This window comes from Hydractinia symbiolongicarpus, chromosome 13, assembly GCF_029227915.1.
Source record: "Hydractinia symbiolongicarpus strain clone_291-10 chromosome 13, HSymV2.1, whole genome shotgun sequence".
Lineage (NCBI taxonomy): Eukaryota > Metazoa > Cnidaria > Hydrozoa > Anthoathecata > Hydractiniidae > Hydractinia > Hydractinia symbiolongicarpus.
Genome location: NC_079887.1, coordinates 10,926,124 through 11,069,782, shown reverse-complemented (window position 1 = coordinate 11,069,782; position 143,659 = coordinate 10,926,124). Strand labels below are relative to the sequence as shown.

General features: G+C 34.3%; 12 protein-coding genes, 1 non-coding gene and 1 pseudogene across 16 annotated transcripts; 8 read left to right on the top strand and 6 right to left on the bottom strand.

Moving 5' to 3' along the window:
* Window positions 1–14,234: 14,234 nt before the first annotated feature.
* LOC130623886 (uncharacterized) lies at window positions 14,235–18,244 on the bottom strand (annotated as a pseudogene).
* Window positions 18,245–26,178: 7,934 nt separating this feature from the next.
* On the bottom strand, window positions 26,179–29,860 carry LOC130623851 (Golgi-associated plant pathogenesis-related protein 1-like). Its single transcript, XM_057439379.1, has 5 exons — window positions 29,578–29,860; window positions 28,723–28,942; window positions 28,109–28,332; window positions 26,878–27,508; window positions 26,179–26,364 (listed from the first exon to the last, which is right to left on the bottom strand). Exons 1-4 carry the CDS (start codon window positions 29,675–29,677, stop codon window positions 27,426–27,428), a joined length of 627 nt encoding a protein of 208 aa, XP_057295362.1. The 5' UTR covers window positions 29,678–29,860; the 3' UTR covers window positions 26,179–26,364; window positions 26,878–27,425.
* A 2,469-nt stretch (window positions 29,861–32,329) lies between these two features.
* Window positions 32,330–35,270, bottom strand: LOC130623850 (uncharacterized). The gene is made up of 2 exons (XM_057439378.1): window positions 34,314–35,270; window positions 32,330–34,138 (listed from the first exon to the last, which is right to left on the bottom strand). Exons 1-2 carry the CDS (start codon window positions 34,841–34,843, stop codon window positions 33,721–33,723), a joined length of 948 nt encoding a protein of 315 aa, XP_057295361.1. The 5' UTR covers window positions 34,844–35,270; the 3' UTR covers window positions 32,330–33,720.
* Window positions 35,271–41,111: 5,841 nt separating this feature from the next.
* LOC130623065 (uncharacterized) lies at window positions 41,112–42,119 on the top strand. Its single transcript, XM_057438568.1, has one exon. The coding sequence runs from the start codon at window positions 41,112–41,114 to the stop codon at window positions 42,117–42,119; it is 1,008 nt and encodes a 335-aa protein (XP_057294551.1).
* A 6,650-nt stretch (window positions 42,120–48,769) lies between these two features.
* Window positions 48,770–53,356, top strand: LOC130623064 (tigger transposable element-derived protein 4-like). The gene is made up of 3 exons (XM_057438567.1): window positions 48,770–48,804; window positions 52,197–53,009; window positions 53,347–53,356. The coding sequence occupies exons 1-3, from the start codon at window positions 48,770–48,772 to the stop codon at window positions 53,354–53,356; spliced, it is 858 nt and encodes a 285-aa protein (XP_057294550.1).
* A 65-nt stretch (window positions 53,357–53,421) lies between these two features.
* On the top strand, window positions 53,422–60,716 carry LOC130623029 (uncharacterized). 2 transcript variants are annotated; one of them, XM_057438536.1, is made up of 4 exons: window positions 53,422–53,542; window positions 58,399–58,496; window positions 58,577–59,538; window positions 59,820–60,716. In XM_057438536.1, exons 3-4 carry the CDS (start codon window positions 58,966–58,968, stop codon window positions 59,904–59,906), a joined length of 660 nt encoding a protein of 219 aa, XP_057294519.1. In that variant the 5' UTR covers window positions 53,422–53,542; window positions 58,399–58,496; window positions 58,577–58,965; the 3' UTR covers window positions 59,907–60,716. The 2 variants fall into 2 exon arrangements, with proteins under 2 accessions (XP_057294519.1, XP_057294518.1); XM_057438535.1 differs by lacking the exon at window positions 53,422–53,542 and having other exon boundaries at window positions 58,358–58,496.
* Window positions 60,458–61,596, bottom strand: LOC130623030 (ATP-dependent DNA helicase Q1-like). The gene is given in 2 exon segments (XM_057438537.1): window positions 60,458–61,014; window positions 61,017–61,596. Coding segments are annotated over 2 exon segments (516 nt in total). The 5' UTR covers window positions 61,351–61,596; the 3' UTR covers window positions 60,458–60,832.
* Window positions 61,597–67,176: 5,580 nt separating this feature from the next.
* Window positions 67,177–67,805, bottom strand: LOC130623729 (39S ribosomal protein L13, mitochondrial-like). Its single transcript, XM_057439242.1, has one exon. The coding sequence runs from the start codon at window positions 67,753–67,755 to the stop codon at window positions 67,246–67,248; it is 510 nt and encodes a 169-aa protein (XP_057295225.1). The 5' UTR covers window positions 67,756–67,805; the 3' UTR covers window positions 67,177–67,245.
* Window positions 67,806–72,135: 4,330 nt separating this feature from the next.
* Window positions 72,136–91,617, top strand: LOC130623724 (pre-mRNA-processing-splicing factor 8). Its single transcript, XM_057439236.1, has 35 exons — window positions 72,136–72,285; window positions 74,662–74,830; window positions 74,951–75,115; window positions 75,261–75,476; window positions 75,566–75,904; window positions 77,830–77,935; window positions 78,055–78,157; window positions 78,287–78,374; window positions 78,495–78,924; window positions 79,388–79,522; window positions 79,670–79,996; window positions 80,152–80,326; window positions 80,832–81,027; window positions 81,144–81,270; window positions 81,403–81,595; window positions 81,800–81,987; window positions 82,162–82,400; window positions 82,593–82,950; window positions 83,058–83,282; window positions 84,153–84,336; window positions 84,430–84,701; window positions 84,791–85,090; window positions 85,219–85,365; window positions 85,824–85,984; window positions 86,314–86,505; window positions 87,024–87,390; window positions 87,528–87,641; window positions 87,780–87,854; window positions 88,007–88,252; window positions 88,381–88,427; window positions 88,771–89,152; window positions 89,277–89,417; window positions 89,884–90,023; window positions 90,321–90,523; window positions 90,999–91,617. Exons 1-35 carry the CDS (start codon window positions 72,213–72,215, stop codon window positions 91,148–91,150), a joined length of 6,975 nt encoding a protein of 2,324 aa, XP_057295219.1. The 5' UTR covers window positions 72,136–72,212; the 3' UTR covers window positions 91,151–91,617.
* Window positions 83,607–83,755, top strand: LOC130624895 (small nucleolar RNA SNORA79). The gene has a single exon (XR_008981669.1). It is a non-coding gene; the product is annotated as a small nucleolar RNA SNORA79 (small nucleolar RNA).
* Window positions 91,618–92,363: 746 nt separating the features above from the next.
* Window positions 92,364–102,809, bottom strand: LOC130623727 (AP-2 complex subunit beta-like). The gene is made up of 23 exons (XM_057439239.1): window positions 102,666–102,809; window positions 102,360–102,465; window positions 101,053–101,188; window positions 100,276–100,521; window positions 99,541–99,665; window positions 99,308–99,376; window positions 99,128–99,194; window positions 98,818–98,899; window positions 98,635–98,707; window positions 98,275–98,415; window positions 98,011–98,086; window positions 97,819–97,908; window positions 97,442–97,530; window positions 96,828–97,107; window positions 96,228–96,618; window positions 95,982–96,127; window positions 95,826–95,868; window positions 95,472–95,660; window positions 94,632–94,757; window positions 94,160–94,246; window positions 93,406–93,473; window positions 93,057–93,143; window positions 92,364–92,640 (listed from the first exon to the last, which is right to left on the bottom strand). The coding sequence occupies exons 1-23, from the start codon at window positions 102,700–102,702 to the stop codon at window positions 92,566–92,568; spliced, it is 2,829 nt and encodes a 942-aa protein (XP_057295222.1). The 5' UTR covers window positions 102,703–102,809; the 3' UTR covers window positions 92,364–92,565.
* A 2,724-nt stretch (window positions 102,810–105,533) lies between these two features.
* On the top strand, window positions 105,534–116,621 carry LOC130623728 (uncharacterized). Of its 2 annotated transcripts, XM_057439240.1 has the most exons (6): window positions 105,534–105,700; window positions 105,870–106,035; window positions 112,346–112,414; window positions 113,910–113,948; window positions 114,019–114,133; window positions 115,317–116,621. In XM_057439240.1, exons 1-6 carry the CDS (start codon window positions 105,646–105,648, stop codon window positions 115,854–115,856), a joined length of 984 nt encoding a protein of 327 aa, XP_057295223.1. In that variant the 5' UTR covers window positions 105,534–105,645; the 3' UTR covers window positions 115,857–116,621. The 2 variants fall into 2 exon arrangements, with proteins under 2 accessions (XP_057295223.1, XP_057295224.1); XM_057439241.1 differs by lacking the exon at window positions 112,346–112,414 and having other exon boundaries at window positions 105,537–105,700.
* Window positions 116,622–122,478: 5,857 nt separating this feature from the next.
* Window positions 122,479–133,784, top strand: LOC130623725 (ATPase MORC2-like). Of its 2 annotated transcripts, XM_057439237.1 has the most exons (26): window positions 122,480–122,641; window positions 122,718–122,771; window positions 123,314–123,348; window positions 125,132–125,200; window positions 125,666–125,756; window positions 125,837–125,881; window positions 125,980–126,043; window positions 126,125–126,199; window positions 126,287–126,377; window positions 126,556–126,685; window positions 127,120–127,198; window positions 127,559–127,608; window positions 127,940–128,019; window positions 128,380–128,416; window positions 128,499–128,541; window positions 128,878–128,963; window positions 129,195–129,722; window positions 130,035–130,152; window positions 130,268–130,779; window positions 131,285–131,386; window positions 131,467–131,503; window positions 131,631–131,749; window positions 132,208–132,301; window positions 132,540–132,578; window positions 132,785–132,979; window positions 133,183–133,784. In XM_057439237.1, exons 1-26 carry the CDS (start codon window positions 122,580–122,582, stop codon window positions 133,273–133,275), a joined length of 2,928 nt encoding a protein of 975 aa, XP_057295220.1. In that variant the 5' UTR covers window positions 122,480–122,579; the 3' UTR covers window positions 133,276–133,784. The 2 variants fall into 2 exon arrangements, with proteins under 2 accessions (XP_057295221.1, XP_057295220.1); XM_057439238.1 differs by lacking the exon at window positions 131,285–131,386 and having other exon boundaries at window positions 122,479–122,641.
* A 3,806-nt stretch (window positions 133,785–137,590) lies between these two features.
* Window positions 137,591–141,613, top strand: LOC130623062 (intraflagellar transport protein 22 homolog). The gene is made up of 7 exons (XM_057438566.1): window positions 137,591–137,596; window positions 137,830–138,018; window positions 138,787–138,869; window positions 139,100–139,192; window positions 139,644–139,742; window positions 140,120–140,220; window positions 140,454–141,613. Exons 1-7 carry the CDS (start codon window positions 137,591–137,593, stop codon window positions 140,600–140,602), a joined length of 720 nt encoding a protein of 239 aa, XP_057294549.1. The 3' UTR covers window positions 140,603–141,613.
* The last annotated feature ends 2,046 nt before the right edge of the window (window positions 141,614–143,659 follow it).

The window sequence follows — 143,659 nt, the reverse complement described above, 5'->3', positions numbered from 1 at the left end:
AACGCGCATAAACAAAAATGGTAGCTACACAGACTAAATCGGTGTATTACAAAGCTACATATTAGCATAAAAAAAAAAATCTCGATTAACATTTTTATCGCATTCAAATCTTTAGAGACAACAAGGACACCGAGACAAAAAAGATTTGCTCGATGAGTGTTTTTTTTTTGTCTTGGTGGTACCAAACACATAGGTTGTGTTATATCAGAGCCAGGTTGGAAGATCGAGCAGAAATCCCCCGCGAAGTAGATAGTGGAAAAAAAATTCTGCCATACACAACACAAACATTATATACCCGCGGTCCACTAAATGTGCGCCCCTTCAGCGGGGCGCAACTAACAGGCATCTACCGCTGAGTGGAAAATAACCACGGGCTCATAATTTATGCAAATAATAACAAAAGATATTGGCTAATTTATTAATTTAAGCGCGAGATTACAAAGTTTGATTGACAGAATTCGATGTAAGAACAATAGAGAAAAGTAAACATGAGACACGGATGATTTCAATAAAAATAAAAGAGTTCTCTCTCCGTCTTTTTGTTATGTATTTTTGTCTCTTTAATTACCTTTTGTATATAATGTATATAAATATAGCCACCAATATGTGTGGCCATTTTTGTAAAATAAGGTATAATATGTATATATATCACACGCCGTTATTTTACAAATACTTCAAATTGTTTTATCAAGATAAAAATTGTACTATTATAGCAAATTGAATAAATACAACATGTCCATTGTTCGAAAAGGTCATCATGTCACTTGTCGCAACCGGAGCACGCATGCACGATTAAAAGACTACGCTATAGAGGTATATTTTTAGCTTCTTCAAATATCAGGAGTAAAAGTTTAACTTCAACACGCCCCCAATTTTCGAATGCACGTTATTCACTAATTTCCAAACTCAAATGATATCTAACACTACAATCCTGCACAAAAATTATTACAAAATTATAAACGTACCATTGCGTTCTTATTTTCATTGTTGATTGGTGCGAGTTTTTTTGCCAAGCTGTTGCAAACACTTTCAACATTGTAACGGGGGGCCGGAAGGCCAGGGTTTTTGCATTTGTTTGCAGAAACACAGCAAAATCAGTCTGAGATTGTAGATGGCTAAAACTTAATAAGAGATTAAATTGAAGAAGTTTTATCTTAAACAATATCCTAGATTTATCAGATAGCTTAATATTTGTTTTCTCGGCAATTGCAGATTTCTCATTAGAGCTTGAAGCAAATCATAAGTGTTGTAAACTTCTTAGATAGGCGTATACTTTGGCAAAAAACCCATAGATTAATAATATATACATATAAAACGAATTATTATGTTTTTTATTGTAGAGCAGACAGTATTTCTTTTAGGCAGCGTTGGTAAAAAAGGTATGACACAGTAATCTATATAAAAAAAAATTAGAATATTACGTTTTTTAGAGTGGATATATTTCAAAAGAAAGACATTCTTTACATAAAACGTCGGTGAAAAACGTTTTTCAGACAAATGAACAGAACTAAAAGAATCGAAAAGGGATTTTGCCGTGTATTTTTTTAAGCTTGGTTTCTGTTACCTGTATTTAAAAAGCAAAACACCTTTTCCTTCAGTTTATTTTAACACTCTGTAAGGGGCATACGCAACTTTGAAAAAAGTCCTTTCAATAAAAAAAAATCATACCGTAATATATTTAATGCAATGTAATGTTAAATACATTCAGACAAAAATATAAAACTGCAAAGTAACTATGGATGCAAAATATGTTAATGGAGTATTTTTTTAATGAATCATTTTTCTTTTGGTTTCTAATACTAAAGTTGATTTAACTTCAAACAGCTAGCTTTAGGTGTAAGTATCTGCACAAAGTTTATTTTTACATTCGCGTTTCTTAAAGTCGTGTCGTAACAGGTTAGTGTTTTTCACATTATTCTATTTCGTATTATTATTTACTAGTCGTTAGCCCGTGGAAAAATCCACGGGCTCGCCCGTCGCAGCTAAGCTACCATTTTGCGTGACAGACAGACGGACGGACGGACAGACGTATACGGGCATTATAATTTAGATAGTATTAATAATTTTTTACACTTTCATATGTAAGGTGTTCTGCGTTCCATCTATAAATTGGCAATATTTTTTTCTCGTAAGCAATGACAACTTTTACTGGTCCGTTATCGGCCTACGTTCTTTGAAAGGATAAAATCCTCTATTCTCACAGAAATACGAATGCTCGACATTGCATAGTTGTTGACATCTATAGATTCGTGATATGTCTTTGCAAAATCACTTTCCCATCCAAGGTACATAGTGTATAATACTCTCAGGTCCCATATATAGGATATATATACGCTTTAGGGTCAGATATGTATCATTTGTTGTTGAATGTTGGCTCATATATTACACGAACTTTTCTGTGCAAGTATGAATGGAATGTCATTCTACAGAAAAAAGCTTGATTTTTTTGCATTATAAAAAATTACATGCCAACTGAAATTGGATGAGTAAGCAAGCTGTTACTAGTCTGTGGAATATTCCACGGTGAGTCGCCTGTTGTGCATCGCATCGTTACATAAATTCACAAAATAGTTGCAATCATAATGACGTTACGAATACAAAACCCCCGTTTTTTAAAATGATTCACAAACAGGCAGCAAGTATTATAATATAGACCAGTGGGTAGTTCGTCAATACTTTCACGGGTTCTCCGTCCTCTGTATAGATAAAATTTATGGGAACTTACAGGAAGTTACTAAAAGATATTAAATATGCCTCACGTTGACACGTATGTTAACCAAAACGCTGCTGCCCATCGTTTTACACTATATATATGCGACGAAACTACCTTGTTAGCGCTTTCAGCACAATTTATTGCAGATTTGTGACAAAACCACTAAATACGGGAAGATCAAGAAAAGATCACATACATGGAGTTGTTTCTATTGTGCGATATAAAAATAAGATCAATTTTTTTCCTGATTAAGAAATTTGAAACAAGACAAATTATGTGCTTCTATTTTAAACGGAGAATCTTTTTAACGTCTGTGCAAGCTTTTAACAGAAACGTATGTTTAAGTATTAAGTAAGTAAGTAAGCAACGAGAAGTTTAGCATCCTTTGGGTTCCACTCATCAAACGGCCGACTCTTCCTCCCCTCCCACTCTACTTTGTTTCATTACCGCTAGAGATATGTATAGCATTGCTCTATTTTGCTTGTTTATCATACAAGTTGGTTCGCGGTCCAATTATGCTGGCAACACTAAAAATAAAGTGGGCCGGAGTGGAGACTCTAGCTTGAAACCCTAGCGCTACCACTACACTATCTCCTTTTAACAGAAAAGTGTGTACTAAGTTTTAACAAAAACGTATGTATAAACATTTAACGGAAAAGGCATATAATCAAATCTTTCGTATTAAGTTGTGTGCAGATTAAGCAAAAACTAGGCTGGAAAAACAATCTTTTAAGGAGGAAGAAACGAAAGCCACTTTTTTGTAGTTAGAATCTCATTAAGCAATTAAAACGCAGTATAGGACAAAACATTCTTCTACATAGTTTTATACAAAAGATACATGATAAAACATTCATTTAAAACGTTTAGTGCGTCATGAAGGTATGATTTTGTAAAATGCCATCTGCATTCCGCTGTCTGTAATCATTTTATTTACGTCTTAAAAAAAGGTTATGAGTTTAAACGCTCCCCACCGGTTCCGACGAAAAGAAAGGTAAAGAGAGAATAGACAAGAAAATAGCAATAATCATGTAATTAATTGATTATAATAAAAATAAGAAAAAGGTTAAGTTTAACTTGTAGACGAAGGATTAGCCGTATTCTACAATTTGTCATACTTCAAATAAAAATCCAGTAAAAAACGTCAGGTCAAACGAAATTGAAAAAAGTTTTTATTGTATTGCAGAAAATCAACATTACCATAGCTTAGGAGGATTTTTTAGTTTAACCAGTGAAGAAGTTCCCAAGCGGCGTATTAAATACAACAAAATAATAACGGCGCTGTAGGCCACATTGTAATTCTACAAAAATTTATAACTACTTTTTACTTAATTATTTTTCAAACATGGTCAAAAGGGTTAAATACTCAATTATTAACCATTTAGCGCAAACTCAATTCCGGCAAATATCGTTTAAAATTTGCTGGTGGTATTCATTAGCGAAATAATTAAGGAAATAATCACGTGATGGCCGACAAAACTCAGGAAAAATGATCGCGCTGACGTTAGCAACAAGTAGCACAAGTGCTTTCATGCGCAGTCAGCACGATCCACTGTATTGTCAGTGATTGTGAAGGCCTGTTTTAGACATGAATAAATTTTATATCTAGAATAGGTTTGTATTAGGGCTTTGATCAAGTATGCCAAGTCTTATGACGTAAGCATAAGTAGTTCCAGATTTAAGGTCCGCGGGCTCTCATTATGCCCACCTCCCCCCTCCTCTCTTTTCCCGTGCTGCAGAGACACAAAAACCGCGGATTAACGGGGTTAACAGAAACTAAAACCTTAAATCATATATTAATAATTATAAAAGCTTGTCACAAAGATTTTTTAATCTGTGATGTTTACATGCAAGGTTTTTATTTCTTCAATTATGATATTTTAGTGTATAATGCCTTCAAGGTAATGTCTAATATATTGCCGACCAGCTAATTAGCGTTGAGGTTTCATTGAAAAGCAATGTTGGAAATACTTTTACCAGTTTGTAGTTTTGAAGGGTTATGGAAACGGCGTGCGTATTTTTATGATCGTCTACTTTTTAAGACAACAGACTTCCAAAATTATATTCGGTTAGCGGAATGGATTAATTTTGAACAGAGTCCATAATTTGATGCTTTTGACGACATTTTGTCCTGTTTTCATTGCTGTCGTTGGTGTTTTTGTGGTTCTTATTCTTGTTCTTGTTGTTTTAGATAATGCTTATTTCTAAACCACGGCCTTTGTCCTATCTTTTGTTGTTGTTGTTTGATAAAGCTTCCATATGAACGACGATCATTGGATAGGTGCAATATAAATGAATCATCTGACTATAAAGTGTAGTTAGATTATCCTACGTGTCTCTTTAATCTACATGAGTACCCAACTTTCTGTCTGTGAGTAAAGTTGGTACTGCGAGTAACAGTGGACGAATTCCCGTTAATTATCCTGACGGGCAATTGTCGTGGACTTTTACGGACTTTTTAAACTTTCTTTAAAAACTGCTTTTGTAAAAGTTACATAAAAATTACATTTTCTACTTGACTGTTTGTGTTCAATCTATAAATTTGCAAAAAAATTTAAGAGACAAATAAAAAGAAACAGAATAGAATTCTAGCTAAGGCACAGTATTTTCGTATGAATTCTTCTTTTCACGGTTTTTCACCATTCAGTAATAGCCCCCATGGAACTTAAATTGTCCATACTGAGGCTACTGATATTCGTGTTGTTAGCAGAAACTATTTTGACATTACTGTTAAACGAAAAACAAAATGGAATCTTACAGCTCTACCTTTACCCTTGTTACGATGGTTGTTCAACTTCAATGAGTAGGTGTTTAACAATTCAGGGTGAGGATTCTATTCAACTTTTACCTATATGCCAACAGGCGAAACAAATTTGTCAAGAAGACTGTATACTTCGAGCACAGTTAGTAGTTTCAACTAAAAAACTTTTACTAAAAGATGGTTTTACGAGCAGCACTAAAAGAAGGAATGTAACCAAACGACCGTTAATTTAAAAGAGATCACTAAAATAAATTAATAAAAAAAGGCTTATTTTTATTTTTACTATCTGTAAATTTGTAACTTAGTGTACTTGTGGAAATTTATACAAATAAGAAGTATACACACCCTTACGCTATTTCGACCAGTGTGTGACTTTTCTTCTGTGTTTAGGGCTCTGGTTCTCCTTAGCGTTGCTCATTTATAAGCATGACACCTGAGAATGAATACGCATATATACAGGGGCCAGGGCATAGTACCATCCCACCAACACTGAAAACAAAACATATTTCTCCTAAGTAATAAATGATACGTTGTCCAAAATGTCCATACTAAAGATGCTACTTTTTCATTGGACATTGGCGACAAAATTTATTGTTAAGCCTGCATATAGTATGCTATAGACTGCAAATTCACAATTTGCGTGTTGATATTTCGTGCACCTTTAATGTATTTCAATGGTTCCGTAGTATTACCTCGTTTTGACGCGCAAACAGTAAGGATACCAGCTATTATTACAGCAGACTAGTTGCTAACCTGTAAAAAAACCGTGTTTTGGAAATTACATTCAGAATTAACACAATATCTAAACTTTACATGTGATAAGTGATACGGATTTTGTTATTTTTCTTTTGAAAAGATGTAAGATAAGAAAACGACCAAAAAACCCATTTGTGGACAAGGATTGGTATTTGCGAGTCTGTAGGAGAGAAGGAAAATTATTTCATTGTATCTGTATTTCCTTTTCTCATTTAGTCTTTATATGTTTTCGCTTTCGCATTCCAGAAAGTCATACCTACACCATTTCATCTAAAAAGAATTTTTATACCACTACTTATCATGCGTTAAGCGTCCGACAATTTATATATGTTTCGACCAACAAACTCATATTCCGCTGTACGAACATTCGATGTACAAATGTAATCGTTTGGATTGTTAAATCTATTAGATTAATTAAAAAATTACTTTAAAGAGCCTTTAAAAATCAAAAGCGACAAGTTTAAGCTTGCTAAGAATACACTTTTCTGTAGGATATACAATCCAATTTGGTGAATTCGACTCGTCTGGAGATTCACGTTGCGGCGAGCTCATTGTACGAGTAACCTATGTGGCACATCTGGGTGGGCCGATAGTTAGCATAACTTAATAATTTACTTATGAATTTTCCGGAAGTCTGTTGAAACATTGTTGAGATTTTTTACTGCAGAACTAATTAAAGGAAATGCTATATTGCAACGAACTACATGGGTGAAAGTTGTGGAATTGTTAAATAATAAAAAGATATTTTCTCGTGCTTTTAATATAGCATAAAAATAGACAAGAACATAATTGAATCACTTTAACAAGTCTTTTGTGCATGATCAAGATTATATCGTTATACGAAAATTGTTTTTATTAAGTTAATTTTTTGTTTTCATGTTATGAGAGGAACCTTTATTTTTATTTTTAACATGACAAATCCGATGCCACCTACAACGACAAGTATTATTATTATTATTATTAATGAAACTGTCACACATAACAAAACATAGTTATAGTTAAAAAAACAGTCTTTCTCGGATGTAACTTTTCAAAGCATAAGAATTAAGCCGAACGAAAATGAAGAATTATTTTATCGCATTTTTGAATAGGATAAAAAACGCGTCTTGGTAGCTATGATAAGACTATTTTGCTTTATATATCATTTTTTGCAGCCTGTCAACGCGACACTCGATAAAAATTTTATTGATTTCTATTTTAATTTCTTAAATTCCCAACCCTGGTTGCATCAACAGCTTTTACATAATTCAACCAGACGAAAATGCACATGTAAAGTGTCTATGGACGCAAGATGGTTTTATTTAGTATATAATTGATTACCTAATTGTCATTGACAGCTACAACAAAAGTGCAATTAAGGATAAGCCATAAATACAAGATTAAGCAAAGTACGACATTCTATATCTACCATCAGCAATAGCATATGAAAGCAGGTTAGTGTACAAAGATTATTTTTCTGATAACTTTCTTATAATTCTTCAAGACTGAAGATTGTGATTCATGTAACATTGGTGATGTATGCAAGTTAATTTAAGGCATGTTGCAATGAGTTGAACGTTTTTTTTTTCTCTGAAATCTAGAATAATTCGATATCCTTTTTATGAGTTAAAATAAAGTATGAAACCCCATTAAAAATTTTATGAGGCTGTGGTTATAAAATTTGAAGGGTGTACAAAAATAAGCGAGAAACGTTTGATTCATCATTAAAACATTTAGAGTTGAAAATCCACAACTTTATCCATCCATTAATAAATAAATCTAAAATGCATATCTTGTATGTTTGTCGCCTACGTTCAATTATATATTAGACAAACTTCTAAATAATACACTACAAAAGCCTGATTTATGTGTGCTGTGGGAAGCTACAGTCTTTTGCAAACAGAATATTTTTGTAATCTGCTAATCCATTCTCATAAGATATCTAAGTTGTAGGGATTCACATTTTGTTGTTAAATGAATTTTATATTTTCCTTAACATTCACTAAACTTTATTGCTGAGTTTTCTTATTGCGTTATGTGTTTGTATCTGTTGTTAACGCGAGGTTTAAAACAGATTCGTGACCTCAGAGTGAGATACTTTTTAGAAACACTTTGGAATCGGCGAGTTCCAACAAAATGAATTGTTTCTGTGTGAAATATATCTTAAGGATACTACTTTCTTCTTTCAAATATAATATTATAAAATCGTACACAGTTGGATTACAATAGATATCCCCTAAGAAATGTTATTGCGTCAAGTTGTTGTGTTCCAGTTTCTTTCCTCTTTTTATTTTTATTTTATTTATCACAAAAGCAAGGTTGGTTCTATTGCGATAAAAGTAAAAAAAACCATCTTTGAATCATAGCGCAATAAGGAAAAAATATTTACAATAGCTTATCTTGCAAACAATTTTTTACATGCTGCATCATGTGATAGATCACAATCTACCAAATAAAATTTTTTGATTGAGTTGATAAAGTTTTGTTTATACTGCAGCAGAAAACAACGTTTTGTATGAAACATAAGGCAATTTTAAAGGGAAAACTAGGAACCTGTGAGTTATTTGCAAGCTATTCCAAATATGGTCAACAAATTCTCCTTACACCGTATACTAGCGCATGGGTTACATAGGCTTGAAAACATGTCCAAATTTCCTGTTGACATCACAAGATTCCTTGTTTTCATACCCTATTTTTATAAATCCTCGCGAATATTTCAGTTTAGTCACAATTTTGGTTATGAAACTGTCTTTTCTTCTTCACTCTGTTAACTAAAGTCCAGCTCAGGATTAAACCCCTATAAAATATGATATTTTTTTCCGTTCTTTTGTTATATTAAAAATCGTGGTGAAATAATCTGCCACTTAGGAAAACTTAATCAATTTAAGAGGTAATACATTCTTGACAGTATTCGACTTGTTATTGTTACGGAGTTACCGGTCTGTAGTCTAAATATAAGCTTCAGGTGGATTGCTGTATAGTAAATAATTTTTCTTCCTCCATTAAGCTAGTCATTAATAATGACATAAAAGTATCTTGACATCTATTTAAACGCTGAGTTTGCAGAGAGAAAAATTAACAATAAATATATTTTCTTCTTCGTAAATACAAAATCTTATCGTCTTCGCGCAGCTAAGCAACATTAGCTGTACTATGTTTTCCAGTACAAGCAACCGACAAAAGATAACTATGTTAATCCATGTAAACCGATTTGAAAAATTGTAAACAGGATTGATTATTAAGAAACATGTGTCTATATATGGTTGGATTTTTTATAAGTGTGCTATCGATCATAATTCATTTCAAAAAGACAGTATTGAGACAGATACAAATGAAAACAAGCGTAGGCTATATATTAACAAGTATACGTTATTTTTATTTCAACTTGTATGTTTACAATTTTTTCTGTATTACTTAATTCAGGCATGGAACTTAAATTGTGCATACTGAGACTATTGTTGTTCCTGTTGTTTGCTGGGAAAAAGTCGACATTACCGTTAGACAAAAAACAAAACGAAGCCTTAAGACGCTACCTTTACCCTTGTTACGATGGTTGTTCAACTTCAATGAGTAGGTGTTTAACAATTCAGGGTGAGGATCCTATTCAACTTTTACTTATATGTCAGCAGGCGAAAAAAATTTGTCAAGAAAACTGTATACTTCGAGCAAAGTTAGCAGTTTCAACAAAAAAGTTTCTGCTAAAAGATGGTGTTGAAAGGATCAGAACTAAAGACAAGATGTTTCTCAAAAAAATTTTGAGCTAGCTGAGTAATTTTAACATTCTTAAAATAAAAAAGGACATTTATTTATAGTCGTATTATGTGTATATTTGTAACTTAAAGTATTTCTTTATCCATGTACATACAGAATACATATCTCTAAGTTACATCATGTAGTTATTGCGTGTATATTGTTTTTAAGATTCTAATTACTGCCGTTGTAATATTCTTTTTCAAGCGACTTTCAAAATATTAAGCTGTCTGTCTTTCTTCGACGAAGGACAAAAAGCAAAAACAAGTATTTGGAACAAGATTACCTGGTGTGTATACGTTTTGCTGTTAGTTGTGATTCGCACAAATATCTTTTAATAAGCTGACCAGCTCAAAGTAACTATAAATTTTGACGGCAATGTTTTTGAAGATTCTCTTTAAAGCTTCGTGTAAGTTAATGATGTTAAAATTTTACACAATGAGCAAAACTTCCAAGCCCCTTATCTTAAAGCCAATAAATTTATTCAAAAGAATTCTATGACAACATTTCAAGCAGCTTGATACCATGTAAACGCGTTTTGCTGTGAGAGTTAAGCTTTTATGAAATGTATTGCTAAAATACCTAAGATAAGGCTGTTACATCTACTCAATGGATTTGTAGAGGTGCTTTCCCAAATATTCAAAATGGCAGAGATGTCGTGCAAGATATGAAGTAGGAGTATACGTTCTATGACAGGTAATCCTTTTTGTAATTACTTTTTGAAAAACGCCTAAACTAAGACAAAAAAACAAATTATGATGGTAATCTTGTTACTATGGCAACAAAAAACTAAGAAGTTTTGTTCTTTATTAAAATTTTTGGGAGGCGGGAAAATAAAGTTTAAGAACTTCGTGAGTAATAGAAGAGAATAATAACGTTGACGCTTTGGACAGCAGGTGCTCATTATGAGAAATTCCGGCTTGCATTACATTGTTATTACCATTTCTCTCCTTTATTGCACCTATCTTGTTGTCACACAACGTGAGACAACTACTTCATATTTTTTTGAGATCACTAAAATTGTCTTGAACTCACCATGTCATATCTCTAAGAAAGAACAGTTATTTCAATATTATTATTCACCCTCTCTATTATATATGAATATTCTGGAGTGAAATATGAGAACAATATATCTAACATTATATCTAACATTACTGTCTGGACACTGATATACCAGAATAAACAAAGACATGTCGAAGTAAGCAACAAAGCTCCTAAAATAGCTTTAACCATTTTTTTCTGTGCTTCGTTATCGAAAACGCAGGCTCCAAGGTTTATTTCACTCTACTAGTACTAAAGTCCATTACGACTAACGCAATTAAAAAATGGTTAATTTTATTTACTACGTTAAAAATAGCAAGGGAAATAGGATAAGCTTAAATAATTTTTAGGTCACAGCAAAAATATTCTTTTGCTTCAAAACAACTTTTTTGAAAAAATACAACAATATTTTAAAGTCTTTTATTTTTTTCAATCATTCAATTATGTACTTCTATTGCACAATTCTCATTCTCTATTGATGACTACGCGATTAAAAGCAGTTTCCTGAAGCGTTGGTGTTGGTCTTTTTCTAATCAAATTTGACGACAATGACGAAAAAATGAGATTTTTAAAAGATAAGAGAACAAACATGGCCAACAGGAATGTTATATTTTTATCCTCAACAGTTTTTTATAATCATATTAGAAACGCTTCTATACATTTTCAGCTCCTTTCACACCAGCTGTTAATACCTTTTTGCCAAATTATTGTATACACCTATCTAGTTTACGCCATGGTTTAAACAATAAAGCCATTGGGGCGGTGCTTCTACCGCCAATAATATTTTGGATTTTTTCTTAATCTACGTTTTTGTAAGCATTTGTCATACATTTTTCTATTTATGTATTCTGAGATGTTCTGTGATTGTCAACTAAAGTAATGTGTACTAACCTTTCATCAAGACTCTTGCTACTTTATGCTTTTTTTTTTGCTAAAAACCGCTTTTCATTAGGACGTTCTAAGTCAGCTGTTACAATGTGCGCTTGCACGTTAAAGCTTTTGTTATGGCCATCGTCTTTCTATTTCTTTCGTTTACAAGCAAGACGAGTTAACTTACCAGCGTTTCCAAACAGACAACTTTTTCAGCCACAAGCTAGTCAAAATTATAGGCGGGAGAATGGTACTAATATCTTGCTTGTGAGAAAAAATCCATAATGGTGGTTTGTTGTGCTTTTAAATCAGAACCCAATAGAGAGCAGTTTCCAGGCAATAATATATTAGTATAAACATTTAGCTACATGATAGTATAGTTTAAAACTAGGTGAAAACTCTGCTCTAATATGCTGGAAGGTTTCATTAAAACATCAGCTAGCTTAAAACAACAACAAAAATGGTGAGTGGTCTTTATTCTTGCAACACCCTTGTGTTTTAACAATCGCACAACTTAAAACGATGCAAAGGCTTTAAAATTTGAACGTTTGCCAAGATTGGATTCTTCAAAATTGCAATAATGTAAAATTTAAATGCTTTTCATTTATCTAAATATCCAATATCCAATGTTTAACTGGAAAAATGGTTATATTTGCTGCGGACATTGGAGCTTCAAAAAGAGAATGTTAGTGACAGACTTGCCAGGTGCATTCGTTTCAAAAAGAAATTTCAGAAAGTTTAAACAAATATGTGAAACAGTTAGCTAAACCACAGTAATTCACAAACAAAGATTAAAAATACCAGTTCCTTATCCTGCTTGTTGCGACAGTTTTTCACTAAATATACACCGGCTAGACAAAGCAACATATTTACTAAAGTTGAAAGCAGAATTGAAATGAGTAAAAAAATCCCTTTATAAGCATTTTGTTAAGCTGTTTACGTTAGCTAAATACGTTGGTTTACTCTGTGAAGTTTTTCTAAACACCTCCATAATATTTATCTTCTCGTGTACAACAGAGATATTTAAAATTCTTAAACTTTATTGCGATTAATTTTGCAAGCTTTTAAGCCACTATCTGGAATTCAGCCAGTAGTGTCTTTTAACTTAACCTAACAAAGACTCAAAAAAATGTTTTATTTCGCATTTTTGTTTTTTAAAACAGTTTGAAGCGTTTTAAAACGGGATGGCGTAGTGACCCGCTTACAAACACTATGTATCATTTGCAAACCTGCTGTCGACAGCGATTTATATTAGGAGGGCGTTTAAAACCAGGACATAACATAATCATGAGTGAGCATTGGTTTTCAATTCAGGAACATTATGCTCTTAGGTGTCATGTTGAACAGGCCAAAACAAAAAGATTGTGACCAGTTTCTGGAGAAATGTGTATTAAAAGTTTTTCAGCTGTTAAATGTGGGACGTTTTATTGGTAAAGCTTAAGATTAGTTGATTTTAAATATAGTTTAACCTGACGACAGACATTTATCCTCGACTTAGGAAATGTTGTGAATAAATATTATAATAAACAAAAAATATGTAATACTTATTAGAATTCACATATTTTTGTATTTACCAAAATTTAGTGGGTCTTAAAAATGGAACGTGAGAATTTCCTGTGTGAATGTGTCAATTAATGTGTATTTTATAATAATATTCTTTTACTATTAAAATTTTCACGCAAATATTGCAAGTTCATCAAAAATAACATTTTTCAACAGATTTTGAAAACTTGCCAAGATACTCTCTTAGTTTTAGTTTTCCGACATTACTGGTTATATGTTGCAACTACTTTCATCCCAAAGCTCTGTACATCTTCAACATCCCATAAAGATTTTCATTCTTTAAAATTGAATTTATTACTTTGAAAATAACAAAACTGCAAGATCATGACAACATAAGTCACTTGCACCAATTGGACAACTGCAATAAGCTTTTTGAGGTAGCTAGCTACCCATTTTTCCAAAAAGATACTGCTGTCTTGCTTCAGTACCATATGATTTTTTTTGCCATGGATTTTGTATGTATTCACTAATTTAAACGGAAATTGTAATAGCTTTTTCCGTTGTCCTAAACAATCAAACATTTTCATATTGCAGTAGTTCCTGAATATTTTCGTTGATAAGTAGTAGATTTTCATCTTTTTTAACCCAACTAACTGTAGTTGCAGGAATATCTGCGGTGTCTAACACTTAAACTTGTAATTTTTATTTGCTTTTTCTTTAGAAGAGGATATCGTGGAAAATTTCTGATCTTTGTGACACGCTCGCCTAGCTATATTTTTTAACCATTCTGAACATTCTTCCAGGCTATAACTACTAACCTTTGCTCACCTGACCCGTTGTTAGCGGCCGGTCATTATTGCGGGTTGGTTTATGACAAATAGGCTATATATACATCTTCTTTTTTTTCTTTTTCTTTTTTTTGTTGGCCATGCTTAACAGATTTGGTAAACAAATTGATTGGCGAAGTTAAAAAGGAAAGAGAAACAACGTTTTTCTTCCTTGCTGAAGGAGACTAAGCTACGTGACCGTATTAGTGATTATAATTAGTAGGTAAACTGTAATGGTGAGATTTTGATTAGTTGGGAGAAGCACTGCGCCTAGAGTAAGTGACATAATGTACAGTTTGTAAGTATCGAATGTCAAGCAAGGCAGATGAGCAGTGCTTAAGACGTTGACCACGCGCACCTGGGATGAATCTGGATGAATCTGGATGAATCTATTTATAAAATAAAGCTCGGCACATTTGTCGTAAGAGACAAAGGGGATAAATAAGCCTAATTATTTTTGTGCTGACGTCACCATTTTTTGTGTGACGTCTTTAGAAACTTTAAAAGTCGAATTATAATCGTAGTAATCGGGGAAAGAGGATTCGTAAGGTGACAAAATTTAGGCGACATGTTTGAATTAAAAACATAAAGGCTGTTGTGAATTTTTTTAGCATTTACCATTATGGATAGTGTATTAGTGGTTTCAGCCAATGTCTAACAACTTGTTAAACATGTCGTCGACAAGTGGAGTGAAAAATGTTGAATACTGTGCCAGTTGGTTTCCCCTGCACTACAGCTGCATTCACAAATTTCTGCAGAATTTGGTTTATCAAGTATTATTAATATTTGACAGTTCTTCGTCTTTGGATTCTGGTGGATGCAGACTTAGCCCAAGATTTGCAAGAAGTGAAAGTAAGGAAGGAGCATGTAGGTTTTGTTTTGATGTTTGTCAACAGTAAGTATGCATGCAAAGGTCTGAAGTTGCATGTTTTATACTTTACCACATGATAAAGCTTTTCTGTTTTTTGTAGTGCAAAATAAAGAGGTAGCGAAGCGAGAACTATTTGCCATGTTTACTCCAAAGTATTTTTTTACAATAATGCCTATGATGCAATTTTCAAGTTATTGCGTCATAATTTTAACTCTATTAATAATATAACTATTAATAATATACTTAATGATACCTTGGAATATATACTAATGACATTCAACCACATAACAATTTGCAGAACAAGACATAAAATACAAATACAAGATGGTAGCAACATAATAAACATAACCTTTTTTTGACATGAATAAAATTTAGTGCTTTTTTAATTTTTGTTTGTAAACTCTTCACAGAAACCGACCTCAACACAGATAGACAGATATTTTATCAAAAAATGTTCTTACCCGTGTGGAAAAAAAACATTACGTAACTCTACGAAGTATAGGAAACGAATTCCTTGTGCTATTATTTTAAAGAAAACTTACTTGGAATGTCTAAGCATTCTAGCAACCATATAAATGAGAATACCTTAACTTCGAAACAGTCTTTTTTGACGAAAACAATAGAGCAAACAGCATACTACAATAATTACTTCGAATATTTATTTACTTCGAATATTTATTTAATTTAATAACCTCGCAAGAATGTGTACCACAAAATTTAAACTAGAAGCAAGGCCTATTATTATTATAGTTATTTGTTTTGGCATTAAATTTCATTTCTTCCAGCAGAGTTTAGAAAACATCCAAATAGCCATTGGAATTGTTATCAGCTCATACAATAACAACATGGAGCGTTTGTGATTTAAAGCGATGCGCTCCTGAAACGCTTTGCTATCGTCTGAATGCGGAAAGGGCTGGTCTGGAATTGGCACATTTAAAAACTTGCACAGTGGTTTCCAACCCTCCTTAACACTAAATACCAGCAGTTTTTTTTCCAGTTACATTTCGTTTGACTTCTTCCACCCACTTGTTGTAATATTTCACGCCATTACCGCAATTTACCGCTGTAATCATCTCACTTACGCGGGGATGTTTCATTAAAACACGATAGAATTCCCTTCTATAGTTAAGATAGGATTTGAACCAGTCTACTACCTCAAAAGCATCATCTGGGAAAAGAAAGCCTTTGGTTAACAACGGATAAACGGTTTGCTTCATTGATCGCTCCCACGACTTTGGCTCTCGCACGTTCAGTATTACTTTGGCATTTGGAAATACTTTCATCATTCTTTCATAAAAGAATGCTATCGGAACATCTACTCCGGCAATGTATCCATTTGAAAGGAAGAAAGACTTAAAATCCTCATCAGACATGCCATCGTTTAATAGACATTTCCATTCTGCCTGGTGTTTTTCAATTATTGGATACATATGAAGATATTTTCCAGGCAAAAGTACTTTTAAAGCTGTTTTTGTTGTATGGGTTCCATTTCGAGGAAGTTCAGCTCCAATAATAATCAATTCATGTGGCGCAGTCATTTTTCATGTCTAAATTTTTTTTGCATTCAATAGATAAATGGTTACTATAACAGAAGAAAGAAATGCGTTAATCAATTTCTGAGTTTAGGCTGGTAAAATGTATTAAAATTTACCTTAATGGAAATAATTTTCGCAGATTGTGCTGTCAAATTATTGAAAACTTGCTATTTCTAAAATTTGTGAAAAATAATTCTTGCGAAATTTATTTTTTCCCTTCCGCTAAATTCCGATGCAGTCACTGACGAACTACCGCCAGTGAATGCATTCTCCTCCAACAATGCTATCACGATATAGTTTCGTCGTTATTTTTTGTTTAAAAACATATCCTCACATTGATACACACGTTTTCGTATAAGATTTTTAGAAAACTTACACCTAAATGCTCAATCAACAACTATAACTTTCTTTAGAATGCAAAACGGAACTAAACAATTTTCTTGAAAACTTACTTTTCTTTTCTTGATGCACTCGATAAACAAAAGCTTGTTTCTGTAATTTCCGTTAGATTGCAGAGGAATTAAAAAATATAATTTCCACTATTTGGGGAATAAGATTATCTCATTTCCAGGGTTAACTATACAAAGGTGAAGACGGCGTCTGCTTATAGTTTGGTAACTTGGGATCACCTGCGACGATCGCGAAACAAATTGACGTCTTCCCCCACATGGATCAACGGGCCACTTGGGATTAAATAAACACGACCTCTTTGGAACCAGCGGGTAATGACGTCATCTAAAAACTTTTTATACTTAGTAGATATCTCTCCTTAATCGTTCGTCGGAAAGACATAGTGCTATGAATTATTTTGATCAATGTGCCAAGCTTTAGCGGTGAAAGCTACCGTGAAAAGAACCTCCTAAATTTACCTTTTCATTATATTGGCAACAAGTAGCTAATTATATTAAAATCTACGCGTAATTGTTATCACGAGGTTTAGTTTTAACATAGTCATAAGAAAAAGAGATATCTGGGTACCCGGGCCGTTTATTTACGTTTGTTTTGTTTTACGGCGCAATGATGAAATTATCATTGAATAGATCGGTATTACTACACAACATCGGAATTATCTGTCCTGAAATATCGACTTTTGTAAAAAATTGCTATACGCGACCAGCACGACTCTTCGTCATTGGAGGTGCTGAATTGCTATCTAAAGAAGGTACAACACAAGGCGACCCTGTTGGTATGGCGATATATGCAATAGGAATTACACCCCTTCTCGATTCTCTGGTGTATCTCATTGGTACAGATCATAACAAGACAGTGGCTTTTGCTGATGACCTCACCGCATCCGGCAATCTTGAGTCAATACGAAAATGGTGGGACAATCTGATGCGAATCGGTCCCAGTTTTGGATACTTCCCACAACCAGTAAAATCTTGGCTGATCGTGAAATCAAGTAAACTTGAACAAGCCAGAAAGCAGTTCGAAGGTACATGCATTCAAATTACTGTTGAGGGTGAAAGACACCTGGGTGCTGTAATAGGAAGCGTTGAATACAAAGAGACGTATGTAAAAGCGATGGTGACCAAATGGGTCAGGGAGATCAATCTACTGTCAGACATAGCAGTAACGCAACCTCAAGCTGCATACATGTGCTTTGTAGATGGCTACAAGAACAAATTTACATACTTTCTAAGAACGATCTTTGGCATAGAAGAGTTCCTGACACCTCTCGATGAAGTTATTCGACACAAGTTTATCCCTGCGGTAACTGGTGGTCACATCGTTAACGATAACGAAAGGAAACTTTTAGCACTCCCTCCGAGGCTTGGTGGATTGGGAATAGATGTGTTTTGTAAAAATGCAACGATCGAGTATGAGAACTCGAGAAACATGACAGCCTCGCTGAGAAGTCAAATTCTCATGGTGAACAATGAAGAAGGTGACAAGTCCAAACAACAAATTCAATCAGAACGACGCAGACGCTATCAACAAGATCTTGAAGCATTGCAAGCTGAGATGACAGACGAGGAGAAACGAATCAATGAATCTAATATGCGAACGGGAGTCTCAAATTGGTTGACAACGCTTCCACTTATAGAGTGGGGGTACGATTTGACAAAGCAACAGTTCTGGGATGCAATCAAGATTCGATACAACTGGCAACTGGAACGATTGCCCTCCAACTGCATATGTGGTGTTCGGTTTGATTTAAGCCATGCATTGTCATGTAAAAAGGGTGGACTAGTCACACTTCGACACAACGAGATTCGCAACATAACTGCAGACCTTCTCAAGGAAGTATGTAAAGATGTAAGAGTAAAGCCGAGTCTTCTTGAAATCAATGGCGAAAGATTCCAACAACGCATGGCAAACGACGGAAATGAATCAAGACTGGATGTGAGTGCACGCAGTTTCTGGATTCCTGACCAAAGAGTATTTTTAGACATAAGGGTATTCAATGCCTACGCTCAGATGTACAGGAATATGGAAATAAGCAGAACCTTCCAGAAAAACGAAACGGAAAAGAAGAAGCAGTATAACGAGCGCGTACTTCAAGTGGAGAATGGTTCCTTTACACCTCTTGTATTCGCGACAAATGGTGCGATGGGCGATGAGTGCAAAGCCTTTTTTAAACGCTTAGTCGATATGATTGCTGAAAAACGGTCCATTCCGGTATCTTTAGCGACGAATGTCATACGAACAAAGATATGTTTCTCGTTGCTACGGTCGACAATTCGATGTGTTCGGGGTTCTAGATCGACGCTAGATAGGGATATTAATCTCAATGATTTTGCGTTGGCGAATAGAGCTTCAATTTACGATTGCATCTAAATGTACTGTTAAATCAGTATTAGCTATATGTCGTTTCGTATTGTAATGTCACCCTTTCAATGTTCAAAGTGTTATCTTTCCATGTAAAAAAAATAAAAAAAAAAAAAAAAAAAAAAATGATGAAATTATTGGGGTGGCCGGAGCAACCAGGGACGTATTTTGAACAAGATGGCTGAAGCGGACGCTTTTATTTATGGTGATGACTTCGATGCTATTCTTGCAGCTATCGAAGACAACCTTTTAGAGGAAGATAAAGAATTATCTGTTCCTGTAACAGATATTGTTGATGAGGTTGTTGCTGATTCCATAGAAGAGGGTTTTAAATGTGATCAGTGCGAAAAAATATGCAAGACATCAAGAGGTTTAATCAGACATAAAAATAGCAAGCATGGCCCTACTTCTGTGGCTGAACCTCATCACCAAAAGCCTGAAAATAAATTACACCCTCTATACTTGAAGAAATACATCGGAGAATGTGCTTCCAAGCTAGCTCTAGATGAGTGCTATAGTGAAGAAACGAGAAAGGGGTTTTTGATGTTTCAAAACCCAGCACTAGATGATGCTAGATACACCTTTGAATTTATTAAAGATGTTGTAGCCAGTTTTAAAAACAATAGCAAAAAATTTTATGCCTCTTTTTACAAATGTGTTTCCGAGAATATTGTTTTCAAAAACTTATCAAAAAGAGCATCAGTTATCCTAGGATTTGAGTTAGCGAACTATGTACTTGCCCACCTAACAGGTTCAGTTGTTAATGGTGATATTGCAAATGTATCTCCAGGTACAAATTTTTCACCAAAGGAAAAGCAAATTATTAAATATCTTGCAGGATATGTTTTTGGAACACTTTACAGACGTATACGTAGATCGAAACAAAGTCGTAGTATCTTGAATCTGCAAAGCATACATCTACTTATTGCTGGTAAATCAACTGACCAGGAACACGATACCGAAATCAATACACTAGTTCGCATTAAAGACCGAGGCGGCTTATGGACAGTAACATCAGAAGTTTTTGAAATTTTTTCCATAGTTGAATCCCATTTCCGCCAAGAGTCTAGCACCACGCATAGAAGTATTGACAGTAAAAAAATGGTATCATATCTCATGAATAATGCAAGAATTTTATGCAATTACAACAAATTAAAAAATGCTTCAACTGAAGAAGTTAGTAAAGAGATAGCTTTGAATTTACTGGAACATCTTATCATGTTGTATATTCGTGTTCGTGTATATTCACTTGTGAAGGATAAATGTCAACGGCACAATGTTAAATCAAAGGCTAAAAAATCACGATCGTTGCGAACTGAAGTAAAAAAAGCATCAAGCACTTTGGATCATGGACATTAGTCTTGAACAACAGACTATAAACTTGTTAAAACAGCTATTTTTATAGCTACAAACATTATTTTGGAAAGAACGAGAAGTACACGGAAATATTCAACCTTTAAAAGTAAGTATTTTTGTATGGAACTTACAGAAAATGATTTCATACACATTCAGTTTATTGTGTGCTGCAAAATACTACCTTCAGAATAATGCTGGATAAATATTTGCCCATTGGGACTCAAAAATTTATGTGGAACTTATATTTGTGAATACTGGCCCACAGAATTTTCTAATCATACTCACCATCAGAACCATAAAAACAGAGTAAGGTGAAGCCAGTAATAATGTTTTTTAAGATGTGTGGCTATAAAAATAACCGTTTTTTGTGTGCTGCTTCTTCTTTGATTTGTTGATGACTCGGCGCCTTAATCATTTTCTTCATTATTTCTTTTTTTTACGACATGGCATAGACTCGACATCAATTTTGGCAAATGCTTCGTTGTCAATACAATTACCAGCTATTGGTCTGAATATTTTTTGTGTACAAATCGTGTTATTGTTGTATCCAAAATCTCTAACAGTAGGATTGTCTTTTCTATGCCCCATTAATCGTTGTCTTCCGAAATAATTTTCCAGTGGATCTTGGCAAAAGCGCTCTGTAAGAACATATGGTACACCATGTGACAATAGATTTTTAATAAGCTCGATCGATGAATATGTTGTGATTTTAATACCTTCATATGTTTGCCATGAGATGAACATGTTAGATTTGGCATTATCAGTGAAATTTCCAGGTCTTGTGGCAATTGAGTCCTTCCAATCAGAAAAATATTTTAGAAATGTTTTAAGTAGCCATGTAAAGCGCTCGTCATCTTGTGATTCGAATGGTTTTAGAAACGATTTTGCTTTAGTGATGCCTTCTTTTGTATTTCTGATGTTCAAACAATCAAAGAACTTGTCCATCATCATACAAAACGTGGCAGTAGCTTCTGCTTCTGGTGGTCCATATGTTTGGAGTGCATGAAAAACTGATTCACTTAACACCTGTGCAGCTAGTCGGACATTCATCACAGAAAAGGGTGTGAGTTTAATATGGTTATTTGTGATTTTGGGAACAAGGTGGAGACCACAGTCCAAATCGTCAAAAAAAAGCTTTGATATGTGATTCCATGTCAGATATTTACCATTGTTCCACATACTTCTTGTGCACCTTCCAGCCATTGAATTAGCTAAGCAGTTTCTGGCAGTTTTAATCAGATGTGGTGGGTCGGATATGAAGTAAATATATCTCTTTTCAGTTGCCATCACATTAAGTGTACGATAGGTTACATCAACGTCTCCATTGACATCTTCCACTCTTGTCATATTAAAATGCATCCGATACATACTGCGGTTTGGAGAAGCGCCATCACTTGTAACACCGACCACTTTAATTCCACAATTATCCTCCAATATGCCAACAGCTTTCCAAAATAATGTAAATAACTGAACAGACGTAGCATTTGTGGTTGCAAAGTTGGCAAGGGAGAATTTTAAGGGGTTAACAATACTTCAAATTAAAAAGACCAGCATGTGTGATGCAATGTCATCAGATTTTTGAAGGGATGCCAAATTAAGTTCCATATCACCTAAGTCCACATATCCAATTAAGTCACCGGTGTGCTTATCCCAAACTAATTTCTCTTGTATTTTTATTTCATCCATTAACACAATACCATATCGTTCTATGTCTGAAAAATTCTCCACTATTTTTTTTAATTCTAAGATGACATCTTTATTAAATCCTTGTTGTGGTCGTATATAGTTTTTGTAGTCCCTTAATCGGCGACGACTGGGCAAAATAACGAAACCAGCTTTTGTTTTCTCGTCATAACGAATTTCATCATAAAACGAAGGCGATTTTGCAGCTAAACCCAAACAATACCGGATAATCATAGGATGATATCTAACAGCTGTCTTTAATGAAGAAAGATATTTTTGTTGTTCACTCCAAAAGAATTGCATAAATTCAGGCATCTTTTCGTAATCTGCATTTGACATGATATTCATCATATCTTTGCTCAAACTATCATCAACAGGTACTGCCTTTTGTACGATTTCTTCCATCATCTTTAATTTGTCAGCTTTTAACTGTTTGTTCTCAATTCTATAACTTTGAAGTTTCAATTTTATACGACCAGGAGATGTTAAGGAAACAGGAGCTTTATCATGAGCCGGTGTGGATAAATTGTCTTGTTTTCTTTGAAGACTAAGTTTTTCCCTAGATTCAGCTTTCAAACACGGTTTACATTTGTCTTTAGTGTTAATTAATAATTGGCAGGAAGGTGGTCGATGCCATTTCGTTTGAGAAAGAGGATTTGGTAATATGTCTATTGTTGGGTTAAATTTTTTAGGTGCAGTATGTTCAATGCAACTACCAGAAAATGATCTTGGCAAACCAGGACAAACAAAGAAACCCGAAATGTATCTAATCAAATTAGAAATTGTGATATTTTTAACTGAGTGGTCATAGATATTATAAATTTGATGTTGTTTAGGAAGACTCCATAGTAGCACACGGACATTAAACTGAAGACTTGTATCAACATAAATCTCATACTTTGGTACCATATGAAGATCATCATTGCAATAAAATTGAACACTGTTCTCTGAATAATTATATTGCCACTCGTCTGAGATTTTGAATACGGGAAGAAAATTCAGAAAATGATTGATAACATTCAAAATATTCAGGTGTTTTAATTTCTGGAGGTGGATGTTGAGCTCTCTTTAATAAAGTTGACTGTGATGATTCCCTTGGTTTTGTTATGGTTGAAGAAGAAGGAATGCTTTTGATGGGTAAATTGAGGCAAGGCAATTCACCAGGATTTAATGTAACTCTGCTCTCATGACGATAATATTGATCTTCATTAAAGTGCCGTTGACAAATGAAGATCCTTTTATTTGCTATTCTGTCACGAAGTGCTTTATCAACCACACGATCTTTGGTGACAATAGCTATCATTTTTTTCCTCCACTGGGAATCGAACGTATTATCACTAGTTGGGACTTTAAAAATAGCTATTCCCTTGTACTTAGCTCTTCGTGATACTGTACAGCCAAATATTGAACAATTATCTCCAGGCATATCAATAAAAAAATCAAATTAAATTCTTTGTTTACAACAAAAAAGAGTAATCTGAACCAGAAAAACCGCCATTTCTAATTTACCGTGCCTGTAGAAAACTGGGTTCTAGTTTAATTACGGCCACAAAAGGATCAAAACAATGCTTCTATTGTTATAGCGCTCTCTTTTCCAGACTATCTCTTTTTCTTATGACTATGGTTTTAACCATATTAAATGAAACAGTATGTCGAATTTGCTACAACTTAAATGGAACGTAGAGCACAAAGTGCCCAAGGCCTTTTATGAATTTTTCTGTTGATTGGTATAAAAAGCAAGTTACCGCGTGCTCCATGTTATCCAAATAAGCGGTTTCATCTTAGCCAAAGCTAAAAATGTCGCCCACCATTGTCAGGTGATTAAGAAAAATTTACACTAAAACGCAGTTTCCTCCAGCGCGGCCCTTTGCCGAATAATATTTGCATTTTTTTTTCCACATTGGATTTTAATTTTTGTATACAATAGAAAAAATCGCGTGATTTTAGAATATCCATATCCATGAGAATGTTTTAAACACCTTTGATGTCGAAACCCTCGTTAATGTGTGTTTCATTGATCATGACGCAGTCAGGCTTAAACTTTTTTTAACACATGTTTACAAAGCCTTGGGCTACTTCAAAATCAATTTCGTCCTTAGAACGACAGATATTTATGCTGGGCTTACTTTGTTTTTTGGTTATTTTTAAATTTTTTAAACTTTAGTTGCAGATAACATGCACCGCTTTTCACGCTGTATATGACAGAATTTACTTCCGCAACTATTATCTCTGCTGATGACGGAAATTCTCAAGCGATTTGTTTTCAGTTTGTTTTTAAATGTTAAGATGAATATAATGTTACGTTTTTCAGTCATGCACAGATCTTAAACGCGCCAATTTTAGGATTTTTTGCTAAGAAGCCTTAGTTATTACTATTCAGTCTGGTATAACAGCTTTTTATGCTAGCCAATATCATTTATTTTTATGTTGAAATTGTGTCTATCTAGCTAGCTCCTTAGCTACCTCTGGATAAAAAGTGAAATGCACTGTTTGGCTGCAACACAATTCTTATTCTTAATGCAGTTAGGCAGCTACCACTTTTATTACTGTTATAAAAAGTCATGCTGCAAAGTAAAATTTCTGAGTATTTTTTATAACTGAACAGGATAACAAAACGCAATTTCATGAAATAAAAATGGTGTCTTGCCTATACTCATGTACGACACAGTTTACTTGTAGTAAGCGCTCCGCTCGGAGTAATATTCACCCGGAACATTCTCCAAAAAATAAAAATGTTGGCCAGCTGTTTTTGCTGTGACGGAGTAACAACGAATTGTAACCTGTGTTTTTATTTCAGTTAAGTTTTAAAAGTTATTCTTGTAAAAATATATTACACCGGAAACACCATAAAGTTTTGTGCACTTCACTTGATTTACTGCATACTGTATAGCTATATGGCTAAAGCACTTTACCTGAATGTGGGGCGCAGTTGACGGTTCTTATTAATCACTCATCCAGGCGACCAACGCCAAGTAACACAGTTACTTGTGGCTTAACCCAGCATTATAACGAATTTATCCTGTGTTTTGTAAACCAAAGCTGCAATACAGTTTTTTTGTAAAGCGTATTAAGCCTGAACGCATATGCGACACGGTTTACTTGTACTAAGCGCTTAGTCCGGTGTCACGATTAATTTGTTAACGTTTACTGACACTTGTTTTGCACAATAAAATAATATTGACCAATTGTTTTCGCTTGGAAGGGGTAACAACTCGATTCACAACATACTGCATACCTGTACTAAAGCGCTCCACCTGACTGTTTAACACAGTTTGCTGGGCGTTTAAAGGCAGACCGCACAGTTACTTGTGGTATAACCAGGCGTTTCGTATGTCTGTCCGCGAGAAAAACGTCGTGTTACGAAAACACGAAATGCGTTAGATAGCCGATTAGTCTCAATTATAGTCGTATTTCGTCTGTTTCTGCGCAGACCACCCCCTCCCCCCCGCTGGGTTAGAAAGACGTGCTGCGGAAACACGAATATCAAATTTAATATATTTTTTTCCACTTTGTTGCGAAGGGTTAACCTAAAGAACGGGCGAATATGAGGATTTTTCCACGGGCTAACAACTAGTCTCTATAACAATAGCGTATTCTGTCTGTCTCTGTGCAAAATATTACCTCAAGTAGCGAGACACACGAAATGCGGTATATGTTGGTTGATGACTAGTTATTATTATTTGTCCATATCAGGTAGGTTTGATGCTGGTCAGTTGCTCCTTTGGGAGATCAGACGTTGCGTAGTTTATATAAAAAGTGTGTAATGTTGGAAGGTTATACTAATCAATTATTAAATTACAAAGTTTTGAGTAACTGTTGTGTAAGTGTTTTCAATCCATTGTAGCAGATCATAAAATAAAGTCTATTTAAATGTCTTTCCGTAATGCATTTCCAGTTGCGATAACTGAACTTTGTCTTAAAGCTGCCATTCTTGTTCAATTTCGAACAGTCTATGGAGAGAAATATTATATTAAAAATTACCGAAATGAACACACAGACAACCTGGCTCAGCGAGGCACACATATTTTTCGCGCATGCGCTAGTGCATTGAATTGTCTTTATACCAAGTGTTATCATTCTGTTTTTTTAGTTTATTAGGTATTCGAAATCATTAATAAAGACTTCCTGATGACTAAATGTAAAAAAAAAATTCTTTTTAGCATTTAATTCATGAAAATTATAGTACTTCAGCCCTTAAAAATCAAAAATGTTCAAAAACATAGCAAAAGCATGCACCAAGCTAATGTTTCACGAACACAAAGGGGAAGCTTGAGTAAAAAGGTATGGACTCGTTTCCATCTTACTACATTTCAGGTATAGCGCCAAATGTGCAAAAGGTTTTGTTGTTAGCGCGTGCGCATTGGAACAAAAACTGCGCACCCGCAAACAAAACTCTGGTGAGCTTTTTGTGTTAAAGCGGAAAATGCAATCAGATGGAATCGAGCCGTAATGAAAATTTTTACTTGCCACTAAGCATCGCTCTTTAGTCAGCTTTTCTGTAAAGTTTCAGTTACCAAATATCCAAGTATATGTGTATTGAAAATTTGTCAGGAATACACCAGGATACAAAGGATTACTTTGTAGTTCGATCTGCTCTTGTTTCAGCACTGTAGACAAAGTTGCTTTTAGAGTTGCCAAAAATGCTTAGCTAGTTGATCGCTCAAATCAAATTATATTGAGACTTTCTTGGGAAACAGATGCTGAACTATCTAGACATAAAACAATCATTACACACACAAGGTAAACATCACTGAGATGCTCATCAAATTAACATGCTCATTAGCAGAAATTCTAAAGAGTGTAAAAAGAGGGTCTTTTTGAATATGAATGTGAATGTGGCGTCTTGTGGTTATAGAGTTCGCTTTGTAATCGCAAGGTCTGTGGTTCCGACGACAGCGCAGGCATGTTTAGCAAGTGTCTTTGCGACAGCTACAGCTACGGGTCAACCCATCCTATGTAAGGGAAATTGGGCAGGCAATGGCGGTGTACACCTAATGTATACATCACAGACTTACAAATATAAGCTCTTCTTTGCTTCGGGATCAGTTGGTTTTATTAAATCTTCTAGCGGTGGTATAACAATCTTTTTATCTTCTGCAAAAAAAATGTAAAAACTTCCAAGTATTCCTCTACATGTATATGTATACAAATACATTTGTAATATATCTTCTATGCTTAGTAACTTGACTGCTTATTATTAGCTTAAAAGTTTTAACACCGATTTACCCCTTCAAACAAAATGTCTTTTCTAAAAAAAAATTTGATTTCCCGTAATACCAGATAAAAGTTAAGAAAGGTTACGGAGGGGAAAGGAATATTAGCCCTTAAAAAAAAGTTATATCCCATTAAATATGCTGCGGTTATTATGCCTCTTCCCCAAATTTAATAGGCCTAATAGGTTAAACAGGAGTCTTCTTTACAGACACTTTTCTGCTAAGTTGCCCTCTGGGTTAAGAAGAGCTGCTACTTTATAGCATTAGAGTAAATTGTATTGAGTTTCCACATAGTAAGTTTCTTGTTGTTATACAAATATATTCTTGCAGTATATTTAAAACTCTTAAACATAGTGCAAAAGGTGAAATTTTTCGTTAATTAATTAAAAAAAATTACTACTAAAACTTAAATGAAGCGAACAGAATAAAAATGACAATTTGTTTATTAAGCTATGTAAAAAAAAAAAATTATGTGACCTACTTTTAAATTTGAGAGGCGGTTTCACATGTGCGCTAAAATTTCCAATGTTGGGTTTTGGTGAATAGCGTGCCACTACATACGACTCCCTTGTTCCAATATGATGTGATACACCAATGCCAAGCTGTTTAACATCGTCCCATATTAATGCTGAGAAGGCTGAGGAGAGATAATTTTCTTTGGTAATGTTGTGATCGTCGAAAGGATAGTTTTTGATCTCACTGTACCTGTGGGGAGGTAAAATAAGTAGTAAGTATCATAAAAGAAAACTATTATTTCATGGAGAAATGCAAATTAATGTTTTCGGTTCCCTAAATCTGGGTCAGTCTACCTGTTTCGGAACATAAGGGTTGATGACGTCATCAAAAACATTTAAGTTCCAATATATTTTGCGTTCGTAAAAAGCAAGTAATAAAATGCATTTTCTACGCAGTAAATGTCACGCCAAATTAATTCTTAAAATTTTGCGTATCGATGGTTCATTGCTGACGTCATCAAAATTCAAATGACGGATCTTTTCCATTGTTCTGCAGCCTAAGTGAATTTTTCCATGGACCTTTTCGACTAGCTTATAGTTTTTGCGCAATTTTAGCAAAAAGAAATGAAAAACTTTCTACCATCTATGAGTAGCAATATAAGCTGATTGTGGTTCATCTGTTCCACGCAATGCATAAACATTCTCAGAAAAATATTCACTATAGTTTGACAACATGAGCTTCGATTTATTCGCCAATACCCTTGCCCATGATTCTGCACCTTTAGCCAATGTCTTGTTCCATTTTACAGGCAATACACCGTGCAATGCCCGAAGAAAGTTGTGAGCGTATAAGCTTGCACCTAAGAGAGAAACAATTGAGAGTTAAACTAGGGTAGAGTCTAAACACCAGGAGCAACCTATTTATTTTATTATTTAAGCGTATTTGTACAGGCATAAAAATTCAGATACGTATAAAATTTATACACACATTTGTTACCAATGTTTCTCCTGTACAAACCATGTAAAGTTATGTTCTTCGGCGCGAATCAGTTACAATACAGTGTAAAGCATTGTTGAAATGTTCTTAGTACAGTTTCAGAGAAGTTATGCAATATCCTCTCATCTTATATTTTTCTATCAAGTACTTAAAATCAACAAACAGTGTAAAGAGGTTAATTTGTTAAATCGCAGGCTAGGTTAAGTCTGTTTAAAACACAGTGCAGAATATTTTTCATTAGCAAATATTATATAAGAAAATAAATATAAAACTTTTTTTGTAGGAAAAGTTCAGACATATCACTACCTTGCTTAGCTTTTACTGTGTGATTATTAAAAGTAAAATTCCCGGCTTTTTTTTTTTTGATCGCGTAGCGCTCTTCTTCACCTTCTTTACCTTTGTCTGAATTAAGTACAATTGTGCTGAATTTACGTGTATTGAAATACGAAGTGTGTATTGAAATACGAAGGGTGTATTGAAATACAAAGTGAAAAATACCTTCCACTGATGTAGATGTAACATTTTCATAACAACTAACACGTGTATCTGATAGATTACAAATTACATAGATAGTGAGACAGAACACCAGACGAGACATTTTCTAGCGAAAATAACGTTAAAGACCTTTATTAACAAAACATGTTTGTTTTTGTTTTGATTTATACTTCAGCATTAACTTCACAGTTGATCAATAAGGCGAAACAATGCGACGCCCAACGGTGCACTTATACAGAATTATTTGTTGTGGTTCATCTGATGGTTCCTGGTGTTTTTACTTCATTCATGTAGAGAAGAGCTTGAAAATTTATTAAAAGTTTATTTATAGGCTTTTAACATTTTTATAACAATGAGAAAGTATACCCCTACGAAAATAGTAAAAACCTTAAAAATTGTTCAGCACTGGAATTTATAGATCCCAAACAGAACCGCATAATGCGCAAAAATTTTCGTTTACCCGAGGGGCAGGTTCTTTGCGGGGGCTAGGAAATAAACCGATGCAAGTTATTGTTATTACATCTCGTAGAATTGCTGTAACTTAGCAATATGTTTTCGTAAATAAAATCTCTATAAAGCAAAATAACGTGTGCGAAGTTTTGCTTTTATGAAAGCCCTGGCTAATAAACAAAATACATTAAATTGGGGGTTTGTGCCCTAACGTTCTTGGTGATTTTGGCCGGCAGATGTCATTCAACTAAACAATGCAAATGGTCACTTGATCTCATACAAAGGAAATATTCAAACATGACAGCAAAGAAATGAACCTTCTGAAAGTTCAACAAAAAGAAATTTTTTGTTGAAGTTGAAACCTGCACACATAGTCTTTCGACTCTTTTATGAAATTTTTCATACTCCATAGAAATACTTTGCAGATATTTTAAAACATAACCAGCCGTTTCGGCAGGAAGTTCTACGGCGTAATACTGATTTATTACAGGCCTTTACGGGAGAGTATTTGCTTTCTTTCTCTAATTGTGATCACGTTATTAATAATTAATAATTAATTTTCTTTTTAAAAAAGAATTTTAGCCTGTTGAAACTCCATGTAAGCAAATGCTAATCGAGCTTCATAAAATTCAGATCACAAAAAAAAATAACAAACAACCGTTCTAGCTTGGTGAAGCTGGCGAAACCAACTGAACATAAAATAATAATTCAAAATGATTTATTTGTAAAAATAATTGGTTTTTGTACCTTTCATACCGTTTAACAAGGTAGTTCTGTTATCAACACTCAAAAAATAATAATTTACGTCCCACTAGACTGGTACCCGTCCGTGCTTCACTAGTCTCGACAGTAAAAACGGTGACAAAAAAAAGCCCATTTTAAAGTTCTACCGACTAAAATTGTAACAATAAGTACAACGTTTTGAAAACGCAAAAGCTTTTGCAACAGAAAAAAAATTTACAACTTTGTCTACTCTCCACTTAAGCGCAGTTCACAAAAGCTGCTCATCAGATTTTCAACACGACGTACTAAGACTGTAGTGTTGCAAAACATGAACAGCTATATTGGATTTTCAGAAATCACGTGTTTTTCCGCTGACCAGTAAGAACCAATAATATTGATTAATGCGTGAAGGTAGTTTGATCTCCTACGTTGATATCCTTCATAATATTACCATTTAAAACAATACAAATGTTCAGCAGCTAATAGCAATACTAACCAATTAGGTTGTTTTCAACCTTGTCCCCAAACCTTTTATACGCCTATGATATTCTGACGGGATACCACATCTAGTTGATATGGTAACTCCTAGAAAAAAGTTCCCAAAAAAAAAAAAAATTTGGCAAAAAAAAACTAAAGCCATCAAGTGTAATGAAAAAAGTTAGTAAGTTTAGGAATGCAAGGCTCATGAATACGAAGATAGTAAAGAAATTAGAACAGACAGTGAATTTTTGATTATTTTTTTTTTGGTAAGTTTCCAAGCACCCAAAGTCAATAGGAGAAGAAAAATTTTACTTTTATTGACTGACGAATCAAGATAGATAAATCGCACGCACAATGTAATTACAAGCAAATAGGACAATTCAAATTATTGTTGTGATTGGAAAAGAAAGAAATTTTGAACTATAGTCAGCACTATTACCAAACGATAAACAAATAAACCAACCTCGAACCCAGGGCCTGTAGCGTTTTTTGATATGAGGATGAAACGCGTGCGAGGCCCTGGTACAACAGACTTACTCAACCAATGAGAATGCGTATACGGCTTTTTTAAATTATGCTAAAAAGATAATAAATGCAGAAGTATTTTTTGCAAGCACAGCATTTTATAGTAACAACAAATATGGCGATGAGCATTACGCAGATTTTTTGGTAACTTGTTTATGAAGAAAATATTTATTAATTCACGTTATTTTTGACTTTCCTTGCATCGTTACAAATTTATCGGTGCTGTTCAAAATTTTTAAACATTATTTTTGTTGTTTCACTGATGGGAAAAAGGCAGCTGACAAGTCAAATGGAATGGTGCGATGAACATCTGTCCTGCTAACGAAAGTAGCAGGTACTTCTCACCTTTTGTTGGGACACAATACTTATATTTTTAAAAAAACTGCAATTTAATTTTTGTTTTCACATGCTAAAACAGAAACTTGGTATAGATGCAACTTTTTTAGTATGTATGTTGGCTAACTAGCTAGATACTGTTAGCTAGCTTGAAGATGCACAACAATGACAAGTAATCTTTTTTATGTCACAATTCAAGGGATATTATTTGACAATTTTTTGGGATAAGAATACTAGCTAGAGCATTAAAAAATATTTTAGGAAATAAAGTATAGCTAGCTGTATAAATAAAAGGAAATATATATATACAAAAAATAACAACTAATATAAATCTTTGTTTTTAGGCAAAGGGAAAGAAAATATCACACCACATAAAGTTTATAGTGGATGTGATAAAGTGTGTAGACTGTGTGCTGAGACTGACTTAAAACGATTTAGTCAAATTTTTGGAAATATTGGAACATCAAAACAACTTCAAGAGAAAATACAAGGCACTGTGGGTATCACAATTGTGCAAACTGATAACATAAATGATATAATCTGTCGTAAATGTGAAAGAAAAATTGAAAACTTTGTACAATTTAAGATTTTGTGTCGGAATGCACAGATAAGCTTTCGGAAAAATTGCAGTGTGAAAAGGGTAATATCGTCACCAGAACAAAAATGTACCACAAAGAAACTCAGAGGTAAAATATACATTCTTTCTTACCTATGTTTTAAAAATTACATATATCTTTTTTATATATACTATGCATATACATGTATACTTTTTTATATTTTATATATATTCTTCAAATTTACTATCTTGATTTATAGTGTCACCAAAAAAACAACTGGTTTATGAAAAAGCAGGAAGCACATCACAGAATTCAACAGTGGAATATGATAAGTCTGTGTACCATAAAGACAGATTTGTATTTCAATCAAGACTATTAAGTGAAGATCAAGTTGACCATATCAATCAGAAAGTTAAATTAAGAATACCAAGTACAATCGCAAATATCTCATCTCTCATACCCAGCATTTACTTCTCACAAAAATGTATCATCACAGCATCTATTGAAAGAAAGTCAAAAGAATTATGCAAGAAAAAGAATGGTAGTGTTTTATATGGGACATTATTTGAAGATATGAATAACTTTAATATTGAGGCAATTTGGAATGAGTTGAAGGTATCTCAGCCATTTTTAATTTTTTCTTTAAACTCTCATCTGATACTTCTCTATATTTAATACGTTCCTCTTTTTTAGGTTCTTTCAAGAGTGAAGAATCACAATTGCTACAGCATTGATCCTGGGGTTGATAATGATATCCAAAGTGAATCATCAATACTTTACGAAGGCATTGTGTCGTAGTACAAAAATTCACCATATGTTCATCAACTTTATTTTGTTTTAAACGCCTACTGCTGATATCATGCCCGGTATAGTACAATCTTGCCAATGCTTCTTGCCCTCTTCGACCAGCCCGTCCAAATTGCTGCATATAGTCTTTGATGGTACTTGGTGGACTTATATGGAAAATTTGTTCGATATAGGGTGCATGAACACCCATACCAAGCGCAGAAGTTGCTATTATAACGCAAATGTTTGAAACTTCTTTTGCAACTTCAAGGAGAATTTCGTTTTTCATTCACTTTGTTTGTGGTGCGTGAAATTGCACAATTAAACAATTGCTAGGGTTTGTTATGTTTTCAACATACATGTGTTCCTTTAATACATTTTTTATTAACTTGTATATATACCCACAAAACCTCAATCCACAATATATAATAGTTTGAGGAAAACTTTTCTTTAGTGATTTTAGCTCCTTTGCAAGTGGCAAGATGATATTTTCAATACCTTCTTCACCAACTTTTCTCTTTTCTTTGCACATGTATACATTTTTTCTGTTTGGATTAACAGATATTATTGTTGGGGTTTTCATTCCAAGTATATGTTTTATTTTAGCCAGTGTTTTTTCTGTTGCGGTAGCTGTAAGTGCGATAAAAGGTACCTCTCTAAAAAAAGCTCGCATTGCGTTTTCAAATTCTTTGCGAAATTCTTTTCCCCTTAAAGATAAAGAAATATATATATATTTTAGGATTAACATTTTGTTAGTTATATATAATAATTTTGTATTATATATATATATAATACTATATATATATATACATATATATATAATATTTAACTTTTTTAAAGTTGTAGCTATATATATACCTATATAAATAAAGTAGTACTTACCAGGTGTCCAAGCAGTGAGCCTCATCAATGACACAAGCTTTGACATTTTTTTGATAAATTTTCGTTTTCATCAAAGTTCTTCCTCTCTCACTCAATATAGCCTCTGGATGGCAAAATAGGAAGTCACAATGACCATCCAATACAAATGATGGTAAGACATCTTCTGTTTTATCACTCAGACAGATATCCTCAAACAACGTCTGTACAGCATTCTCCTCAAAATTTAAGTCACGTAGGATGTAGCAAGTCATTCCTACTTTTTTCAGAAAATTCACTTGATCTTCCATAATTGCGTTTAAACAAGTGATTACAATGACAATTGAAGATTTTTCGTCTTTGTTTCTTATGACATCTGGTAACAGTTGAAAAATTAAAGATTTCCCATATCCTGTTGGAAACACCCCAATGACATCCTGTCCTCTTACTATGGACTCCAAGCACTTGACTTGTTTGGGTTTAAAGTTAAGGTCAGGAAAATTTCGACACTCCAGAGATCTTTGAATTTTCTCCAAAATTGCGAAGGGTTCCATCGCATCATCTGTTATTTTTGACGTAGATGTAAAATTTAGAAATTCTATTCTATAATATTTAAAATAAGAATAATAATAAACATTTAAAGTGGCTATCCCAGAAAATCACAAAAACCTATAGTTAGTGGATTGTTTCCACTATACAATACTATATGTATCATACACCACAAAATGACTAGAAAGCCATTAAGGGTTGTATTTACTCTGTAATTTTACAGTGTAGCTATAGGTAGCGCTGGCTAAAGTACCCTCCCGCCACTAGAACACCATCTTCGATCGAAAACGTCACGCATACATTACGTTTCTCTGCATGCTTAATTTTGGGCGAATTTCAGTCTGTTGTACCAGGGCCTCGTACGCGTTTCATCCTCATATCAAAAAACGCTACAGGCCCTGGGTTCGAGGTTGCAAATAAACATAATATTTCCTAACAATAATAAACCAAGAATGTTTTAGCCTTTACTCATTTCGGCAAATGGCTATAACAAGCTGACATTAAGAATTTTAAATGCGAAAAAAAATATATATTTTTCCATATTTTTATGAGGTTAAGTGTTCTATCATCAAAAATTACACTTCCTAGTAGTGCATTATTACTCAGAATTTGTCCTTTCAAGGAGTGAAATTTTTAAAATAACTCGCAATCATTTTATCATAATGAAGAACGATTTGACATTTAGTAATTTCGCAATTGTATACATTGACCTTTGAGTAATTAAACACCAATTAACATCAATTTGTACTTTTCTAATCAGGTTGCATCAACATTACTTTAATTGAAAGCTTGGCCTGGTTTTCACTAAGTGATGCTTAAATCAACGTTTAAAATCACGAGACTAACTTTAATGAAAAATAGTGACTAAATTGAGACGTATTGAAGAGCTTTTTCGTACAGAAGAAGCTCGTATTGTTTACCTCTGTGTATTTCCCGAATAACATGGTTGGAAAAAAATAATTTCGGAAACAAAGATAATTGCTTAATTAGAATCAAATCAATTCTTTTTAAGTCTTGATGACAAACAGAAAAGATACATACATGAGGGGCGTATGGCTTTGTTGTGCAGGCTGATCAAAACATTTGAAAAAGTGAAGTTTCACTAAAAAGTACGTTTTTGACAATATTACAATTATTATTATTATTTGCTCTTTTCAATGGCTCTGTTTTGCTGCCTATCAAGTTCTAATATTTTTATTATTCCAGTAACACTACCTTGTCTGATAGTTTTTCAGAAATTCTGTCCTAAATTTATTAGAGGCGCAAGTATTTCGCCTGCATCGAGTTTATTTATACGCAACAAATTTATCCGCCTGAAAGAATGCCTATTAAATATGAACCAGTTCACAATTTCACCTTCATCGGGCGTTCACATTCAACACAAAAATTCTCATTTAAACATTCACTAAATATTATTACTACAATTTATCAAAGTAGGTATAATCAAAAAGCAACTAGTGGATAACAGTTGAGCCTTTACAAGGACAGACACTTAAGCAGTATCAAACTTTAACCTGAATTTTGTTGCTTTTGAAAAAGCATGTAGTCTAATTTTTGCTTTAGATAATCAATGGCGTCGAAAATTGAAAAGCAATGGGATATTATGGTCTCGTATCAGCATAGCCAGAAAGCCATAGTAAAGAAGATCGTTGATTGGTTAATAAAACGGAGTTATAAAATTTGGTTTGATGAAGAAGAAATGGTCAGCGACATATACGACAGAATGGCAGAGGGTGTCAGCTCGTCAAAAGTTATCTTAACATGTTTGTCTAGTGCTTACCAGTCTTCAGCATCTTGCGAAATGGAGTTTAAGTATGCAAAAGATCTCAAAAAGAACATAATCCCATTGAAACTGGAGAAATTTACCCCAACTGGTGCAATGGGCCTGATTATAGCTGGCAAACTGTGGCATGAATTTTTGCCTGAGCTAACAGATACTGTTTTCGATCATAAGATGCAAAACTTGGATAAAGATATTCAAACACATTTACATGAACAAAATGCTGGTAAATAAATAAATATATTTATTTTTATTTAAATTCTATTGGCTGGCTAATAGTGCTAGTGAGATTTGATTCAAAGCAATGTGAGACTATAGTTTACTAGAAGAGAGAGAAAAGGTAAAAGGTCATGTGCAAAAAAAAATAGAAGTTGTGAACAAAGGCAATGATTATGGCCATATATTCTATGTTATTTTTAAAAACAATTATCTTATCGGTATCCTTTTCCAGTCCTTTATTGCAATTTCTGTCCTAATTTAGTGGCAATTTATTAAAGTAACAAAGAATTATCCAGGTGAATCACTCTTCTATTTTTTTCAGATAAAGAATCTATTACAAGCGATTCTGCTAATCATCAAGATGCTATGTGCCACGAAAAGAATATTGAGGTCGACATAACCAAAGAAGAATTGGAACGTAAATTCAATCACTGTTTATCTTTATATGAGGATGGAAAATCTCTTGAATCCTTATCACTGGCGCAAGAAGTGTTCACACACAGACAAAGATTGCTGGGAAAAACACACGAAGATACACTAAAAGCTCAGTATAAACTAGCTTTCTTTTTACAAAAAACTGAAAGATGGAAAGATGCTTGTGATAATTATAATGATGTGTATGAAAAGAGAAAAGCCTTATTAGGCGCTGCAGATGATCAAACGTTATTGGCTAAAAACGGCATCGCGTTGTGTTTGTTTCAAATGAAGAAATACTCCAAAGCGTTGATTATCTTTAGAGAAATACACAAAGATCGAAAGGAAATTCTAGGTGAAACACATGTTGAATCACTTCAAACGCATTATAAAATTGCATCTTGTTTAGAAAAATCGGGTGATGTTGAAGCTGCAATGGATACATATCGAGAAGTGTATGAGCAAAGAAAAAGTATTTTAGGAATCACACATAAGTATACTTTGTATGCTATGTATGGTATCGGAACATGTCTCTATCAGCAAAAAAAATATACAGAAGCCTTGAAGATTTTTCAAGAGTTACACGAGTATCGAAGACATAATTTAGGTGAAGAAAATGTAGATACATTGAAAGCGTTACACAAGGTTGCAAGTTGCTTAGAAAAACTTGGCGAATACGAGAAAGCATTATGTTTATATGAAACAGTTTATAAAAATAGAAAAATAGTTTTAGGTTCAACACACGAGCAAACTTTGTTCACTCATTATGGCATCGCTTCGTGCCTGTACTATCAAAAAGATTACGCAAGATCTTTACAAGAATTTAAAATAGTTTACGAGGAACGAATCAAACGTTCAGGTGAAAATCATCTCGAAACTCTGAAAGCATTATACAGAGTTGGTCTAACTTTTGAAAAGTTGGGAAATTACAAGAACGCAATGACTATGTATTCGAAAGTATTTGAAGAACGAAGAAAGCAGTTAGGTGAAACTCATAAAGACACGAAGACTGTACACAAGAGTTTGACTCGTGTAAATAAACACAACAAATGAAGTCAAAAGCAGACGTATACAAAATTACAACAAAACAATGCACTTGCTTTTTGTGAATAGTATCCACATCAGAGAAGGTACATCTGTGTTGTGTTCTGCAGTCCTACTATTGTCTAAATGGAATATGCTATCAAAAAAAAATTGCTCATTGTTTACACTTCTGTGGAAAAGTCGTTGGTAAGATTTAGTAAACAAAATATAAAGTCTGCTAGTTGTTAATCCGTTGAATATAACAGGGATATGACGCTCGATTTTTAAAAAAAAACTAATTCGAGACTTTTGTGGCTACGACATGCCGATAAAGGAACGTGTAAAGCAGAGCTACAAAGGACATTTTAATTTTGGAAGTAACGGTGTTCAGTGTTAGGTCTGTAGGTCTCTGTTTGACTTTTTTTGTGTTCTCAAAGATTTTTATTGTAATAATAATTGTAATAATAGTTTCGTATATGTTTTTACATGTTAAGGCATTTAAGGTAAATATATTGTCACATTTTTTAGCCATGTACAAATCATTAGCCACACAAACGTAGATTTTCAGGGAGCATACCAAAGCCAGCTATAGTTGGTTAGCCTTGTTTATTCCTATTCATTTAAGGGTGTTGTTCAGTTAAATATGAGAGCTTTTTTCCTCTTTATTTTTTGTTTTTTTGTTATTTTCATCAACCCAATTTTTACTCCACTGCACCTGGGTTGTGACTGATGTTAGTTAGCTAGCTACCTCTGGCTAAACAGTGAAAGTGGTATGCTAAATGCTTTGTTAGGTAGCTAGCTAGCCACGCATTTTACTGCATTATGACACCGGCTTTCGAAGGTGTTTTTTTTTATAAGCTTGCAATGAATTTTGCAAACTTCAGAATAAAATTGCTGACTGATTGTTTTAGGCAGACGGTGTAATGACGGGCTGTTTCCTGTGTTTCTATTTAAATCTTAATTACGAAAAAGTTTTTTATACAACCTTATTACTCCTTAACAGATATCTCACATTGTTTACCCGTACTAAGCACGGGGTCAGAATTGTTTAGACATATTCCACCAAATAAAATAAAAGTTGGCTGACTTTTTTTGCTCTGACAGGGTAACCACAGGTTGAAAAACGGTATTTTTTATTTGCGTGAAAGTGTTTTTAAAAATCTCTATTACTGTCGAAGCACTATAAAACTGTTCGTGCTTCACTCAATTTAGGACAAACTATATACCTGCAGCTAAATGTACCTGGATGTGTGTCACAATTAACGATTTTTATTAAGCGTTTAACCTGAAGCTCAACGCCGAATCACACATATACGTGTGGCCCAACCCGTCGCCTCTATATTTGTAACCGTATATTGCCTGTTCGTCCGTGATCCCTCCGCAGGAGTCAATAAATCGAAAACCACATTCTAAGCGCACCTATCATAGAAAGAATACCCGTGTAAGCAATTTAATTCTTCATTAATAACTTCATGCTCACAGGCGGCAATAATGCACAAAATAAATGCGATGCAGGAAATAGGTTCGACTGGCGGAATTTGAAGACCTGGGCATCCGTGGGTTCTTCCACAAAACTAACGGTTATTTTATATTAATATCGATGTTAAATTTTTTTGCTGCTTTTCAACATGGAATATTCGCAACAAAACATAAACCACATTATTTCTTGATTTGATTATTCGAAAAATGCTGAAATCAGCATAAAAGATATCATAGTCAGACCTTTCGACATTCAACTGAGACTACATAATGATAATATTCAATACGGTATAATGTAATGCCTTTTTTTTTGAAGCCTATCAAAATTAACTCGTTAACATTAGTTCTGTAATTCCAATAAAATATCTCAAATTTTGATTCAAAATATTATACCAGAATTCAGAAATTTCCCTTCCAGGCTCTCAGTTACAAGTGATATTTTTGGTAATTGTTATTATCGATATTAAATTTCTAATTTCATTTTCATCGATTCATTCATTTCATTTGCTTTTGAAACTGTGACTTTTCTTATAGCAACTTCGGAACTGTTAATATACACTTGTTTTTTTGTTTGGATCACTGATTAGATTTTTCTGAATTTCGCGTACTTTTGTTAACATCCTTCTTGTTACAGTCAACACAAAATTCTGGATTTGGAATTGTGACTTAAGTTACTGTATTGATGTTGTTGCAAGTTTTTCCATTTGTTGAATTATATTTTGTAGCTTATAAACAAAATGCATGTATTTTTTGAAACACTGAAGTTCCAAAACCATCTTCGCAATCAAAGGCGTGCTTTTTTAAACTGTGTCGACTTCTAGAGTCTGTGTTATAACCTGTGCTCAGCCGAGTTAAGATCGACAAATAAAAGACGTAATTACGCAGGACTTATAAGGAACCCTAACAAAACTTTTTATAGCTCTTTCCTATTTTATAAAGTAAAAGTAAAACATAATCTTATTGAGGATCATAAAAAAAAACAAGTTTTCTCTTGTACTTTACAAATTAGAACGCAATAAAATAAGAAGAAAAACTTCACATAACACTAGGAGTAATCCTTACTACTAAAAATTACTAAAGACATCCCCCGCGTATTTTACTTTTTAAATTAAAACGCAATAGAATGTACATTTCTTTTTGTCTGTTAAAATGAGATGATAAACAAGAAATACTTATTTCCCCCTTCAATAATAAACGTTGAATAAATACTTTTATTTTTATAAAAAACGTTGGTGACTAACAAAACGCTTCGTTTGCACTTAACATCCGGCGAGAACTTTGGTGTTGTTGCAGCTTGAAAGTTTCTTGCGTTTGAATTTTGAATTAAAAGAATTATGTTGGGAATTCCTAGCGGCAATATGTCAGATAGTTCCAAGCCACCCTTTACATTCATTTTACCTACACGTCCAGACGTGCAGTGGGACAACTCAACAACAAAGCCACCCTGTTCATTCATTAAACCGACACATCCAACAACCAACCCAACAGAAGAACAGTCTGTTAATCCGTTAAATCTCGGATCACCATTCGATTTGGGCGAAGGCATCTCTGGATTTCATGCGCATAACGAGTTCCTTTATATATCCTTCGGAATAATTGTGTGTAATCTACTCCCTATTGTGTTAATTTCATCAAGAAAAGGCTTGCGAAAAAAACATTCGAACAAATTCTTTCTCAACCTGCAGATCAGTCATTTCTGCATTGGTGTTGTGAATTGCATATCACAGGTTTCAAACAATGTGCAGCTAACTTTTATTAACAACGCATTGCTTCTTCAAGTTTTCATTGCATTGCAGCTCTTGACATGTGATCGTTTTATTGCTATAAAATACCCTTTACAGAAGATGCAAGTGAAAACTAGATCTGTTTATATGATTATCATTTGCGCATGGCTTTTTTCAATCTTGTTTGGAATAATTGAAAACGTGATCCGTGTCAAACAGGATGATCTCGCAAAAATAAGAGTGACAACAATAACTGTGTCGATGGTCACACTGACTGTATTTAATACTGTTGTTTATAAAATTGCTAAGCAACACGTAAAGAATAGGAATAATTTTCAGAATAACAGGACGGTAAAAAAGAATGCGTTACGGGCGTCAATTTTATGTTTCGTTACCGTTTTCTCCTTTGTAGTCTTGTGGTTGCCGTATTTGATTCATGATGTTTTAACAATTGCAAATCTATACACTCCGAACAATGTGGCTACTGTTACTGAGGTTACTGCAGCTATTGCTTTGACCAATTCTATTACGGATCCGCTATTGTTCATGATTTTTAATAAATCAGTCCATCAAGAAATGAAGCTAATTGTGAAACCATTGAAAGATCATTTGGATAAAACACTAGACGATATAATTCAATGAAAATAACACATTGAGTCCTCAGGCTTGCAATTTTACTTCAATGTTAATATGAAACTAAAGTTGCAATTTTACTTCGATGTTATTATGAAGTTTTTCATTTATTTTATTTTAATTTTTCATTTCGCAAATACCTTTGCTGGGTACAATATGTTTAACTAAAACTTAAGTTTGTATAAAATGTTAAAAACCATAAAATCTGCAAATAAAAATATTAGTGTGAATCTGCGTACAAACGTAGTAATCTACAAAAGCGGTTTAAAATGATTACAGTTTTTTTTTAAATACAGCCGCAAAATATAGTTATTTTCAAAACACGCTAAATGCGCCTAATTTTTGTTGTCCTATTAGGAGCCGATGTGTTCGGTAAAGTTTTCAAACACATGTGTTCCGAGGATTGTACTGACCTCTGACCCCACATGTAAAAGCCGTGTAAATATTTAGTCTTCACTTTTGGTTCATAAAATACAGTCCTCTTTTAAAAACGTTAGTTATCTTTATCCCCCACACGATGGCTGTTTGACATAGCGAAGTTATAATAATGACATTGTCATTGCAGCTATATCTGTTGATGTGTTTAGGTTTATGTTAAAAAGGTTGGAAGACCCAGAGAAATGACATTTCCCGCGGTTAAAGGACTATAGGCTTTTCCCATACTTCCATAAAATTGTTACGCACTACATGGACTACATTGACTGCCTGCGGAAATTGTAATAAAAGCGCGTCTGGGTTTTTGTTCCCGTAATTTTTGTTTTTGGTAAACATATATACACTAGTTGTTAGCCCGTGGAAAAATCCACGGTTTCGCCCGTCCTTTTTATACCGCATTGTGTGCGTCTCGCTACTCGCGCAGCTAAGCTACCATTTTGCGTGACAGACAGACGTATACGGGTATTATAATATAGATATGTAATATATCCATGATAGTATATTTACAAATAACGTCATAACTAGCGTGGTTATTTTGAAATCTAATATGATAAGAGTAAAACCAATGGCGTTTATTTATCACACTTCCTGCGGGCAGCAGCCTAATTTCCAGGGATTTTATCTCTCATCGGCGCTGCGCTTATTGATACGTCGTTTCGCCATAAGCAAAAAGCGACAACAGGTCCTGGGGTCATATATCAGTGCGCATAATGAGCCTAGACTAATTTTCAAAAGCTCGGTAAAAACACGTTTTGGCAATTTTGCAGTACATGAAACGCGGGAAGCAGCATTTTTCTGCGTTTTGTTACTTTGTTATCATAAACACATCAAAACTTTTATACAAGGTTATACTCAAAATTTATGGGCTCGTGCCAAGTCATCTGAGAATTTCCTATATTCCAATCTTTGAAGTATTTGAAGCCAGGATTGAAATATCTTTATGGTGATAAGACACAATGATTGAGAGCAAATAATGCAGAGTTTGTGTGAGCAAGTAAGGGTTATATGTTGTGATAATTGTGTACTTCTTTGTAATGTAATTTGGACGAAAAAAACTTATATTAAAGGGGAACAAAACCGAAAGCAAAATGTTTCTTAGGCCAACTTAATATCAACCTCAAATCCTGTGCTTTTTGTCCCTATTTCTAACGGGACAACGAGACGTGATAGCTTTAGCTCTGGCAGGTCTTCAACACCGAAAAATATGCGATCTTTGCTCGATTACTGGCCGTATTTTAGGCAAACGAGACAAACTGCCGGACGAGATCGTTGAGTTTGTAAGATTGATTGTTTCAGCCTAGCTTCATCGCATCAAATGGAAAACCTAACATATTTATTCACCAGAATTCAATTTTTTTCTTTATCTTTCTCGCCGTCCTGATATCAAAAAGTGAAAAAAAGCTCTGGGATCGAGGTTGATTGAATATTTAACACTTATTATAAAAACGACATTATTTTTATTTGTCCTACTTTCAAATTTGTACGTTACGTACTCGTATAGCTAAACCTGAGCAGAAAATGTGTATTCGAGTCTATGTTTTTGTTATTGGTAGCAGGTTGGCAGAGTAAACTAAAACGCTGCGATAGATAATCACTTAAACAATCAACTGATCAACGCATATCTTGGACATCTACAATTTACATGTTATTTCACGTAATGAAAAACATGTTTTGGCTTGTGTTGCTACTTCAATTCTACGAAGTATTTCACGCAAACAAGTTTTATTGTTGCATAGTATGACGAGGTAAGTAGAGAGGGCGATGTTATTTCTCTGTCCACCTAGATGCATCTTTTACAAATATGTTTTTGCTAAACCCATTTAAAATTAATTCATAGAAAAAAAAATAATACCTTCCAAGATATGACAACATAGCTTGAATTCTGCTCAGCTCTTTATTTAAAAATGACTTTACTAATGTCAGAGCAACAAAAGCAAGACAATCTCGTTCCCAGGGGCTTCTGTTACGCTTTCTGTTATGTGTCGATTAACGCTAGGTTGGCTAGCGCGAAAAGCGTAAAAGTAGCTCTGGAAACTAATCTAGTCTCTTACAACTCAACTTCTTTGTATCGAACACAACTCAAGGCCGACACTTTTTGACTGATTCTATTCACTAACATTCTTACAGAAGAGTATGCCCGTTTTGAATATTAGTTAAATTTTTTGTCCAGTCAATGACTTTGTCCTGACGTTGTCAGCAATAATTAGAAAATATCTCTAATCCATTCTGATCTCTCTAAACAAAATTTCTCCAAACTGGGCACCTCTTTAAGATGGACAAAGGATTTTGTGCTGCAAGTGCCGGATTTAAGGAAGGTTTCACGATTATAAAATAGCACATCCATTGAAATATTTTTCTTTCAGAGCTACAAACATCAGAAGTATGTACAGTGGAAATATGGTCGAACATTTCGCTGAAATTATAACTTGGAATATAATATAGAAAATTTCTATATTGACGTTTGTGCGTTATATGATTCATATCATTAAATACTGGCAGTCTTCCAGGTGTGTCCTAATTGCTTCAATGTTTACCACCCACGCATCTATATTATAATGCCCGTATACGTCTGTCTGTCTGTGTCACGCAAAATGGTAGCTTAGCTGCGCAATAGCGAGAAGCAGGCAATGTGATATAAAAAGGACGGGCGAACCCGTGGATTTTCCACGGGTTCCCACAACCCCTTTCCTGTTAAAACATTGATTCGCAATTGCCTAAAATGGAATTAAGGTGGCAGTAACCCTTTTAAAAATCGGATTTTTTTTTTACATAATTAGTTACGAAAGATTGTTTGCAGACTATAATTCATTTTTTTCTGATATAACACACTTTTCACGATTTCATGGCTAAAATACTATTTTCTTTCACCAAAAATATTCACCCTTAACAATTTCTCTTTAAAATATAATTCATGAATAATTAATTAGTTGTGCCGAATGTAGTTTAAGTCTACGCGCTTGCAAAATAGTACAGAAAGAAATGACGTAATTATTAGAGAGAAACGTTAATAACAACAAAGATGGCGCATTATGTAGAAATTTAAAACGATCTTCATTATGCTACTTTTTTTGCACTTTTTTTTTACCATTTAAATTTCATTTAATACATACTGTAAAGTAAATCATCATAAAAACAATTAATACATTTGGCCTGTTTATATAGCGAAAGGCCGTCGCTTCACAAGATTGTACATTCCTATTCACTGACAATAACAATATTTTATAGAGGACTGATTTAATAAATTTAGATATTGTCAGAATCGATGTTACATTCTCTGGAGGTCAACGTCATTCATTATCACATTTGTTGCTGTTCTTGTGCCTCTAAGGCATAGTAGGCAGCTCCTCAACAAAGCAAAATTTAATCTTGTCTTAATCCATAATCTGGACATGCTTTTGGTAACCTTTCTTTTTGCAGCTAGATCTTCGGCCGGAGAATAGAAACGACTACATTCCCGTCTCGTTCCACCAAAACACGTAAAATCAAGAGGGGTGAAAGACCCGTGTTTAACCTGCAGTTTACGTTGGTTATACTGTCTTTTCTTTTCATTTTCGTTCTTCTTGTGTGCAGCTGGAAGACTCTGATTCAAATTACATTTCGCAATTGGGTTGAAAACCCTGACGTCGCAAAAAGCCGTTTGTCCTCTGATCCAGAATCCTCTTGCTGACACATCAGCTCTTGCTTCATTTGATGTGTTTGCTGAGGCGTGTACAAATTCTTTACCTGTCAATTGGGTGAGCGTTGGTTCAATAGCAACACGTGCACATATCTCCCCAAGTATCTCGGCAGTCATATTTCTTAGCTTGTTATGTCTTGAGATGATCATCACACGAGAGTGCATGCTGGAGGTCAAAGGGACTGCCGCATACACATGTTGTAGGCATTCTTTCTAAAGGTACGTTGTATCTAATTCTAATTGCATCCCAAAATGCTTGCTTTTCAAGAAAGAAGCCATATCGTTTTAAGGGAATAACTGTGAGCCATATTGATGCTCCGTTTTCTCCAGCAGCTTCTACAGATCTTAGTTTAAATTTACAGTTCATGTTCCTTTTAAGTTCTTCTAGGATAGCGGTGCTTTGCTTTCTCTTCTCATTTTTGATTTTTGCTTTCAGCTTACTTATTTCTTTACTGCCGTCGGTGAAGATTTTTGTTTTACCGATTACGTTCAAGGTGGTAGCTTTCGTAACATCCCGCGAGTTTTGATATTCCTGGTCACTGATTTTTGATGGAACTATCAGATCCATCCCACCAAGTCTTGCTGGTAATGAAAAGAGTGTTCTTTCCTCCTCATTAAATGCATACCCTTGAAATAACACTTTAATAAACGTGTTTATGGCAAGATCAAGTGGCTCGAAAAGGCTAGAAATATCCGTTATTGTTTTCATTACGTAGGTGTACCGATTTCTCAACCCATGAATGAATGCAGAAAATGCAGCATGTGGTTGAGTGCATGCAAATTCTGAGGGTTTGTTGACTTGTCTGACCCATTCGATAACTTTTTCCTTTACAAAACACTCTTTGTTGTCTCGAGTACCCACCACAGCACCTAGGTGACGATGGCCATCTGTATTAATTTTGATGTTAAAATCTTTAAACGTTTCTCTAGCGAAATCAAGGCGTTCTTCTTTTGTGACTAGCCATGACTTGGTTTCGTTTACGTGATAACCTAGATAAGGTCCATAATTTAGTTCATCCACCATTGCTTTAATTCAGTCATTGTTCCAACGCCAGTTAAGTCATCGGCAAAGGCAACTTGAAAATGATTTGTATTATCTACATCCATAATCGTTGAAAGTAAGGGCATTAGCCCAAGAGCATACATGCCCATCGCTATGGGATCTTCTTGTGTGGTTCTTTCGTTCGAATATATCTCTTTTCCACCTGTTATGAACAACCGAGCTGGTTATACATAGCAGTTGTTGATATATGTTGAAATTTCAGGACATAATACCTTTACATTGTGAAGAAGCAATTTCCGATTTATCGAATTGAAAGTGTTGTTTGCGTCTATTTGGATAAACCCATGTGTGGAATCACATTCAAACAAATCATGTACCGCATGTATTGCCACTTCACAACCGGCTTCTTGACCTGCACACATTTGCTCGTAACCCGTCGAATTTAAAATGTCAGGTTTCAATATTACATGACAGCTTTTGCCATAATTCTGCGGAGTACGTCTCCTACTCCAATCGGTCCTACAACAGGACATTTATCAATAGGAATTAGGCGACAATTTATCAGTGTTTCAATGCTTTCTGGATCTTCTAAGGTCAGTGTGCATAGTTGTCTGGTCATATTTGCTACAGCATGGCAATCATCGGAAGCATTTCCGTAGGCTGCATTACTCGTGATTTTTCTCAAGGAATCTGCGTCCAGACCGGATGGACCATGAGAACCTTTTTTTTCGCACCACACTTTCTGATAAGCTCTGCGTTTATACCGTCAAAACAATGTCGTTGACGGGTTGAAGAGGACCGTGCAATATCATGGTATCATTTACAGGACTGGCGTCAGGGTGTTTTTGTTTCAGATTTTTTATAACGTTGTCTGACAATGGCAGAACTCCCCCATTTGCCTCTTCATGTAACAAACGTATAGCAGAGTTTATTTTGCCTTCCAGTATTAAGTAAGCAAACCTTCTAGCTAATTCTTCCGTGTTCTTTTGCTTACTCAAGTTTCGGGGAAGTCTTTTTGGATAGTCTTTGCCTCGTTAGGTAATGCATCAATTTCTCGTTTCTTCCATAGTTCAATTCGTCGTTCTAAATGTTTTTTTAATTTCTGATGCTTTACATTTGGTTGAGGTTTTCTGTAGCATGAGAGATGGGAGGACCATCGCTGCTTTTAGACAGATGTCCCGATTCATTCATTATGCTACTACACTGCACGAGCTTTAACTTTCGATAGCATTTTCGTTATACTTTAAAATTTTCAGACATGCTTGGTGAATCATGCAGTCATGATACGGTGTGCGAAAATCTTTTTATTCGGAATATTTTTTTTAACAGTGTTCGATGAAGCAGGAGATGCTAACAAAGAATCTTTTAAAAAAAACAAAAGGCTATTGTTAAAAAAGTATGAATGAACAAAAAAACTCCGCACACCGTTGTAACAGGTTAACCCAAGTTTATTTAAAAACAGAAGCTGATGAAAAATAACGATACAGTAGACTCCCGGTTATTCGAACCTGCACTTATTCGAATAATTCGGTTATTCGAAGTGAGATGGCGTTCCCCTTGGATCTGCTTACCCAACTCAGGCAAAAACACTCTCGGTTGTTCGAACTTCAGTTTTTCGAATAATTCGGTTATTCGAAGTGATTTTTATTCCCCTTTGGGGCCAATTATAGGCTAAGTCACCCTCAGTTATTCGAATTTTTCTTATTGGGAGATCGTCGAGTGAGAACATTGATTTTCTGCGATTAAAACACTTTTTTTCTTCAAAAAATCAGGTTTCAATATTTATGGCTATTTACACTCTTCAAGCAATTTCTTCAAAAGTTCAATATTCTCCTTCGGTCCAGAGAATTGAAGCAAACAACAGGACTTGCCAGGGGCGGATCTAGGATTTTTTTCTGGTTAGGCAAAATTTCATAGATTTTTTGGCAAAGTAATGTCAAGGGTTGTGGTGTTGTACGAGGTAAATCGGCCGTTTTGTGTTTTTGCTGTAAAAGGAACTAAAATTTTCCCAAAAGTAAGGTTTTTAGTTATTAAGAATCCTTCTAGATTAGAAACGAAAGTTTCTTTATAGCCAAACAAATAACAGTAACCCCCGTAGTTTTACCACTTTATCCTTGTTAAAACATGCGGATGGAAAATGCGTCTGGTTAGCAAATTCGATTTGAAACAGGGTTAGCGTTTCCATAATTTCTTTGAATCACATATTGGTATTAAGTATCTTAGCATCTTTTTTCGTTTTGCGCACATAATACGAGTACAAGTAATAAGTTGGGGATTTGCTTCATTTCAAAACATGCAATAAGTCTAATAACTAACAATACAACAAAAAATTACATTACAAGACAATTTTAGGAATAGATAGTCAACAGTAGTGCAACGTAGAAATATTGTTTGGAAAATTATAGTCTGTGGTAACAACCTGCAAATGCACAAAGAAAACCAGCATATAAAAGAATGAAAGATTTCCAGTTAGACTTACAGTGTAAGATCGCAACATATAATAAACGTGTACAAAAAGTATATAGTAATCACCTCTTCATGAAGTTAATACAGTTTAGCATTAGGGTTACTGGTGTAGTTTTGCACCAATTTCTATTAAGCATTAATTTTAATGCTATGAAATTCCCACAAGAGAAAGGCAGTTTATTAAGCCAGAAAAGAGTTAGAAATTAGAAAAATAACATCAAAACATTTAAGATGTCTCATATTATTTACCCTTACATGTCCCTGTCAACTATGTTTAAAAAATATTTTAATACTGTAAAATCTTTAAGAAAGTTTTAGTAACTATAAGCCAATTATGAAGATTCTCATATAAAAAGCAACATATATACAAATCCTACTCATATCCATAAGTTGACATGACATTTTTTTAGTTTACAGTCTGTAACAGAACGTTTTTTAACATGCAATTCTTGTTTCGATCTGTATATGTTTTACGTGAAAATCATTTCTATGATTTACTTGAATATTCACAAGTTATTTTGATTGATTTTTTTCACCAACTTTGTGGATTATACCAGATATATATCCATTGTTTACAGTTTTCCAATATTATAAGGATTCAGAACAAATCTTCTGTGTTATTTACTTGAATATTCATCATAGGTACCAGGGTGACATCAAAATACAAATTATTTTGATTGATTTTTTTCACCTTCTTAGTTCCTCTTATGAAACACAACTTTGTGGATTATACCAGATATATATCCATTGTTTACAGTTTTCCAATATTATAAGGATTAACAAATCTGTGTTCTTTTAATTGATGGTGATTTTCATTGTCAGAAGAATATTCATCTTAGGTACCAGGGTGACATCAAAATATCTTATCCTAAAACAAAATTATATCAATGTATTGCTCAGCAAGATGAGAATAAGAAATATTATAAAACAAACTTGGACTATTCTTAGATTAGGTATTGCTTCATTCTTTTGTTTTTAGCAATATTATTACAATTAAAAGTAACATGGGAAAGTCAAAGAGATCTTCTCGTGTTCTTAAAAGTTTTAAAATGAGCAGTGGGATGTTGCATATAAAATGCACTGTTTAAAAGTTCCCACAAAGTCAAAGTTCTTAGGGACAATCACAATAAAAAAGTATATGCTAAGCGTATAAATTTGGCGGTGGGACGAGGTAGAATCCTTTGACGTTTAATTATATCTCATACTGTATACATCGATTTCTTAGAGAACAGAAAGAATTAATAACTTTTAGTGTCTACCTGCTTAGCAGGGACACATGGATGAGTGCTTATGGTTTCAAGGACTGACAACATTCAAAGATTACCTTTTCTGATTTGATGTTTAGGGGAGGGAAAGGGGATCTGCAGATCTATTAACATTTAGCTTGGACTTTTGCGTTCATGAAAGAGCTGTCCCTTAGTTATCTTACAAGAATGTATTCTCTCCCAAACAGAAACAAAGATACACAGTTGCATAAACGGCTACACGAAGCCTACACGAAGCCAGTGACCCTTAAGACGTTAAAGAAAAAAAACTAACAAAATTCCAACTAATACACATACAGGTAGCTAGTAATACTCTATACCGAATTTAACATACACATCAAAACATCTTTCGACCGCCAAGACAGTTTTTACATAAATTGCCTCCGTTAGCTATCTCGTTTGGCATTGGGCTTTTATGTTTTTAAACAATGCATTTGATCAAGGCCAAGTTAAAACCTTTTGTTTTGATAAGAAAAAGATTTAAATTACACGTTTTGTAAGAACATCTGGTGGTTTACCACTTTTAAGAATAGTTCTTGACACAAAAGTGCCTAAAATTCAGGAGCAGCTAAAACTAAAATATTTCAAGTATTACTGAATTTATTGTCTCTTGCAGAGGAAGATAAAGGTTTGGTTTGAGACAACAACACGGCACACGTGGCCAAAATACTTCTCTCCAGCATTTCCAATCCTTTCAATATTTGAAAAGGTTTCCAAATTCAAAACTTCTTTATTTAACTTAGGTGGCATACAATTGCTTTAATATTCTAGACATTTGAAGTGCTCCCTGCAATTGGACCTGATCCAGGTAAACCATGTTGAAAAAGAAACATCCACTCCATGTAACCGTACCCGTGGTCGTTTTAGGCGTTTAAACTTTAAAACCCACGGACGTTTTAGGCGTTTTTTCTTCACATTCCAGAATTTCATTCATTGGAACTTGAAAACCCGCGGACGTTTTAGGCGTTTTTTCTTCCATCTGTGATTTTCATTCATTCGGAACTTTAAAACCCGCGGACGTTTTAGGCGAATAGACATTTTGCCTAAGATCGCCCCGGGTTTGCTTATTTGAGTAAAATAAAACACGCACGCCGCGCATCGTCATAGTCGAAATCGGCGGATGCCAAAAATAAATTGATAAAAATAATTTAGTTTTTTTTTAGATTATTCTATCTATAGAGAATTTTTTTTCTAGTTCACAAAACTAGGCTTAGGCAATTGCCTAGGCTGCCTAACCCTAGATCCGCCCCTGCTTTTGCAGCAGGAAATGCCCTAGGTGAAAAGTTGCCCATGTTCGTTATCGGAAAATCGGTTACACCGCGCTGTTTCAAAGGAGTCAGAAGTCTTCCCTGTCAGTACAAAGCTCAAAAGAAGGCCTGGATGGATTCTGAAATCTTTACCGATTATGTGAAAAAACTCGATGTTAAATTTGAAACTGCGGGTCGAAAGATTGTCTTGATAATTGACAATTGCCCAGCTCATCCAGAAGTCACTGGTCTTAAAGCAGTAGAATTAGTTTTTCTACCACCAAATACAACGTCTAAGACCAAGCCAATGGATCAAGGTGTAATCCGAGCATTGAAGGCATATTACCGGTCAAATCTTGTGAAACGTCAAATAAAGTTCATTGACGGCGGTAAAGAGGTCCCTAAAATTAACATTCTTGAAGGGATGCAAATCTTGGTCAAATCATGGGACGCTGTTTCAAAAGACACCGTTAAAAACTGCTTTAAGAAGGCAGGCATCTCAAAAGAAGCACAGGTCACGAGTCTCAATGATGCTGATGACCCATTTAAATCTCTTTCTGACAGCATAAGCGAGTTGAAAAAAAGAGAAGTTGACGGCGACATCTTTGACGCAGATGATTTTGTGGATATTGATTTTGAGGTATGCACGAGTAAATCAATTGAATTGACTGATGAGGAAATCGTACTTAATGAGGACAAAGATCAAAACGCGCCGAATCTCGAAGATGACGATGATGATGAAATTGAGGCACATGACATCCCCCCGAAGAAGCCAAAGCAGTCAGAGTTGGAAGAGGCCTTAGAATTGTTGGAAAGATGCAACCTCGTCCCCAGGACCCTTTTTTCGCTTTTTTGATATCGGGGATGGCGCGAAGAAGAAGGCCCTGGTCCCCGCCGGTCGGATTTGCAATATGATTGGTAGCCTCACTTTCACTAATTATGCTTAAAATTTATAAACATTCCGCGAGTGAGACGAGTCGCCCGTATCATCAAGTTATAAACAAAAATGGTAGCCCCTCTGTCTGGTTGAGTGTCTGGTGCGCACATGGGAAAAGAAACTTGAATGGAAAATAAAATAAAAAGAAGAGGCAATTTTTTCGTTCTGAAAATATAAAATAAAATGTTATAATTGGTTTTTCTACAGAAATGAATAGAGATATTTATGTAGCTAGCTATTTACAAGAAAAATAATGGTTTGTTGTTGATATGTACTTTTGCAAATATATGCATCATATATATACACTATGTGGCAAGCTCAGTACTAGCTAGCAGTAAAAATATTTTGCCAATGTAGGTGTTGTGATTAGCTAGATGATAGTATATCTATAAAATAATTAAGAGTAATTGAGAGATACCAGCAGGACAAGAAATAACACGTGTGTCTCGTAATATAGTTAAATACAAAGAGGCTATGTACACTTCACTCCGTGCCTTACATATACAAATATATAACAGTCTGTATATATGCAGTCTCCGACACTACATTACTCCCCTTTTTATTTCAAAGACTCTGGGAGATCTACTTCGTATTCTGTTAGCTTTGACGGCTTCATTCGTTCACGTGTAGATCTTCTAACTTGTTCCATCGCAATTTCTTGATCGAGATTATTCCAATCTTCCTCTACTTCATACTCCACGGTTTGCATACTTTCATCTTCACTGGTTACTGCGTCTTTGTCCGCGTCTCTTTCACAAGTTAACGGTGGTATATCGCAGTCTGCTACAGATGTTGATTTCGTGAATAGTTTCTGACTCCTTTCTTTCCCTGGGTGATTGGGAATTTTCTTGAAAAAGGTGCTATGCCGTGTGATGACATGTCTATCCCACTCTGCAGTGACTCTGCCACCAACCTTTTTGATAATGCGATGTGGGGTTCCACAGTAGGGCGTATCACTCTTCTTTTGTTGCTTTTGGCGATACATAACCCAATCACCCACTTGTAGCTCGCTCTCTGCAACATATGCTTTTCGGTCAGCATATTTTTTTATCGAGGTTTGTCTTGCCTCCTGCTTGGCTGATATTTCGGTGTGGAACTTTGGCCTTTCAGCGCGGCGTACAGCAGGCAACCGGGTTCTGTATTGTCTGCCATTGAATAGAACCTCTGCTGGACTGCGACCCGTCACTGTATGTGGAGTGCCCCGGTATGCCCGCAGTAAGCGCTGTAATTCGTGTCTCCAGTTCAGGTGTTCCTGCAAAGACGTTTGCAAGAGCTTCTTGAGATTGTGCATAAAGTTCTCTACCATGCCATTCGTCCATGGTGCTAGGGGTATTTTCGGACCATGCTTGAATCCCATGTATTTGGCATAGCTTGCAAATGTTGTGCTACTGTAAGGCGGGCCGTTATCTGACCCTAGATATTCCGGAATTCCAAAAAGTGCAAAAATGCGATCCATGGCTGGCAGTACTGATTGTGCAGATGTGGCGTGAACGACCTCTACAGCAGGGTAACGAGAATACATGTCTTGTACAACTAGTAGGTACTCATTACCACCCTCGATTGGCCCAAATAGGTCAGTGTTAAGTTTAATCCAGGGTTGTTCTGGTAGTGAAGAAGCTTTCATTGGTTCTTGTTGTTTCGTATCCGTTGCAGCTTGACACGGGTTGCAAAATGCTACAGATGCCTCCACCATAGCATCTATTCCTGGAAACCACATAGTGCTTCTGATGAGTTGTTTGCATTTCACTATGCCTTGATGGCCTTCGTGCGCTAGCTGTACAGTTTTCTGTTGTAGCTGTGACGGTATAATGATCCTGTCTCCTCGCAATATAATACCTGAATCGTCCACACTGATTTCTTTGAAGATGGCTTTGTAGGGTTGTAGCTCTTTCTGCCTCTTGTCAATGTATCCTTGTCGTACAGCAATGGCAAGAGATTGAAGCGTGGGATCTTCCAACGTTGCTTGCACAATCATATCAGTGGTAATAGCTGAATCACTTCTCATGACAGCATTGGTGACTAAGTATAAAGGAAATTCACTTTCTTGTTGGGATGGAGCCTGCTTTTGCTGTGGATGGCGAGAAAGATAATCAGATGGGTTGACTGAACCAGGTTCGTGTATTAGCTGGAAATTGTAGCCTTGTAGTTTTAGTTTATGCCTCAGAATACGTGCTGGCATGTCCTGCTTCGTTTGCTTATACAAGGCTAGTAAAGGTTGATGATCTGTACTGGCAGTATATTGGGGAAGCCCATACAGATATATGTGGTTCTTCATTGTTCCAAAAACGAGAGCAAGGCTTTCAATCTCTAGTTGTGAGTAATTCCTTTCGGTAGGTGTAGTAGCTCTACTGTCATAACGAATAGGCTTAAAGATGTTGTCTTGAGGATCTCTCTGGGCAAGGATGGAAGCAAGACCATCCTTCTTCGATCCGTCTACAATAAGCTTGGTGTCCTTACAGGGATCAAAATAAGCCATTGTTGTGTGTTGCTTCAAAACTTCCTTGAGCTTGTTGTATGCAGTGTTGCACTCATCTGTCCACTCAAAAACTTGGCCTTTACATGTTAGTTGTCGTAAAGGTGCAGTAATGTTGGCATAACCAGGAATAAAGGTACAGCTGAAATTGGTCATGCCTAGAAAGGATCTCACTTCCGTTGCATTTGAAGGTGCTGTCATGGCATCAAGCGCAGTCACCTTGGCAGGATCCGGTGATATACCACTAGCCGAGAATATTAAACCAAAAAATTTAACAGATGTCACATTAAGTTGACATTTGGATCGTCCTAATGTTAATCCACAGTCTGCTAGTCGTTGTAGAACCTGGATTAATGTTAAATCATGTTCTCGTTGAGTACGACCAAATACAATGATGTCATCATAGATGTTAGCAGCCTGTTGGATGTCAGCTAAAGTGTTAGTCATTTCGTCATGGAATACTTCTGCAGCTGAATTGGTTCCAAAGTTGAGTCGCTTGAATTGACGTAGGCCTTTATGAGTGTAAAACACTGTGACGTATCGAGATGAGTCATCAATTTCAAATTGATTATAACCATGGTTCATGTCCAGCTTAGAAAAATGGCATGCCCCATTCATTCTGTATCTAAGTTCCTCAATCGTTGGTATGACATGACGCGTGCGTTGAATTGCTTTATTGGCGGTAGTCATGTCAATACTCATTCTAATTTGTGATGGATCGGCTTTTGGTGTTATGACAATGTTGGAGACCCAGTCAGTTGGTCCCTCTACCCGTTCAATGACATCTTCCTTTTCCAGCTCCTGTAACAGAGTCTCCAACTTTTCACGGTGTGCAAACGGAATACGACGTTGCGCTTGCACAACTGGGCAAACTGTTTCATCAATATGAAGGTGAACCTGACGATATTTATGCTTCCCAATGCCATTGAATACTACATCAAAGTGGTGCATAATTGCATCAACCTTCTGTTCTTGATTGTGTGTTGTGACTTCAAGCTGCTTTTCAAGTTCAACCGATGTCTCTATGGGAGTTAGATGTTTGGCCATTTCTCTATAATCTAGATGTTGTACTTTGGTGTGTACCTGTTTTACAGTTTGTTGGTTGTCAAGGTGATTTACATTGATAGCCAATACATCTAAATCGAAAGCTGTGTATTTGCCCATTAAACTTTGTGCAGCAGCTCCCTCTGTTACATAAAAGGTAGCCTGGACATTGTTGTTGTTGTTGGCAGTGATTTGTGCCTCAAACGCCCCCTTGATTGGTAATGTAACTGAGTTGTATGGTTGCAGTTTTGCCTTGGTTGATCGAAGAGGAATGTGTTTTAAGTGTTCTTCATAAACATTCCATGGAATTACATTTGCATCTGCCCCCGAATCTACTTGCATAGTGATCCTGGTGTTGTCGATGTTTACCTCGATTACAGTGGATGGATAGTTTTCACAGGTGGTTCGTAGCTTCTCCGTCACTGCATCAAGTTTAATTTCTGTTGCCCCATATTCGTAAAATGACCCTCCTTGTGGTCCTGGCTGTGCAATAAGCAAGTTGACTTTCTTGCTTTCACAAACTCGTGAAAAATGATTTTTCTTGCCACAGTTATTACATGTGGCACCTCTTGCTTTGCAACTTCCTTTGTGTGGTGTCGTTTCTCCACAATAACGACACAACTCAACCATTTTTGTTGATTTGTTGGCAGGCTTCTTTGGTGCCAGCCGCATACCTTGCTGATCAGCATAATGTGCCAATTTGTTAAGGTCGATATTCTCCGCCGAATGAGTATTATGAGGTTCCATCGTGTTTGCCTTCATGTAGCTAACTTCTCGGTGAGCCAGCTCCATAGATTGTGCCAGTTTCATCATTTGCTCGAAAGTCATATCATCTCTTATGACAGCTGTTTGCAATTTAGGAATCGGTGTGTGTAGAGTAACCACCAACTTAATTGCTTCCTTCATGTTCATTTGATCAAATTCACAGTCTCTTGCTTTAGTCTTTAAACGAGTAACCCATTGATCATGAGTTTCTTGAGTTGAGAGTGGTCTCATGCAGAAAAATTTGTATCTTTCTGCAGTGAGATTCTTTGAACCTTTGAAATGCTCTTCGATCTTCCTCTTTGCCTCAGTGTATGTCGTCCCTGTATCTTCGAGGGTGTTGTAGAGCTCCCGCAACTGATGGCCGCCTAAGGCTAGGAGCGCTGCTTTTTTCTTAACTTCTGGTGAGACAGCCCCATCTTCTGTCGGTACTGTATCTAGTCCTTCAAAAGTAAAACAATATTCCAAATTTTCTACCCACATACACCAACGCTTGTGTATGTTTGAAGTAGTTTCTTCGTGATCCTGTAGTTGAAATTCTTGCACACACGAGCGAAGATTCGCTAAGGCATGCGCCATATTTGTTTATGTTTTACGCACACAACACTTGAAGCCTAATTTGGTTGAGCGTGGTGATGTCCTACGTAAAGTCGTAGCCGTAGTACAAAAAAAATGGCGGAGGTGGCTCCTGGCGAGCGACGCAGCTTGAGCGTAACAGTTTTCTTCCAAACGGTACAAGAATTCAGTACAAGGTTGAAAACGTATTTGTACTTATCTGACAATGTTTCTGAAATGTTGTGGTAAATTTTCTTTGTATAAAATCCAATCCTCGTCGCCAAATGAGAGATACCAGCAGGACAAGAAATAACACGTGTGTCTCGTAATATAGTTAAATACAAAGAGGCTATGTACACTTCACTCCGTGCCTTACATATACAAATATATAACAGTCTGTATATATGCAGTCTCCGACACTACAGTAATATAGCTAGAAATAGTAGGTTTGTGTACTCTACAAGGTATTTTCAAATTGGTAATCCCAAAAACTTAATTCAGAATGAACAAAGAAAATAAGAAGGTAAAGTATATATACTTTTTGCCTATAACTAGCTTACATTTTTTTTAAAATTAAGGAAAAAATTTTTATTATATTTTTAGGTACAAACTACACCAAAGAAGTTATATGTACGAAAAGAATACGATGAATGTCATTGCTGGGTATGTGCCAAAGCCTTCCAAAAAAAGCATATGGTGAATATATTTTCAAATAAAGCAAAAGAAAAACAATAGCAACAAAAAATTATTAGAACATGTGGACTTGATATTACACAAGAGGATTTTTTAACAAAGTTAATATGTAGAAACTGTCACACGTTTATAAATAAAATGTGGGAATTTCGAAGGTCATGTCAAACTAATCAAATCGAGCTCCGACAAAAAGTTTCCATTAAGCGGCTGAACACTTTTTCACCCAGGAAAGACCAGGACAAAAAAAAAGGTGTTATTGGACACTACACATTGTTTAAATCAACCAAGAAAGGTTACAAATGTCTGTTTCTGACAATAAATCTGAAGAAAAATCAAACAACAATATAGCAACACAGAATATTTACAACAACACATCAACAATAAATATTAAATCTGTATATAATAAAGACAGTGACAAACTTTCATCTGAACCTTTTAATATATATCAGCAAAATGCCATTGAGAGAGCAATCCATACCAATCAGCCATCTGCTTTATCACATGTTATCACACAAGTACTGCAAATGAATATATTACTCAAAAAGGACATAACAACTAAAATCAATAATGCTGGCAAGAAACTGTGTAAAAGGAAAGGCAACTCATCTGTATTACTTAGTAAGGATTATACACAGTTGTCAAGCCATACAACAGATGAATTGTGGAAGGAATTAAGTGGTAATTTTCCTTTTGTTGTTGACATTTTCAATACTTTGTCAGGTAAATCATGTGATATTGCTGACTCTCTGAATGAGCTAAAAATACAGTATTGTTTTTTATATGCAATCTTGATGAAAAACAGATGGCATGAACTCAGTTTAATTCAGAGAATCAATAGTGTTTTGCTGATTGAAGGTGGATGCAGCAAACAGGTAAGGTTTAACATATATATACTTTCATATTTATCTAAAAAAAATTATAGAACATAAAATTTTCCTAAAAGTTTACAGAAAAATTAAAAAAATAAAAAGGAACAAAATATCAAGAACACCAATGTCTCTTTCCAAACCAAAATAGATTTGGTGTGTCAAAAATGTAAGCATCATAAGCATATATAAGAAAAAGTAAGCATATGTTAAGGCTGTGCTCAAAATACACTAGGCTTATATATAAAAAAGGTGTAATTTATCTCATGCAAACATTTTGCATTTAGCTGCAAATCCGACTAAACAAGCTTGGCATTTGTTTGTCTCCTTCAAAAAAGACCAATGACTCCAATGTTGATGGAGGACTTATGTGAATAATATTAGATATATTTGGAGCATCAACACCCATACCTAGAGCAGTTGTAGCAAATACTGCTCTAATTCGTGAATCTGACTTCTTTAACTCCTTCAATATATCCTCTTTCATTTGTGTAGTACAAGAAGCATGAAACTGTGCAAACAATCTTGCTCTAGGACAAATATTGTCACCAACATAATGATTTCTTATAACATTTTCAAATAAATTGTACCCATACCCACAATATCTTAAATGCATGTAAATTATTGTCATGGGATAGTGTTCTCTTTGCACGTTTAATTTTTCAGCCAACGGTTTGAGAATAACTTCAAATCCTTCAAACTCAAGTTAGAGTTTGGGCGTCTTTGTATGTTTAAATACACATTTTTTCGATTTGGCGATACAGCAATGACTTTATACGTAATAAGGGCGAGCGATTTAATCAAATATTCTACAGTGTCTGATGTAGCAGTAGCGGTTAGAGCCAATGTAACAGCATCCGGGAAAAGTGCCACTAAAAATTTTTCGGAAATCCCCACCCATATAAATCAAATAAAGCACATTCAAATTTTATATTTTTTGAAGATACACATTATATATAATATATGTTATTTTATGTAGCAATATACAAAGTTTTAAATTTATGAATATACTTGAACGGCATAGTTTTATTTATAATATATTGTATGTATGTATGTAGTTTTAAGTAGAGAGAGAAAAAATATTTTGTTTATATATAATAATTAAAAATACACACTGGAAGCTTGAGTTCACCAGTGACAAAGTCAGGGTAGGCGAATTGATTCGTGAAGTGGAGACAACATCCAAAATAAAGTTTTACATTGTCGCATACCAAACATTTTAAAATTCGTTTCTAGCATAAAAGTGTTCGCCAGCCCTGTCTTTTTTTTAAAAAAAAAAACACAAAAAAAAATGATTCACTTACCACATGCTTACACAATGTGCTTCATCTATAACACAACTGACAACATTTTCTTGGTAAACAGAACTTTTTAGCAATTCTCGTCCTCTGACACTAAGCAGAGATTCTGGGTGAGCAAATACTAGTTTCAATTCGCCATTTTTAATTGAAATTGGTATTTCAGGCTCACCATTCTCATCACACGAAAACAATTTTCAGGCACAACTGTTTGCTCCAAATGAAGCACCCCAGCACCAATACCTCTCACTTCTAAAACTTTCAACTGGTCCTCTATGATAGAATTAAGAGGGCACACCACCAATACTATATTTTGGTCACTCTTTCTTGGCAAAAAGTCTGCCAACAAATGAAACAACAAGGATTTCCCAAATCCAGTAGGTAAAACACCAATAACATCATATCCATTTAAAAGAAGCTTGAAACATTTAACTTGCTGTGGCTTTAAGATAATATTATTTATGTTATTAATTAAAAAAGTTTGTTGCAATCTACAAAATAATTGCAATATCTTGTCCATTTTGAAAAACGGAACCCTTTTAACACTTTAACTCGCCGTTCACTTTTTGAAATAATTTTAAATTCTTAGTTTTACTCCAAATATGGATGTCACATATCCATATAAAGAACTGTCGACATTTAGCAAAAGTGCTGACGCTGCAGTCTACACCCAAGATTTCTGGGTGTAGAAAGCGGCCGGGTCCAGGGCCTTCTTCTTCGCGCCATCCCCGATATCAAAAAAGCGAAAAGAGGTCCTGGGGACGAGGTTGGGAAAGATGGTCTTTGTTTGACGAGAATGTTCTTGAAATCAGAAAGCAGTTAAACATGATAACACGTACATGTCAAAAACACTACATCGATAGTAAAAAACAATGTAGCATTAAAGATTTTTTTAAGAGTTGAACTCCTTGTATTTACTAGATACATTTTCTTTATAACTTTCATATTTTAAAACCTGTTAACAATTTGTTCAAATTTATTCTTTCTTCAAAAAGTAAAAATTCTTTGTGTTTACACGCTCAACTGAACCACAATGCCTCAATTACTTAAGAAAAGTCCATCCGATTAAGGTTAAGTTGAAAATCAGGCGGGAAAACGAATTTTTCAGTTATTCGAACTCCCGGTTATTCGAAGTAAATTCTTATCCCCCTTGAGGCTTCGAATAACCGGGAGTCTACTGTATTTTAAAAAGTTGGAGCTCGTAGAAACCAATTTTTTCTTGTTTATAATATGTTCTTAAATAGAAATATCTGCTGACTCAGCAATTTTAGTGTTAAGTTAAAATCACATTATTATGTATTAAGCCCTATATTTTTTAAAAATATATATAAAAAAATGGTATAAATAAAACAGTTAGTAAATAATTCAGCTATTTGGACAGCCATAAAAGGGTTACTGCCACCTTAACAAATCTTCCACATGTGACTCACTCAAGTAATTCAGTGAAGTTAAAAACAACAGCGTAAGTGACAACCCTTTAAGTCTCATAACAATTAGTGAAAAATTTAAAACATTAAAACCATGTGTAAGATAAACGTACAAGTATGGCCAGATAATTATGTATGGTTGCCGTGAATTTTTCTTGTACGCTTGTCTTACGTGCGTTCTTTGTGAGCTTAAAATTACATTGATATGTTGTTCTTAACACTCGTCGTACTCTCCTTTACTGTTTTTGGAATAAAAACTACGAACTGTCCTATTAGATATCCATACGCGTATTTTAATGGAAAATACTGCTGTCAATTTAAGAAAGAGAAAACAGTATTTGAACACAGAGATAATCCAGATAACCTTTGCGATGGAAGCGGTTTATCGTCGAAGAGTGAGTGTTGTCTAGATAATAAATTCGTTCAATGTCCCTTCTCTGCATGCACGGATAATGATGAAATAAGAAATGGTAAGAACCGGTGCCCACCAGATTTTCCATATCCTTATTTTTTCGGAATGTATTGTTGTAAATGGAAAAAGGAAAAGCAAGCGTTCATGTATCGTGTGCAAGATGAAACATGTGACGGAAGCAATTTGAATATTGGAAGTATGTGTTGTAAAGAAGACGCTTCGAAAAGATGTCCAACTTTTCCTTGCATAAAGAGAAGTAACAACCAAAAGTAACGCATAGAAAAACTAAAGTGTTCAAATTCTTTGTAAATTCATTCGTAGTTGTACCTCGAAGTGAGAAATATTTGTGATGTTGTGCGAAGAGCGACACTTTAGAATTTGTTCCCCTTTAATCTGGAATTTAATGTTACAACCGAAAATTACATTTATATAAAAAACCAACGACGTAAGGGCAAATACAATTTTAATTTTTTCAATGTAAAGAAAATTAAAAAAATAAAAAGTCCCAGGGACGAGATTAGTGCCATACACCAAGGGACGCCGACATGTTTTCTAGTTGGGTTTTATACAGCCTGTAGCGCGAATGCTAGAAATTATTAGTATCGAACCTACTAGTTAGCGGTATTTACGTAGCGTCCAGTAGAAGCCGTGTTCTATCGACTTTTTGATAACTTTTGTTTCAGATGGGGTATCAAAGTTTGATTTTTTTTTTTTTTTGCTAGAAAATGTTGAAAGTTTTTTTGGGCAATTACTTACATAAAAATGAAATTTCTGTGTTGTAGGAGTTGATTGGAAATATTCGAGCAAATATTTGTTTAACACATCTTATTTCGTATCGGCAATTCAAAAGTTACTATAAAGGGGGATTTTCACGAATCGAATTGAACGGCAAATTCAATGGCGAATTCGCTTTTTAATTCTTACGACATAATAAATAAGGCGCCAAATACATTTAAACATTCATACAAAACAAAATCAGACGGAATTGTACGTGGTATGTTTTGTTTTCATCATATGTAGGTATGGGGAGGCGTAACTGCTTCATACTTTATGACAGATATATTAATTAATTAGGCGAGATTTTATGAGGCAAAAGGAATGAATTAACTGCTGACGACATCTTTTTGTTCTCTTTTTCTCAGTATTTTGATCTAGCTATCTAGCAAAATATCACAAATATCATGAAAACAGATTAAACAGGTGGTATAACTCTTCCAGAATATAAAAGCAAACTCCGTAATACTTTCATACCAGCATGATTTTATCAATTCATGAGAATTTTTTTCATACTTCATTTTAAAGGGTTTAGTTCTATACCTGATCATAGTTTCGATCAATGCCTAATAAATTTTGACGTCATAAAAATATTAATAGTTACTCTCATAACAAGGTAGCAATTGTTTCACAGATATTTGTAAATTTGCTCCACGCATTTCATGCCTTTCCCTCTCATACCAAAAAGGTTAACTGTTAACCTGTGATCTTAAAGATAAATTGCTTATGACTTATCCACCTAGCTACCACGATATAACTGTAACATAGATAAAACATTGATTCTCCAGGACTACTCCACCAGGACTTCTCACAGCACTGTCTCACTGTCTCGATTCAAAGGTTTTTCAGGGCCTGCCACAAATCTGTAAAAGGTGGCATTTACATGGACCCGACATTAGATTTACCCGAAATGAGAGATTATAAAATTTTGTCGTTCTTACATGGAGTTTTACCCGAAATGAAATTTTAAGATTTTTAAGACTCGCTGAATTAAACTTTGCATTTAAGATCCAGATCCAGTTTTGTGAAAAAAAAAGAAACCCACAGAAGTGCAAAATTTTTTGGAAACATATAAAGTATCTTGAAAAACAAATCAAATGCTTTGAAAATATCAAACTTTAACAAAACTAAAAATTTTAAAAGTATAAACAGACCACTTTTTAAAGGTACTGTCCGATTAAAAATCAACTAAAATTTTGACAAAAAATTCTTATTTGGAACTGATTTCTATAAAATAATTAAATAATTATTTGTTTTCTTTCCTAACACCAACTGAACAATATCTCATTCTTGTTTACAAAAAAAGCATGCGGTCTCTCGCTTCGATTGTTTATATGGATGGCGGATGATAGGCACTAAAGCGAGGCTGAAATAATATGTCGCGTGTGACGTATTTACCTGGAGCGCGCCGAACTGACCAAAATAGATAAAACGTGGGCCAGGGCTGATATTTTATTATATGTTTAAAAATTTTGGTAATTTTACCCCCTGAATTGTGAAAGACCGCTTTTTATGAATTATTCATATGGAATTAAAAAATCGAAGGCGAGAGATGTGTCTACACCTTAAGGTAAACACACACTGTGCTAATTCTGTACGAACCTAAGTAAGAAGCTTTCGCTAATAAACTTGAAGTTCAATATGACTTTAGCCTTAGGGTTGCATAGTTGTTTCAGCTACTCTAAAGACAACCAATCAATAATTAAAAATTAGATTCCTCTTCACTAGATGTCCCGCCACAGAGAGATTAGACTCAGATCGCACATTCAGTAAGGTTGAGAGGCAGAATAATGTCTTGGTGCGCTGTTGTGAATTGCACTAACAACAGTCGAAAAAAACAGGATAAATTTTTTTTTTCGCTGCTCAAGGATCCAAAAAAAAAATCTTCCGTATAAGGAAAAACCAAAAGTCAGAGAAATATCTGAACGGAGGAAAGAAAAGGATGTTAAGGAGGTGAGTGGGGGCTGGTAACTAGGTGGTCGTTCGAAACTCTCTGTCATGGAGTGCCACCAAAGATGTTCACAGCGTACTCTTCAATAAAACCACCGCTCGGAATTCTTCGTGTTCCGTAATACATTTTTTATCTGAAAAATATTACAATATTACTCAATCACACTCGCATCTAAGAATTACTCATGAAGGAGTAGAAACTTTTATACCATGTAATTGAAAATATTTAATAGAGTCCAGTCTTTTTCAGGAGAGGCGTGCGATCGCACGCGCACGCCTTGGCACACGCCTAAATCGTTTCAGGCGTGTGATTAATCGCACGCCTGAAAAATAAATATTGAGTTTTCAAAATCAACCTATAAAATCCATTTTGTAGCGTGCGATGGCAGCCCTCGAAATAATTTTTGGACAGTCGTCAGACAAAACGTCCGATAGATTTCCGTATTGGTCGGACACTTTTAGATCTCAGAAATTATTGAATAGTCCTGGTCCTTTTAATCCACGAGCAAGCCTATTCATAGCCAACCTGACCATTCTAGCTAATTCACCGACTCCTGACTTAGTTAAAAGAACTACGTAGACATAAATCTCTTTTGCCTGGCTCCTTCGTCGTTGGTAACCAGGTCTTACACAAGAAATCCAGCCATGCGGTTCTTAACTAATGCGGATGTGAACGCCGACGAAGCACGGATGAAGCAAGTCTGCAAAACTGCACTTACAGGCGGAATAGACATTTTATCATGGATTTAATTGTAGATAATTTCTTCATTTGACAAAATAATTGGAAACCATAGCAGGTTCGAATTTAATGGATTTTTTCTTTATGCCTGTAAAACCGAAACCCACGGGCGGTATAAATTTTTTTCTGTAAAAATTTTGGTAAAGTGTAGCTGAACTTTTTGAATGAATTTTGAAGTTTTGTTTAAGCCACGTGGATAAAGATTTTTTTTAATTTGAAAACAAAGCATATTTTTGCCTATTTGCTTGTGAAAAATAAACAATAAATATAAAAATGACAGTATAGTCATGCATACTATTTCGGACATGTAGAAAAGGAAGTTAAGATTGAGAGAGTCGCTATACCAGTAGACGCTCGATCATCGTGTTTGGGGTTCACGATTTAAAACGTCCCCCACTTTTCTACCGCAAAATGAATGCGCAACAAAAATAACCTCGGAGCCCGTATCGCAGGCGTAACATTCTTTGCACGTGCGTTTTACATCGCACGCGTTACTTGATTTACACGTGCGAATCATCGCACACCTACTCAAATATTTCTGAAAAAGACTGAGAGTCTGTCTCGTGACAGCAAAAACATTCTACACTTAAGAGGGCATCCTCTCACATTTAGGAGTAGGAGCAACAAGGTTTCCAATGTTATGTTCGTCTACGTCTTGAAAAGTCGGAACTAGCTCATCATTCGCTGTTCTTTCCGGCTCGAATTGAAATCCTAGAACCTGCGAATTATTTTCATTCATTGCTATCTTCATGAAGAACTTTTTTAAACAAAGGAAAAAAATTATAAATAAACATTTAGTCGTTCGATGCGCAATTCGGGGGGGTTCGCCTAATAAGAAGCCAGGTAACTACGTCACAAGCAAAAATGTACTGAATAATGAATTGACCCAGTCCTTTTGCCGCGTTTGAAAGTTCGTGAAGATGGTAGGCTAGTGCAGCAAGATCAAAACAAACAAACGATGGTGCTAAGTATTGGATAAATCTTTGTTGTTTAAGAGTGCAATCTTCGTTATTTTTGATACTTAATAAAACAAAAGAAAAGATATTGTTTTTTAATCGGACAGTACCTTTAAAGACGCAATTTTTATAGATTTCGAACATATAAGTACAACCATTAAAAAATTTGGGGGAAATTTTCAATCTCTTTTGCTGTATATTCATCCAATCTTCTTGGCATCGGATGAGGAGCTATCAATTTAGCGTATATATTAGATGCATAAGGATGTTTATCGTCTTCAAATAAGTGTAACCGTTTCATGTATTTGTTCCGAGAACGTGTTTTTGGCATCATTCCACGTACGGCCCTCCATAAAATCTGACAAGGGTCCTTCTTGTATACATCTCTTGCTTTAATTTCACGAAAGCCACCGGGATAACCCGTATGATGTCTATATATTTTCCTCTCCCATTCCCTTTCTCCCATTAAAGCAATATGTTTACAATTAGTTACGACAACATGATCACCAAGATCACTGCATGGATGATATATTGGCTTCGTTTTACCACAGAGAATGGCAGCAATATACGCTGCCAATCGCCCATTTTGTTGATCTCGAGCATCCATCAGATACCAAAGTCGTGCGTTTGTAAGAAAACTTTTTGATGCACGAGCCTGAAAAGGCATGTTTTGTACTAACTCTAAAAATTTAAGAAAAAATATAAAGATTTCGTAATAGAAATTATTCAATCTTTTATACTAAGTGAAATTCTCTTATACTCTTGCAGTAAATTTGTGCCAAGTGCTTGGTTTATGGCATAGCCTCAGATTAAAGCTTACCTCCCACAAAAAGAACAAGTTGGATTCATATAAAAGAGCTAAAAAAGCTGTCTATGAATCTTTTTATTTTTTGAAAATTTAAACAGTTTAAGATTTTGACTATATGATAATTACTCATCTGATATATAAATTGGGTACTGTTTAAGGATTTGTCTGTTTTTCGACATCTAACTTATGATGTCATAATTTAACATAATTAGCTAAACTGACTAAGCTTCTACCTCATGTGAAGTAATGCCGCAGTTTATATTAAGAAAATTGGACAGGTGGTTTGCTAAAAATATTTTTACTCGTTTTAAGGGTGGCAGCAACCCTTTTAAAAATCGGAATTTTTTTTTTTACATAATTAGTTACGAAAGGCTATTTTCAGGCTACTGTAAATGACCAATTAGGCATCAAGGACTCAATTATGTGCCAGGTTTAGGGAATAACTTTGACATAAGCGCTAAGGTTCTGATTAAGCGCCAAGTTTCAGTTTTCGACCTGCTTATTCAGAACAAACATAAATATTGAAAAAACATGGTTTTTAATTGAATATTTATTTTCGTCTCAAAGTGAGAGTTTTTATTGAGCTTTTGAAGTTGCTTGAGCAGGACAAAAGAGGTTCTTGTGTCAACTGTACCAGCCATATAACAAGTTGGGACATTTCGGCGATTCGGTTTGACTTCATAACAACTTTTATGGAGGTGAAAAGTTTCAGTATTCTAGGTGAGAGTGCAGAGCTAGACACATTTTGGAGTTTTAAGAACAATGTTAGAAAGTTTGAGCAAAGATAATTTTTTGGAGCAAAATCTAGATAGCTAGTGTATAATACGCCAACTCCATAAAAAAACACATTTAACGTCCTTATATCCATATCGTCAACATATCAGTTATTTCAAATTTTTATATCGTAGCGCTATCCAACTTGATTGGTTTGGGGAAATAAAAAGAAAAGAAACATTTATTAGTGGACAAATAAGCCGGATCCGATAAAGCTGTGATGGATCCTTCAACTCCGTGAAATTTGAAAAATGCATTTTCTTGCTTTCTAAAGACTAGCAAAAATAATTTTAAATTTAAAATATTTATTAGAAAACATTCTCGACTCATTGGGTCCTAAGAAAAGGTATAATGTAATTATAATCAATTAACTGAGATAACAATATATATAAAAAATTACCACCGCCAATTTTAAAGTAAAACAAAAAAGTGACAGTAACAAAACACATAAAAAAGCGCCTGATTTAATCCCTGCTGTCGTCTGCAGCAGATGTGATTCTACTTTTCAGCCATTTCCCAAAATGTTTAACCGGTGGTCAAAGATCAAACTGCTGCTAAATAAATATCTTTTCGGGCTTGCTGTAAAACGCCGAACACGGAACAACGAACAACCCGGAATCCCGATACCATAAAAAACACAAAAAAATGTAGGGCGAATTGTTCTATGCAATAAAAAAACGCAACATTCACATAATTGAAACTTTAACTTAATATGCATTCAAAAATGTTAAAAGTAGATATGAAAAACATAGAGCTACATAACAAGACTGGATAGCGCATGCGGAGATTAGAAAAGCGAGATTGGTGCCAACAAAAGTTTAGTGTGTGAATAGTGGAGATGCAGGAATAAATAGTAAATACAATATTTTACAAAGAAGGTTTCTGTATTTTCCGGGTCATTTCGTGTTACGTGATCCGCTGTTTTGCGTTTTACAGCAAGCCAACGTTTTGTTAGCAGATATTTTTACCGCCGGAGCGATGACATTTTTTTATGTTTGCGCATGTGTCGTCAAGATATATTTAACGATCGCCGTGTAAATCGTCTAATGGAGATTAGCCTTAGAGTAAGAAACAGTAAAAAAACAGCATGTATTTTCTATTTTATTATTGTTTTCAGGTTGTTGAAAGGTTGTTCCGGATATTACTTGTTCGGAGTTCTAGTGTTCCGGGTTGTTCCGATGTTCAGCGTTTTACATAAAAATCATCGATCCCGGACGTTTTACCTAATATACGACTTCAAAACGTTCGAAGAAATGCGCGCGCAGACACTCCATGTGAAGGCATGAACAAGGATAATGGCGTCCGTAGCCACTTGTTTGATTGCTTGGCCAATTGGTCGGTTTTGGTCAGGTCAGAAGGGTTCTCATAAATGTTAAGGCTCCCTTACTTCTATTAATTTACTAACCTTTAGTTTTCTTAAAATTTGATTTTAATCAGAAGATAACTTCTTTGTTTTGTAGCTAGCTAGCTAGTTTTATTTCTGCTTTTTGTTTTCTGTGTTTTGCCTTCACGCACAGTGAGTGGATGAAGAGTGACAGTAACTTTGCTGTGGAATTGTTTACTAGCAAAGTACTGCTGTTTAGTTCTGGATGTCTTCTGATTCCATTTTTAAGAGAACTGACAATTAGCCTATAGCAGGAGGATGAGTTGCGTTGCTGTGAAGCAATGTTTTGATTTTGCATCAAGAACATAATGGACAGAAAAGATAATTTCATGATTCTTGGCTTAACGTCTGTTTTCCATGCTAGCATGGGTTGGACGGGGTATATTAATGACCCTCTTCAATCTCATCTAGACTGTTAGATCTAAACTCAACTTCCTTTGTATCAAGTCTGTCCTCATAACCTCCTGCGAAGACTTTCTTGGTCTGCCTTTGGGCTTTGCCCCAGGAACTATCAAGTCTCTACACTTTCTTACCCAATTATCCCCCTCAACAGCTGAGAAAAAACAATTCCAATTTATTTTCAACCTTATATTCCTAAAAAAACCTATAAATTAGCATGAAGATTTGACTTGCCTATGCAGTCCTTCTTTTCTTGGCTGTCAGGGTGCACCTACATATTCTCGGATCGGAGTTATCTATATCAAAATTTTTAAAAAATCAAGGAATTTTTGAGAAAAATTAATGTCATATTTGGATTCATCAGCAAAAATTATATAACAGAAAATTTAGAATACTAAAAGATTAATAGAACAGGATTTTATTGTAATTTAAAGTTTTTAAATTTTAAAAGAGTTTGACCATAATATCTAACTGCAGTGAAAAATTCTCACTGCGGTTAATTTGTGTGGTTATTTCTTCATACACATCAAAAGTTTGGCTGCCAAATAGAAGCAGTTGTACTTGTAGTGTATAAACTTGAAAATTTGCATGTTTTCATAAATCTTGGTGCTGAATTTAAATATGATGGTCATTTTTGTTAAAAATGAACAGAAAATTTCAAGCATGTCAACCTGGATCCGAGAATATGGAACTTTGTAAACATGCGCAACTCATCTATAGCAGATGCTAGATAATTATTGTTGCTAAAGGCCCCTGTTTTGGCTTTTGGAAACATTGAACATTGTGTTCACATTGTAAATTCCCACATATGTATGATAATTTTGTAACTATTTGTAAAAAAATGTAAATTAAATTATGGAAAGTTAAATGGTGGCAATGGTGATAAAAATCATTACTTAAAAATCATTTTACTTTTTTTATCACAAAAGGTCAACTAGTCTAGTTGTTACTTAAAAATGGTGTTTACCAACCTGAACAATCAAAAGTTTGTTACTTACTCTCTTACTCCAGGTTTATCGTTTGTTTTCCCTATTGATGAGGCTAGAACGTTGAGCATGTCTACAGCCAGGTTGTATTGCAATTCTCCAGGCCAAACAATTTAGGGCAACATCATCAGTGAGGTTTTTGGATTTCATATTGCGTTAAACGTTTTCAAGCCATTGTTTACGGAAACTTTAGTAAAATATGTATATGGAGCCAGTTTTTTCCTTTGTGTTGAATGTTATTCTAATCTATTTATATCTTTCCAATCACATATAGCATATTGAAATAATTTGCTTCTGGCAATAGAGCAGTATGACAGGTATCATTTTTTGGTGTTGTTGATATGTATTTTACAAGCTAGTGCCCAGGACTATATTAATAAAAGCTGTTTAAAACAGCAAAAAATGTAACAATTAAGTTTAAATGATATTCTTCTTTCTTTTCTTTTTTATATTCACTACTTTCAAAAAACATGTGGCCACAAAAAATGTGAAAAAAAAAAATTGTGATGGCACGTCTCTCACAAAATGGTGTGTGTGTTCATGCTTGCGATTTGTAATGTGTATGGTTTTCCTCATTGAATTCCCTGGACACCACCAGCGGTCTTCCTATGAAATTTTTTTTGGAAAAACAATATTAAGCAACTATAATATACAACATCTTGTCATCACATATCATATTTTTTGTTCTGCTTTTAGAAATAAACATTCATTGCAGCTAATTCTCCATCAACTAAATCAATCTGAAGAAGCAAGATTAAATACATCCTGCTGTTATGGCAGGCTTGCCCGGAGATGCACCATATTTTGGGGCTCCACAGCCAAGTGAAGAAAAACTGCAGGAAAAAGGTAGTTAGTTTCTAGAATCCTAGTTTGTGTACTTCTAAATATCTGTGTTTGTATTTCTAATTGTGAGCTTAAAATTCTAAATTAAAGCTTCACTGGTAAATCCATAGGTAAATATCTTTTTAAGTATATTGTAACGATATCTAAGACATGAATTATAAATGATTAACTATTTGGAACACCTTAAAGAAATGAATAAATTAAGGGGGATTGTAGAAAGCAATAACGTTGCTGTAGAGCGTTAACTTTTCCCACAAAGAGAGGTTAAAAATCTCCAAAACTATCCAACTAAACTATCCAAAAAACTTTCGCTAATGAAGAAATTTGAAAAATTTTGCGAGATTAACTTTTGCGAATGAAAAAACCCGCAAAGTTTTACAAGATAAACTTCTGCGCACACGAATTAGTTAGAAAAAACTTAAGATTCTTAGCATAATTAAAAATGTTATAAATTTTCTTTCTTGAAATTAGATTTCTATATATTTTGTGCGTTTTTGGTGAAAAATGACAAAATAGCTTACTGGATAAACTTTCGTGAATGAAGAAATTCGGAAACTTTCGTGAGATAAGGTTTCGCGAAAATGGTGAAAAATCGCGAATTCACCAAAGTTTCTCCCATTAAATTTTTCCTAATAGCATTATTGATCAATGTTTTTCAAAATGGTTTTTTGATGGACTTACCACTCTAATCAATATCCAGAAAAATATTTAAAATACTCCCTACAAACTAACAGAATGGATTAATCAACTGGTTAAATACATAGGTGCTGACATTATATTTCTATTGAGACATGGTTTCTCTTTATGTATAAAAAGACTCTCTATAATCTTCAAAGTGTAGTTAACAAGTTTGGATGCAAGAATTACAAAATGGTCAAAGGGCACTGTGTGATCAGACTGAAGCAATTGATCCGCATGACAATTAGCAACCCTCTTACCAGTAAGGTGCGAAACTCCAAAATGTTCTAAAGCTTTTAGGAATTTAAACATGTTAAAACTGTTTTGCTACCCACAACTTCTCGTAACTGGCACTTTTGTACAGTGTTTATGCAAAAAGATTTTTCACATACTTTTAATTGTATACAACAAATCATACTGTTTGCCCCTTAAAGACATAATGCTAATAACTTTAAATATTTAGTTACTGCAATTAATAATCTCAAAGAATTCTCACAACATAGATTACTAAAAGTGGTCTTGCAACTTATTGTGATTTAAATAATGGATCAAGCTATGCTATTATCCATCAGCAAGGCTTTTATTTTGTGTAAAAAATAAAGTCTAATGCAATGTTTTTGTCCTGTTTAAATAATAAAAAAAAATTGCTTCAATGTATCACAATGTTATTGTTCTAGTTAAGTATTCTTGCAAATTTGGTATCTGTAGTAGATTACATACAAACTCTATGCAATGCCAAGAGAGGCAAATTAACTTTGTACCTTCCAATTTGAATGACAATTATCTGGTATAATTTTAGTCTAATAAAAGTGGGTTTAGCTTATCTCTGTAACATGTTGTGCCGTTAGTGGCATGTTATCACACCCACTTATGTCTACACACTATATTTGATTAGGACTATCATATTTTAATAAACCACAATAAAGTGAGTGTATCTTTTAATGCAAATTCAAGTGACAATTTAATTTTCGTTTTACCAGTATGCTATTTGTAGCATGCACCTGGTGGCTACTTTGACTGGCATTGAAGTCTTTAATTAAACTGTGTAGCTACTGATGGGACAAATTCCATAATACTCCTTGTTTATTAAATTTGAGAAAAAGTTTGTTTAATAATATGAACTTTTTATCAGTGGTCTGTAGTAAATGGAAAGTAACATTCTTTTAAAATAAGTAAATAAAAGAAGTATATACTTAATTTAACTAAAGACATATTAATAAAATAAAGATAGTTTTTTAAATTTTATTTGCCCCTAAGTGATATGTAATTGTTCACAATGATCCAGTTACAGCTTGATGTAAATATTGTTTATTTGCTCGGAATTTTAGCTGGTTTTACACTTTATGGTTCGCCATATAGCTACGGTCTGGGTACACAATGTGTTCTTTTCATTGCACAAATTTGGAATGCATGATTTGGCAGCCTCACTCAAAATGGTGGTCAGTGATTATTTTGACTGGCCGTTAGCTGGGATGTTTACGTTTAAAATCATGCTAAAGCATGTCATTTATATGGTAAAAATAACATTTAATTTTGTAATGACTCAATTGTATGAAAATCTACAATTTTTTCTAGAATCGTATTATGTAGTTTTTGTGTAAGTAGTAAAAATGAACAGCAAAAGCTTAACAGTAAATAATAAACACCACAATCTCCATATGCCTTTTATTTCAGTAAGAATTTTACTGTTTACTTTTATAGCACGAAAATGGCAACAATTACAATCCAGACGCTATGCGGAAAAAAGAAAATTTGGGTTTGTGGAAACACAGAAAGATGACATGCCACCAGAGCATGTAAGAAAGATCATCAAAGATCATGGTGATATGACCAGCAGGAAGTTTCGACATGACAAGCGAGTGTACTTGGGGTAAGTTTAGCAAGAGAAGTTTCTTCATATTTTTCATTTCCTGTGTAACCTGAGATTTATCATGTTTTATATAGTGTATGATATGAATCTACAATGTTGTTGTTACTTTATTATTTTTAGTGCTTTGAAGTACATGCCACATGCCTTATTAAAGCTGCTAGAAAATATGCCAATGCCTTGGGAACAAATTAGAGATGTGAAAGTACTGTACCACATTACCGGTGCAATAACATTTGTGGATGAAATACCCTGGGTTGTTGAACCAATATATATTGCACAGTGGGGGTTAGTTCTTGTACATTGCCTTGTAAAGGAATGTTTGATATTTTAATTTTCCATATCTGAAGTGTGATTGAATTGAAGCACTGGTCTAATTATTCTTTCCTTCATACATTCTGTTAGGTTTGCAATTATTGCTCTGTTATTTTAGCACCATGTGGATTATGATGCGTAGGGAAAAACGTGATCGGCACCATTTTAAACGAATGAGATTTCCACCTTTTGATGATGAAGAACCGCCATTGGATTATGCTGATAATATTTTGGATGTAGAACCACTGGAAGCAATACAGATAGATTTAGATGAAGATGAAGACAAGGAGGTCTTTGAATGGTTCTATGACCATAAACCGCTGACTGATTCGAAGTATTTTGTTGTTTATGTAAAAGGATTCTTGTTTTGTTGTGTGCATATTTTGGCATTTAATTATAAAAAGTTTAACATTTTATTTGTAGATATGTAAATGGAAGTACCTACAGAAAATGGCATTTGTCAATACCCATTTTGTCTACGTTATATCGCTTGGGAAACCAACTACTAACTGATCTGGTGGATGATAATTACTTTTACCTTTTTGATTTGAAATCGTTTTTCACTGCTAAAGCTTTGAACCTGGCTATTCCTGGTGGTCCAAAATTCGAACCCTTAGTAAAGGACGTGACAACCCTTGAAGAAGATTGGAATGAATTTAATGACATTAACAAAATCATTATTCGACAACCCATTCGTACTGAATATAGAATAGCATTCCCCTATCTCTACAACAACTTTACCAAATATGTTCATTTGTCATGGTAAGTAGTATTACTTGACTTTTTCTCATTAAACTTATATTTATGTTTGATTTCAAAGTTCAATTTTAGTAGCAATGGAAATGTATTGAACAGGTTATTTTACACTCTTAATCCACAAAATGAATCTTGGTTTCATTCTATTGTCTGTGCACATTGTCTCTGCTGATATTGGGTTTTCGAATGTACCAAGATTTTTTAAGCAATGCAATGTTCACACTAACTGAACATGGTACACAAAGGTATTTGCTCTCTAAAACAACATTAATCTTTTTAATGACATCCCTTCGGTAATAAATATTAAATCAGCAGTTTATCTAATTGTGCAACAATTTTGGTGTTTTTTTAAATCACTGACTAGGTTTGAAGCCATATTTGGGATTTGTAGCTTTTAGTTTAACTACTGATTTTGGGAATGTGGCAATATAATGCGAATTTAACTGCCTAGGGTTGCATCTTGAATACCTGATGTGGCCTGCTTAATAAATTCCTACATGTTGACTTACTTTTTCCAAAAATTACACTTTAACTTGGTTTTAGTATGCTTGGTATTGGTTGATGCCCCTTGTTATAATGCCCATATGTTTGAAATTGGTAGTCTTTTGGTGGCTACTAGTTTTAGGTTTATGGCAATATAAGTAAACAAGAATTAACACATTCATTGCATTTTTAATATGCAATCTATTGTGTTAGATCGCACAACCTTTATTTAAGTCAATTTTGTTGTATCATATATTAAAAGTGTTAAAACCAAGGTTGGTTTATGCGCAGAATAAACACCTGCGTTTCTTTCTTGAGTAATTGCTAATTTATGTTAATCATGGGTACATGTTAAAGATTTATTAATGCATTGTGTGTTTTTGATGGAATTACGTGGCATTGTCCATAATTGTTGCCATGTTTTGGGTTTTTTTTAAGTTGATTGGTGTCTACTAACCTTGGGTACATGGCAACATAATGCATATGCCACTCCCTAGGGTTGCACCTTGAATAACTGATGTGCCCACTTAATAATTTCCTACATGTGGCCTTCTGTTTCCAAAAATTACACTTTAACTTGGTTTTGGTATACTTGGTATTGGTTGATGCCCCTTGTTATAATGCCCATATGTTTGAAATTGGTAGTCTTTTTGTGGCTACTAGTTTTAGGTTTATGGCAATATAAATAAACAAGAATTAATACATTCATTGCATTTTTAATATGCAATCTATTGTGTTAGATCGCACAACCTTTATTGAAGTCAATCTTTTTTGTATCATATATTAAAAGTGTTAAAACAAGGTACCTTGGTTTATGCACAAAATAAACACCTGCGTTTTCTTCTTGAATAATCGCTGATCTATGTCAAAGATTTATTAACGCATTGTGTGTTTCTGATCGAAGTAGGTAGCATTGTCTATGGTTGTTGCCATGTTTTGGGGGGTTGTTAAGTTGATTAGTGTCTACTTAACCTTGGGTACATGACAATAAAAAATAAACCAGCTTGTGTGTTGTGATTCACATATGTTGCAATCAATGCTGGTTTTTACAAACCAAAAAATCAGCCAGTGTATCTCAAAAAAATATCCACTCCTTTCATCTTAGACACTCCCTGTCGTGAACATCTCCTGTTTTTAAACAAATATGGTGATACCTTTGTATCCTTGCTATCTCTGAATAAAGAACCGTCTTGAACAAATGTTTTTGGTTTTTCCAAGCGTGAAAGAGTACACTGTGATAATGAAGCCTATGTTGTGTTGTTTTGCAACGTCCACAATAGTATAAGCTTATTGGTGTACTCGAATTCAAAAATGTCTAGGAAGCCTCTGGTAGTTTATATGAAATTGATTGTCTGCGTAATTCAAATTAACATGTGTGACACAAACAGCTTTAAATTAGGAAGGTTGTTTTTTTATGTTTTTTATAACACCAAAGTACTATTTTTCAGGTATCACACTCCAACTGTGGTCTTTATTAAAACAGAAGATCCTGATCTTCCTGCATTTTATTTTGATCCACTTATCAATCCAATTGCTCATCGACATTCTGTTAAAGTAAGTTAGTTGCTGTAGTTTATTGTTTCCCTCGTGAGACAATTCCTTCTTTGTTGAACAATATCATTACAGTTAAAGGAACTGTGGGTTATGCAATTTGACTTCTGCTTATTCCACAGGTAAATGAGCCAGTTATTGACGATGAGGAAGATTTTGAACTGCCTGAGTATTATCAACCATTCCTTCAAGACTCTCCACTATACACAGACAATACTGCAAATGGTAAATATTTTCATTAATTATGTTATTTTGTAAGGGTTTTATTTTAAGAAGAGCATGATATCTTATACACTTTGTTTTTACCTTCTGCTTTGTATTTTTTTGTATGTTTTTTCTTAACTTTTTCCTAAGGTATTGCATTGCTTTGGGCTCCAAGACCTTATAATCTTCGATCTGGAACTTCTAGACGAGCACTCGATGTACCACTTGTAAAAACATGGTAAAGCATTCATTTTTATTGAGTCCCTGTTTTTTAACTAACAGAATTTTCTATGCAAGTTAACAATTAGGTTTTTGTAAACTTGTTGAGATAGTTAAAATTTTATATTTATATCTTTAGGTACATGGAACATTGTCCTTCAGCATCACCTGTCAAAGTTCGGGTGTCATATCAGAAGCTATTGAAATACTTTGTTCTTAATGCTCTTCATCACCGCCCGCCGAAAGCATTAAAAAAACGATACCTATTTAGGTCATTCAAATCAACAAAGTTTTTCCAAACTACAAAACTGGATTGGGTTGAAGCTGGGTTACAAGTTTGTCGTCAAGGTTACAACATGTTGAACTTGCTAATTCACCGAAAAAATTTGAACTACCTTCATTTAGATTACAATTTTAATCTAAAGCCAGTAAAAACACTGACAACAAAAGAGCGTAAAAAGTCTCGTTTTGGTAATGCTTTTCATTTGTGTCGTGAAATCTTACGTCTCACCAAGTTAATTATTGATTCACACGTGCAATACAGACTTGGGAATGTAGATGCTTATCAGGTTGGTGCTTGACTTTAAAGTATTTGCTTGGTAAAATCAATGGTTGATGAATGTCCATACATTTGTTTGGTTAAATTTTGTATGATTTCCAAAATTATCTATAAATTGAAGTTGATGTATATGAGTAAAAAGTTTCACAGATTTCAGTACATGTGTTTTGTCTCTTAATGTTCAAGTACATAGGGTATGCACAAAAGTTGAAATATTTTAATGAATGTAGCCAATGTAAGGAATGGTTAATGGAAACATTTGTAACACTAACTAGACACAAAAATAAAACTTTATGTGCTGATTAAAATAATTAATTTGGGTGTCTATAACTTCTGGTTGTTTGATGCATTTAGTTTTTTTGATTCCTGCTGGAATCCAATCACATGCTTTTTGTAGTGTATCTGTAAATATTTGTCAAGAAACCGTTAAATTCTTTTATTTGTATTAGTGAACAAATATTTCTTTATTTTAGCTTGCTGATGGAATTCAGTATGTATTTGCGCATGTAGGCCAACTGACTGGAATGTACAGATACAAATACAAATTAATGAAGCAAATCAGAATGTGTAAAGATTTAAAACATCTTCTATACTACAGATTTAACACGGTAAAGAAGTTTTTTTTTTTGACGAAGTTGCGAAATATGTCCTAAATTATATATTTAAAACAAATTATGGTGAATATTTATCATTTGCTAGCCTGCATGGGGCTTATCCTAATGCATATAAAGAATATGTCAACTGTTTTGGTTTAGGGTGCTGTTGGCAAAGGACCAGGATGTGGCATTTGGGCTCCAGGATGGAGAGTGTGGTTATTTTTCCTTCGTGGCATTGTTCCATTGTTAGAACGATGGTTGGGGAATTTACTAGCTCGTCAGTTTGAAGGCAGACACTCAAAAGGTGTTGCAAAGACAGTTACTAAACAAAGAGTTGAGAGTCATTATGATTTAGAGTTGCGTGCTGCTGTGATGCATGATATACTTGATATGATGCCTGAGGGTATTAAGCAAAACAAAGCTCGAACAATCCTTCAACATTTAAGTGAGGCATGGAGATGCTGGAAGGCTAACATTCCATGGAAGGTAATATTATCTGTAACTTCTATCACATGCTTCATTTATTTTGTCCGTAATGCAAAATTTAACACACGTTTACAAAGACAACAATGCTACAATTTTTTTCTTTAAGAATTGCAAAAATAATGCCTTTTGATTAAAGATTTATATTGGTAATTTAGGTTCCTGGCTTACCTATTCCTGTTGAAAATATGATATTACGTTATGTAAAAGCTAAAGCGGATTGGTGGACGAATGTTGCACATTACAATCGTGAACGTATCAGAAGAGGTGCTACAGTGGACAAAACTGTGTGTAAGAAAAATCTTGGAAGACTGACACGTTTGTATTTGAAAGGTAGGCTCGCTGGTTTACTATTTTAGTTTTTATTAAATTCCTGTGATTGAGTGAAATTTAATTATCCAACTAAAAATAATTTATTTTATTTTCCAACAATTTTTTTATTCTCACTTGTTTTATGACCTAGGGGAGACATAGCAATAATAGCACACAGACATAGCCACTCACTTACAAAATGATTCAAAAGAGCTGATAATTGACCATCCAAAATGCCCAATTTTATCGACATGTGGGCAATCCAACACAACCCAAAAGCATGCCTAAATACTAAGTGTGCTTTTTGTCTTGCATATATGAAAATTTGCTTGTGGCTTTTTATATGTTAATACTAATAATAGTGAAGTAATTTGGATTAGAGTCTGACTTTGGCATGTACCAACATATCATGAGCAACGAACATATATAATGATCGTGTATAAGTTAGACATTCTTTATTATCTAATGACACATAATATCACATTTCATTGATTTCATCCTAACAATATCATTTCATTTATTTTAGCTGAACAAGAAAGACAACACAACTACTTAAAGGATGGTCCATACATTTCTGCAGAAGAAGCTGTGGCTATATATACCACTACAGTGCATTGGCTGGAAAGCCGAAGGTTCTCACCTATCCCATTTCCACCACTTTCATACAAGCATGACACAAAATTGCTGATATTGGCATTGGAGCGGTTAAAGGAGGCTTACAGGTTAGACACATTGCTTTGTTATGCTTTTTATGGCAAGGCTTTTTATTGCCACCTGTAATGCTTTGTCTGTGACATTACAGTTAATAAGTGTTTATGGATTAATTTTTTTTATGAAGTGTTAAGAGTCGTTTGAATCAGTCACAAAGAGAAGAATTGGGTTTAATTGAACAAGCTTACGATAATCCTCATGAAGCTCTATCGAGAATCAAACGTCACTTGCTGACACAAAGAGCATTTAAAGAGGTATGTGTGCACCTTAAATACTGATTTTGGCATGCTTTTGTATACGTAATTAGTATTTCAACTGATAAGGTAACCAACATTAAACAGTTGTGATTGTTGTCTCTTTAATATTAAAGCATTTTGTATTTACAGGTTGGCATTGAATTTATGGATTTGTACAGCCATTTGGTTCCAGTTTATGATGTTGAGCCATTGGAAAAAATCACTGATGCTTATCTTGACCAGTACCTGTGGTATGAAGCAGACAAACGAAGACTATTTCCTCCATGGATTAAACCAGCAGACACTGAGCCACCACCATTACTTGTTTACAAATGGTGTCAAGGTATAAAGGGTCTGAATGTTTTGCAATGTCATGGTTTAACTAGTACCTAATTTTCTGGTCGCCTTTAAAGATGTCCATTGTACCAATGTTTTACTAGAAAGAAGGGTCTTCCACATGTTCCAACTTGCCAAATTCCAACAAGTCTGAGATAAGGTCCGACTTAATGCCATTTGTCTGATTTTTGTTGATTTTGTTATCTTTCAGGTATAAACAATTTACAAGATGTCTGGGAGAGCAATGAAGGGGAGTGCAATGTCATGATGGAATCAAAGTTTGATAAGATCTATGAAAAAATTGATTTGACTCTACTAAACAGATTGCTGCGTTTGATTGTGGATCACAACATTGCTGATTATATGACTGCCAAGAATAACATTGTCATCAATTATAAGGTATACCTTTAGTTCATTTGTTAGTTCCTTGAATGTAGGAATGTATTAACAAGAGGAGAAATTTTATCTTATTTGCACCTCTAATTCAAGCTAAGTTGTTACATGCATTTACTTTCTATTGGTAGCCATACTTCTTAAGATTTTGTTTATGTACTATCATCTATTTGTTTACAGGACATGAATCACACAAATTCATATGGGATCATTCGTGGATTACAATTTGCATCATTTGTTGTCCAATACTATGGTCTTGTTATGGACCTGTTGGTTCTTGGTTTAAGAAGAGCAAGTGAAATGGCAGGTCCGCCACAAATGCCAAACGATTTTTTGACTTTCCAAAGTACTGAAATTGAGACAGCTCATCCTATCCGTTTGTATTCAAGATATGTTGACAGAGTTCATATTTTCTTCAGGTAACCAGGATGTCTTTTCACATTAACATCGTGGCATTTACTTGTACTATTGCACAGTTCTTTTATACAAAAAATTTCTTGATGAAATACATATTCTTGTTCGAAGAAGTCAACTTAAAACAAAATTCCATAAAAAAACACCTATGAGCAGAAATCATCTTTGTATTTAAAGAACTATATGATCTATTTTAGGTTCTCAGCAGAAGGGGCTAAAGATTTAATCCAAAGATATTTAACTGAGCATCCAGATCCAAATAATGAGAACATTGTAGGTTATAATAATAAGAAATGCTGGCCAAGAGATGCTAGAATGAGATTAATGAAACATGATGTTAATTTGGGCCGAGCTGTATTTTGGGATATTAAGAACCGTGTTCCTCGTTCAGTTTCAACGCTTAAATGGGAAGACAGTTTTGTCTCTGTATACAGTAAGGATAATCCTAATTTACTCTTCAATATGAGTGGTTTTGAATGCCGCTTGTTACCAAAGATCAGAATGACACATGAAGAATTCACCCACAGAGATGGTGTGTGGAATTTGCAAAATGAGGTTTGTGTTTTGTTACATGACTGCAGAATAACATTTTAGTGTAAACAGTATGTTATGAAGTCCTATTGTAATATGGATATTCTTTATTCACAATAATTATTTTGTAGGTCACTAAAGAACGCACAGCACAATGCTTTTTGCGTGTCGATGATGAAGCCATGAATAAATTTCATAACCGTGTCCGTCAAATTCTTATGGCGTCTGGTTCTACAACCTTCACCAAGATTGTAAACAAATGGAATACTGCCCTTATTGGATTAATGACTTACTTCCGCGAGTCTGTTGTAAACACACAGGAGTTGTTGGATTTGCTGGTGAAATGTGAAAATAAGGTTTGTTTATTCACAAAAATAAACTCTATGTGGTATCGTTAGCACATTAAAATGCCTATTACTTAATAACTTGTTGTCCACTGTGGCACAATTAACAGCATACGCAAGGATTTGATAAGATAGGGTTTCTAATGTGCCTTAGTAGCTACAAACGAAAAAGCTTGTTTTCATTTAAAGGTATTTAGCGTTAACTCATGTTTGATGTCTTAAAGAGGCCTATTTTGGTAATAAAAACCAATCTGTCCTTACGAAATAAGTATGTATAAAGAATTATAATAAGTTTATAAAGAAATTTTGCATATAATTCGAATATGTAATGTCTGTCGATGAATGTTCCTTGCCTTCTCTGTAGTTGATGAGTTGTGCAATTTTATGTCATCGTAAATCAATTTTTGTGGTCTTCTTCACCCGTGTTTATGACGTTCAATGTGTGAACTTTAACATGCTCATGGTATTTGCAAGACCAAACAAAATGCAGTAGTGCCTTTTAAAATAAGTCATAATTGTAAGCTGTTGTTTTGCCAGGAAAGATTACTAAGGTTTGGGGTATTATGGATCTTATTTACATGGCTTTTTTGTTTCTTAAAACTGACAAAATACAAAAGTTTCTCTAGATCAATGTCATGATTGAATTTGCTGACTGAAAATGTTTAAATTAAATCTGCCATGTTTTTTAAAATAAATTGTTCACAAAAAACAAGCCGTACATGCCAGCACTATTTATATATATATATATATATGAATATACCTATTTTTATTTTAAAAAGGCTAATAAAAAAATTCGTAATTTCTAAGTGCCCTATTAGAATCTGTCCATACTGTAAGTGCTTTTTCTATTTGCCTTTGTTGCAAATTCACACTTCTTTATAGATCCAAACACGTATAAAGATCGGATTAAATTCAAAAATGCCTTCGCGTTTTCCTCCCGTGGTTTTTTACACACCTAAAGAACTAGGGGGTCTTGGTATGTTGTCTATGGGTCATGTGTTGATACCACAGTCTGATCTGCGATGGTCAAAACAAACAGATGTTGGAATTACACATTTCCGTTCAGGTGAGAATGTGTTCTAGACAAGCATGTACCAAATTTGTTAAAAAATATATTTTGTGATTGTTATTGGTAACCGCTCTTATATTTGACGTATAGGAATGAGTCATGATGAGGATCAGGTTATTCCAAATTTATACCGCTACATTCAGCCCTGGGAGAGTGAATTTATTGACTCACAACGAGTCTGGGCTGAGTATGCTCTTAAGCGTCAGGAAGCAAATGCACAAAATCGTCGACTAACATTGGAAGATCTGGAGGATTCGTGGGATAGAGGAATTCCTAGAATCAATACGTTATTTCAAAAGGATCGTCACACCTTAGCCTATGACAAAGGCTGGCGTGTTCGAACTGATTTCAAACAATATCAGGTGAGACTGGTGTTTTTTTCGTCTACCTTTAAAAACCAACGCCTGCAACAGTTTATGGAAAGCTAGAAAACATTTGCCATTATTTATAGGTTCTAAAACAAAATCCATTCTGGTGGACACACCAGAGACATGATGGCAAATTATGGAACTTGAACAACTATCGTACTGATATGATACAAGCGCTTGGCGGTGTCGAAGGTATACTCGAGCATACGCTATTTAAAGGAACCTATTTCCCGACTTGGGAAGGTCTCTTTTGGGAGAAAGCAAGCGGTTTTGAAGAATCAATGAAATACAAAAAACTGACGAATGCGCAGCGTTCTGGTTTGAATCAAATTCCGAATCGTAGGTTTACTCTGTGGTGGTCACCAACCATTAACCGTGCAAACGTAAGTTTTGTTTATTGAATGATGTCCCACAGAAAGTTAAAGTTTATATTGAAAAATCAGGACAAGAGTTGTATGGGTGGCAGACGATATGTTAACCTTCCTTATATGCTATAACATTTTTCTTATAGGTGTATGTAGGTTTCCAAGTCCAGCTTGATTTAACTGGTATTTTCATGCATGGTAAAATTCCAACGTTAAAGATTTCACTCATTCAAATCTTTCGTGCTCATTTATGGCAGAAAGTGCACGAAAGTGTTGTTATGGATTTGTGCCAGGTTAGTTGCAGTAGTTGGGTTAATTGATGTCATACTTTTTGTGCTTGCTAAAAGCCATTTGTTTTACCGAAAACACAATGCCATTCAAAAGGCTGAGGAAAAGCAAGATGCTTTTAAAGACAAAACAAAAACAATAAACAAAGTTGTTACAAAGTTGTGCTATCTGTTAATCTATTCAACGAAAAAAGTAAATTACATAGCTCCCATGAAGAGAATGCTGTTTTGCATGATAGATACTCTTCAAAAGGTGACAGAAGGCACAATAAATTAACTAAATGAGAAAATTTTTCTTGATAAGCTGTCTACCGCGTGTTTGATATGTTTAAAACAAGCGGAAATCAATATTTTTGGATTTAGTAAGAATAATGTAACAGTACAACAGCAAAAAAGCTGCTAGTATGACCAGTAGAAGTACTCAATACAAGAGATAAAATTATTTTGATGTTTTTCGCTATTAGGTATTTGACCAGGAGCTAGACGCACTTGAGATTGAAACCGTACAGAAGGAGACCATCCATCCTCGTAAATCATACAAAATGAACAGTTCGTGTGCTGATATATTACTGTTTGCTGCATACAAATGGAGTGTGTCCAAGCCGTCTCTGCTTGCTGATTCAAAGTAAGTTAATGAGAGAATTTTCTATTTATTGTTGTCGTTGTTGTTGTCAGGAAGGTGGTGGGCGTGCAAATTTGTCTATGTTGCAGAACAAAAAAAACCCTTGTGTCCAGAGAAGGGTTCTCCATAAAACCTATTTCACCTTTTTGTTGTTGTTTTCTTTGCAAACAGCATTTTTCGCAGCTAAATTTTTAAAATTTTTTCGTGAGATTTTCACAAGTTGACGTGCTTGGTAGAGAGTATCTATGTAGTAGAGATTTAAATACCGGTTCTTTTATATCCCCGAATGTATTTGGATATTTTTGTATTTTTTAAATGTAATTCTGCTCCAGAGACACTATGGACAACACAACTTCACAGAAATATTGGGTAGATGTTCAACTGAGATGGGGCGATTACGACTCACACGACGTGGAACGTTACACACGTGCGAAATTTTTGGACTACACTACAGACAACATGAGTATTTACCCGTCACCCACTGGCTGCTTGATTGGAATCGATCTTGCATACAATCTGCACAGGTAGAAAATAATCTCCAGCAAGTTTAAATAAGTGTTGCTTTCGTATACCTAAAGATATTTGTATAAACAGATACCAAACAAATATCCATAGCACGGAATAAAATGTAGAAGTCGCTCATCTAAAACCATCTTTTCGTTTTAATTCACATAAACAATGATTCGAATTTATTTTGTGCACTTACAAAATTTTAAAATGGAACGATCTTGAATTTCAAAATCGAACGCGTGTTGTTTTCTTCCCTGGTGACTTGGGAAAAACAACTGTCAAACAAAAATGTTTTAAATTTTTTATTTACATATAAAATTTATTTTTCATATGAGATGCATTCACCCAATAAAACGGTCAAGGGCACAGGCTTGAAAGCTCGGTCTAATCTCAGGCTCTGTATTTTACAGTACCATAAAACATAAAAAATAGTCAGTGTACGTTTAGTATCACATGAGTAAATATTTATTTCTAAGCAAGTCAAAAATGTAAAACGTAATTTTAAGACAATTGTTAAATGGTTTATATTTAGTGCGTTTGGTAACTGGATACCAGGTATGAAACCTCTCATTCAACAAGCTATGGCTAAAGTGATGAAAGCTAATCCCGCTTTGTATGTGCTGCGAGAACGAGTTCGTAAAGCACTTCAGTTGTACTCCAGTGAACCTACTGAACCTTATTTGTCATCGCAAAACTATGGAGAGCTGTTCTCTAATCAAATCATTTGGTTTGTCGACGATACTAATGTTTATCGAGTCACCATCCATAAGACGTTTGAAGGGAATTTAACAACGAAGCCAATCAACGGCGCCATTTTTATTTTTAATCCTCGTACTGGCCAGCTTTTCTTAAAGATCATTCATACATCCGTGTGGGCAGGACAAAAACGTTTGGGCCAGGTATGTATTAATGTATAACATCTGCACCAAGTCAAAAAGGCGGGTATTGAACTAACGTAATGCGTTTTCGTAACAGTAATTCTGTGTAAAGTTAAATAAAACACAAGTTAATACTGTATCACAATTTTTGTTTATAGCTTGCTAAATGGAAGACTGCTGAAGAAGTTGCTGCTTTGATTCGTTCACTACCTGTGGAAGAACAGCCGAAACAGATTATTGTCACAAGAAAAGGAATGTTGGATCCCCTTGAGGTATGCGAACTAGGTTCCGTACGAAGCGCTACTCAATTATTTTTTAAAGTTTAACATACCTTTACGTGTTTGTTACCTTCACCATGCTTTGATTAAAATGGATACATACTAAACTTTCTCCCTTTTTTATTGTAACAGGTTCATTTGTTGGATTTTCCAAACATTGTCATCAAGGGAAGTGAATTACAACTGCCCTTCCAAGCTTGCCTTAAGGTAAGAACTGATTAGAAGGCCTGTTTTCTTCAGTTTTGCTTGTAATCATATTTTTGTTAGGATATGTCGTGTTACGGGGCCTATTGATGTTGTCTGCGTCATATTAAGCATGCTTGTTGTTGTCGGTAGACGGTTATAGTTATTTTCTCTAGGTGGAAAAACTTGGTGATCTCATTTTAAAAGCAACTGAGCCACAGATGGTTCTATTCAATTTATATGACGATTGGTTGAAAACCATCTCCTCTTACACTGCATTCTCGCGTTTAATTCTCATTTTGAGAGCACTACATGTAAACACAGACCGAACTAAAGTGATCTTGAAACCGGACAAGACGACGATCACTGAACCTCATCATATATGGCCGAGTTTAACTGACGAGGAGTGGGTTCGAGTTGAGGTATGAACAGTTAGTTACTTGTGGAGTATAACAGATTCTGAATTTTTTTGCAACTGTCACATGTAAAATATCTATTCGATATTACTGCTTCTTTTGTGATGAATTTTTAAGGTCTGTTTTCTGTTTAGGTTCAACTGAAAGATTTGATTTTAGCAGATTATGGAAAGAAGAACAAGTACGTTAGAAAATGTTTCCAACTACGTGATGCTCAATTATAAGAGCTCTTGTAGAAGAACATCGTCCCATTTCTAAGTGCAGAATTTGCTTCTTATGCAAAGCTCCCCTAGAGAGAATTTCGTTCAGTTCTATTTTAGACTTGAAAAAAAAGTGCCGTAAAAAGCATTAGCATTTTTATGTCAATTAAGAATTTGTGGACAAAAAACTTTGATCACACTGTTTTTCATCAAGAGATATGGTGTCGTACCATTGTTTAACTGTCCCTTGTCGTAGCAGTTTTCCTGCTTACTTTAACCATACGACAATTATGATTTCTATCCGTATTCATCTCTTTTTTTTAGCGTAAACGTTGCTTCGCTGACCCAGTCAGAGATTCGTGATATTATTCTTGGTATGGAAATATCTGCTCCGTCTCAACAGAGACAACAGATTGCCGAGATTGAAAAGCAAACCAAAGATCAATCGCAGTTGACAGCGACGACAACGAAAACGACGAATATCCATGGTGACGAAATTATCGTCTCAACAACTAGCAGTTACGAGCGTTCGACATTCTCGTCAAAAACCGAATGGCGAGTACGTGCTATATCGGCGACGAATTTGCATCTACGAACCAATCATATTTACGTATCATCAGATGACATAAAGGAAGCTGGCTTCACGTATATTTTACCGAAGAACGTGTTGAAGAAGTTTATAGTAATCTCTGATTTGAGAACTCAAGTATGTCAAACGGCCACTCTGCTTATATGTTATTTTATAAATCCAAATTTATTATCACAGATTACTTAAAAATGGACAGGCGACAAAAAATAGAAAATAATAAATACTTCAATCCCTCTTCTAGATTGCTGGTTACATGTACGGGGCGAGTCCTGCAGACAACCCACAAGTGAAGGAAATTCGATGTATTGTTCTCGTTCCGCAATGGGGTACACATCAGACGGTCCATTTGCCCAATCAGTTGCCACAGCACGACTTTTTAAAGGTATGGTTCATTATCATTGCTATGCCGACTCTGCTATGCAGTTAGAACTTATGTTGTTTTCTGGTCTATTGCAAATTGTAATGACAATGTATCCCGATAACCTACGCTCTTACGGTTTTTTTATCTGCATAATAAAAGCCGTATCAAAATACGGCTTTTATTATCTGTCCGCAAGAAAGGCGTCGTGAAACAGGCACATGAAATAGCGTGTAATTTAAAGGCAGGCGAACCCGTAGGTTTTTCTACGGGTTTACGACTAGTCTCTTATAGTAATACTCGTATTCTGTGTGTTAAAAATGCTGCCCTATCGATCTAAGTTTGTTTAAAGCGTCACCAAAGTGATCATGCAGCTCTCAAATTGACAACTTAATAAAAATTTGGAAAAATTTGGATGTTTTTCTAGGATCAATATTGAACAGTTCAAACAAGTGTGTACGTTATCTTACATGAACTATTATTTTGTTAGGAAATGGAACCTCTAGGATGGATACACACGCAGCCAAACGAGTTACCGCAGTTATCTCCACAAGATTTAACAACCCATGCAAAAGTTATGGCTGAGAATCCAGTGTGGGATGGTGAAAAGACCATTATCATTACTTGCAGGTAGTTAGCTACGTCATGTCATAGTTATTTCGTTTTGTTTTCGCTAAAAGTACAATACTTTCACGTTATATGTCAGTTGATTGTGTATTGCCTTGCGTTATGTTGTGTCTTGTTAAAGAGTTCGATGGTTTTAATAGCTTTAACATAACTTTAACAGTCTAAAAAGGATTTTTGTAAAATAAACCTACCATTTGAGCAATTTGAACTTTCTTCTTTTTCTAAGGGGATAAAATTTGAGCTTCTTTGCGCTCGTAAAAATATATATTTGCTAACATTTTTTGTTGTTTTTGTTGACAGTTTCACCCCTGGTTCGTGTTCGTTGACAGCATATAAGTTGACACCTTCTGGTTTCGAATGGGGACGCAATAACAAGGACACTGGAAACAATCCGAGAGGCTACCTACCTTCACATTACGAAAAGGTGCAAATGTTGTTATCTGACCGCTTCTTGGGATTTTTCATGGTACCAATGCAAGGACCATGGAATTACAATTTTATGGGTAAGTGTTCTTTGCAATTTTTTACTTTGTAGCTATTTATTACGAAATCTCTTCACGCTGAACACGTCTTCCTAAACGACAAAATTTTGTGTCCTGTCAGCTTTAATATAGACGTTCCAGCGCGTGGAATATGACTTGCTAATGTTTGGCATTGTTAAATTCGTACTGATTTTTTGAAAACACAAATTTTTACCAACTTGGAGCCAATATCTTATGGATAGATTTATTTGACTTAGTGCGCATGTCCATTGTTTCGGAATCGAAAGTTAAAACATTACGTCGCACCTGAGAGAATAGATCGCACGAAAGTGTTCTATAGAATCTACTCTGTTAAGGCTAGTTTTCTTTTGATTGCACTTTTGCACTGTTTTTTAGTAGCGCTACGCACTTAGACAAGATTTCTAATTAGCACGCGCTACCCGTGCAGTTGAATGGAAAGTTTGTGATTGACTTTTATTTCGCGTCGTTCTTTTAGGTGTCCGTCATTCTGCTAATATGCGTTTCGAGTTGCAACTAGCTAATCCAAAAGAATTTTACCATGAAGTGCACCGGCCGTCGCATTTCCTTAATTTCAGTAACATTGAAGAAGTAGAGCAAGCAGCTGATCGAGAAGATGCTTTCGCTTAAAGCCAACCACGCAACAGACGTCAATAGAACATTAACTCCTAAACACTCTTACAACGACGTTACTGTAATATTTTTTAAAAACCACATATTTTTAAATTTTTTTTTGCCGGTCTGTTTTATGGTGGCCTTCTATTTGCTCAAATTAAGATTTAGTATTTAAACTGCAGCACCAAAAATAAGTCGTGTTGCAAACAAACAAATGTTAAACACAGCTTCAGCAGCCACAATATATTTTTAAGCAAACAAACGGCTTTGTTAACTAAACGTCAACGAGTAGTCGCCATTTATAGACCAGCAGAAGGGGAAGGTAGAAATATTTGTACTGCTGTAATACGTTAAGTATGTGCGAAATACTGTTCTTTTTAAAAAAATTAGCTTGAATGAGCATAATTACCGACAAAATACTTGATCTAAAATGCGTTACGTTGCAGTATGTTTTTTTAACGAAAAATATGTTTTGACTATTTCTTCTTCGTGCTTTTTTTTAAACCCATCCTATGAAATAACGTGCCCGTCCTTCCCAGCTTTCCTCAGGATTGGATCATTACTCTTTCTGATCTTTTTGCACAATGTGACAAAGTCAGTTTTCTGAGATAAATCTTTTGGTGAAATAATGCGAACAATTGACTCTGTGTGGCAAAGACAGTTTTTTGAGAATTTTTCCCCTGACCCTTTAATGGCGGATTCGTGGGCAAAGTGAGTTAACGAGGTTCAGAAATACGGATTTTCGTGCTTTCTGATGTGAACCAGCTATGTTGCGAAGTTGGTATCCTTTCAGCAACTAAGCAAACAGCTTAAAACAAATTTCGCAAACGAACCATTTTACGGTTTATTGCGAAGCATTCGCGAAAATTAACTAACTTCAGATAAGTACAACTTGAATGGAAATAATTTTTAGACGGAGTTGGAAAACCGAAATCATGGTCAAATTTCGAAAGTAACTCTGCTCTGCATGAAAATGCTCGCAGTTTTGGTAACAATTTCTCCACGTTAAGAAGCCATCCTCCCTCTTTTTAAATGATGACCACTACTCCTGGAAATGGAATATGCTTCTTAAATGAAAGATATTACTACGTTCTTATTTCAAAAATAAGAAATCAGATCTATGCCTGAATAAAATTCCGCACAATTCAATTTTTTTAAGACCTTTCCAACAAACGATAGATAAAACTCAGGAAATTTCCATTCAGAACAATACAAAAAAACAAGTTACTAATCCCACATTTTATATTTCACAATAATTCTACATCCAAAAAAATATTGACTAAAGTCTAAAACAATACGAATTACAAAAAGGATTAGAGTGACACTTAAGTCTATCAAGTTTGACTGATATTGCATATAATTCGAAAGCAATAGGACAGAAGCGAAAACTAAAAAAAAATAATTGGTGAGAAAATCTAAGCTGGTTTGATTCATTGTTGCAGAACTTGTTGGTAGATGTTTTGGATCATGGGCACGACGTCCAATACTGTTGTTTTAACTGATAGCTAAACAAAAAAACAACAATACAGTTTAGCAATGGGGGTAACTAATAAATTTTGGCAACGACAACATCTTGCAAAAAGGCAAAAAAAATTCCAGTTTTACAACACTTTTTAGGAGAGGACACAGGACGACGTGCTATCATTAGCTTAATTCTAAAAAATCTGTTTTCACCAAAGATTGACTCCAGTGAAATCATGATGTCACGAAAAAAATTCGTTAAAACAAGAGTCGGAAAAAGAATTTAAACGGTTTTTTAAGGAAAAGATATGTGACGGAGTTTCATAATATCGAGAGTTTACAGAATAAACTTTTAATTTGGAACAATATAAGATCAGAATTGGAAGGAAAATTATATCAAAAATAACTTAAAAAATACGTCCCATAATTTATGTAGGTGACAAGCATTTTGTTTACTTACCTGTATTACAGGGTTACCAGGTATAATTTTGACTTCAGAAAGTACCCAGATCTGATTTAAAAGTAGTAGGGATTGATACAGCATGTCCTAAACAACAAAATAAAAAAAATAAGTCAAACTACTTTGTTATCGAAAATATAAAACTACTTTATTATGGAAGGTATAAATCTAATTTGCTATCACAGAATACTTAGCTCGCCCCTTGTATACTATTTACAGCTCATCAAATATTTTCTGGCTCAAAATTCCTTTTCCTCTGCTTGTAATTAGCACGCCAGTGTAAATGTTAAATCGGGTCACTATACAGCACGTGACCTGTATTTCAACTTTCAGACTTCTACCTACATACCTGGCCTTCAACTGTTCTCTTTGCAATCGTAAACACGTTGTTAGCCTCCAACAAACTTTGTATACTTTCTACAAGAAAAAAAAAATCAGAACTTATAGCGTTTTACTTTTATAAATTTTATGAATCAAGGATTTCCTTTTTCACTAATTCATTTTTTATTAATTTTATTTTTTATTTATAAATTGATTCATTCATTTACTTTTGACTGGCCACTTTATTACTTTTCAGAACGTTCTACTTAATTTAAAGGTTACCTCCCGCTAAAAATCAAGTTGAGCTCCTATAAAAGATCTTTGAAAGTTGTCTAGAAATCTTTTTATTTTTTGGAAAAATCTTTATCCGTTCTCGAGGTATTTGTCTTAAAAGTAGGGCTAATTATGCGAAATTGTGACGCCATGAGTTAGCATTGAGCATAATTATGGTAACTAAATAAAAAAATTATGTAAAATGTTCAAAACGCGTCAAAGTGAACGGCCATAAAACATTTTTAACTCTATATGGCTTTTGAAATATGTCAAATTAACTCTCTTGCAGAGGATACTCTTGACATCATGCATAATTATTAATCTTCTTAGTTCAAATTCGAAAGAAATAATCAAGAATTTTAAAAGAAATATTCAAATTCCTAGACAACCTTTTGAGCTCTTTCATATGAGCTCAACTTGATTTTTCACTGGAGGTAACCTTTGAATCTAAAATAGAATTTTAACCCTTTCCCATAATACGAAAATGTCTATTATTTAGTCTCGCTTACCCGAATTAAGACCTTTCACTGTGATGTTGTTTTGAACTTCGTTAGTACCTGGAATCTCTTGCCACGTGCTTAGGAACTTTTTACGATCTGCGATATACAAGAACAACATCAAGAAAATGTTTTTAATATAGCAGTAGACAAACAACAAAAGCAAAACTAACAGAAGAAAATATTTCTCAAACTTCCCATAACCCAAAGTTCATTGTTTACTTTATTTAAAGGAGATAGAACTAACTACTAGAAATAGCACACAGACAGACAGACAGACAGACATATGGACAGACAGACAGACAGACAGACATATGGACAGACATATGGACAGACAGACAGACAGACAGACAGACAGACAGACAGACAGACAGACAGACAGACAGACAGAAACAGACAGAACTGGAGTAATCAGAAGTTTTGTTTTCACGTGCTAGCAAGAAAGGTCTACAAACATCGTGAATCAACAAAAACTTTGTCGTACCCATTGTTCCAGTTTCGAGAAAAAGAATGTTCGCAGGCATTAAGCAGCTAAAGTAAAAAATGTCGATGTTGTTTTTGATGGCGACTTGAAGATTATTTAATGGTTCCATCTTTTGTATCGGGCCGCCTAAAACACAAGAGTGTGGTCGTTAGAAAACGCGTGCATAAGGGGCTGTTTATATGGGAAATATTTTCTTACTTAGCGGGGAAATATTTCAACATATAATTTTTACTTTCTGTTCATATGGCATGGGCGAAAAAACTTTTTCTTGGGTGAGAAAATACCATGTGATCAGTTTCTATTGTTTATTGCGATAAGAATCTTTTGTTTATTTTTGAAAATTATGCCGAATCGAAATTGCATCACCAGCTTACCGAGATCTCAATCATGCGCACCCGAGATCTCAGTAGGCGGATAAATGTTTTTTCTCATATGAACGCAACTAAATTTTTGTTAAAAGTTTGTAACAATCCGAGATCTCGACTAAATATCATGCTGAAACATTTACCCGGTTCCCGAGGAAATACTTCCATATGAACAGCCCCGAAGTCGACTACAGATCTACATCACATATGTTTCACAACGAGTTTCTGGTTGTTGTGGACCAACATTTTTTAAAAAAAAAACACTTGGCACATAAGTCCTGTGTATCACTACCAAAGAGGCGAAAACATTGCTTATTGTTCATGATTATTGTTCATTACTTATTCTACACTCTGCAGCAACAAAATGCTAAAAAATGTTATGCTGGCTACACGTAACACTTTTTTCAAAACTAAGTAGAACAAAAAAGTGCAGCAAGAATCTGAATTTAGAAATACACGGTTTGGTTTAACTTACCAGGATTCAACAGGAGAGATGTATCAGCTGATTGATTAGGTAAAAGCGGTGACTGAACTTGCAATAAAGTAGGAGTAATACCGAAACTGTTTTTGTTGAACTGTATGGCGAAACCACCCATTCCTTGCATGGCTTTGTTCGTGAAAGTGAGATCCATATACATTTGTCCTCCTCGCCGAGAAAATGTTCCTGTGATGTAAGAAAGATGGATACTATGCGTAGATGCCACAGGAGGTTAAACGAAGTCAATAACTATTGCCTGTGAGCGAAAAATCAAGTAGAACTGGTTTTTTTGTTAGCAATTAAAAATATTTTAAAAAAAAATGTTGGGCAATCCTGTAATAAAACGTTTACCAGATATTTCCAGCCCTTTGCCTTTTGCAGCAGGGAGCCACACCTAAAAAACAGGAAGAATGTAAGTAAAATTCAAGGTTTAATAACGTGTGATTTTCACCGCATTCTTCTCAATATATTTGCAAGCGTTTCTAAACTAGCACAGAATTGTCTTACGGTTTTTGGTGGAACGTAACCAGAACTAGGAAGGGCACTTTGCATGCTGAAGAGATCACCAAGACCACCACCGCTTCCAATAGGAGGTTGTGCTGACGGCATTGGAGTAGAGAGCATACTTAAGTCACCACCAAGCAAATCGACAGCTAAAACAAACGAGTCGAAAGGTATACACTTCTTTTCTTAGTTTTATTGTTAATGGTAAGGATACAGTTGCTTTTATATACAACAGAAAATGCGGTTTACCTGGCATTGGTTGTTGCATGGGCGGAGCTGGTTGTTGGACAGGCGCATTGTACGAGGAACCCATATCAAGCAAATCTCCGAGAAGTGAGTCAGATGTGGGCGGTTGGGATTGTGCTGGGGCTAGTGGTTTTCCTGCGACTTGTGACAAGGTTGGAGTTGGTCCAAGATTAGTTGCTGCCATCTCATCTGGTTCATTTGCTTGTTCCAAACCACCTGCACGAGGTGGAAGAGTGGCACGGCGGACAGGTGTTTTACCAGCAACAAAAGAGCTTGGCGGACGATGATAAACAGAGGCTAAACTCGATATATGGCAGATTAGTTCATCTAACAAGCTCGGTTCAATCAAATCTGTTTCTTCCGATATCAGTGGCTTTTCAGCCAACACAACTTCCTAAAAAATCATAAAAAACAAAAATAGGAAACATAGTAAAAAAAGTATTTTAAAACGCATTGATTCAAACATTTCATTTTTATCTACAAAAAAAACGGTGTTTCACAAACGTAGAGTTGGATAAAAGGTTAACTTGTGTTACACGAGTTTGCATGTTATGATATTTACCGTAAGAAGAAGTCACTTAAAAGAGTTTAATCTTCACTGACCTTCGCAGCTGCAGGATCTGTTGACAAAAGACGCCAGTAAATATAACCACGATCACGAAGATCAGGATTGTCACTATCCTGTGTTGCCAAACTTAACACTTGTTGTACTAACTCTTGTGTATCTGTCGGTCTTTTTAAAAACAGTTTCACAATAGCTGTCAAGAGCTGAAGTTGAACTTGAGTGTTTTCATCTGAAAAGCCGTCCAAAAACGTGGTCAACAGCTCGTCAGCATTGTCAATACGTTCAGCATACTCTCCAATAATCCAGATCATGGAAGCTCTAAAAATAAAATAAAAAATTAACAACCGAATTGACATGTGATACTAAGCGACAGTTGTTGTGTGTAATTTCTCTAAGTCTAAATGAAGTCAGGAAGGCGTTCGAAGTAAAAACAGAAGATATTGAATAGTTTTTTTCCAACTGAGAATTTTGTTTAATTTTTAAATAGGCAGAGCCGGAAGTATGTACTTTTCTTGTGTTTTGAAGCTAGCATTAATATTTTTGCCAAACCATCACCTTTTACAGGTTTTGACAGTGCTCAGCACTATGCAAATATTGGGCCAATTCCAACTATCACACTGAAACACAATAAAAAGTGTGATTTCTACATTACCTAGCTTCAGGTTCATCCAAAGAGTCCAAGTTTTCACACAATGTTGAAATAATGCTTTCATATTTATTCGGATATCGACGGAAGATATCCTAAATACAAGGCAGAAAAATTTTAAAAAAATCTTCGTTGGTATTGTAGAAGATGAATATTTAAGATGACCAAATGAGTGTTTTACTCTTGAAGATGTGTGCTCTTTTTTTCAAACCCGTAAAGTTACCTCAAAGCAATCAATCAAATTAATTTCACACAATGCAGTTTGCAATACCTCTTTTCACAAAACAGAAAATTGCCGTTTTATATAGTCCCCTGTAAAGAAGGTTTTACCTCACTAAATCACAGATGTAAAAATATGTACTTGTTAAATACTAAATACATACTTTCAACACAACAATAGCCTCTTGCACCACATAGTTCACTTTGTTTTGGATTAAATCCAACAGAGTTGTCACGCATTTTTCTGCAGATTGCTATATTTAAAGAAAGGTTTAACACAGTAAAAAAATATGGTTCATTTTGAGTTTACTGACTATGTATATGTGCTGCTGCAATCAACAGGAATTGTTACTTACCTCGACCTTAATAGCACACCGACCAATTGCACGGACAGATTTTCGAACGAAGTCAACATCAACTTCAGTTGCATATCTAAACAGATACAGTATATAAATTAGATGAAAATCTACTTAGGTAATGCCTTTTACTAACCCTAATCCCCCAAATTCGTCACAAACAGGGCACATTGTTTTATTTACAGGTATGTATTGTTGATATTCTTTGCTTTGACGATACTATTACGAAATAAGATACATAAAAATACATAAAAATAAACTCACTCCTTCAGTTCAGCCAGCACCTGAGCAATGTTTTGTTGAGACACTAAACGGATCATAATATCGAGCTTCTCCAACTTCACATAAATAGGATCGTTATACTTCACAAAAAATGCCTTGATTTCATTTCGCAAGATGTCAGGTCTAAACAAGAGAAATTTTTAGCTTTCAGAATTACACATTTTCTAACATGAAGATTCAAGAAGATAGGAAATTTGGTATGGTGGTAAGCAACACAAACAAAATAATATTCATTTTGTAGGATTAGTTTTAGAAATCTTTCTTGCCAATAGAACCAGGCAATTAAGCTGATAAAAGTTTAACACTTTTGAAAACAGATTAAAACTAAAAAAACTATCTAACCTTTTTTGGACAATCAAATTAATGTTTCGCAATGCAACGTACTGTACTTCAGGTTCAGCTGATAACAAGGTCACTAAAAATTAATTGCTTAATTCTAAAAACACTGAAAGGTTGAGGCTATACAAATTTATTCTGTGCATTGTGGCCTCTGATCACAATTTAAATTCATACACACTATTTTACCTAAGGGAGGTGAAAGTTTTTTCACTAAATTTTGAACAAATGCATTTCCTGTTGTCATCATTTCCATTAGCTTCATCAATACCTGAAAAATAGAGGAAATTAAAAACATCTTACTTGCATTAAAAACATACAGGATAGTTTAAACTAGCCTTCTGTTGAAAAATATAATGTAGAGAGTGAAAAATCAATTCTGTGAGCAACAAAAATTGTTAAAATAAGATATTTAAACTGCATAAAAAATGGAACTTTTCAAACACACAAACAAAATTTATGAAGCCAAAGTTGTGGGGTTTTTTCACTTTAAGCTTACCTTTACAGCTGACAATACGACTGCTGCATTAGCATGTGACAATCTTGGAGTAACACGTTCAGAAATGCTAAAAAAGTATTAAAAATTGATTTGAATTAAAGGAGTTATTGTTTGGAGTAAACTTCTTCAAAATAAACATGCAGTGTCAGTTCACTAATAATTTAAAATAACATCAAAAACCTTTGTGCTTCCTTCTCATCTTTTGGAACATAGTTTGCCAAAGAATCCAAAATAAAAATTTGGCCCCATCTAAAAAAGAGAAAATGATTTAAGTGGTTTTCCATACTAATAGTAGTAACAGAAAGAAAAGCTTTAATAATTAAATACATGCTTCATAACTTTACAAAATTCTATCATGAATTAAGGAAATAACATTAAAATATATGATACCAAAAAAGTACAAAAATACTAACTCTGTGCATTCGTTCAATGCTGTCAATAGTTTGTTTATGGTAGCTGAGTTCATTTCAAAATATTGGACAGCACTGGGGGATGAGTCTGCAATTTCAGTGAGTGATGCAACTGCATTAGCCACAACCTGTACAATACGAAATTCAAAACAGAGGTATATACACTCAATCCTGCAATAACTGATGCAACCACCAAAATCTTGTACAATTTTAGATAGACGTGCACAAATTTATGCCAGGGTTATGCATAACTTCTTTTTTATACAAACAACTTAAAATTCTTAAAACAAATTATATTAAAACAATATCGTCCCAATGCTGACTCAACTGATGTAATAAAAACTGGTATTAGCATTATTATATATATTGCAAGGCTACTTTAGAGGGTTGTTTCCAGCGCAGAAGGTCTTGGGTTCACACCCTCTGCCAAGTCATGCCAGAGACTATAACAGTGTGAATCTACACTTTTATACTCTCTGGCATGACTCGGCCAGGGTTTGAACCCAAGACCTCCCACACTGGAAGCGAATGCTCTACCATAAAGCTACCAGTCGGTAAATAGATAAGGTGTTTTCATGGTTTTAAATATTAACAGATAAATCGTTGATAAGATTAAGTGTAATTCAAGCCGGGTTTTATCCTGGCAACTTTTCATAACAGAAAAATTTTTATATTACATAGCTTGTACACTTACAATAGGAATATTCAATTTGCATACAGCCGATCACATTGACTTACCATAGGATTTGAATCTGACAACAAATCTCGAAGCAATTCCAAAAATCCTTGATCTTCAACCAAAGTTGAATTGATATCATGCAACTTGGCAACACAGACTGCAGCTGTTTTCCTCACATATGGATCTTCATCTTTCAAACATTTTCGCAATGGTTCACACAAATATTCAGTGATTTTGTCTACACGAATGCAACCCATTGTACGAACAGCGAGAGCACGTATGAGTGGGTTTGGATCATCACAATCCTGTAAAAAAGCATATGGTTTAAACAAATGATTTTACTCTAGCCATACCTAGGGATATCTCATCTTACTGATAAACATGTTAACAGTTCTTTCCGCGGCTGTTCGGGATCATAGATATGAATGTGATATGCTCCATCATTTTGTAATATTATTATTTTACAGTGACAATAGTGATTGTAAGTTAAACTTAAAGGAGAGCCTACTCATTAATCGAGATATACTTCTTTTCAATAAAACCATTACTTCATCGCCTTAGACTATTGTAGCACAAAATTTTATATTGTTCTTGATATGCAATTTTTATATAAATTGACATGTAATTTTAGAAAACTCTTTTGTATCTAAACATGTGGGGATAAGCCACCAAAATTTTTAAGTAAAAACTTTGGACTTGTAAAGAAACGCCTTAGCTTGTATTTAAGAAATCTGCGCAACATCCTTTGAATCTAGGCAAAGTAAAACTCTGAAGAAGCAAGAGTTCATCAAAAGCATCCAAAAATTATTTAATATAAGAAAAAATTTGTAACTCACCCTAGCGAAGGTATTTACCGCCATAATAGCCATGTCTGGTTGTGTTTTTGCATAATTCATTAGGTAGAGATAAACTAGCTTCTTTAGTTCCAAATTATCTGTCTGCATACAGTTGATGACATCTGGAAATAGTGCACTAGAAGAAATTTACAACAATTTTTGTCGTACGGAAATATGATTTTTCAACAAAAACATCTAACAACTAACAAAATAATGTCAAACTTACATCATTGTAGATTTACATTTGGTAAAAGTCAAACCTTACATATTGCTTTTAAAATCGTTGTTGATAATTAAATTTTTGGCTTTGCATCATGATCTGTAGTCAAATTTATAAAAATACAAACCAATCAAGGTCGAATGTGCAAACTTGTATCAAACTGATCTAAAGCATTATTTATTTTATTGTAGTTATAGGATGACTTTCAAATTTTTTTTATTTGACCTTTGGATTCTCCACTTCAATTAGTACAAAGTTTTTATTCTTTTTTCGAAAAATTGTTTATTGATCTTATTGATGTTATTGTTTATTGATCTGTGACAGCATAATTGGCAATGTTAGTTTCGAGATAAAGAGAGAGAGGGAGAGAGAGAGGGCGAGAGAGAAAGAAAAGCTTGATACTCCGATCACAGATATGAACACAGACATAGGGAAGAAGAATTAGAGTATGATATTATTGAAGAAGAAAACAATTTTGAAGAGAGAAGATGAGAAGATGATAATGAGATAGAAACCTTTGATGAGCTTTTTACAGGCACAGGGCTGCAAAGTTTTCAATTCAAGACCACTAAATAAGATTTCCCTGAAGATAGGGGTGTCTATGTCCCTTACTCGGAAGAATAAACAAAAAATATATAACATATAATATGTGAGTATAATTATAGAAAAGAAAATTAAAAAAATATTTCTAATTAAGAAATTGCGATCTTTGATTCTCTAGAACATCATTCTATTCTATTCTATAACATTCACCGAATATGACGTCACTGCTATTTAAACAAGCTTGTAAAAATGGGCTGAATGAGAGAAAAAAAGAACTTTTCTTTTGAAAAAAGTTTTTTATAATTATAAATAAAACATTTCCCATAAAATAAGATGAAATAATTTTTTTTGATTTCTGGGACCACTCCTTTTAGTATGAATTGGTGTACATGAATTTTCTTGATTTTTATCAGGAATAAATGTAAAGATCCTAACATATTCATTCATGCCATAGAAACAATTGCACAAAAGAATCAGGATCATCAAATTTATATTTTAAATATTCCCACATTAATCTTGCATTACATTTGAGATTTATTTATACCTAACATCTTTGCCAACCGTCATTATAGCAATAACCTTCTTGACTGCTTCTTTCTTGCGATCCATCTTAGCTTGATTTAATTCTGCCTTTAACTCATAGATCTCACCTAAAGAGAGTCCGATGTGAATAGAGACTGATTTGTTACAGGAAAGAGACTAAAATTGTTTTAGATTCATCAACTTGCTTTTTATACATACATTGGTAATGTTTTCTTATATAGAGGCAAAGCTACACTTTAGTCATAAAAGAAGGATGTGTTGAAACATTTTCTGGGGATTAAAGCTTCTAAACAAATTCTTTGCTTACCTTTCTTGGTGGTAGTAAAATACTTTGAATCTGTCATTGTTACAAGTAATTTATAACACAGCAATCCAGCTTCAAGCCTTTAAATATTTAGATCTAAATATTTATTAATATATAACATACAGTACTGCAAAACAAGGATTGTGTATAGCATACGACACATTTGTACCGAAGGCTCGATACATGATACAATTGTCCAAATTTTTGCGGAGTGAAACGAAGCGAGCGTAAGGAAGCCAAGCATGGCAAAACTCATTTTCTTATTATAATAGCCAGATATAAGTAAGGTGGAGGTGTACAGGATTCCCCCACTATTAATCAAAATTTTCGTTATTTTAAGTGGTTGCTCAGTAGTTTAATCAGGTCATTCTCCCTTAAATGTTTAAGTAAGCAAGACAATGTGTTGTTTTAAAGAGTAGTGCCAAGCATAAAAAAGATGGAAGGGCATTTGCTGTTGTCAAGAAAAGGAAGAAAGAGTATGTATATCACTTTCACAGGTAATGTCACTCACACCTAAAGCTAGCTACCATAAAATTACCAACTAAGCTATAGCATAAAACTACTAAATAAATTTAGCTACTCAGCTGGCAGAAAACTAGCTAAAGTACATAGCTAGCATAAAACCAGCTAAATCAAGAACTTATCTAGCATATAATTAGGTACTTAGTAGTTAAATTAGGTACTTAGCTAGCATAAAAATAATTTTTAAGACATATTTTCTAGCTAGCTATACACATGTAACTCAGTGAGCAAGAGAATTTTGCTCTGATTAGGAATGTCCCATCACATAGCTATAATAGACCACAAAATATATTAGGTCTTGCAATTTTAAACAAAAATCCAAGGACCAAAAAGTTTAACAAAATCAGCAAAAGAAGATAGCTTTACATATTCTACAGATAGTACTTCCCGTCCCCACTCATGATCAATGTATTTATAAATTTAGGTGGTCATGTGTACTCATTTACACAGCTTGTTTTTAAGGACACTTTTTAACATTGAATGACACAGAGGGGGAGCCATAAGGAGTCACAAGTAGTCTGAGGTAGTAGACATTGCCATGTTGTAAATTCTTGTGCAATTGTAAAACTTACAGTAAAATATACAGCTCTGTTGCTGGGGCACTTGGAAAGAATGGAGGAGGATAATTGGGTAAGAAAGTGTAGAGACTTGATAGTTCCTGGGGCAAAGCCCAGAGGCAGACCGAGAAAGACTTGGCAGGAGGTTATAAGGACAGTCTTGATACAGAGGAAGTTAAGTTTAGATCTAACACAGTCTAGATCAAATTGAAAGAGGGTCATTAATATACCCCGTCCAACCCATGCTAGCATGGAAAACGGACGTTAAGCCGAGAATGATGAATGATGATGTAAATTCACGTCAGCATCCAACATTGCTAACCAGAAAACCAACCCACATTGATTCAAGGACAGCTTCTTTATGCTGCCCTAGATGTGTGACAAGTTTCGACATGCCAAGAAAACTCTGGCAGAAAATGTTGACAGAACTGACCTTGCTTTAAAATGTAAAAAAAAATCGAAAAAAAAATAACGCTATAAGTTTTTGATAAAGCGTTTGTTGTGGAGAATTCATCAAGACTTTGCTTAAGTCAATGAAAATGTAACGATAGAGAACCAATATGCAAGTAAAAAAAAGAAATATTCCTGGAGTGGGAATTCTCAAGAGAGAATTCATTAGAACTGTAGTACTTGCAATTTACCCCAGCTCATTCATAAATTCAGCAGAGAGAGTTGAGATGATGTGCATATTTTACATGGCTAGCCTCACAAATATCGAGGGATATACCCTGTCTATTATTTCCAGGAGGGGCCATGGCTTAGATGGAGAGTCCTAGAGTATTTAATGCTCATTTTGAGCGACGCAGACCCAATTAGGGCCCGCGCTCTACTAGACAACTCCCGGCAACATCCAACAACCCACACAGTGTGCCATCTTCCCAATTTCCCTCACATGGCTTGGGTTAACCCGGGGCTATGGTAACATTCACTCGGCCATGTTGAATCGCCGTCAAGAGGAATCGAACCCCGGTCTCCCGCACAGAGTACGAGAGCTATAACCACTTATCTACGGCGCCATCAAGCTGGTCTAAAAATTCACTTATATCACTTGAAATACCCCCCTTCTATCATGCTATCATTCAATTAGGTGTTTACACTGACTGACGGATCCGTGCACAGAGTACGAGAGCTATAACCACTAATCTACGGCGCCATCAGCTGGTCTAAAAATTCACTTATATCACTTGAAATACCCCCCTTCTATCATGCTATCATTCAATTAGGTGTTTACACTGACTGACGGATCCGTGTGATAGAATAAAATGCACCTCCTGAGCGCATTAGTTAAGACCGAAAGGTATGAGCCAAAGATTTAACTCATACGATGCAACTCTTTCTGCGTTCTACAAGCGAACTCACAAAATAAAAAGATAATAAAGTAAGCTGGCAAAAATACAGACAAATAAAATGAGCCTTGGAAAATTTACGTCCCAAGGCCAGTACCGCCTTTTTGATTTTCTGGCCCGTTGATGCCGCAAGCATTTGTATTGCTCGATCCATATCTATAGTTATTGCAAATTTGAGCGATTTTGTACTGGAACATCAAGACAGAATTATTCTATTTGAACATGTGTAATCATTTTACTCTGGTGGTGCAAATGGGTATAGAATTTTAACCTTAATACTTTATTTTATTTGCTCTTCAGCGACATATTGCGTGTTTCAGTCAATAAGGCAGTAATCAGCATTATTTTAACACACTAGTTATTTTTTATCAAGTTTCATCTTAAATTATATTTTAGTACCACCATAGTAACCCGATCATATTTTTCCTACCACGTGACAACCCACCAAAATCACATTGTTTTGTTTTGAAGTCATCTGGCTACGGGGAGGAAGGCAAGACACGGCGTGCGGAAGAAAGAAAGTTAGCTTCACCTTTGCATTGTTTGTAACATAACTTAATGGCATCACTCAACGCACTAGTGGAGGCAGCAAAGCTTGTGGAGTATGAGAAAGGTAAAATGTTTTTTTGAAAGATAAATATAGAGGTTTCTGAATTCTCTCGCATACATTATCTTTATTTTCAAAAAAGCACATGGCTGGTGACTAAACGCACGTGGCAACGTGGCGATTGATAAAAAGAATTAACATATTATCGTACTTTGCTGACTTTTAATTCTTTTAGATGGCACTCCTACTTCTAGCAAATCTTCTAAACTAATTTTAAATAAGTTTTGCTTGGATGATGTCGATTCACACCAGAAAAACTCGATCTCCGTTGCTAACACGATATACAAATCGAGATGGGAACTTCAAGAAGACTTAGCATCAAGAAAAGGGAGGCCTGGAGGGTAATTTTATTTCTGTTACCTCTTTTTGATTTTTACACAAGTAAACCTTTGTTAATATTTATTTTTTAGTGTAATGCATTTTAACTACCTTGCTATACCTTCCTTAGGAATTTTTGAGAATTTGGCAAGTCCCAACAATTTTCTGAAAAAAAAATTAATGGAATTTTAGTTCACAATTTATACCTATTTTCAAGGGTTTTTGTGTAGGAGACATACAAAGACTGCTAAATTTGAAATTTACACATATTTAACAGAAACAAATTACCTTTAAGGAAAGAAATTTTTGCAGAAAAATAATTTTGCGAGTTTTGTAAATTAATTTCTTGTAAAAAATTTGGATTTCTGTATGCAAAATTAATTAACGAGATGATTTATGGAGATTGTTTCTAGAGTTTTCATCAAGGGCAGCATTTTTACAGATTTCAGTTATCATTATTCTTCAATTTGTAGCAAACGTATTAAGCCCCATACCCTTTCCAAATTGATATGATCTCAACTTCATTTTAAGAGTTCTATGGTACTTGTAGCCAGTTAATTTTTCTCTTAAAACACGTTTCAAGTTATTGTAAAAAATTTTAGTATTTCTAGATAGCGCTGATTGCTGCAGCGACTTCCAAAAAGCATAGTAAAGTCTGTACCTTCTTCTCATCAGCAATACTATTTGTGCTTCATACTGAGCTATCCATAAAGTAAATAAGATTGAGTTATCCCGCCTAAATTTCTGAACCGATGTGATCTTAGGCATCTCCACAAATTAACAACTTTTAATCCGTTACAAAAATATCTTGATAGAACCTTCATAATTTATGTGTTGTAGGACTGCGAGATAAAGAACTACATATGCATATTCATGGTCTTTTGTTATCAGGCCATTTTGTAAGATTTTAGGTAGTTATTAAGGCATGCGATCAATTGCAGTGCACATACGATCTTAAAAATTTAAATTTTCAAGTAGCAAAAGTAATAACATTCCATTACAAAGATTTTTTTGATTTTGATTTATTTTTTTTATAATTTTTTTTTTTGAACTTTTTTTCTTCGAAAGACGATTATAAACAAATAAAGCTTGAATTATAAAATCACAAAAACGCTACTGAACCAAACATATAAAAATTTGCTGTTTTTCTTCACCAAATGACACAACACAAATTTAAAGTTTTTTAAAAGAACCCTATACTTATGACCTTACTTCACCTATGTGCTTAATTTTTTTTTTCTCTCAATATAGCAAAAACGAGGAAATCGTTTTCCTTGCTTTTGCTAAAACGCAATTCTGGAGATCAATTTTTCTTTTGTGTTGAATGTTATTCTAATCTATTTAAATCTTTGCAATCACATTGAGCATATTGAAATGATTTGCGTCTGGTAATAAAGCAGTATGGCAGGTATCATTTTTGTGTTACACATGACATCACACAATTTATTTATTTTCTTTGGACATCTCTATTTAAACGTTAGTTCATTGCAAACACGCAATAGTGAAGTGACCTATTTATCTATATATCTATCTATCTATCTATCTATCTATCCATATGTACGTCATAGCTATTCTTGGGATCCATTCGTTATAATAATATACTGTTTTTTTTTAATTTTTTGCACAAAGTTAATTATGAATAAATGCTAGAAACTGATCTTTTGAAAAATCTTGTTTCAAAATTAGCTAAGAATATGATTTTTACTTTTGTCTTTTAACCACTCTGTGCGGGAGACCGGGGTTCGATTCCTCTTGACAGCGATTCAAAATGCGTGAGTGAATGTTACCATAGCCCCGGGTTAACCCAAGCCATGTGAGGGAAATTGGGGAGATGGCTCCACATGTGGGTCGTTGGATGTTGCCGGAAGTTGTCTAGTAGAGCGCGGGCCCTAATTGGGTCTGCGTAGCTCAAAACGAGCATTAAATACTCTAGGACTCTCCATCTAAGCCATGGCCCTCCTGGAAATAATAGACACGGTATATCCCTCGATATTAGTGAGGCTAGCCATGTAAAATATGCACATCTATCTATCTTTCTTTTTTATAGATTATTTGGCAAAACAACAGGTCTTAACTACAGTACCCATAAATAACGTTTTCTTGTTTGTCTTGTTTATACTCACATGTTTAATATTCGCATGTGACTGTTAAGTGTAAACTTTTTTTATACCAGCAAGTTGAAATTCGAAATCAAACAGAAATATTCTTATGCGAAAAACACAATCAGGCTTAGATTGTGCTTATTGAAAAAACTAATAAAAACTTAAAAATTGCCTTATACCATAAGATAACACCAGGCTTGGACAGGAGTACAATCTCTGGCATGCGGGCCATCACACACCAAAATCTTGTTCGCAAATGCAACAGACCAGAGGCCATAAAGTGAAGTTAGGTGTGCATAGTACACACCTTTAATACTTGGGGTGCATAGGTTTTTTTCTATCGTTCAAAATCTGTACGGAGTGGGACCTCAGATTTATTGAATAGTCCTGGTCCTTTTAATCCAGGAGTAAGCCTATTCATAGCCAATTTGACCATCCTAGCTAATTCACAGACTCCTGAAATATCTAAAAAACTATGTAGACATGAATCCCTATTGCCTGGCCCCTTCGTCATTAGTAACCAGGTCTTACACATGCGGACTGCACTTACAGGCGGAACAGACACACATAATTATTTGCAAGCCTATTTGCTTGTGATGACTTTACAAATAATAATAATAATAGAAACTTCTTTTGTTTTATATGTTTTAAGTTTTCTTTAGCGACAGCATTTTTGTAATTTAATTAGCTTATTAAAATGCGCAGCCTTACTTTGTTTTTTAACGGGCCTGAAACATTTATTACTTGTGGTAAGTGTGACATGGCACATGGTAAATATAAACAAAACAAAAAGATGCAGAACGAAGGTTGATAAAAAGAGAGACTATAATTGAATTATCTCGTTATTTTGCATGTTTCGATTTTTAATTTTTAAAGTTATAATAATGGAGATGTCGTTACAGAAACATGCTTATTTAGTTTTATATGTTTAAATGTCTTTGCAGTCTCCAGTGTCACTGGTTAAATTGTCCCCACCTTTTAAGAACACGCCAAAATAATTTCTAGGTGTGCAATCATACGCTTGCTAAAAACAATAATGGCTTGTGCGGATGCGGAGACGTGGGCCGTGTGATCACACACCATTCCTGTTCAAGCTTGCAACACCGTTATTACCTTTAGAAAACAGCAACGAAGTTATGAGTATAATTACAGAAGGCAAGTTAGACAGTATAGTGGTGTTAATTAAGGTGACAGTATACCTTTTGGGCATGGCTTTTTAAATTGCGATTTTTTCAGCAATGGTTAATCAAAATTTATTCATTCATACATCACTAAACGGCATTTTTAAACACCTATGAAATGGTAAAAGTGAAAGTACAAAGACATTTTTGAAGCACACCCTGCCTTCAAAACAGTGACTTCATTTACAAAACTACTCCGTTTCCAAATCTGGGCACGCGCCCACACACGCACAACAGCTATTCATGCGTGCGATTCATCGCACGCGCTAATTACGCTCTTTACTCGCGTAAAATAAAAAAAAATAACGAAGGAATTATAAAAGTTGATTTTCTACAGCGTAGTTAATGTCACCGCTTAAGGCTATGCTTTAAGCATTTAACTATTAAAATCATTCCAAAAATCAATTGTTTTACATCGACAGCTTCAACTGTATCATTAAAAACAGTTTATAACCACTTGTGGTTAAATTAAATTTTTTTTAAAGTTAATTAAATGCCATGTTTTTTTCCCCGTGTTTAAATTAAATGTGTTTTTTCTGCCTGTGTGTAATTAAATGTATGTTAAACATTTTATTTTAAAATTCTTAACTGTTTAAAAGAACATAACATACTTGCGTGAGAAATATTCAAATCTTTTTTTTTCTTATTGTCGAAGAGAGGAGAAAATGTGTGAAAATGTGAATGTTTGCATTCATTTTTTTTGCATATAATTTAATTGTTATAGACTTTTTCGGAAATGTCTTTTTCTTGTTTTACTTTTAAAATCTAAAGAACAACTTTAAATCTAAAAACAACTTTAAACTATTCCAAACAAGCCGTCTCCCAAAAGCTAACAAACAAAACTTGAAACCTTAGATAAAAAATACTTCCTACAACGAACCAAAGTGTTTTGTTAAAATATTTAGCACTTTTACACCACTTAAAGGACACTCATGGGACTGATAAGAGTGAAATAAACCAGGAAAAAAATCGGAAAAAACGCATGCGCAAATTTTCTAAAATAGATTTACGCGTGCGATGTGTAGCACGCGTGTTGTTTTCTTCGTGAAATTCCCTGGTGATACTTTCACACTTCCTAGGTGATGAATATTCAGAAAGTTGTCCTTTTAAATTTTATTATTCACAAAGACGTGACTGAGAATACCATAGAAATAGAACTTTTTTTCTTTGACTTGCAGAAACAGAACAGGATGGCATACATTTTTAGAACTGAAAATTTTTTTTTTTCAGATGGTCAGTTATTTTCAGAAAGGGAATATAATTTATTTTTAAATGTTATACTCAAGAGGATGATATAAAACATTCACTCTAACTCTTTTCAATTTGAAGTGTGAAAGACCGATTAGTTACTTGGATAAAGTCAATATTCCACCATTGGAAAGATTGTCATTTCTTTAGTATAAATGGCTAATAAAAAAAATATTGATTTTTTGATACAATAAAGGTATACCGTCACCTTAAGACTTGTTGTATAAGGAATTAGAAGAGCCTGTCTAAAAATGATATTAACACAAGAGGAAACACACAACTGTTCTATCTAACCCTGAGTATGCATATAAGCGTTATTCTTTAAAAAAATATGTATATCACTTGAAAGATGTTTGCGTACAGTCGGCATATGCAGACATTTCTTCTACACATTGTTCAGACATTTTCTTACAGCTGTCTTCCTAGCCACTTATGGATCAAATTATTTGGTACCAATTTTTGACCACAAATATTAAAAATACACACAAAACAATATTATATAATGTGCATAACAACCAGATCCTGTAATCTACATCAAAAACACTAACTCAGTTGTTACCAATAATTGCAAACTTTGTACAAAAAATTTATTCTCAGTCCTGTAAATCCAAAGTGGACAATATTTTGCAAACCTACCACAAAAATGAGGACAGAAAAATCGATTTGAGGCATTTCACAGGTCGGCACATTATATTCTCATTTACTCTGGACATTTAAATTTTAAAATTTACCTCAACTAATATCCTTTGCAAGTGTGTTATTCTTTCTATTCATGGACAACTTTGACTTATTTTCCTTAGAAAAACAAAGCAAATTTTTCAAGGTCTGAAATAACTTAAAATGTGGATTCTACGTAAGATCAGAATGCCAACGTCATAAAGAAATTTCTCTGCATGCAGACCTAGGCAAACATAATAGGGCAGTATAAAAAAGAGATATCCTTCAATTAATGTAGGTTGGCAATGCTGAATGCTGGTGTGTATTTACAGGGCTGTATTTCCATTTTTGACATCATTTAAACCCCCTTTATAATAATCATTTACCAGAAATTTCTAAATATTTTGAGTGTGGTGGTCAACCTTTATAAAGCTACACATTGTGCATTTTTGTGTGCAAATCACAATAGATTTTATGTTATGTTTGCAATTTCAAATTTCATTTAATTTTTGCAGTATAATTAACTCTCTTTTTTTATTCCCTTGTTTGAGTCAGTGATGCCAATAATAAGTAACTAGTTTATGGACATTTTTCATGGCTGCAGAAAAAGTATGTACAATGATTTCACCAAATGATTATATATACTCATTCTCTTCTGATATTTCAAATCTATTCTTTCTGTATTGTTGTTAGTTTCTATTTGAAATGCGAACTCATTTTCCAATTCTTTTGTAAAATGCCCAATCAAAAACGAGTGAATTATTTAAGGAAATGTTAAATTTGCTATAGTGGAAATAGCAAATTAAACAGTTGTCTTCACTTTCATTCCACTATTACCAAAAGTAAAAAAAGAAACAGATTCGCCATAAATAGGTTACACAATGTTTTAGCTGCTAATAAACAAGAACAATTAATGTGTTGTCAACCTTTGTCAAAAAAATTAAAATTTTTTAATGCTCATATGTCCTTAATGCCTTGCAGGTGTGAATTTTCCTGAAAAAACTTTTGTAAAATTTCCATTTCACTTTGTTTTTTACTATATATCTGTATAAATGTAAATAATAAAATTGTTAGACAAATGCCAACATAGAGAGGTCTAGGGTGTTCATTTGAACTAAAGTGCTTATTATCTTTTCCTACTTTAGTTCTGCATCTGAAACAACTGCATTGGATGATTTATCAGATCTCAGTCCAATACGATATAGCAGAATCAGGTTTTGTTTCTTTATGTAATTTACAAATTCTTTTGTGAACTTGTGAACTATCATAATGCAATTCTTTAATCAGAAAAACATCCACAAAAATTACAATCTGTTTTCTAAAAAAGCGAATGCTCAAATTTGTAAACAGGACACCAACAGATAATCATAACACTATCTCAGTGAATGGTTTGATCTGTTATGTCATCTTTGCCCTTTGAATCATACTAACAGTTAAATTTAAGAAGAATATAGAGCTTGTAGCTTTCACCATTATAAACAGAACTGCTATCAGGCAAGAGGTGCGAAGGGATAGCTGTCACCGGAACCTACCTGCACCGATTAATTTAAATTTCCGAAGCGATAAATCCGTAAACATACATTTGTGCTTTAAATTGCATTCGTTGACATTCTAACAACTGAGACAAAACATTCCAATGTCCAATTACTTCTTCATATCCGACACTCCATCTCCGACACTTCATCTCTGACACTCTATTTCCAATCTTTAACAGATATAAGAGGTGTTAAACTGATACACTATGGTTGCCACAGTTTTATCTGAATTGCAATCAGCCATGCAGGATTTCAGTAACTTCAAAACATGGACCTGTTATCTGACCTGCCTGACAAACATTATTTCCAGTTCCTCCAAGACTTTGCAGCCAGTATTACAAAAGGAAAATATTTTTCAGTGAGCAAATCTTTTGAACACTTGCAACATTTAGAAGTTGCTGTTTACAGCAGTAAGTTAATGAATCTGAAAACAGATAGTAGCTCAAACGAAGGAGATTTATGTCTTTGTATACCGATTTTTAAAGCAGGAAAATCGTCAAAGAAAAAAAGAAAAATATATTTCAGGTGATTTGCTTTGGTTAAAGAAATGCATCATTACAATAAGTAATCATTGCGGATGATATGCACAGGAGAACATTTTTTGTTTGAAAAAATTATCTAAATATATTTTATTTATCATATCAATACTAATCATCCAGCCTTAGGTATGATAAATGCTTTGCAATAATTTTTGTCAACAATAATTTCTGGCTTAAAAACCAGCAACATTTTAACGTAGAGATATAATTAAAGTAGGAAACAGCAAAATGTTTTGAAATATATTTCGACCGTTACGGTCATTATCAATCCTGTTAAAAGTATAAAATCTACGTAACAGTCTTATAAAAAAGTATAACGAAAAACGGTGTAAAATTTAAATTATAAATGTGTTGTAAATACAATAAAATATAATACAAGGCAAAACAAACTAATTCCAGATAATATAATTTATCCAGCAGTGTAATTAAAGAATTGTCTAGGCTAGAAGCTGAGAACAGTTTCGCTTAACTTTATCGTTGAGTGTCTCTCTTATTATCGTTTTTTTTTTTGTTTTTTGTGAAAAAATAATGGCTGTTTTTTTATTACGTATTTTACTTTCCACTAAATCTCCTTCTTCCAAAAACTCTATTATACTAATAAATAAATAATATTTGTGTGTGTGTTTGTTGTTTAGAGGCACCAGGGAGACTCACAACAAATTGGAGAAGAACAGGTACACAATATTTGCTTTCACCAATTTACTTTTGTAGATAGAGATTTTTTAATTCTTATAATTATTTAAGACGTGCTGAATTGAAGAATTTTTTCCAAAAACTTAAACAATCTGTACCAAAGCTTGGAGACAAACCAAAAGCATCAAATGTGTCTATACTGACGGAGGCTAGAAGATATATAGAGGTATGCATGCATTCTTTTTTTAAAAAAAGCTGTCAGATGAAAAAAATTCAAGTTTTAAGGAAAACTTGAAACTATTTCTTTGACTCCCTCTGCAGCACTCCGAATATACATTCTTGAAGATTTAGATAAATTTCTTGAAAAAAGGCTATCTCTTTAATAATAGCCGTCGTCTGTCTGTGTGTCCGCGAAAGCGGCGTCCCGTAACTGAAACACGAATTTTTTAAAACGCGCACGAATATCAAATGTGATATATTTTTATCCACTTTGTTGCGACGGGTAAATTTAAAGGACAAGCGAACGCGACGGGCGATCCCATGGATTTTTCCACGGGTTAACGACTAGTCTATACTATAATACCCGTATACGTCTGTCTGTCGCGCAAAATGGTAGCTTAGCTGCGCAATAGCGAGAAGCACGCAATGCGGTATAAAAAGAACGGGCGAGGCCGTGGATTTTCCACGGGCTAACGACTAGTTTGCTAAAATTAATTCTCGCTAAAAGAATCTACCGAAGCTAAAAGTCCAAGTATTGTAAACATGGTAAATGGGAACAGTTACCATGCATGCTAAGTTTGTTATTATCCAATGATTCTTATCTGTATAAACGTCTTCGAAATCTGTCTCTCAAAATTGTATTCCTACAATGCTTTTGTTATGCGAAAATTATGTATTTTCTAAGACTCAACATTTATCCTGACCAATAAGCCAATTGGTCAAAAATTAACCTACAAGCATCCGCAAACTATATTAGGACAAGGCAGTGAATTTTAAATTCCTTCCCCACAAGTGATTATCTAGTTTATTTCTATACTAGGTACACAATTTAAACTTGTTAACGTTATGTTCACTTGGAAATTATGTCATTTGGTTAGATACCAACTCTTAAAATGTGCTAATTGTTGCTAACGTCAGCGTAACCAATTTTCTTAAATTTCTGGCCTTTTGTATGGCCGGACGTGATTTATTCCGCAAAGCCTACGTGTAATGTAATACGACTAGCCCAATTTAAACGCTGCTTACCTAACCTACGCATCTAAAAAAGTAGCAACCTACCGGCTGAGCAGAATTTGCCAGTCAATGCTTTTTACCGTCTTTGTAAATAGCTGAAAAGTCCCATTGTCTCAATATTTTCGTGAGGAGTTGTAGCTTATTTCTTTTATTTTATGATATATATACTTTCGCAGGAATTAAAGACAATGGAGAAAGAATATGAGGTGGAAAGGACGCGCCTTCACAAATGTCGTCTTTGCTACGAGGAGCGGATTAAACTGCTGAAGGAAGACATGCATAGGCAGAACTTGCAGAATCAACTTTTTGTGCAGGTCCAACAAGAGAAGAAACGTTCTGAAAGTCCGGTACCGGCAAAAAAGATGAAAACAGTGGAAGTCCAGGCTAATGAACAGGATATCAAAGCTGCGATACCTGATGCGGGTGAGTTCCACGAAAAAAGGGACCAATTTGGGAAAGAAGTTCGCGACTTCTCTGGTAACTACAATGCCCCCTTATATGAAAAGGCTGTAAACTTTAATCACGAGACAAAGCATATTATGGGAAATTTGCCTTCTGATTGCAAGGAATTTCAAACAACAGGTGAGAAGCGTTCAGAGAAAAGTGACGAGCTACCGCCGCCAGACACAAAGAAACTAAAAAAAGAACTGAAGACATTTATTGAGGATTATGATAGTGAGGATGAATTAAAATTAGTTGTGGACGATAATCAGTGATATGAAACGATAAAATCGCAAGATCGTGCGTGTTTGTGAACGATAACTTGACTTTATCGTATATGTGTGTGAAACGATAAAATCGCGTGATCATGCGTGTTTGTGAACTATATCATCGCGTAATCGTATATGTCTATGAAATGATAGAACCTCGTGATTGTGCGTGCTTGTTTTGTTAACGATAAAATCGCGTGTGTTTCTGTGTGTGTATCTGTGTACGTCTAACAACAGTATTTGCCCGATTCACAAGTTAAAGATCTATTCGTCATTCGATATATAAAAAGGTAGAAAAACTACAGATTATTTATTTTATGATTACCTTCATTTTCACAAAAAAACACGTTTGCACTCGTTACCATTCCCTTTAGCGTGCGTTGTGTGCCACAGGAAATATTTTATGTTTGTCCAAATGTATTATTTTTCACGTTGTGTTGTTGCGCACTTACGAATGCTCAGTAATTCTTTTTATAGCCTCACTAGTATGAGATAAATTTTAATAAAATGATTTCAGTTAAATTTATGTAACTGAAACGTCTTATAAAATGCTTAAAGCTTTGAAAATTTTAGTCAGAATTGAGAACGTGCTTTTAGCTGTGTTCTATAAAGTATTCGTCTCGTTATAGCAGGCAGCTTTTATTTATACTTTTTATGGTTGTATTTTGAACAGATGTTAAAGCCACTCTTTTTAATAATTATTTATCAGAGCATACTAAAAAACGATGAAACATACAATAGAAATTACACAGGGTCACTTGAACAACTTTATTGTTGTTTTTTTTGTGTGTTTTTTCCAGAAGTATGTCCACTGTCCTATTTTCAAAGTACTGCCAAAGTGTCAGCGAAAGTTAGGTTCCAAAAACAGGAACTTTAATGTCCTCGAAAAAAGCTTAGTTGACTAAGTTAGCTACAGATATATAAAGGCAAATTAAGTTTTGATTTTATTCCGGCTTAATTATGCTGTTCGTCGTTTTTAAAATATATTGCTTACTTAAATCCAATCAACTTAGCTATGCGAATATGGTTATGTGATTTTTTACTTGTCACTGAAGTTGGCTGCTAGGTAGAAGTTAACCTCGTGTAAAAGTTTAATAGGGTGGAAAATTTTACCAACGGTAAAGTATTGTGTGCTACTTTGTTTTGCAAAATAGCCTTCAAGCACAAAAATCAATTCCGAAAATGTAAGCCAAAGTTCATCAATCAAAAAAATTAGTTCTTCAAATTGATACATACGGTGGTATATTTGTACCACCTCGACTTACACACAATAAGTTGAGTTGTAACTGCGAATCGTGTTTCGTATTCACTGGGTTGTTAAGAAATTTTTTGCGCAAGGGCACGAAGAAGAAATAAAACCCTTGCTTGATCACAGGCTGGTTTACCGATTTTTTCTTCCGCCATTATCATTTACCTGTTACAAATTGAAGAGGAGTTAACCATCAGTATTCACTGCTATTAGTCGGTAGAGCTCTACCGACTGATAGCTTTGTGGTAGAGCGTTTGCTTCCAGCGCGGGAAGTCTTGGGTTCGAATACCAGCCAAGTCATGCCAAAGACTATAAAAGTGTGAATCTATCCTTTCTGCTTAGCGCTCAGCATGATAATATGATTGATATCTTAGGCGGTCATGTAGTTCAGCGATTGCTGTGCTTGCACGACTTTCTTAGCTCAAATGGGAGCTTTAAATGCGCTAGGACCCTCGTTGATAGCAGTACCAAAAGGAACTGAAGAGGCTATCCTGGGTTAATAATTTCAATAATAAAATAATATAAAGTTAAAATGGCACAAATATGCCACCGTACATACCTGCATACTAATTTTTGCACAGTGCAAAATACCTTAAGGGATGAAAATACTCGATATGTTGTCTTTGCTTTACAATTAAAGGCCTCTTTTTGAGGATTTTGCCTTAAAGTTGAAACTGTCCATTCTGAAACCTTTACAAGCAAAATGAATTGTGGAGCTTGACGATTATCTAAGCTCTCCGAAAGGTCCATCATTTGAAATGAATGAAAAGCATCTGGCATCACAAAAGCTATAGAAGAAGGGTCAAGAGGTCTACCGAACCTTTATCCTTTCGCTGCAATCGATCCATTAGAGAACACGGAAGCATCTTCATCGACAAGAAACCGTCCATCGTGAAGAGATGGCAAGTTTTGTTACCTACACTTATCCGCAAAAATAAATTCCGCACAAAATTCTTTCGCCAATAATTTCTTCCCTTCAGGTATCTTCTTCGTACGTGTTAATTTTCCTGCAAAACATATTGCGCGGAAATTATTCTATGACACAAATCTCGCCCACTAACAAACTTTTTCGCGCGCGCATGCATAACTTGTGCCAAGGACCTTCTGGCCACAAGTCGAGGGCTTCGAACTAGTTATCCTCCTAGAAATAATAAACACAAAAATATTTTAAATCTTTCTGTTAAAAAAATTTCTTTTGGCGTATGACCATGGTACTGTTTTTTAAAAAAAAACATCCCGATTAAATAACTCAAGCTGGTACGGGACGAAAATCTTTCATATAAACACAATAACTTTTAGTAAGAGAGCGGGAACCCGAGATAAATTTAAGGAGCAAAAGAATTTCGCGAGAAATTTACAAAATTAAAATTATATTTGCCAGATATAATTTTTTTTATAACGAAAATTAAATTTCACACAAAAAAAAAATTATAACTTAGTACAGTTTTTTTTTATTTATCCGTGTTTCAAGGGGTGTTTATATAGGGTAGAACTAACTTAACGAATTTCGCGAATATTGCAGCCTTTCCCTGTTCATCACGGAACCGTTGACTTGTCAAAATGCTTTTACGTGACACAATACGCATGTTTCATATCAAACCAGCTTGCGATTGTATATTAAATCGTTTGACATGTCCATTGAGCAAGTTTGAGGCAAATGTTATATGAATTTGCAATGTCTTACATGTTATGCTCGTCATGCTCCTGGAATTCTTTCTGCTTACTTTTAATGTTGTTTTCATTTTCAGATTCTTTAAAAAATAAAAATTTAATTTAACAAATAATTATAGAATAAATTGAAAAAATAAAATTCGAGCCAAAAATAGAGAAAAAAAATCCCTGTTTCTGTTAAGCTTGTTAGTTTCGATGCTTCGTTTTTGTTATTTTTCTTTCAATCTTGTTTCTCTTTCTCCTTAACAATTTTACTATTACCTCTTTATCTACTACGGACAAATTATTTTCATATTTTATAAAGAATTTCCATCTTGTCAATATTGTTACCTGCTTGTGTTACACGAATTTTCCATTGAACGCATTTCTAAATTTAAAAACCTTTTGAAGCTGTGACGTACAGATTTTCAGCAACTTAAAATTTGTTTATTTCAAGGTTACCAACAAGTATAGAAACCAAACTAATAACTGTAAAGCTCTGTAAGTATTGAAGTTTTTTAATACAAAAGTCATAAACAAAAGAGACAGTGTAATACTCTTAAGTGAAATGGAAAGCAAAAATTAACCTATGCCATGTCAAGTTTCTTCTACAAAATTCACGCGAAACCTTTTTATCTTATGAAGTTCGCAGGTGAATTTGTAATTATCTTAATCGAAAATAATATCACTCTAAAAACTTTAATATCCCCCTTTGTTTTTTATCGTTTTTTATTTACTTCAAAATATGGCCTGCCTTCGCTAAAGACTACCCTAATTCATATAATTTTAGGGCAGAACCGCAGCTCGAACAATTTGTTTACTTAATTTTGCGCATTTTGGTACGCTAAATAAGGAGAAATTGGAAGATAGAAATAACTAATAAGTTTCATAAAACGATCTATTTACGTAAAATAAAAGATTATTTTGTAAACTTTTAAGTTTAAGAGATTTTTAATCAACTCTAGGAAAAAACACTAGATAAAAGAGGAAAATGAAAATCAAGGTTCATCTTTAGCATCCTCCAATAGACTCTCATCGAATTCTCAAATATGCTGCCTGCTCACAACAATTCGAATTTTTCCAACCTGATATCATAGATTGCAAAGAAGTGATCATCCGATTTAGTTTGAATCAACTGGCATTTAATCTCTGTGGTGAAACAAATGGTTTTTTATTTTACTCACTCAAGTATTCTTACCATTACAGCTTGAAAGCTAGTTTTTCATTTGTTGATGATTACTATTCCTTTGAAGTGTTCAAGCGATTCTACTGGCAGTAGATCTACTGTAATTCCACTTAAACATCGTCGACCACACCATCATCAAGCTGATATGGATTCCAGTATGTTTGGCATAACGATTAACAATTATATCAAGTGGTTATATCATGTTAGTAGGAACATTTATACATTTAGCTATATGTTCACTTCTTTAAAAGCATCAAGGTCAGCTTTTATCATGTGACCAATTTTATCATAACATTTGGCGGTAAACACGTCTACTAGCATCAAATAAAAAGAAAGAAAATTGATGCTACAGGAAATCGAGATATCAGATGTTCAATGTTGGCCAGAGGAAGGACTAAAACGCATACCAATTACAAAAAAAAAACACTTTCGTTTAAAAGAATAATTTGACTTCTTTAGCCTCTAATCCATAAAATATCTTTTAAAAGGATGTTAACCAAGTTTCACACAAGACTATGTATCGTTATCTTGCAGGGAGCCTTCAAAGTTTTCTAGTAGGGGTGGCCACATTTCTTATCACACTTTTAAAAGAAATCATCTTATTAATCTTACTGGTAACTATATTTCTAATATACTTTAGTCAACTTTAAGTATGGGTAAGAATGGTAAAAAATAGGGGTCTTTTTTGGTCATGAGCAAGTGTTAAGCATGGTTATCCTAGGGTAGATATATAAAACAAAAGTAATCACACATTGGTACATAGCTCTATCAGTGCTGTTACAAGAGCAAATAAAAGTACAATTATGGTACAATATATTTGCAAAAGTAAGCTTATTAAAGCTGCGCTAGCCATCTGTATTTATCATATAGTTTACCATTTCAAGGGAAAACAACAGTGAGATTTTAATTCCAAACCTTCAGACATTATTTTATATATGAATACAACCAAACCAAAAGAATACAAATACTAAAATCCAATTCTTGTTTATATTATAAGTTGATAAATCCATTTCAATCTGTTTAAATGTGGGCACTATTTACCTTGTGATCCACACTATTTCTACAAAATATCCTTGGGCTAATTTCTGATAGCAGCCCAACATCAGTGCCATTACATAGGGAAAATGTGATGATGGCATCTTCTATTTTGTTAAAATGATACCTTTTTACTTTTTATTGTAAAAATTTAGTTTTGTCTATGTTAATGTTTAGTTCAGGTTACTTGGTTTGCATAAAAAAGGAAAAGTGTAGGCATGGCAACTCTGTAAAAATGGAACCAGGGATAAAATGTGTGTTTTGCATATTATCAACAGTTGAAAAATTTGAAGAAACTAAGTTGATAATTCCTATTTATTCTTAGTATGGAAACTGCTACAAAATCAAACCATAAATGCAATATTTCTAAGTTGCAATGGGTCGACTGCATTTCTTGGAGTTTCACTTTACTTAAGTTACATCTTATACAAGTATTGCAGACATTTTTATTCCATGACACTAGCACAGAACAGGATATCTGAGATCCTTACCAGTGCTAGTACAATCTGGTTGCAAGATCCTTGTCTGGCCTCCTCTTCCTTAGCCTTACCATAGCATGCAGCAGTTGATATGGAAATGGAAACTGCATATTTATATATGGTTATTTATTATACTATAAAGATCATTGTATTTTATTTTGCAGGAATGTTTTTCTTGAGTTCCATCACTTTTACTACTTCAGGTTTAAAGTTTGATTTCCCCCATCAATGACACTTGAACGTTGATCATGTTTGCTGCCCGGCTGAATTGCAAATCTCTCTATATATATGTAAATAAATGGAAATGATTTTTTTGTCTCATTTTATTTCAAACAATATCTTCCCTTATATACAGAAACCGACCAAAATAATTGGCACAGTTATGATTTCAACATTCTTGCACCATGCATTTGTGGCAGCATGAATAGCAGAACATACACTTTTGTACAAGCGATGATTTCAAATTTGGGGGAAACAGTCCATGCGCCTGAACTTGTCAAATGATTGGTAGAGAACAATTTTTTGAGAAGTTTTTGTTTCTCAAAAAGTTCACCCTAGCCAAATCACAACTTTTTTTTCTAAAAGAATAGATGAGTCTGCATTAAAATACTTCATTAAATCTAGGGTACTTAAGCAATTCCTTGTCATCTCACTGGAATTTGACTAGATGGTAAGCAAAACTCTCTCTCTTTCGTTCCTCATAATGGTCATCCATCGTTTAGGAATGCGTATAGCTAGCTAGCTGGCTAAAATATCTAGCTACGCTTTACTACGTCATTCATTTAACAAAAAAGTTCCAACATTGCTGCTGAAAAACATTCAATATTTTAAAGTTACATCGAAACCTTTTCTCCAGCATGTCTTTGGCATCCAGTTGTTGTCTTTCTGCTTTTGCATTTTAAGTACATGTTGCGAATTTGTTTACGTCTGACCTGACTGCCACAGCTACCGGCTACCATTATTAATACTAAAATTTGTCCAATCCGTCACATCCATTCTCCCACGTGACATAAAGTCGTCAACAAAGAGCTCGTGCTCACTTATCCGAAAAGGCCTTCTTCCACCTACTGTTTTGCTTTGCCGCCAATGCTTAACAGAAATTTTGGCAAAATATTTGTGTAGCTACAGCAATGTCTGTTTATGCAAATCTCAGCCGTGCCCAACTTACATATGAATATCTTCACACAAACAGGTGATTATTTTTCTAAGTTTCTGTAATAAAGTAGGATATCGTTCCCAACTTAAACAATTTTTTGTTCTCATTATAGCACAACACACGAGTTCTTGTTTGGTGCACTTGCTGAGCTAGTTGATAATTCAAGGTAGGTTTATTACAGCAATTGAATAAATTATAAAACCGTTAGTCAATATTTGTGTGCCTGAGAAACACTTAGCACTGGTTGAGAGAAAACCAATCAGCTTACATGTTTTTTTAAAAGCATGTGTTCTTCAGAGAAATTAATTTAAGGTTTGAGTTTGCAGCTGACAAAGGCAATTCTAAGGGTCAAGGCTGGGTGTACAATGCTGGTACTATGTCAGTGAAAAAAGCAACTTAAAGGGCGAAAAGCCCCTCTGCCTGTACGAATCTAGGGTCGGATTCAAGAATGAAGTTGATTTTAAAGAAATTGTCTATGTGGATGTATCTAATTTCTATTTGCACCTAAAAAGAGTTTCAGAAGCTAAAACATACAAAAGTATATGCACAATGGCCAGTTCTTATTTAGCCACAAGCTGTCATTGTAACTTTTGTGTTCACATCCTTACAACTTTCTGAAATGTGAACATTAAAAAGGAAACCGCCAGTAAAAAACAGAACATGTATTATATTAATTTTAGTTTTTTTAAAATTTTGTTTTGTTTTCAGGGATGCAGATGCTACAGAGCTTCGAATACACACAAGTAAGAATATTATAATATAAGAAAACTTATGTGGGGGGGGGGGGATGAAGGGGAAATCAGTAGAGTTCCCATGCCTCCTTAAGGCTTAGCTCCAAGTTGATTTCATGTGAAGGAGCTTGAAAAGTTGTCTAAATGTTTTTTATTTTTTTGAAAAACCATCATCTCAAAAAGAATTTCCATCAGGTATGCCACACCTACAATACTGGCCAAAACTATTAGAATTTAGCTGTCCTTCCCCCCTACCCCCATACATAATGCTGATTGGTGTTAAATTTTGAGCATTCAAGGAACAGCCAAAGTCAACCCTGTTTAAAGTGGGGGAGGGGGCAGGTTTCTTCAGTCTAACAAGAAGGAATTCCATTATATATTGGCCAGGATTGTAGCGTGCTCTAGTATTTTAAAAAGACCTCCAAAGTCCTGGAAATCTCAAATACTTTTAAGCAAATCCTTAGTTTTTAATTAAAATGACTTTCTTATTGCATTAAACATATATACATGCAGTTTTTGGCGTTGTGTTTATCTCTGTTTTGTTACACTAAAAATAAAACAATAGGCTAAAAATTGCTCAAACAATAATAACAATCGCAAGTTATACTGGATGTTACTGCAGGAAATAAAACTGCACATATCAGCCATTTAAAACACAGAAAATATAGGTAGTAAAAGTTGTTTAGTTAATAAAAGGATAAATAACTTTTTTTTGTATGTAAACAAAAATTTGAAGCTATTTTTTGTGAAGTTGTTTTCCAAATCACCAAGCAAAAAAACCACCACTTATTTAATTTTATTCCTTTTGGAATTCAAGGTAATCCAAATTTAAACTTCTGTGAAGTCTCAAAATAAATTTGAATTAGGTTATGTGAATTAAAGCAAAAAGGTTGTTTTATGTGAGCGACTTTTGTGTTATTTTCTGTGCTATGGAAATCTGTTTTTTATTTGTTTACATTTTTTGGTATTATTTTAATAATAACTTAACACACTGGCTGTATTCCTCCATATTCCTCCAAGTTCTAAAAAGCTGAAAACCAATCGAATCATTAAATTTGTTTACTAAACTTATTTACAGTAAAGTTATAGGAAAGAAGATTTCTATGATGTGGTTTTACTGGACTTTTACTTAGATTTTATATCACAAATACTGGTAACGCACAGACTAGTGATTCTAGGAGGAACATGATATAAAATAAGAACACCTGACTTTAAGTGTAGATTTTCAATCTTAACAACATCAGCTGATCATCAATTCTTTACCCTTTTCTTTAGTACATGACCTCTATTTTGCTAAACTTTAACTTAAATATTGCCTTATAACTTTACATTAAATTTCAATTGATGAAAAATTTACAAAGTTTATATATACTTGCAAAAATTTGTTGAGACTATTCCCAACATTATGCCTTAAGTTTTTTTATTTTAAATCCCATTTTTGGGAGTTTTCGGCTTGTGGTCCAAGAAAAAAATTTTTGCATAGTCTTGTATTATCTAACAAATCTAAAATTTGTTAGATCTAAACTCAAATTCCTCTGCATCAAGGCTGTCCTTATATATATAGTAAGTAAATAAGGTCCAAAGTCTAGATTTCCTGATTATGTGAACATTTTAAATGGGTCACTTACTTTAAAATTACATATATATATAACAATTTTTAATTGCATGGTTGGAAGTACAAGCAAAATTTGCATATATCTTGCTATTTTTAGTTAGTTTTTTATTTATTTTTTGTGACAACCCTGTAAATAAAGACCTTTAGTGGTAAAAATGTACTTGACTTTTCGTGTTTTAGCTCCAAGTGAAAAGTTTAGAGGTGGATTTACATTATGTTTTCTTGACAATGGTTGTGGCATGGACCCAGGTACACTTTGATGTTAAAATGTGTGAATATTGTTTTTATAAAAAATAAAAATTTTATTATATATATTTTTTCTTGATTGTCCCATTTTGTCAAAAAATTGTCCTGTTAGGGCTCTCCAGGAATAGTTTTTATAGTTTCCTATCAACATGTAAACAAATTAAACACAGCCAGGAACTCTTTTTTAAAGATTTTCTGGTTCAGTCAATTAGCTTTAAGTATAGACATTTTTACCACTTTTTAAAGCACACTCAACCCTAGCAAACTTCCATATGCTGGTTAAATATTGTTTGATTTTATTGAAGGCTGTCATTATTACTGAAACTTTATTGGTTTAAAATTTTGATCAGGTTTATGCCTGTTTTTATATTAAAAACATCCAACTGGTGGCAACAGAGACAGGAGAAAAAACTTATTGATAAACCTTAATTGTCAAACAACTTAAGTGATTTTTTTAATTTTTTTTAGTTGAGGTTTCTCAAGTCATACAGTTTGGTCGTTCTTCAAAAAGAGAAGCTGGTGCCAGTCATATAGGACAGTATGGAAATGGCCTCAAATCGTAAGTGTCTTATACACAAAATTTTCTACTGTGGCATGTAGTTTTAAAATTAAGTAATTGGCATGCACTCTTTAATTTAGTGGATCGATGAGGATAGGGAGAGATATGATTTTGTTCACAAAGAAGTAAGTTATGCTTCCTTTTTCTAAATTTAAAAATAACTGCGAGTGATACTCTGTAATCCGTAATGCCATATTAACTTAAAATATAAAAAATTTTTTAGAGGCTCATCAATGAGTTGCTTATTTCTGTCACGAACCTTTCATGAAAAGGAGGAAATACGCGAGGTATGTAATTCTGATCAATATGGATTGATTTTATAATAGTGGCTGTGTAGGAAGTAGTGATTAACCATGTTTTTTGTTCAGGTTATTGTACCAATGCCATCATGGCATATTAAAAGCAAGGCACCATACCTTCCAGAAGGACATACAAAAGAAACTGTAAGGATATATTTTTAATTTTAAGTTTGCTAGTGTCTATTATTTTTGAACTTGTTAATATTATGCAAATCTGCTTTGTTATTTCAGCATGATATTGAAGTTGATATCATTACAAAATACTCACCATTCAACTCTGTAGAGGAGTTGATGGAACAGTTCGATAAAATCCCCACTCATGGTATGTTCCTTTTTCAGGGTATGAAAGTATCTGGATTTTTGCTTCTATAAGACAAAATGTATAAAAAATAAGTTGGCGATATATGAAAGATTTTTGTTCCATAAAGTCGTTGTTTTCACATAGTTATTTACTTGCTGTTACGCAACAATTTGTTGCTATTTAATTTTTTGCCACATAGGTACCAATGTCATGATATATAACCTAAAACTAATGGATAATGGTTTTCCTGAGCTGGATGTGTTAAAAGATACTAAAGATATTCAAATGGCTGATCCTCATGCATCAGAAGTTTATGATATTGATGATATGTGAGTAGTTTCTCTGTCTTATCTTGGAGTACACTGATACAAACAACACTGATTTGATGTTTTTGGTATAGGGCAATTATTCAAAGACATGTTTTTCATGACCATTTTGAAAAACCTAGAATCTCTTAAAATTATAAAATTGTATATTATATACTTAAAAAAATCGAAATAAGTGGAACAAATTAAACAAAATTCATTTTATCAATACTATTTGACTTAACTATTATAGATAAATTACTTTACATATGATGACATCATAGTCTTTTATGTTAAGACTTTTTAAGAGTAAAAATCTTCGTTTAAGACCCTGAAGAAACAAACAAAAACTCTGAAACGTCACAATATAACTCAGTAAGACCCTGAATGACCCAGAATTTTATAGACTTCCTGTTTTATTGAGTTTTTAATTCACAAATAAATCTTATTTCTTCCAGCATACAACCAGAAAGGGTGTCATTTCGATCATATATTTCTGTACTTTACTGTGCACCAAGAATGAAGGTGTATATTCAGGTATAGTTCATTCAATATTTGTTAACTATCTTTTCTCTTCACAAACAAGCATCCTAAACTTTAAAAAGGGATCTCGAATTGTTAGTACCAATAATACTATGTAAAAATATGTTGTGTAGATAAGAAGTCACAGTATGGAAATTTTGTTGTTGTTTTCCAGTCTGTGTGTTGCCCCTTTTTGCTTACTAATTAATAAATGAAAATGACAGAGAGAAATTGAGAGAAATTATTCAAGAGTGTGACTTTTCTTTTAATTTTTGTCGATGGGAACAATTGCATAATAATTATTAAAAAATTATGGTAATGGTTGATAGATTATCTTTGTGTGAAAGTATTGAATGCAATATTTGTTTTTTTTAGGATGTGAAAGTGAGGACGAAAAAATTAATAAACATCTTGTACAAACCAAAGTAACTGGTTATTTTATATATATGCATTTTCAGTTGTGCACAAGCATGCTTACTCCTAGAATCTCTTGTAGACTGTATAGCCTCCTTTCATCTAAATTTTGCATGCAATACAAACTCTTGTTTTAAGTCACCTTGGTAAAAATGAAAGATGTTTTTCTAGTTGAATATACCACATTCACTCTTTTCATTCATATACCCTTCTCTGTTTCACGTCCTCATTATAAACTACCCAACAGATCATAATAATAGTATACAAATATAACCTAAATTTAACTACCTTTTTATTAACTAAAATTTTAAGTGTTGAGAATTTTCATTGTTGTTATTACAGGTCTTATGTTTTTACGTCAACAAGATTTAAAAAGAGAAGTGAAATGGAGGCTGAAAATGCTGAGAAGCTAGCAAGATTAGGTATTTTAGAATTATAAAATTAGTAGTTTATTAATATAGCACATTCATATGTTTTACCCAGTAAATCAATGCAGTACTATATACTGCATAAGTAGATAGGTTTAACAGGCAGTTGGGTATACAATTAGTTTTAATAAAAAATAGGAAATGCTCTGCATTCGTCTCAAATGCAGAGCATTTCCTATGGCGTGGCGTTAAGTTTTGTAAATTATTTTAGGCTAAAAAAGTTTTCATTGACGTTATTTCGTTTTGATGTTATTGTTTCAAACCTTGATGAATTATTAAATTCGCAATAGGAATATATAAATCTTTTTTTCTCATAATAGATACATAATTTTTTTTTAAATTCATGCACTTTAGCCGAAGAAAAGGCAAAGGAATTAACCACACAGGCAAGGTTGGGACTTGAACTTTAATTCTCTGTTCGTTTTTAATTTTTTTCCTATTCCTAAGATCTTTAATGATTTGGTTCTTTTTAGGGAGGCAAATTCAAAATACAAAACAACCTCAAAGGAAGATCGGGTAAGATAGTGGTTGCTTTCAATTAAAACTCAGAAGAATAATTTAAATTAAACTGGCGAATACAATTGGCCTTCTTAACTTTTGTTAGAAGCATTGTTGAAGGTGTATGCTAAACCTTTAAAGCCTTTCTGAAACGTTGAATATCCATTATTAATTGGAGAAAGACTCTTAAGAGTTTTTAAATAATCGACACGTCATTATTTGCTCGTTTTACATTACCTGCCTATTTTTCTCATGTCTGCTCCAAACTTAATCTTGAAAAAATGCTAAAAACCATAGAATTTTTAAAAAAGATTTGGCAGATAGGGTTGTTTAAGTAAGAGTATTTCATTTCAGGCTGCTATTCAAATAGCTGTTTCTAAGGCTGATCAAGCAAAATTTGATGCTGATGTTAAAAAAAGAATTGCAGAAGCCAAAAGAAAGTAAGTTTTTTATAATTTCTTTTATAAGTATTGCAAAACAGTAAAAGATGGCTTTTTTACAGAAGTTACATAATTTTCTTCCACATTTTTTTGTTTGTTTTATTCACACCCTACAAGGGTAATATGTAAAACAAGTATTTCCATACAATTTTACTAAAATATGCATCGTTAAATATTTTAAAAACAAATTTGATCAATCGTTAGCATGTTATTTCTTTATTATACTTTTAGATCTGCAAAAGAACCAAAAACTTTGACATTTACATTTGGATTTAACATTAAACGTCGGCGCTGTGATGGTTTGTTTATTTATAACTGTAACAGATTGATTCGCATGTATGAGAAAGTAGGCCCACAAGCAGATGGTGGTGCAAAAGGAGCAGGCCTGGTAGGCGTAGTGGATGTCCCTTATTTAGTACTAGAGCCAACGCATAACAAACAAGACTTTGCTGATCAAAAGGAATACAAACATCTGTTAAAATCCATGGCTGATCACATGATGCAATACTGGAAAGATTCGAAGATCGAAACCACAGGCATCACTAAGTTTTGGGATGATTTTGGATACACTGGTTCATGGCGAGATGACCCTTCAAGCGACCAAAAATATAAAATGAAACGCATGATGGGTGTGCCTGCGTTGGTGCAATGTGATAACTGCTTAAAGTGGAGGCAACTGTCTTTTAGCAGAAAGAACTTAAATGATGAAATTCCGGAGAATTGGGTGTGTTCCATGAACAGTGATAGTAATTTTTCCAAGTAAGAATTATTTCGTTACTTGACTTAGATATTTAGCCTTCACTTGTCAAAAATTGGTCATTTTCTGAAATGTTGAGGCATATCTCAGGTGACTCACAGATATAAAGAAATATCGGCCTGTGTAGAAATAAAAAAAGAGTGAATTACAACTAAATGATATGCCTTTGTATGTTGGATAGATGGCTATTGTTTTGACTAAAAACTGACATAAAGCATTTTTTGGGTTTTTCCTACTGTTTATTTCGTTTACGTTTTATGTAAAGAGTGTTAGTTCTAAAAGACAAAATTTGTAGTTAAATTATTCGGTTTTAGTTGTTGTAAACCTGAGCAAAAAATTAACGTCCCTGTTGGAAAGTTACAAAAAGAGATAAAAAATTTAAATGAGAAACGAGCAGAAGAACTACGGAAACTACAAGAAAAACTTGACAAGGTTAGTGAAATATGGTTATATGTTAAACTTCCAATTTAAATCATTTTAGAAAATAATCTGTTGAAAAAAAATTATTTGTGACATGCATAAAATAACTTTATGGAGTTTTTCGTAGAAACAATCTGAAATCAAGAAAAAACGTCAAAAATCTCCAAGTCCTGAACCTTCGCCTCCCCCGAGGAGAAAACAGAAATCTCCAAGTCCGGAAAAGGTTGCACTGGCAAGAAGAAGCAGAAAGACCAAGTCTCCTTCACCACCACCAAATCGTAAAAGAAAAACCAAATCTCCTTCGCCACCGCCTAAAAAAAGCACTGTGTCACCTTCTCCAAGAAAATCCAAAAGGGAAAAATCTCCGTCCCCATCACCGAAGCGTAATCGCAAAACGAGGTCGCCTTCTCCAGTTAGAAATAAAAAAGTTACTACTACTCCGAAAGCAAAAGATCCATCTCGTTCCAAATCGTCACACGATAAACGCAAACCAGACCCATCGCCAAGAAAATCAATAAGCAAAAAAGAAGAGGCGAAAAAGAATGAGAAAGATGATGAGTCAGCAGAAGATGTGGAGGTGTTGTCAAGTGCTATCTATCCTCTGCAATGTAAAGTGGAAGCAAAAATGCATCATACCTGGTAGGTTGGCAGTGGTCTGGATTTTATATCTGTTTTGGCTTCATTTAGCCTTCACCTGTTGAATTTTTCAAAAAATATATGAAACGATGCAGCTGAAGACAATGACCATCAATTCTTTATGTCAAATTTAGCGCCTGCGTGAAAATTGACGGTAGTGTTCATTGAACTTAAGGAACACTATGATCTTTATTGGGAACCTTTTTTGCAGATATTTGCATATTAAGATTTGTCAGGTTATATCGTTGTTTATAAAAACTGCATTCTAAATACGCATTTGGAAATACGAAATAACATCATATGTCAGCTTTTCTAATTTGTTCCCATCGGCAAAAAATTGTCGCCGTTATTCATTATCTACTTGCCTGCTTTGTTAACACTGTGCCGGCAATGAGTGTCGACGTGAATTAGAAAGGCTGTATAATGTCAATGACAACATTATGACATAGCATAAAACACAGGACACATCACAATACTTTTACAAGTTAACCTTTCTTTCTACTTCTAGGTATGCTGGCACAGTTGTTGCATATAAAAAGTCAGCCGAAAATACCACCTTGCGCATACGAGTAAAATTTGAAAAGCATTCGCACGATAAATTTGACAAATGGTATGTACAGCTTCGTAGCATTTGTCGCAAGAAGGTAAATTACTTCAGCGTGTCGCTATGTACGTTATTAATATATTTAGGTTTTACGAAACGGATCCGACATTAAGGCTTCGCGATGTAAGTTTTTTTTGTTATTATTTTTTTACTATAACCCTAACTTTAATTTTCAAAAATTATTTCTATGACTAACGTACGGGTTTTTATTTTTACCTGATATCTTTATTTAACTTGATTTAACCTTTAGGTTGCAATGCCAAGTGAGGAAGGCGCACTAACAAACATGAATCATAGTCAAAATGAAGTAGAAATGAACGGGGAAGATGTGAAAGGAGAATTATTAGAAAAAGTGACTTATCTTCTAAGGTAATCTTTTTTCTGTTACAACACCAATTTTTGTGAAAAGTAGACGAGGTAAAGCCAAAAAGGTGATTGGTAACGACAAAAAAGAGGATTAAAAAATGTGCCATTTATTATTTTCACCTTTATACAATGTCCAGTTGAGTTGCGTGAATCTCTGCTTTATTGAAGTTTGTATATAGAATTTTTGTACGCAAGTACAGCTTGTTTAAGCAGGACTTTAACAGCCATTTTATAACAGCTCCTGATACGAACAACGTTCTATTTTTGTTACGAACAACGTTCTATTTTTTGTTTGATGAAAATCTATCTAATATATCTTCTCTGTATTTCAAATTTTTACCTCTGTATTTTTAAATTTCTTTTATTGATGTTTTACGAAGAACGGAACCCTAGGCTTTTAAAGTTTTTCGATAAAAGTTCATTGTGCTATAATAAAGTAATAATTTTTTTTTTAATTTTAGGAGGTGTTTGTGTTACTTTCGAGCTCCTGATTTCGAAAAAGACAAAAGGGAGATATTATCGCTGACCCCGCAACAATTGCGAGATTTTCCACTTGTAAGTTGCGTTTTATGCCCTATCTTTTTATCCCTAAGTCTCGCATTGTACATTGCCTTAGAAATATCGACGGAAAAAATATGGATCAGCAGTTTTCGAACAAAGAGCGAGTCTTTAAATGAAAAAATGAACTCAGCTGCTACGTTCACTTTTTAAATGTTTTTATTTTTGTATGTGTCATCATGTTTTCAATGTTTAGATGGAAGGAGTTATAACTTTTTATTCTTGTTCGTTTTAGAGTACTTTTTTTGATGACTACGAAAGAAATATTAAGAAGGTACTGCTTTATTGAATTTACTTTCCTTTGAAGGAATAAAGACTTGCGAGGAATTTTAAGGAATCTTTTCCCAACAGAGCATTTTTTCGTTTGTATATTGCTATAAATTGATTGCAAACTTCACAACTAGTGGTGTGCAATCTTACTATATAATACAAGTTTTTTTTCTTCTTCTATCTATACGAATGCTTCCTTTTTTCATTCAGCAACTCCAAACAACTCGCGAAAGTCTGAACAAGCGAGCCCATGAAGCTGAAGGGAAGTTAGAATCTTTAGAAAAAGAAAAGACGAAAGTAGAAAAGGATTTAAAAGAATCTAAGCAACAATGCAGTAAACATGCAAAAACATTGAAAGAACTTCGACTTGGCGTAAACGTAATGTTACGAAGCATACTAAACGAGGTAAGATGACTCTTCGACGGCGATACTGTCGGTGCTTGTGACGTCTTTTTTGACGGGTGTGCTCTTTTTGACATGTTTGTTTCGTTAATGGAAACGTCCTGAACTGGTGAAAATATAATGAGTCTTTGCTTGCATAAGTTTTTTCTTGTGTACGTACATCAGATAGTACAGCATATGAATTATTGAACGACGGTTTTTTTCAGGATGAAAAGTTAGACGCTAACGATGCATCTGAAAATGTGGATATATACTTGAAGACAATAGTTGATCAGATCGCTGAAAGTAACAGTAGCTGACAAGGTGCTAGTTTTTAAAGAAGTATTTTAAAAACAGGGTCTATGTCGTATGTCTAAAATAAATGACGCTTTGGAACTTCAATGACAAATGTCATCGTTTAATAACATTTGACATGCGCAAGTGTTTGATTTTCTTTGCTTTTTTTTGCAAAAGGAGTTTACACTAGTAAAATATAATGAGTCTTCTTTGCTTTTTCAGACGTAATTACGCTGAGTGGTCAGTCTGTCTAGCTTTGGCTTATGTGTGCAACTAACATTACTTTGCGTGTTTCTGTGTTTTAGAGATATTTGTATCTCATTTGTTGAAATTGAAAAACCTTGCTGTGCTTGCTCTCCACCTTTTAACTGTTTGGCTCTCGATATTTCCGTTTGTTTACTTCTCTCTGCTCATACTTCGCTGATATATATTTATGGAATTTTTATATTGTACAGGTTTTGTAATAGTGTATATTTTGTACATAGTTTTAAAACTAAATCTATTCCGGAAGAGTTGAACATAATCAGTTGAACATTTTTGTTACTTGATATTCTACACTTTTAGGTATGTAGAACTTTAGTTTTAAAACGGCTAGTGAAGTTATAAATGACCATAGCTTTAGTGCAGAAGTGCGAAAATTTTGTAACTCGCTAACAATGAGCCATACTAAAAGATTCAACGAACGAAGAGTTGCGAATCCATTCTCAATTTCTTAGGCGGAAACTTTCGTTAGTTTTCACCAAAATTTGCGACGGTCACTACACTTAAAAACATTTAAAATACACCTTCAGTTGATACTTTTCTTCACTTGTCACAAATTTTTTGACTTGCTTGCATCGTACCGGCGTTTTGGTCGTACTTCTTAAAATTGACACAATGGGGGGAGAAAGAAGAATTACAATAATTTTGGTTACTTTGGGCTGTTTACATAATAGGTAAGAAAGTTAGAAAAAGTGTAGCATGTTTTTTCCCCGTTGCCATGGCAACCTCTTCTGCGGTTGCCACGTCGGGGTTTGTACCCTATCTGCGAATCGGGGGTTGTTAAAATTGGCTAATCTTAAAAAATAAATCCAGAAATTTTTTAGGAGATTTTAAAAGGATAAGTAAAGTCTGTGGAAGTTAATCACAAACACGAAATTCGAAGCCATATATACAAAAGTAGGACGGCCCAAGGTGCTGTGATATTTCTACAGTTACTGCCTCAGCAGTTTGGATGTTATCAGTAGAGATGTAGTGTCACGTTTTTTATAAACAAATAAAATTCATGGTTTTTACTTTCTTTATCCTGATTTTTGATGACGGTGATCGTGTCACCTTTGGTACGAACTAAGTTAAAGGGTTGTTTATAGACGCAAGAAATTAGAGAATAAAAGAGCGATTTATGCGCAAAACATCTATATTCGAGCGGACGACAATTTCGAGACTGTTTGGAGCTAGAAGCGAAAGTATGAACGAACCCGATAGTCGTTTTTTGCATGGATCGCCCTTTTATAACTGCTATGTAAAGTAAACGGTAAAGCCACGACAATATTACACTAAACCCTAATCGCGATCCTCAGATCTGTTTCCTCTTTTTGCATAGCGCACGGTAAGCGCAGCGCCGATGAGAGACAAAAAGCTCTGGGAAAGAGGTTGGCAAAACCTATGTATAACCGTGCTACGCCCACTGTACAAGTTTACCCTCGCAACCCTATGCAAAACTGCGTGAAAAATTCTTCGCTAAATATGCCGCTAAATTGGCTCCCAGTTCTGGGGACCGCGGATCGAATCCCGCTCGCTGCTTGGCAGTATGTTAGTGATGAACAAAGTAGTTCTTCTCCAATATGACTTACACGCATTATACTCGCCCGTCATGATCAGAGGTCTGATCGGGGTGAAACATTCTCTGTTGAGAACGAAATACGGATGTGCTATAATAAATATTCACCTATATGTATACATACCATCCGGATAAACTATCTGAGTTCATCACTAACATATTGCCGCACGTAGTGTAGTGGGTTCATCTGCGGCTCCCAGTTCTGGGGACCGCGGATCGAATCCTGCTCACTGCTTGGCAGTATGTTAGTGATTAACAAAGTAGTTCTTCTTCAATATAAATTCAAATGTTGTAAAAACGTTCTCAACATTATTGTCAAACAACTATGTCACATTCTGTCTTAAAACACTTGAAATTTTCCTGATCAACTTTTAATAGCTTCAATTACACCTATTTTTAAAGCTGGCGATGATTCTAATGTCACCAACTACAGACCTATTTGTGTCTTCCCATGTTTTTCAAAAAATTTAGAACAAATAAAATGTAACAGACTAGCTATATCAAATTCTGTTGGGAAATAATATTCTTCATCATAACAATTTGACTTTTAAAAACAAACACTCGATTACACTGAACATGCAATAAGTGCATTAATATATGCGCTGACTTCAACGATAATTACCTATACCAAATTGTTAGAGGGAGAAAAAAGCCCTGACGAGGTTGAGCTTGAGAACTAGGAAACCCTGTCCCCAAGACTCTTTTTCTTGAACAAATAGAAAAAATTTAGAAAAGAGTCCTGAGACAAGTTGGAGAATTGGGGACCGGAGCTATGGTTGATTCAATCTACATATTGTGTGACTTTGGTCTACTTCGGGCTGCAGTTGGAGTCGGTCACGGCGAAAAATAAATTTGATTTGCCAAAGTTAGTTACGAAAACAACAAATGCAAAGCATGCACAAAGTAGAAGATGGACGCGTTTCTGTTTTTGTGCTTCCTCCCATGTACCAGAGTCTAACTTTCCCTTATGTTCTGCAAATATCGAACTCTGTGTAGCTACGTCTATTTTTAGAATTTTTTTTAGAGTGGCCTTGTGGAGTTTGCAGGAAAGGGGTTGGTAGTAACTCAATTTTTTGTCAGACTTGCAAGCATTTGGGTACATAAGAAGTGCAGTAGTATCAGTGGAAGGTTAAGAGCTGACATACAGTTTGTATGCAAGCGTTGCAAAGGTGAGATTATAGAGAATGAAGTATTTCCAGCTTTAATGATGTACAACAGTGGCTCGTTAGAGATAGTTGAGAACTTCTGTTACTTAGGTGATATGTTGGGCAGTGAAGGGGGTGTTGGTAGAAGTGTTACTTGCAGGATAGGTTCTGCTTGGAAAAAGTTCAGAGAGTTGCTTCCTTTGTTGACTAGCAGAGTCCTGTCAATTGAGGTAAAAGGTAGGTTGTATGAGGCCTGTGTAAGAAGTGTTATGTTGTACGGTAGTGAGACATGGGCAGTGAAGCAGGAAGATCTTGACCGTTTAGATAGGAATGATATGAGAATGGTTAGGTGGATGTGTAACGCCAGTCTGAGAGACAGAAAGAGTTCAGATGAGTTAAGAAGCAGGCTAAGTCTCCGTAGAATTAAAGATGTTATCCAGATAAGAATATTGAATTGGCTGGGGAACTTGGAAAAAATGGAGGAGGATAATTGGGTAAGTAAGTGTAGAGACTTGATAGTTAGGCAGACCGAGAAAGACTTGGCAGGAGGTTATAAGGACAGACTTGATACAGAGGAAGTTGAGTTTAGATCTAACACAGTCTAGATCAGATTGGAAGAGGGTCATTAATAAACCCCGTCCAACCCATGCTAGCATGGAAAACGAACGTTAAGCCGAGAATGATGAAGATGATGGGATAGATAGCTACATTGTTTTTAGTTAAAAATTTGTTGGTTGTTTTTTGGGTTTATGTTTGGCTATAAATCGATGGCTACATTTGTTTAGATCTTTAGTGGTGAGCATTTTTCACTCAGGCATCTTCGTTGCAGGTAAAAAGCTGCAGTTGACAGGGCTTAGTGCTGAAAAGTAAACAAATAACGTCTCCTGGAATTTATCTATGATAGCCTAATTAGTGTACAGTATGCTATTTTAGCAAGTATGCTATTTTAGCAAGTTCCTAATTAGGCTATCAACATGGTTTTTTCTGCCTATTGCTGTTATGTGCTGTTATGGATCCTTTGTTTTACGACCACGGTTAAATTTCTGGGATATCTTCAACATGACTGCACAGCTTAAATGTTTTATTCCTTGCCTAAGAAGCTGATCCAAAAACTTTTGACATATAATTAGATTATATATACAAAATTTTGCTTGAAGAAAGATGACTTAACAAACTGCAAAAAAATGATACAACTATATGGTAGTTGTCATGATATTTGAAAGAAGGAAACGAAACTCCTAAAAAGGAGATGACCCCCGAATTAGACTGTGGAAAATGCCTAACTAAGCTATCCTAATTTGGTGTGATAATCTAAGTTGTCCCTGACTGACAAAGAAATTTTTAGAACTTTAGCGTCGGCCGTATAAGTTTACCATGCATGTAAGTTTAGCACTTACAAAATTAAAATTCCCAGGAATTGAACAGAATTTTCCAACATCTAACTTTTTACATTCCTAGAAAGGATTGGCATTTTTAAGAAATAACCTGTATATATTTATGCGCATAGGAAAAAACAAACAAAAAATGCCAATCTGCTATCGGTAACTTGAACACGGGCTTAGTCAACTTTATTATCTTGTACCATTTTGTTATGTTCTTTTAACTTTTGTTAGTGCTTTCTTAAAGAAACTCAAACCTTGAAAAACTCAAACATTCATTACCTCAACCCATTTTTCGTAATAATTTTTTTCACTTCCAGGTTATGTACATATGTTTCCTCTAATAAAAATATAATTCAAGAAATATATAAAAGTTTGGTAATGTTTAACAAGGTGAAAATATTGATAGTTGGTCCTAGTGAGGTATGTTAAGTGTTGTCAGTTATTTAATTATGTCACTTTATATAATATTCCTTATTTTGTTTATATTACATCTCCCAACAATTGGTACAATCATTGACTTATTGCAATGTTGTGTTAAAATTTTAGAACTTTTTATAAAATTACTTAGTTTCAAAAACAATTTTTTTATCACTATGTCGATATGACAGTTTTAGCATTTAAATTGGTGATAATTGGCAAAATGCCAGAAAAATTCAGTCTTTTAATGAAATTTCAGGCATCTATATCTTCCAAAATATTGACAAGGAATAAATTTTAGAATTGTTTTGAATAAATTCATTTTTAAACAATCTGTTCTATCTATATAATAATATATTTGTTTTTAAAATTTACAGGTAAGGAGAGGTAATGGAAGGTTACAATAGTATAAAAACTATATTATAATACTTGTATACGTCTGTCTGTCTGTCACCCAAAATAATAGCTTAGCTGCGTAAGTAGCGAGACGCACGCAATGCGGTGTAAAAAGGATGGGCGAACCCGTGGATCTTTCCACGGGCTAACGACTAGTAGTATATATTAGTATAAAAAAAGTTACAATAGTATAAAATTCCTGTCGAAAATAGATAGTAAAGTGAAGAAAATGTCATAAATAAATAAATAAAAAATTTCAAGAAAATAATGAGTTAATATTAAGTGGACACTGTGTAATGTCACTAGTACCAGTACTGCAACTACCAAATTAATAGTAACAATTTTTTTATACTTTTTATTAAATTGTATATACAGAGTGGAAAGACTGTGTTGGCAAATTTCTTGGCTGATGCGACAGAATCAGCAAGTGGGGATTACCATCCAACTCAAGGTGTTAGGTATGTATTTTTTCTAAAACTTACACAAGATTAAAACTTGGTAAAATCTCACAGACAAATAAAATTATATTGAGAGCCTGTGAAAGGCCTACTTCTAAAGTTAAGCGTTTGTGTGAGATGGTAAAGTTAAAGCTATACTTATGTTAATCTGGCTGTAATATAATATATATAACCAAACCTTAGATATATACTCTCCCCTTATCTTAATTTACTGATTATCATTTTTTTAGGATATTAGAATTTGAAGTTGACAATGTCAATTTGGGAGGCAACCATACTGTAAATATTGAAGTTGAATTGTGGGATTGCAGTGGTAATCAGAGGTAAAACGGCAGCATTGTATCTTTATCAGCTGTTAGCCTGACTTTTAAAACAGTGTTTGAACGGATAGTGATATGCAAAAAGTTTTGTTTATGTTATGTCAAACACGCGTTATAACACTTTTAAATTTACTAATTCGGAAAGTTAAACTTTGGTTAAAATCGTGAAAATTTGAGATATACACACAACATTTATCAGTGTTTTGAATTCCACACCCTCAAAATTTCTACTTTTAAATTTCTTGTTTAATTCACAATATTTCTTTTTACTTGTCAAATTGCACAGACTTGTACAGGCTTTAGAAATTTGTTCAAAATAAAGAGTCATTGAATTCATTTAGATTTAGCATGTGTTCTGTCCCGTTGTAAAATGTTTGCTTGAGTAAACACCGATTGGTGTATTTTAAAAATAGTTTAAACTTTTGTTACATGTTACTTTTTTTACTATATTAAGGTTTGAAATATGCTGGCCTGCCATGCAGAAAGATGTAAACGGGATCATATTTGTATATAATCCAGATGTGAGCTCACATGAGAAAGAACTTGAAAACTGGTATTCTTTTTTTACCTTTTTTTTCATGCAACAAATGTTGTATCCAGGGCATAAAAAGAACGTTAGGGAAATAAAGCATAATCTTAAGTCCCATAAATGCAGTTGGATCTCTCAAGATTAACAGTGGACTAGCCTTCTGGTGGCAGTAGTAAGTTATACTGACTTTTTGCAATGATAGAAAAGTTTATTTAAGAAGAGCGTGAAACACTAATAAGAATTTCTTTTAAAGTGAGCTTATACGCGCGGGCTTGGTAAGTGGGTTTAACTCCGGATAAGAAAACCACAAGCTTATATAAACTTTTCTTTAGGCGCACTTAGCTAAAAAAAGTTTAAAGAATGATACTTGGTATTGTCATTTTTACTGTCAATTCGTTTAGGCATCTTCATTTTGTTAAAGGGAAAGGTATACGCGATAAACTGTACCACATCTTTGCTCACCAAAAGCCTGCTACAAACCCTTCTGGAAGAACGAAGTTAGGTAAGAGTAGGGTTTTAATATGAAGGTGCTGTCTCCTGCATATGCTTCGCTAATGCTGAGACTGCACTTTTAGTATGCTGCGAGAATGTGTATATATTATTTAGATCGCTTAGTACAACAATAATAAATTGCTACTGAAGCTTGATCCAAGAGACTTAAAATTGTTTACACAATTAAGTGTATGCTTACATGCGATTGATGTTTAAGTCATACAGAATCCGTTGTGTTTGTAGGTGGCAGTTTAGGCAGGATACATGTTACGAACACGAATTTAGAAGAAGACCCCGATGCTGTTCGTAGCAGTTTTAAAAGTTTTCTGACTCAGGTAATTTCACATGTCAACGATAGACGCGACCAGGAGGAGTTGAGTATCATTGAATAAATTTTGTTTAGCAGCACTGCACGCCCGCATTTATGTTCGCAACTCGTAGAGTGGCTTGTAAAAAGAAGGGACATTTTATACAGCTTAAGGGAACTATTTTTTGCGGTATTAAATAAGATTTCGAGATTTTGCAGTAATTAATTTTCGCGATTGCATTGCTTGGATCGAAAAAAGAAACTGCGAAAGTCGTGGAAATTTTTAACTATCTCCATCTAAAATGAATTTTTCGTTATAAATGACTAAGTAGCATGCATTAGCATATAAGTCTTCCCAATTTGTATCTATAAAAAATAATTCGATAGACTTTTTTATTTCGAATTATCTGCCCTGACTCTCATAAGGTCGAGTGTAAATAGGGATTTGTAGGTTGCAGCGATTATATTCTTTCTTTAAACGTCTGCCTTTAAAATAAACTAGTCGTTAACACCTAGAAAAATCTACGGGGTAGCCCGCCTGTAAATTACACGCTATTTATAATAAACGCTGCTCATAGAGAAATAACGTCATTTTTTGCTAGAAAAATTTCGCCTTCTATTGCGACGTTCTAGAAAGTTCACCCAGAAAAAACTGTGTTTTCATTACCCTGGTGAACAAAAAATTTGGGACAAACGTGACGAAATATTTCCTAGAGCACGATAATATAGTGTTTTTTATTGTCTATTTACAAAAGTGAGAAAAAATCAACGTAAACAGGAATTTTATAAGAATTATATCCAATATTTTTTGTGTCGTAACGCAACCTTATGAATCCTAAAACGTCCTACTGTACTGCTAAGGGCGCCTTTTCCTACTGTTTTCGATACCGGTCAGTTTTGAACAAACGCCACATAAATATAACACAATTTGCCGCAAAAATTACTGCAGCGTTTAAAGGAAATAAATATTGCCGCATCCCGTGTTTATGATTTTAAAGATTTTTTTTAAAGTATTTATTGTTTGTAAAAAGTAATATAATATGATGTTAGAAGTACTATTGTTAATCATGTAGTAAAAAATGAATGAAAAATTTAAGATGTATTTCTGTTTACGGGTATGTCTGTAGATTCAACGTCGAGGAATTTGTCTAACGTTTGCGGCAGGGTGGCATGCTCTTGATTTTAATACTAATAATTGTAAGAAAAACTGATTCATTTGTTAACTCTGTTAACACAGTAACATGGTATGACAATTTTTCTCAAAAGCCTCTTAAGCGGTGATAATTACTGCAGGGTTGTCGAAACGGCAAAAATACTAGGATTGAAATACGGACATGGGGTATTTAGATATGGGGCATTTACTTGTAAACCATATGGCACCCACAACAGTAGTAGGGAAAGAAATGCCCTGTCGTGTTTTCGCGTGGTGAGAACGTGCCGTTGTGTTCACAACATAATTGAGGATCTGCAAATGGGGAGCAACTTCAGATCAAATTTCGAGAAATTGAATGTTTTAACTTTTTTTCAAACATCGCGGTGAATAAAGGGTTAACGGGCACTGTTATTCATTGAACATCATATTAAATCTTTTAGATCTACGAGATAAAAATTTGACATCAACCAAATAACCGTGTGTGCACACTGTTAATTTTTAGTAGATTTTTTGCAAAGCAAATTTTTAGCAACTTTTCTATTAAGTTTCGGGCGTTTGTTTAACAACAAAATTTATGAATTGCACAGGTCTATGTTTTTAAACATCTCGATCTTGTCACATCAGTTTTTACACGGCACGTGTGCTGTTGAAGTCTTTATGTGACTTTGGAGATTTCATGCTTTTGTTCTTTGAAACTTCTTAGAACACATCCATTAGTAGAAGCATTAAGAATGTACGAAATGTCCTGCGTTCTTTTAAAAATAGTCCTCGAAATGTAAAAAAGAAAAGGTTTCCCTAAATATTATAATATTATACACTTTATCATACATGTAAGCTTAGTTTTAATATTTTCAAACCTAAAAACGCTAAACATATGCGGAAAACTAAAAGTGATCCAGTGTTAAGTAAAAAAAAACACGTATGATAGTAAATATTATATACTAGCCGGTAGCGCGTGGATAAATTCGCGGGATTGACCGTCCTTTATTTACAGCATTTCGTATGTCTCAGATAGACAAAATACGGCTATGCTGTTATAGAGGCACTCATCTGCACGTACAGTTTCATGTAAGCACACACACACACAAACATGAGAACAATAATAGTAACTATATAAATTATACATTACGTTGATTGATGGTGTAGATATACTAAACATTCGACACTATAAAAATGTTGAAAAAACAAGCTGTGATTGAATAAAATAAAGAGCCACTTGAAGATTAAACTGTTTATAGATACTCATATATCACCCTATTTCCTTTACTCCTACATTTATAAAAATAAACAGACATTACTCTTTTCACATCTTCCACTATATGTCTGATCGCATTCATGTCATCTTTGTCTATTATTGTTCGTACACCCCATATATCGTTGTCTTTTACCATTCTACATTTAAACAAGTGTCCGCCGTGTTGTTTTCGTCTTCACACAACACACATTTCTCTTGCTCTCTCCCTTATTTTCCTGACCCGGCTAACATATTTAATTGCAATTTCATTACAACTTGCTTTTCATTGTTGTTAATTCATCAACATACTTTTTCCCATATCAATCTCAGGTTTTCTTTTGCCTGGTATCTCTTTTCATCTCACTGGATATCACATTAGTCATTACACTGGATATTACGTTAATGACAATGTCACTGGATGTCTCATTTGTTATTTTTTCTTGATGATGACTCGCCTAACAGCAATTATGAGATTACATGACAAGCAGGACATCATTTTTGTTGACAAAATTTTACAGAAGTAACAAATATAGTTCAAATACAACCGTTTTTAAATAATTTTACTGAATTTCGCCGATTTTATTTACCTTAAAATAAAGCTGAGTAACAAAACGATAATTTCGTACGATTTCCAAAAATGCTTCAGCAAAGTCATCAACTATCATCCGAAGACGTCTATTTTAGTCATATTTTTAATCCAAAAATTGTTTATTAACTTACCATTGAAAAAGTTTTGTGGTTTGCAAAACTGTTAT

Excerpts from the sequence above, each read along its gene's own strand:
- LOC130623850 (XM_057439378.1), bottom strand. The coding sequence starts at position 34,843 with ATGGAACCCTTCGCAATTTTGGAGAAAATTCAAAGATCTCTGGAGTGT. Across the intron at positions 34,139-34,313 it reads GCTCACTGCTTGGACACCTG|GGGAAAAGAATTTCGCAAAG; the intron begins GTAAGTACTACT and ends TTTATCTTTAAG.
- LOC130623062 (XM_057438566.1), top strand. Across the intron at positions 138,019-138,786 it reads TGATAGTTGGTCCTAGTGAG|AGTGGAAAGACTGTGTTGGC; the intron begins GTATGTTAAGTG and ends TTGTATATACAG. Across the intron at positions 138,870-139,099 it reads CATCCAACTCAAGGTGTTAG|GATATTAGAATTTGAAGTTG; the intron begins GTATGTATTTTT and ends TCATTTTTTTAG.
- LOC130623729 (XM_057439242.1), bottom strand. The coding sequence starts at position 67,755 with ATGCCTTTTCAGGCTCGTGCATCAAAAAGTTTTCTTACAAACGCACGA.
- LOC130623029 (XM_057438536.1), top strand. The coding sequence starts at position 58,966 with ATGTCTGTTTCTGACAATAAATCTGAAGAAAAATCAAACAACAATATA. Across the intron at positions 59,539-59,819 it reads AAGGTGGATGCAGCAAACAG|CTGCAAATCCGACTAAACAA; the intron begins GTAAGGTTTAAC and ends TTTTGCATTTAG.
- LOC130623728 (XM_057439240.1), top strand. The coding sequence starts at position 105,646 with ATGGCATCACTCAACGCACTAGTGGAGGCAGCAAAGCTTGTGGAGTAT. Across the intron at positions 106,036-112,345 it reads AGAAAAGGGAGGCCTGGAGG|TTCTGCATCTGAAACAACTG; the intron begins GTAATTTTATTT and ends TTCCTACTTTAG. Across the intron at positions 114,134-115,316 it reads AGGCTAGAAGATATATAGAG|GAATTAAAGACAATGGAGAA; the intron begins GTATGCATGCAT and ends ATACTTTCGCAG.
- LOC130623725 (XM_057439237.1), top strand. The coding sequence starts at position 122,580 with ATGTCTGTTTATGCAAATCTCAGCCGTGCCCAACTTACATATGAATAT. Across the intron at positions 122,772-123,313 it reads GAGCTAGTTGATAATTCAAG|GGATGCAGATGCTACAGAGC; the intron begins GTAGGTTTATTA and ends TTTTGTTTTCAG. Across the intron at positions 126,686-127,119 it reads GTTTATGATATTGATGATAT|CATACAACCAGAAAGGGTGT; the intron begins GTGAGTAGTTTC and ends TATTTCTTCCAG.
- LOC130623065 (XM_057438568.1), top strand. The coding sequence starts at position 41,112 with ATGTCAGATAGTTCCAAGCCACCCTTTACATTCATTTTACCTACACGT.
- LOC130623064 (XM_057438567.1), top strand. The coding sequence starts at position 48,770 with ATGGCGTTCCCCTTGGATCTGCTTACCCAACTCAG. Across the intron at positions 48,805-52,196 it reads GATCTGCTTACCCAACTCAG|ATCCGCCCCTGCTTTTGCAG; the intron begins GCAAAAACACTC and ends GCCTAACCCTAG.
- LOC130623724 (XM_057439236.1), top strand. The coding sequence starts at position 72,213 with ATGGCAGGCTTGCCCGGAGATGCACCATATTTTGGGGCTCCACAGCCA. Across the intron at positions 79,523-79,669 it reads TATACTACAGATTTAACACG|GGTGCTGTTGGCAAAGGACC; the intron begins GTAAAGAAGTTT and ends GTTTTGGTTTAG. Across the intron at positions 81,596-81,799 it reads TGTTTACAAATGGTGTCAAG|GTATAAACAATTTACAAGAT; the intron begins GTATAAAGGGTC and ends GTTATCTTTCAG.
- LOC130623851 (XM_057439379.1), bottom strand. The coding sequence starts at position 29,677 with ATGTCTCGTCTGGTGTTCTGTCTCACTATCTATGTAATTTGTAATCTA. Across the intron at positions 28,943-29,577 it reads TACATCTACATCAGTGGAAG|GTGCAAGCTTATACGCTCAC; the intron begins GTATTTTTCACT and ends TTTCTCTCTTAG. Across the intron at positions 27,509-28,108 it reads ACCGCCTCTCAAATTTAAAA|AAGATAAAAAGATTGTTATA; the intron begins GTAGGTCACATA and ends TTTTTTTTGCAG.
- LOC130623727 (XM_057439239.1), bottom strand. The coding sequence starts at position 102,702 with ATGACAGATTCAAAGTATTTTACTACCACCAAGAAAG. Across the intron at positions 99,666-100,275 it reads TGTCAGATTCAAATCCTATG|GTTGTGGCTAATGCAGTTGC; the intron begins GTAAGTCAATGT and ends CGTATTGTACAG. Across the intron at positions 96,128-96,227 it reads CATGCAACAACCAATGCCAG|CTGTCGATTTGCTTGGTGGT; the intron begins GTAAACCGCATT and ends CGTTTGTTTTAG.